Below are 144179 nucleotides of genomic sequence, written 5' to 3' on the forward strand. Positions count from 1 at the left end.
CCAGAAACAATGTTTTAATACATGTGATTAATCTCTTCTTTCATTAAAAAAATGCTGTGTGGACCCCCTAACCTGACAACCTAGAATGTGCAAAACACTGACCTAGGAGATTATCCCACAGTATGGTTTAGACTAAGTACTGGGTGTGCAAGGCTTGCCCAGAGTTAAAGTAGACTGAGGGGGAAATACCTGCTTTGACTGCCGATGTCTCAAATTGCAACTTTAGATGGAGCTACTGATCCACTGAACCTCAAGTTTCTGGCATGTGAAATGGCCAGAAAATGCCTATTTTTCAACAGCCACAGGGCTGTTGTGAGGTGCTTGGGATGTGACAGGTCTTCAATATGTGATTTCCCCGACTGTACTTGAAGGTTTATACGTTACACGTGCTACAAGAACTTTGCTGTTTAACTAAGCGAGGGCATTCCTGATGTGGAAGGGAGATGAAGTACTAAGATCAGCAACTAGAAGAAGCACTTAAGCACGGGAACACACAGTGGTGCTCACAGGCAGGGTGCTGGACTGACTGCCTCTCAGAGAGAGAGGAAGACAGACCCAGTTAAACTATTGCTCATTTAATATACTATTGACCATATCAGTACTGTTACTCATTTAATTGCTTGTTTTGATAGGATCCATGCTTGACTGCAAAACAGTAGTGGCCCCAAGTATTGAATTAATACATAATCATGAATAAGCCTAGGACTGTGGGTCGGACCTCCCACCTAGAATATTATGCTCAGGGAGCCTTGTGAGGTGAGGGAGGAACTGGAAGGACTGACTCCCTAATTTTCAAGGTAGTAGGTATCAATCCTTAGGGAACTGGGATTTGTTTTATAATGGAGCTTATGTTAGCTTTAGTTTGCAAGAGCCTCATAGTTCCCTGAGAAAGAGGATGAGTTTCTTGCGCTCCGGCGCCTCTGGACCCCTGACAATCCAGACCACGGTTGGCCTTGTTTTCTTGTGATATATTTACACATAATTTCTTCACTAGGGTGTAAATTCCTTGAACCCGTCTTGTGAAAATAATGCCTGTTGTACTGTGATCACCTGCCCCAGGTGTGCATGGTCACCTACCTCACAGTCATCATGGCGAGGTAGATAGTATTATCATACCCATTTTACAGATGAGGTGACTGGGGCTTGGAGAGGACATAACATTTCCCTAATGCCACACACTTACTGAACACCAGAGCCCAGACTCAAGCTGTCCCCCTGAGGTTGGTGCTGGTATGTGCACTCATAGAACTCGGCTCACAGGCTTGCCTCCCTTCTTCTTGGTCCTGACCCGCAGCTAACTTGGTGCTAAGTGTGTTTTACAGCACTTAGCAAATATATGTGGATGCTTAGTTTCTTGATAGACCCAGGACTCTGTGATCTGATTCCCTAAAGACAAGTAGAAGCCTGAGTTCAGGTTGGAACTGACCTGGGCCTGGGCGGTGGGGGGCATGACTTCAGAACACAGAGGCAGGGGGATGACTGAACTGGAAACCAGTAAGCTCTCTGAATCCTTGGTCCGGGCTGGCCAGCTGGGGACAGAGTGGTGTGTGTGTGGAGGGAAACTGCATGCAATGGAGGGGGAGCAGACGGTTACAGAAGGAAGAGAAACCCGAGTGAAGAAATCCCCTGAGGCTCACCAGCCCCTGTAGAGGACACCTGCAGAGGCCTGCCCGGATGGGAAGGAGCAGGTAAGGATGGTCCTTCTGGCTCCTGAAACTGGCATGTGTTATAATTCAGCCCTCTGTGGACTGGCTTCATTTCTATTAAATAGATCATTTCAATAGCCTGATGGAACTTCAGAGCTGGGAGGCACGATGGAGATGATTTGCTGCCATCCTGTGGCAAGAACTTGCCCCGTCTTTCCAGTCGCATGAGAAAAAGTGTGACAGGGAAAGTAATAGTGATCCTAGTAATAACAAGAGCCAGAGGTGAAACTAAAGAGCCTTTTCAACTGCTGACCAATCCGAAGTGACAAGACAGTAAAGAGCCAGGGTGGTTGCTTTTCAGCTGACTTTCAGCCCCGGGAAGAGCTATAGTGTACTAAGCACTTGAATGTGCTGGGCATGAGCTAAGTAGCACCTGATTCAGTCTCCACACAGCTCTTTGATTCTAATGCCATTTCCCCAGAGCAGGAAAGGCTAGGTTTAGAGAAATGAAGTTACTGTCCTGGGATGCACGGTGCGTAAGAGGAGGGATCTGATTTGGACCAGGAGACTCTGACCTGCAAAGCCAGTGCAAGGCTCATCCACCTGGAGACTGGCTATCTCAGGAGCCCACAGCAGGACCCAGCAGTGCCTGCTCTGCCTGGAGTCTGAGAGTCTGAGAAAGGGGAATGAGGAAGTCTTTTCCATTTTGCTCATATAGACTCCTTGACTTCTTCCTGCTCAAATGGGAATCAGAGGGGAGATGTTATTGCCTGGGCAGGAAGTAATTGTTCAATGGTGAGCTCTTCCCTGTCAAGATTTTCCTTGCTCTTTTGGGGGAGGGATTTGAAAAAATTCCCATTATTTTTGCTTTAAGCCTCTTCTCTTCTTCAATAAGTTTTTATTTTATTTTATTTTATTTATTTTTTATTTTTTATTTTTAGGAAATGACCAGATTTGACTCAGGCATGACCCTTCAGGGGCTAGAAGACTATATTAAGGTTCCTTTAGTGTCTGGCCTCTGCAGGCCCCTCTGTCATTGTCTATCCATAGTCTTATCCCTCGTGGTGCCTCTAAAGTACAGTGAAGAAGACCTGGGTGACCTGGCAGTGTGATCTGCGGCAAGTCACAATCTCAAGGGAAGAAGTAGAGGAAATTATGGGAGAAAAACTAAGCCACCATAAAAGCCAAGGTTGTTTGAATTTCATAAATGAACAAATCCACTCTGTTGTATAAATAAAGAACTGAATGAAGATTTCTCTGCCACCAGGCCTCATTTTTTGGTAAACAACATAATATTTGGTGATGGAGAGCTGACGTGATTTCATCTTTTGCTTGTCAGATGTATTTTCTGCCAAGCCAGCCAAGACCATTCATTTGCCTCAAGAAATTAGGAAATTTCAGCAGAAAGAAATTGATAGTATTCAGATTCTGATTCTGAAAATAGGGTCTCCCCCCACATCCCTGCCACCAATGCTGGGGAAAGGACCTCCTCACTCTTGCTAGGCAACCTCTGCCACCAAGCTACACCCCAGCCCTCAGAATGGGATCTTGATTCAAGGCAATGGGTTTGAAAGCAAGTACTGTGGAGGGAGATTTTCCTTAATTCCCCACATTTTCTTCCCTAGTTATCCAAAACTGGATAGTCAGACTATAGGGTTTTTACTGGGAGGTTTGTGCAGGAAGAAAAGCAGGCCTGGAAACCTCAACCCTTCCAGTTGTAAGGGTGGCCAGAAGAAGGGGGGAAGTTTCTGGCTCAAAAGGAAGGTGTTATAGAAGCTGAGAAGGACTCTGTTGACAGAGACCTTGGACCCCACTCCTCAACTGTGCTGGCTGCCAGAGCCAACATGGGGTGTGGCTTCCACATCTGAGACTCACTCCTGAGGTGAGAATGTCAGATTGAAAGCCAGGTATTCTGATGGTGGCCCTTCCTTGGTGGAAACAAATTCCAAGGCAGGATGGAGAATGTGGAGAAGAAAAGGGGAACAGAAAGACTAGGGTATTGTACGGAAAGAGGCTGGGCATTTAAATAGAAAATGGACAAAGACTGGGATTGTTGGCCTGGAAGACAAGCAGTTAAGTTAGATATTGTCTTAGTCTGTTTTGTGATGCTATAGCAAAATACCTGGGACTGGGTAACTTATGAAGAAGAGAAATTTATTTTCTCACAGTCCTGGATGCTGGCAAGTCCAATACCAAAGCTCCAACAGGTTCAGTTGTCTGGTGAGAGCTGGGTCCTCTGGAGGAGAGGAACACTCTGACCTCACATAGCAGAAGGCTGGAGGGCAAGGGACCCAATGCTAAATGAGCCTCTTTTACAAGGATATTAATCCATTGATGAGGGACGAGTCCTCGTGGCCCAATCACCTTATGAAGACCCAGTTCTTAACACCATCACACTGGTAATGCCTGAATTTTACAGGAGCCATTCAAGAAAATTAACGAATCTCTTATAGCTCCCAAACCTCTGGTGACATCTCGTCACACCTACAGTGGAGTCTTCATCCTCACTGTGTCTGTAAGACCTCACCAGGCGGGACTTGGTTCCACTCTGACTCTGTCCCCTTCTTCCAGCCACAAGGGCCTCCTCCCAGTGCCACCGCCCACCCACGGCTTACACCTGAGCACCGTGGTGTTGGCACTTGCTTCTCCTTCCCGCTCAATCCACAAGCCTGTGTCTCACTCCTTCCAGATCTCTCCTCGGAGGGCAGCTGCTCAGGAAGCCTTCCCTGACCAGCCTGTCTGAAGAGTGCTCTAGTTGCTCTAGCCCTTACCTGGACTTAGTATTATCAGAACAACGATTACACTTGACCTTTGTCTTGGTCCACTTGGGCGACTATAACAAAGTACCCAGACTGGGTGGCTTATGCCAACAGACATTTATTTCTCACGGTTTGGGAAGTCCGAGCTCAGAGTGCCAGCATGATTGATTTCTGGTGTGGGCCCTCGTCCTGACTTGGAGACAGCTGCCTTCTCTCCGTGTCCTCCCGTGGCCTTTCCTTGGTATAGGCTCACAGGAAGAGCCTTCTCTCTTTCTCTCTCTCTCTCCTTATAAAGCCACCAATTCTATTGGATTAGGACCCTACCTTTATGATCTCACTTAACCTTAATTGCCTCCTAGAATCCTGATCTACAAATGCAGTTGCATACAGCCCCCTATATCACACATGCATTAAAATGGAGCTCCATGACTGGAGGATCCTCATCTGTATTGCCATAACTATGCCTGGCATATGGTAGGCACTCCTTACATATCTGTTAAATACACAAGGGAAGGAACTTTATTGCTCTGTTTATTCTAGGGGTGCTGCGAAAACTTTATGACTGCATTACAATAATGCTCCAAACGAGCACCCTTTATCAAGCACATATTCATGCCAGTGACTTTACTTTTGTTTTTGATCTAATCCTCAACAATCCTAGGAAATAGGAAGGATTACCACAACAGGGAGGAGCCATTTGAGGCATGAGGAGGTTAAGGAACTTGCTCAAGGTCCACAACACATAGGCAAAGCCGGGATCAGGATCAGCTTCAAAGTGCTTTTCTTTTTAGATTCTAGATGAGGGGTTCTCAAACTTTAGGGTGCCTCAGCACCACCTGGAGTGCCTGTCAAACAAGTTTTCTGGGCTCTACCTTTCATTTTCTGCTTTTGTAGGTCTACAGTGGGATCTGAGAATTTACATTTCTAGTAGGTGCCTAGGGATGCTGATACTGGTCCGCCAATCAGGTTTTTGAGAATCACTGACAGGCACAGATTGCTTCAAGTTCCTTTCTCTGGCTCTCTAACCCTCCTTGAGTCCATAAGTAATGAAATTTCCAGAAAATGCTTCGAGTTTCCACATGGATCGGTCTGGTCTGCTCCGGGCCTTAGCCCTTTGCCACAGGGTGGCAGCACCAGCCCAGGCAAGGAGGGTTTGGCCTTGAGCGCTCTGGACAGCTCATTAGCACCCCATCCCCTGGGTTCCCACCCAGGAGGACCTGACTGGCTCCATTTCCCTTGGCTGGGCGGACGTCAGTGGGAGGGGGCCAGGCAAAGGGGAGGTGGCTGGCACACAGAGGGACGGTTTTGTTCTCTTGGAGGCTCTGGGAGAGGAAGCTGGGTGGTCTCCTCAGAGAGTCGAATTGTGCCCTTCACAAAACCACCACGCAGTGCGAGCTGCTGGGAGAGCCAGGCTTCACAAAAGCCTCGGAGGAGACTGGCAGGGGCTGCTGGCCGCCCAGCGCAGAGGCATGGGCCCCTTGGTGAAGAGGCTGGCCGACTCTCCATGCCCACTTCCAGGGGTGAGGGCCTGTGCAAAGCCTCCCTCCCATAAGTTGTAGGTCCGGGACCTCCTTGGAAATTCCCTGCAGTGCACAGGGGCCCCTCCTCCAGCCTCACCCCCAGGCCTCTTCTTCCTTGGTGGAGTAGGTTTTGTTCGAAATGTATTAAGAAACTTCCTGAGTGCCAGGAGCTATGCTGAGAAATTATATTTACATCTATATATTTAAGATTAGCCAGTTGAAGTTTAACCTATCATTTGCTAAGCTTAGTTGACCAGGTAACTAAGGTCCACTTTCACTTAACATCTTCTCCAATGCCTGGTACATGCTGTGAAGGTTGGTTTGCAGATGATGGATCTCAACCCCTGGGCAGACAGTTGAGGACTCTGGGTTGCAGGGAGGCTGCTGTCCAGGGATCTTGTTTTAGCTTGTCTATGTGAGTTTTCTAACGTGTGTTCCGACTTTCTCAAGTGTGTTTTCTACTTCTTTTGCTAATAGATCCTCATGGCTTCAAGGAAAGAGTGCCTCCCTGAGGCACCTCAGTGGCAAGGCTGTGAACTCTGGTGACAGTTTTCAGACTTGAGTTGTTGACAAAAATCCTTGTGGGTTAAGTCCTCCCCAGGACTTACCAATGACCCATTCAGTGCACTGGCTGAGCTGACTCCTGAGTGATCTTTATTTTCAATTGTGACAGGTGTCTTGAAGCTCGGGCAGCTTTCAGGACTTGCTAGGATCCCCTGAACCTACAGAGTTGAAAAAGAAATTCCAAAGTTGTCACAGGACACCATCTTCTAGTAGGTCCACTGCTGTCTTTATTGTGGCTGAGCATACGTCTTATCGGGAAAGAGTTTATGATTTTATTTTGTTTCCTCCTGTAGAACCAATCAGCTCTGCTTTTCATATCCTTCAGTCATGGCTTTCAGAAGGAACTTCTGTAGGAATGATTCCCATCCATGGAATCTGGAGTTCCCTGAAAGACTTTGAAAAATGCCTCATTCTTAATTTTACAGTGATGGGAAAATGATCATCTCCGAATAGCACAATATGGAAAAAATATGGGCACATTTCTAAATGGAGCCCCCAAATGAAAAGAATGTGGCTAACCTTGGGAAACAATATGTGTGCGCCAATTTTTACAGCCTGTAATGGATTAGCGAAAATATTTTATGTTGGGGTGAGGGGTGGGCGGGAAGAAGGAGTGAGAGTGGGAAAGGAGAAAACAGGAAAGAGAAGAAAAGAAAAACAGATGGGAATCTTAAAATATTTCAGGAATGGATAACTGAAACATTGTTTAATTTATTTAAGACAGTTCTGTGAAGTCTTGAAGGTGATTTATCAGGCTTTTTAACTGTGGCCACAAGATTTACTAGCACAGAAAAAGTGCTAATGCACCCAGAACAAATAAATGGGAAATGTCAGACAGGAAAGAACAAATAAATAGGAAATGTCAGACAGGAACTTTTTAAAGCATGTTTGTGCCTTTAGAGAGAAATTCAAAATTGGAGCAATTATATTATAATGAAGACACCTTCCCAGCACACAGCTCTTTTATCATGTTCTTTTTACGGGAGCAAACTATTTTCAGTTCACTTCACTTGTCCTTGAGGTTTTCTGATTTGCAAATTAAATAAAGGATACCCTCTGCAGTATTTTGCATACTTACACTAACACAATATTTGCTATTTAATACTTAAACTTTATTTATTACCTGTCTGAAAATCAAGTTTAGCGGGGTATCCTGTATTTATTTGACTACCCTACTTATAGGTGAGGAATTCAGCAAAATGTGAAATATTTCAAAACTGAAGATTGAGATAGCAGGTTTGTGGGCAGGATGAGGCGTGACCCTGGGGAATGTGACCATTCCACCTTCTGAGTCAGTGACTGGGAGAACTAAGCGACAGAATGGGAAGATAAGATTCTGGAATAGGATGCCAAAGGTGGTCGGGAGAGAGGATTCCCAGAAAAGGGGGAACTCCTGTAAAGAGACTGATGCAGAAGCAGGATGACTAGAGGGAAATGGAGGCACTTAGGAATTTGAAATCGCCTGCTGATTTTCTCAGAGTACTCCCTCTCTGCCCCGCAGAACTTGGAATTCCAAGTTACCCCGGAGTTCCGTTGAGGAAGCAGTTCGGCTCCTTCCTAGGGCTCCCTGAGAGATCAGCCCAGATCGAGCGCCGCGCTCCCCCTGGTGGCCCCTGTGGGCACCACTCTCCTGGACCCTGCCTACCTTGAGTTTTTCATCTCCACTTTCCCCCTTAGGACACTGCCCTTCAGTTCCCTTAGCTCTCCTTCCTTCTTTTTCTGTCGGTTTATTCATTAGGAGTCCGCCCTGGGCGTGACACCTTTCAAATGCTCTGGCCCCAGGAAGAGGCCACGCAGAGCTGGGCATTGTTGCCCCAGTTCTGGGACCACCCGGGTGGAAGAAGGGGAAGCTCTGGGGCCTGATGAGTGACAGTAGCCTGGGGTCAAGTGCCCAGCGGGCTGCCCGGAAAGAGGCAGGGTGCTTCCGACCCCCAAGCAGATCATCCCTACAGGGCGCTGCCTCCAGCAGGAAATCAGCCCTTCCTCCAAGCTTCCTTCAGACCCACGCAATTAACAGCACACTAAAATTTCTGTTTTCAACGTGGTCTGTATGAAGAAAGGCATAGAAAAAAGGATTTGACTGGTAAAGTAAGATTTTTTTTTTTTTTTTTTTTTTTTTTGGTGAGGGAAGGGACAGTGATGCTGACAAGGTGAATGCAGGAAGGGAAGGATACAGATTCTAATTTCTCAGGGTCTAGGATTTAAAATTTTTGTTAAATGTACCTATAAATATTTAAACAAAAAAAGTTAACCTGAACATCTGAACATTTTTCATGGTTCTATTTGTGAGCAAATCTGTGACTACCTTGTGTGAATGACCAGCTTCTCCTGTTTGCACTTTAGAGATGCGTGAAATCCAGCTTAAGCTGCAGAAAGGAAGGAAATCTGTCACTACAGTCACTACATGAGAAAGCACTTCTAGCAGTGGGTTGATCGTTAGTGGCACTTCCCTGAATGCTTCTTAGTATCCAGAATGTCCCACAGGAACACAGATGTTGATCCCTTGTAGGGGCCAGGTTTGGTTCCCTCAGGCTGAGTAGTCTCCTTCCTACACCCAAATTGACTATGCAAATATCATACATGCCTTGGAAGAAGTTAGGATGTATTGATCAAATACAGTGCTTTGCCCTTCTCCCCTCCCCATAAGATCCTGTAAGAGAAACTGATGGAAATTAGAAATTTTGTGTCTTCCCACCGAAAATAAGGCAAATGCACAAAACTTTCTTCACAATTTTAAGGGCTATAAGCTCATGAAGTCTTCACATGGATGACCTAGGGGTCTATGAACCCTGCTTTAGAGCCTTTCCTCTAGGTGGCTGCCCCTGCAGATAGACAGTCAGATTTAAGGGTGTCCAGACTCAACTTTCAGTCTGGAAATCTCATAATATTGCTGTCAATTCTTTGTTCCTTTTTTTTTTTTTTTTTTTTTTTTTTTTTTGGTACCGGGGATTGAATCCAGGGGCACTTAACCACTGAGCCACATCCCCAGCCCTTTATATATATTTTTATTTAGAGACAGGGTCTTGTTATGGTGCTTAGGGCCTTGTTAAGTTGCTGAAGCTGGCCTTGAACTTGTGATCCTCTGCCTCCCTGGGATTACAGGCGTGCACCACTGTGCTGGATTGCCTGTCAATTCTTTACTAAAAAGCGCAGGAAAGTAGTTGTCCAGAAGTTGTTCTTCATGAATACAGTGGTTCACTAGTATCAGGGCTGTTTCAAATACTCCTTGAGATTTCACTTAGTTCTTTTCACAAATGGCACTACAAATCACAAAGATGGATCTACCTAATTTGAAGGCTGAGCAGGATGTCACTTTTTTGGAAGAGTTCCATGGTGGCATAGCATTTTTCTAGTCCTAACATGGACCTAATTCCATTTATCTGAGAAATCTGAATCTGACCAGGACAAGCAAGTGCAGGCTGTTATGGAGAAGTGTTTCCCTTACTTCCTCCTGTTTCCACCTCCCATTTTAGGAGGTGAGCAGGAGAAAGCCGCCTTGCTCATTTCCTTGTGATTGTCTCCCCAGCTGGTTCTGTCAAGATTCCACCATGCTGTATGGCATCCATACCCAGCATGCCCCCAGCTCACAACAATAGTTTCATGATTGGAACATTTATTTTCCTTTGTGGAAAAGAATAACAACAGCACACAAAGATATTAATGTAAAACTATTTTTTCTTTATTGAAAATACACCTACAAAGTAATGCTTCCCATTCCATACTGGGTGCATGGATATGCAGAGCCTGTGATGGGCTGGCGAATCACCCTAGGGACCTGCTTTTGTAAGAAATGGTTAGTATATATAAAAAAAAAAAATCACACTGTATAACAAATTAATTTGACATGATTAATTTTTGCTCTACTGGTGTCATGAGATGACAGCCGTGTACATTAACTTTTGTAGTGTATTTCTCAAATAGAAACTTGACATTAAATGCTTTACTCCACCACAGCCTAATGTTAACTTTTATATGTGCAGAATGCTTGGGATCTCTATAAAAATCTCTAACTGTATATCGGAGAATGTATGTCTAGATTTTCAGTTTGTTAGCATAATTAAGTCCATTCTTCACCATTTTCTGTCAGAAACTCAAACACAGCCGGTATTGTCTGACGGCTCCCACTGAGTGTCTTTGACTGGATATTCCTTAGGGGGTAAAAATTAATCTCCTCTAAACCTGGGAGCTGCCTTGCCAAAAACTAAAGCTCTTGCTCCCTTTTCTTGCAAACTCATTGACATTATTCATACTGATTCATCTTCTTCCATCTCTCTTAGGGACACAAACAAAACCAAAGCAAACCCCACTCCAGGGGGAAGGTTTTGAATGAATTGGCAAGTGAAATTCCAACACAAAGAAGTATCTTGTTTATCTAATTCTAAGAACTTCTGATTAAAAATTTCAGATGAGAGACCACCCAGCTCATGGAACTGCACTAGGGAGCTCATTCATTTGACTTCTTTAATATATGTAAGAAGGGGATTTTAGTTTTTCATTTATACCCTTCTTTGAGAAATGATTTGGAACTGAAGAGAAAAAAATGTTTCAGGTAAAAAAAATAAATACCAAAATGAAGCTCTTCTTTTTTTATTCTTCCTTAGAGTAAACTATACTCTTGGTGTGTTAAAATTCTCTTTATTGTGTCAACCATTCTCCATTCTTTCCTTGCTCTTTAGTGTTCCATAGTGAGACCACAAGAACACTTTTGCTAGTAACTACTTTTCTGTTTATTTTCTAAGAGTCTGTTGCCAGTTCAGTGGTGGGAGACATCCTTCCCAGTGCAGTCCCTTCTGTTGGGGAAGAGGAGGAGAGAAGGGGATACTTCCTTTTTTGGAAAGAACTAGGCTAGGGTTTCATGAATAATCCTACTCCTGGAACAGTCTCCCACCTGGTGATTTGTATAACTGACATTTTGGGCACAGGACCCATTGAACCACACACCATCCTTATCCTACATAGAAATGCTCTCTCCCATTAAGTGTCCTTTCTGAGAGCCCCGTGCTCCATGGAATGGAATCTGGTGCAGGGTATTCCAAGGGGAAATAGAGGTCAGGTTCTTCCTGATGTCACAAGAAGTGTGGGCTGGAGGGACTGTAAGGGCATCAAGGAAGTCACCCATTTTAGAGATGAGGACACTTAGGCCTAGAAATGAGCTGTGACTTGCTCAAGGTCACACAGCAACTTTCACTTTCCGTTCCTCCTCACAGCAGTGCTAGCGATACAGGTTGTCCTGCTACTACTAAGATGAGGATGCAAGTCAGAGGAGAAAGGGGAAAAGCCCTTCCACTGACCAAGCCACAGCTGATCGCTGCTTATCGAGTTGTTCAGGTTTTGAGACTAAAACTCAATTGTATTCTGAAGAAGTTTTAGAATTTGCAAGTTGACTTAGGATGCTTTTAGCTTACTATTTGTTTGATTCTTTAACTTATAGGATCATCACATTTATAGGATGAGGTGCCACATTTCTCAAGACTGCTTTTGATCTCAGTACCTTATTAGGGAAGACAAATATGAAATGATTTTAAAAATTCAAGTGTGGGATAAAAACTGTGCATTTGGGTCACTGCAAAATCCTCCCTTATTTTTGGATGAATATTTCCCAATCCTAGCCAGCAGGGAGGAGAAGGGAGGGAAGGTGCTCCCTGGAGAGAATGAGCTATGATGAGATAGACACGTTTCTTAACGGTTTGCAAATGCCCGGTGCTCAAGAAGGCATTTCTGTGTTAGTCTACATCTTGCTTTCACTGTCGGGGGGTTTCTCAGTGTCATTGTCCTGGGCAATCAGCTGGTATGGTTTCTTCATTTCATTCTCTTCGATCACTGAGTTACCCATTTCAACGTCTTGGTTCTTCAGCTCATGTCGTGACAAGTGCTCAACAATTCCGGCTCCCAGGGAGTCACCCAGCACGTTGGTGGTGGTTCGGAGGCGGTCCCTGTGGGTGGAGTGGGGAGGAAGGAAAGAAGGCAGGTGAGCATCGCAAGGCCTCAAGTTCTACTAGGAGCTCTGCAAAGTCTACAGGAAGCATCTCTCAACATCCACTGGGCATGTCCACTAACTGCAGGGTCACATTCCCCACGCAGAGGCTATCAAAGTTGTAAGGACACACAGACCATCAATTTCCAGTGACTAGCTGGTTGTAGCTAGAGTCCCAGCAGTGGGGTAAACCCTTTTCTTTCTCCTTATTTAAAACTTCTCTTTCCTCCCATTCAGCTTTCTTTATGCTAGCATTTCTAGAAATGTGACCCTGAGGCCCCTGGGGGTTCCCCCAGGTCAAACGTATTCTATAATGATACTAGAATGTCACTTGTCTCTTTCACTCTCACTTTCTTGAGAATGTGTAGTGGAGTTTTACAGACTACCTGCCATGTCATATCAGAATACGCTGGAGGCAGAAGCAGTTGGAATGACTCCAGCTGTCTGATAATAAGCCAGATGTTAAGGGGACTTACGAAATGTAAAATGGGCCCTTCTTCCCACTAAATTTTTGGGTTGGAAATGGTTATTTACCACAAATGTTGTTTATGTTAATACATATTCTCATAGCCTTCAAATGAATTTAAAAATGTGCAAGTTGCTCTAATATGAGAGAGAGCCCACTTGGATAAAAGGTTTTTTGGAGCTCAATGATTTTTAAGTGTAAAGTTAAGAAATTCTGAGCAGGGGAGCTCATGCTACAGAAGTGCTGGTGTTCCTGAGTGCTGAGCAAGGCCAGAAGCAGGCTGCATGCTTGCTGTGCACACTGCCTTCAGTCCTCACAGTACCAGCAGCAGGCAGAGAGTAGGAGCACCACGTTTTACAGAGTTGGAGACCAGGGTGTCTGGGTAGCCTGCCAGACAGGACCAGGACATGATCCAAGTGACTGAGGAGCTGTGTTCTGCCCTTGAGCTTGGTGTGCACTGTTGGGCTCTCTCCTTTTTTTTGATCTGGGAGATTAAGCCCAGGGCTTCAAGCATACTGGGCAAGTGCTCTACCACTGAGCAGCCTTGTTTGGCTCTTCCTGGTCATTAGTTCTAGTGAATTCAGCATGTGTTGACTCTAGTACCCCAATGTGTTCTTCTAGGCATTCGCTTTGGGTATCCTAAGGACAAATTTTTCAAAAATGGAAGGGAACTTACAAGAGACAGGGGCAGAGAAGTAAGCTGGAAGGGTAAGGAAGCGGGCGCAGGCATAGGCCCTGGTGGTTAGGGTCTGCGGGTATGGAGGGTACATTTCGTAGAACTTTCCCCAGAACCCAAAATCAGTTCCACAAAGTGACACTAGTTCTATTTCCCACTATCTGCATGGTCACCTGGGGGACTCAAATGGGGACATTTGCACTGCATTATGCCACTGGAATAGGAAGCACAAGGAGGAAGGGCCTGAACTAGTGTGTGGGGCCTGCAGTTTTGTTCCAGTCACTGTGGGAATGTGTTGTGCAATTCAGAAAGGGCCTTGCTGATTTATGTTGGCTTTGCAAACGGCAGGTTTCCCAACTCTGAATGACTTTATGGAGTGAGAAGTATAGCAGCCAGATGGGCCCCACAGTCTGATAGGGGGGTCAGTGCACATGGTATCTTGGCTTGGTTTCTAGATAACAGCCAGGGATCAGGCAACGAGGACAGTTAAATTCCAGGCCAAGCTGACCCCCCTCCTCCAGGTTCTTTTGACAGGTGTTCCAGGCCACCTAGCACCCTCAAAGCATGGAGGTGGGGTGCCCTGCAACCTGAGCTGGAACTCAGTCGATGCATACTCACAGGAACCAGTCCACTGCGATGATGAGCGTGATGTCATCGGTGGGCAGGCCCACAGATGTCAGGACAATGACCATGGTGACCAGGCCAGCCTGAGGAATCCCAGCTGCTCCAATGCTCGCTGCTGTGGCTGTGATGCTGTAGAAAGAAAAATTGAAAGACAAAACATTTTTTTACAAATCTCTCCTAGTACAGAGTACCCTGCAAAACTCATGGTGACAATGCTTGATTTATCATGTTAAAAGAAGAGGATATGCTTCGGAAAAATGGAAATGAGTTTTTAAAAAACCAACGAGTTAATGATCGTGCTAACATTTATCCTGTGTTTGTCACGTGTTGTCATATGCTCTGCTTATCTCATTTGGTCCTCACAACAGCCTTCTGGAAGTTGGTCCTACAATTACAGTCATTTTTAAATGAAGAAGCTTGTGGCTACGTTCTTTTCCATGTCCTTGCAAGAGTTTTGTAAGGTTTAAAACACTATAAAATCACAGTAACAATTTGGTTCTAGTAAGTCACCTATCCAAGTGGAGGGGTATAAAAAGACTGAACTTGAATGATTCATGTGGTCAGAAAGGAGATGAAATTTATTAACTCAAAAGCAAAGTGATTGGTGAACTAAGTTCTGTAGTGCTGTACTTTTATTGTGTGTGGTGTCAGTGTGGGCCTGCCAAGCATGTTACCTGAGACTCATTTTGCTAAATGTCTATTTGAAGGGTCATATGAGAAAGTAAAAATCTTTTACAAATAGAAAATATTAACTAGATATAAAATGGTAGTAATAAAGTAATAAGACTGTGGCAGAAAATAATCATGGTTCCCTGTACTGTACCCTTTCTATGGTTCTGGACGTTTTGTTTATGGACAAGAATGAAGGCTACACTTCTCAGCCTCCCATGCAGCAGAGACCAAGTGGAAATGATGGATCAGCTTAGAGGCTCCGCTTCCCACTGGCTAAAATTTGGAGGTGGAGATGAGCCATCCTAGACTCCCTGGATAAGGGTAACACCCTAGGGACTCCGGAACTAAGCCTGGGTCTCTACATTATAGAACACCTACCAGCCATAAGGGCTTTGTGGAGCACAGCTGAGGGAGAAATGCATTCGGGCCTTGTTTACGATACTGGAACTGTTGTCATTTTTAACTCTAACACTTGCAACTGAACCCTTTTCCTAACTTGGGGCTATTTAACCACTATGCCAAGGTATGTTCAAGAATAGGTGCTATGGTTTGGATCTAGTATGTCCCCCCAAAGGCTCAGGTGCTGAAGGCTTGGTCGCCAGTGCTGTGGTGTTCAGAGGAGGGGCGGTTGGGAAGGTGGTTGGATCACAGGCTCTGACCTCATCAGTGGGTTCATCCATTAATGGATTCATAATATGATGTCATTACTGGGAGCTGGAGGAATCCACAGGAGGTGGGGTTTAGTTGGTGGAAGTAGGTCACTGGAGACATGTCCTGGAAGGATATATTCTTTTCCAGCCACTTTCTCTCTCTGCTTCCCTGCTACCACAGGGTGAGCAGATTTGCTCTGCTATATCCTCCCTACCATAATGTTCTGTCTCACTGCAGGACCAGAAAAGTTGGAGCCTTTGATCGTGAACTGAAACCCTGAAACCCAGAGCCAAAATAAATCTTTCCTCCCTTAAGTTGATTTTCTTAGCTATTTTGTCACAGTGATGAAATGCTGACTGACACAGCAGGTTAAGGTAAGTTGAGAGGTTGATCTGCCACCCTCAGTGTACCTAGCCTGGGTCTGGAGTCCCAGAACCCCAAGGCCAGTCAGTGACCTCTGGTCTCCTCTTTTTCTTTCTGATATACCCTTCAACTATTATTCTTCTCCAATGGCATAAATATATGTACAGAGTCTAACATGACTTAATTCTAAATAAATATAACAAAAATGTGGGGTTACTGATATAGATTAAAAGAGACCATAAAACCAAATGCAGGGCATAATCTGTATTTAATCTTGGTCTGGGAGGAAAAAGCCATAAAAGGCAGTTGGGGAAATCTGAAGACAGACTGCATATTCTGGAAGTACTTTTAAGATTCTTACTGCTGTGGTTAGGTAGAAGAATATCCTTATTTTTAGGAGATACGTGATTAATGATGTACAGTTGAGATGTTATGATGTCAGAGAGAGAGAAGCAGTAAAATGTTGACTATTTTTAGATCTAGGTAAAGAATCCTTGTCTTGACTTTTCTATATGTAGGGGAACCTTCATAATAAAAAGCTATGAAAGGAAGAACAAAAAGCTGACTTATTTTGATCTTCAACTATATTGTTAATAATAATTAAAACCAAACCCTACAACAATGAAAAGCAGAAGCTGACTTGGATTAGCCCCCTGTTGCCACTGGATTTATAAATCCCTTCTGCCTGGTTACCTTCAATGGGCCAAAGGGGGAAAGTGTAGTATTTGCATATACACACAGAGAAGCATGGGCTGTCTTTGGAAGGATGCAGGAAAAACTGGCAAGTAACAGCGATTGCCTTTGTGGAAGGAAACCAGGATTGGGGGAAGTATGGAAAGAAGATTACCTTTCACTAGATAGCTCAAAATAATAGTTTAAAATATTCTCCACAAAAATCAAACTCTCAACCTTACATGTCAGTATGATCTGTCTTCTGTTTTATACTACCTGAAAACTAACCCCAGAGAAAAAAAAAAGAATCCAGTTTTTCATGTATATTTTCATTTTCCAATATTGTCTATAAAAACTAACACATTAATGCTTTTTAAAACTGAAGTATAGGGTTGGGGTTGTGGTTCAGTGGTGGAGTGCTTGCCTAGCACATGTGAAGCACTGGGTTTGATCCTCAACATGACATAGAAATGAATGAGTAAAATAAAGGCATTGTGTCAACCTACAACTAAATTTTTTTTTTTTTTAAATTGAAGTTAGTTTAAGACTTTTAAGAAAGAGAAATATCCATACTATGTCCTCCATAGACATTAAAAAGAGCTAGATATAATTATAAATGTTATATTGATAAGCAAACCACAGCATGTATGATATGATTAATCACAAAAAAGAAGTGCGAGTGTGTCTATGCATAGGGAAAGTTCTTTTCCAACCAAACATGAATAATGTTTACACACAGAAAGATGTGGCATGATGTGGTGGAGGGTACATGCTTTACTTTTTATTTTCTATACTTCCATATTATTTACTTTGTTATTAATGAGTGTGCATATTTGTAATAAAAAGCTAATAAGATATCTAAATCTAAAAACAAAATTATTCTTCCAGACTCCAACCTCCTGTATATGTGGGATTTCCTTCCCAACCATTTTCCTCAACCAACCTTCATCATATTGTCATCTGCTGAAGTCCTTCTTTTTGTGTGTTTTGTTTTTGCTTTTTGGTAGTGGAGACTTATTCAGTGGTATTTACAGGGGGTGGAGGGGTGCTTTACCACTGAGTTACATCCCCAGCCCTTTTGAAACACTTTTCATTTTGAGGTTTCATTTTGCAACACTTCTCATTTTCATCTAAGTTGCCCAGCTGGCCTTTAACTAGTGATCCTCCTGCCTTCGCTTTCAGAGTAGTTGGGATCATGCACCTCCACACTTGGTTTGGTGTTATGGTTTACATATGAAGTGTCCTCCCCAAACCCCTGAGTTAACGTAGGAACGCCTGGAGGTGAAGTGATTGGGCTGTGAGAGTTGTAACCTCATCAGGCCATCTCAGTTTGAATAGACTGGTGGTAACTGTAGGCAGGTGAGCTGTGGTTGGAGGAGGTGGGTCACTGGGGGTGTGCCCTGGGAGAGCAAGAAACGGTTCATCTGTCCCATGGTCCCTTCCCCCCTGCTCTCTCTCTCTGCTTCCCAGCTGCCATGAAGTGAGCAGCACTCCTCCACCATACCTTTCCACCACGATGTTCCATCTTACCTTGGGCCCAGAGCAATAGATTTGGCTGATCATGGACTAAACCTTTGAAACCGTGAGCCAAAATAAACTTTTTTCTAAGTTGTTCTTGTCAGGTGTTTGCTTATAGTAACACAAAGGTAACACAGTTGGTAAAGTCATTTTCAAGAAAATGTTGTGCAGAACTCTCCTTGTACCTGATTGTAATAATCTGTCCAAAGTTCAGGTCAAAGTTGTTAACTTGAGCGATGAAAATGGCAGCCAAAGCTTCATAGAGGGCGGTCCCGTCCATGTTAATGGTGGCCCCCACAGGGAGCACGAATCTGGTGATGCGTTTGTCCACACCATTGTTCTCTTCCAGGCACTTGAAGGTGATGGGTAGTGTGGCAGAACTGAGAACAGTACAAAGGGCATGTCAGCTGAGGGTCCTGGTACTTCTGAGTAAGTCTGTGTTTGGTCTTTTGGACAGACAGTTCCTTCCTCTCCCACGTCCTAACTTGAAGGGAACTAAGTCAGCACTTGTATAAATAAAGGAGCGAGGTTAGAACAGTGTGGGCCCCTGGTGGGGTCACTTGGCAGCTCTCCTGCTTCTGGGTTCCTCTGAGATATCACTTCTGATTATCCCCCATGACAGCAGCCTGTGCCAGGTCATTCTGCCATTTCTCTCTTAGGAAGCTCTCAACTGAAGAAGCGGATGACTATAAACAGGAAAGGAAAGTTGACTTCCATCCCCCCACCCCCAAACCAAAATATAGCTAGCTAATCCCTGATCCCAAATGGATATGATTGGCACCAGAGGTGAAAAGACCGATTTGTTATTCCTGAAGTTTGAAACTAAGAACAAAATGCCTCCACCTACCTGCGACCCGAGGGGCCCACGTTCAGACACATTTTCTTAGAGGGGTAAGCCACGCACCTTGACGAGGTTCCCAGAGCTGTGACGAGTGCTTGCAGCAACCCTCCAATGAAAACCCAAGGGTTCTTCCGGGTGACCAGGAAGTAGAGGAGAGGCAGGACGATGACGGCGTGAATGAGCAGGCCCACGATGACCGTCACTGTATACATGGCCAGCTGCCCCCCGATCACACCCATGTCTTCCATCTCAACAATCTTCCCAGCGATCAGGAAGAGGATGCCGAGCGGGGCGTACCTGTGGGGAAGCACACGAGACCCCTGCAAGTCTGGTTTCCAACGAGTGGCCAGACAAAGGGAAGGGTGGTGGATTTCCAAACTTTTCCATCAGGACGCTGTTAGGACTTTGGAGAAAGTGAATTTCTTTTCTTTTCTTTTCCTTTTCAATTACAAATTTCCCCTGAATATTGCTGAATCAGGCTTTCCTCTCACTCAGAATTGCTCAGAGACACTTTTTTTTCTTGTTATACCTGTGGACAAACATGCAGGTACTGGGGTTCTTCCCTGTCCTAGACATTTCTCCTTACACTGTACCTGGGGCACTTTGCTGATCTTCAGATGTCACCCACTCTCCTTGCCCCCGACCTTTGCTTAGTACAAGCACTGCCACAAATTCCGCACCTAGATCCAGACTTGGAAGCATTTTGCACATTATAACCTGCTCCCCAGGTTAAGGAAAGAGTCACAAGGTACCATGTTGGTATTTCAGATTTGCAGTCAGCTCTTTATTCCAGGGCCTTGATAATTTTTTCCCCATATTTACACACTGCTCAGAATATTACTTAAGATTTTTCTTCGAATCATCTTTTTACTTAAATGAGTTTCAGAGGAAATTTTGTTTTATAGTGCAAATGGTAAACTAGTCCCATAAATAGGAGACCATAAAATAATTTCAGAGCTATTAAAATTAATAATGTGCATGTACATAACACCACAATCAGCTTATAGGTATTCTAATTAAGTAATTATTACCCATAGGCTGTTACTGCCAATTGGGAACTTTCCGCTGAAGACTCTGAGAGAACGAACAACTGACCACAAAATGACTTGTAGCACTGAAATAACCCTGTTTGCTTAAAGGCTCCACTGCCTGGTTTTCAACTCCCTTTGTATGATGTAAACTACAACCAAACTCACGTTACTAAAAACAGAGAAGCCAATCACCCTTAAGGAGAAAGGTCTGCTGGGAACTGCAGAAGACTTATTGCAAACTGAAAAGCACAATGCTTCTTTCAAAAGTCCTTTAAAAACTACAGACCAGGAAATCACAGGAGTACCTGTTTTCAGAAATGCAATAACTCAATGTTAAATGTATAGTCAAATATACAGCTAGAAAAGCTACATGTAAGGTTCATTCAGTGACTTTGAATGGGCTTCTTTCATAAAAGAGGTGAAAGGTGGAGGCATTTTGATAATATGAAGATAAATGTCCACTTTCAGCCCTGCCAGGATTTCAAAGGAGCCTTCCAATTGGAGGCTCCTGTGGGGACAACACTCTGACCCGTCTTTGTGCACAAGTTCATATCCATCTTGTGCAAATTTCTAAAAAGTGGATTTCTCTGGGCTTTAGTGCTATTAAAGACAAAGGACATTTTTAATCATGTTGGTGAGTGAGTGCTTTTCTTAGCAATGGATGCCTTCCTGCCTCAGGTGCTATGGAGGAGTCTGGATATTAAAAATAAGGGATAAAAGAAAAGCAACCCCCACGCAAGGCCTAAGCCAAGCAAAGGGTCCTCTCCCTGACCAGGAAAGTTTACTTTCCAAGGTCAGTGTTCTCTTTTGGATTTAGTCTTTTCCTTTGCCTCCTGCTCTCGAATTTATTAAAGGAAGTTTTGTTATAACTTATTGCCATGCTTGTTTCTTGAGACTCAAACAGAGAAAGAAGACCTCTATTTTTTCCGATAATCCAGAGCCTTTCTGTGCTTTTTCCTCTACTGGGAATGCTCTTCTCCTGCCACCGTATGGCTGGTTTTTCTGGGTCATCATCCATGTCTTAGAAAAAATACCACCTTAGAAGCCTTTCTACACCATCCAAGGCAATTTCATGCCTTCTCACCTGCTGTCTTATTTAAGTTTTTCACAGCATTTGTGACTAAAGCATATGGTCAATTTATGTGCTTATTTGTTGTCTGTCTCTCTTTAAAGCATTACAAGATCCAGGACATCTTCCTATGTTCTCTTCATTGCTATGTCTACAATGCCTGGCATTCTATGCTTGTCATATATAGATACTCAATAAATGTGTCTGAAATGAAGAAATGAATAGATGGAAAGTGGAGGACTGAGGAATGGGATTTCATAAGCACTAGGGCATAAAGGATTTGATACCTCTTGCAAACAAGGAAGTAAACTAATTACGAGAGACTTGCAGATAGGCTTAAGGCCTCTAGAGGCCAGGACATGCATTGATTTTCTTGTGCTTACCAGAGTGAGATCAATTGCAATTGGCCATCCGGCCTGGTGGCATCTTCTGCAGTACAGAACACATGATGATGGCAATAAGCATCTTGTATATAGCTTTACAGCAAATGGAGATACATACCACATTATCACTGCTACCAATCTCATGATGGCTTCATTCAGAGAATCAAAGAAGTCTCTTAGGGCTTGCCCCTGTTCCTTCATGTTTCCAATCACAAAACCGAAACACATGGAGAAGACAACTAGCCCCAGGGCATTGACCCCATTCACAGATCCTGGAACTGGGACCATCTCCTCTGTGATCCTCGAAAGAGTCTGCATGGCCTCTGACACATTGTTTATCACGGCACTCACGAGGGTTTCATTGGACTGGACGGGCACTTTAAAGCTTCTCTTCTCATAGTTGGTTTTAAACTTAAAAAATAAAGAACAACAGGAATTAAAGAGATTTTCATTTTTTATCCTTTCCTGTTGTCCAGATTTTCTACCATGATATACATTACTTTAAGAACCTAATGTTATAGAAAGTATCTGACTATCCATCTATCTATGCATCCATCCATCACCTGTCTCTAATCTGTGGCAAATCCCTATTACTCAACACCTATGCACACACATGCACACACACAAATACATATAAATCACAACACACACTCTCAGATATATAAAAACATCATGACTGGAAAGAGAGAACTGGGTAAATATATTGAACTAAACACACACATGTGCCTTTGCTTTCTTCTGAAACCCTCATGAAAAGACAATAATGTGATTTTTAAACAGTCATAAACCCAGATATTCACAATAATCCTTTTACTTCCTGTGGAGATCATGCTGTGGGATCATAGAAAAATCACCTAACATCTTTTCCTTCATATTCCACCACTGTCGAACAGGGATAACTGTGCTGGTTCTACCTCACAGGATTGATGCAATGATCAAATGAAAAGTAATATATGAGAAGATTTTGTAAATTTTAAAGAACTATGCTAATGTTGGCTCAGTGACAAAGCCCTTCAGGAATTAGACTCAGTTGGAGATTGTAGGAGACATTAAAAATGAAAAATCTAAAAACGACCACCATTTAAATAATTCCTGATAGTATCAATCCTTAAGAATAGGTTCCTGGTGCCAGGCACAGTGACACATGCCTGTAATCCCAGTGGCTTGGGAGACTGAGGCAGGAGGATGGTGAGTTCTAAGTGAGCTTCAGCAACTCAGTGAGACCCTATCTCTAAATAAAATACAAAAAAGAGCTGGGGATGTGCTCAGTGGTGAAGTGCCTCTGGGTTCAATCGCTGGTACCAAAAAATAAAATAGATGCCTGATGAATAGTTGATGACATATTTTCTTCTGGCCTGGTTCTCCACGTTCCTGGTGGTGAACTCAAGAGATGGCCTTGCCCCATAACTTCTACATAAATGCCCAAGGAAGGAGATGCTGACAACACGGTTGTGGCCACTTGAAACAATTAAGCTACCATCCCTCTATGATATTAATGAGAATAAATTTCCCTGCCTTGACAGTGATGGTAGCAGAGCCACAGTGAGGGTGCTGACACATGAAGGTTGACTGGATCCAGACACTGGGGAAGCATGGCCAGACAGGAAGTGCTTGGTCATTTCTTTGTCAAAAGTAAGTGGGAGACTTTCTGGTCCATTGGGAAGTCATTATTTCCAAACAAGGACATGACTGCTGTCAATTCTGGGGACACAACCCTGAACAATCTGGTACTGCTGGTAAGTTTGGAGCAACAAAGGACGTCCTGTTCTAGCCAACTTTCAAATATCCTTACTCTGCTGGGTGCTTATGCATTTTGCAGATTGTCCATGGTAGATTTTCAATTCCTATCAGCTTTTTCTACGGCTCCAACTCTTTCTCCTTAGACACAGTTTGCAGCCTACTCAGAAACTGTGACCTCATTTGCATTCTGGTCTAAGCCAAAGAGATCTGGGGAGATATATTTGCTTCCCCTTCACAATCCTGTAAATGCAATTCCAAACTAAAATACAATAAATCTTCATGACTCAGCACTTTTCCCATCTGAAAGATCTGGAAATCAGCATTTTGATATCACCCAGTGCCAGCTGACTAACTAGAATAGTCAGCCCCGTGGTGCTGGGGTTGGCTGGTTGTATTGAAAGGGGTTTGTTATTTATGGTTATAGTTGCTTTTGAACAAAGAAAGTTAGATTTTTGGCCTCTCTCTATTTTTTTTTTTAAGGAAGGATTCTGCTGAAAATTTGCATGTGTGTGCATTTATTACCTATTAAAAATAGTCTCCATAAAAATTTTAAAAGGGAAAAAACAAAGGGGAACTTAAATGTGTAAAACTTAGTTCTCCACGAGGTCAGGGTTTGGTTTTGCTTGTTTTACAGATCCCAAGCAGAAAGGTTAGGGAATTACAACAGAGGTGAATTGTCACCATCTGGAGAAGTGTTTGGGAGCCATTATTTAATCCAGAATGTCTGTTTCCCTTTTTGTATTTTGGGCAACAAAGCTTTTATAGTCAAGTGAAGTTAGAATGAGCTTTTCTGATTTTTTATTTTCTAGCAGTAAAATGTATTAGTATCAAAATGCAGAGGGCCAAGAGTTGCTTGGATGTGAGGCTAAAAGGAATGGAATCTCACTATAGTCTCCAGGTAGGTGTCTCATCACCTTGAACATTGCTTTCTAGGAAGCAGAATGGATTAGGAGGAAGAGAATTTGTGGTCATTACAATGGATCTGAATTCTGGGTCTGCAATTTATTACCTGCGGAAATCGGTGCATGTTATATAACCCACCCGTTCTTATAAATGAGTGGTCTCATCAGCAAAAGGAAGACAGAGATGCTCACCAAATTTATATGAGGGCTAAATATAATTTTAGTGCTTGGCACATAGCTGGCATTCCAAAAATGACACCACTCCTTTCTGATGTGGTTCTGTTTTAGAATTCCTAAGGCCTTTAGTAGTAATAAATAGTTCAATGATTTTAAAGTCAAACCCAGAAACTAGAGTAGTTGCTCAAATCTTTAAAGCAAGTTATTAATTCAGTTTGTATTGGAGTTTGCTTGCTTCGTGGGCTTTCACATATGTGAAATGGAGGATAGGGAAAGGAAAGGGGCCTCTGACTACCCTCTTAACAGGGACTCAATGGGCTATTGGTGTGTAGACACACAGTGCTTGGCAAATAGCAAGAGTTCAAATACAAGATAAGAACCACTTCTTGCCCCAAATTTCCTAGAAAACCCTGGTGTTTTCCATCTGGTTGTCAAGAGAAATTTTCCTATTATGGAGAAATGGGGTATGGGGAATAGAGGGTCCCATTTGGTTTGGTATGCCAAAGAGGAATTTCGAGGGTGAATTAGTGGCTACAGAGTCTTTACCTGTTTAAAGCAGGCTTCCACCAGATTTGGAGGGAACATATTCCTGCAAAGAAAATAGCAGTCAATTGAAAAATTTCCCATATTAAGTTTGCTCCTTAAATACTGTTTCATTGTGTCGAAGGTAGAGATTGCACTGAACTAAGGAAAAAAATGGAGAAAGAGAAATTCTGGTGAATTTTATGACTTGAAATGAAGCATATGGTTATCCCTAAGTATGGCCCATGTAATCTTATTTTTCAGGGAAGTCCCAAATTCATCTTGACTGTCCTCTTGTCAGACATTGGGAAGCTCTGTTCAGTCACTATGCCATCAAAACCCTGCTCCTAGGAAGAATCAAAATGAGAAGGGAAAACCTTTAATCATTAGCAGTGTGGCTGACTGAGGTACTATTCAATAGTGGTTATTCGAGTTATTGCTCCATGTGTCTAGGGGCCAAATGTTCTGAATCCAAAGTCATGGCTGGATCATGAAATTTCTCCAAAATGTCCTCCCAAAGTCCACTGGGGGATGGAACTTTGGCAATGAATCCCTGGAGACTCTGAGGTTCTTTGGTGGTCAATGAAAGATGGTGCACAAAATTTGAACTTGAAGCCATGTGACAGGGCTTGTCTCTTTCTCAGAGACTGTCAGGACAGTTGTTTGAGTTTACTGTTGGGGAGGGGCAACATTCTAGCTGGCCAATGTGGCACTGGACAAGGCATAGCACCCATTTGTGTCTTAGCTGACTCATCTGTTAAAAGAGGAGATTGGATTAGACCCTCATTAGGAGGAGACATGACTCAGTGAGCTTGGGCTCAAGATCCCAGAATTTGTATGTATCACAGTCATACATTAGGTTGTAAACTCTTCTCCTTTTCCTCCCACTACCTAGACCATCCTGCTTCCTTTTCCTTCACGTCTATGCTCCTTGTGTTTGCTTCTATAAACCTTGATAGAAGTTTGTATTCAGGAGATGCCAGGATAAATGCTCAAGCCAAGTGACTGGGTGGGGGCAGGATGTTCATACACTGTCACTGAGGCAAAGGGGGCCAGAAATTCACAGTACTCTTACGGACCAACCAGACTGGGGATTGCAAGATCCAACTCTTCAAATCAGGGTAGAAATTATAGGAAAGGAGAATGTGATGAAATACTTCTAATCCAAACTACCTGAGGTCAAGTTCATGGAAACAGTAAAAAGCTATAATTAACTCTATGAACTAAATAAAAATATAGTTACTGGGTGCCAACTTGGTTTGAAATAATATTATAGGGTGGCTTGTTACCTTCTGATCATTGTGATTAACTCCCTGAAAAGGGCTTTCAAGAGGAGACCTCAGGGTTCCAGTGCTTAATTTGATGGTGCCAAATTACCCATGGTGGGAATTGAGGGGTGCTGCTTAGGAGACCCTCTGTTCCCCATATCTCTCTGGACTCTAGCTGCCATAGACCCACTCCTTGAGATGACATACAAAATCAATCCCTTAGGGGAGCTTCCTTCAGATGATCAAAGGGAGTCCTTCAGAGTGTATATGTAGGATGGGCAACCTAGTTACTGTCCAGGTGAGTTGTAAAGAAGGCAGGAAAAGTTTAGGTTGGGGGAGCACAGGTTGGGTGAGGCTACTTGGTGGGGTAATGCAAAGCAGAGGGGGACGTAGAGGCCTGTGCTGGGATGTCCTCCATCTGCTTCTAGACTCACTCTCTATTCTTCTCTGTGTGCCTGTGGACCGTGGTATGAGGATTCTCTTGCCTTCTGGCTGCCCATTGGGTAGAGAGAGAAAATGACCCATGTGTATATTCTCCTAGCTCCCTTTTTGATTGGTTTGTTGGCAGCTCCTTTCCTTCAAATAAGTTAGAGCTCCTATCCTGAGGTGCACATCCCAGGGCTACAGCTCTTTCTGGGTTCCAGAAACAGCTCCCTTCCTTTGTCCATTCATAGCCAGGGTGGTAACAAAACAGCTTCCTACTGTCAGTCCTCTGGTGCCCATCTTCCCCTGGAGGTTCCCTTAACCCTGCTTGTACTTTGCAAACCTTCCTCAGTGTTCCTTTTGAGTATGCAGTATGCTTCTTGCTAGAACTGACTGATTGCAGGGCAGGTGTATGTGAGAGAAAGAAGGAAAGTGCCAGGATCAAACCCTGGCTTGCTTCACCATTCTGTGAAAGGTAAACTACTACCATGTCTGCTCTGAGTATTAGCTAAGACTCGCATGTAATCAGTGTCCGGTCTGTACATACAGCGATGCCAAAGTCACCTTTTAATGTCTTATGATTGATCTGCCAAATTCCTTTTTCATAAATAGTATAAGAGGAGAAACTTGGGAAAGTATAACCAGAAGATCTCTGAAGTCCCTTCTGGAACTATGTTGTAATGTATAATGAACAATGAAACAGATCACTAGTTCTAAGTTAGGAGTCCAACAGCTAGGCTAAAAACCAGCCTGAAGAGTAAAGCTTGTGGAAAGTAGGCTAGAATTTACTAATAGTCCAAGGTGAACAGCACAGTGGAGAGAACTTTGAGATGAGATTCTGAATCCTAAAAGCAGGACTTTCAAAATATCTCTTATCCTTCTTCATCTTACATCTTTTATATGAGCTCAGAAAATAGATCCTTACTTCAGTTTCTGTTAGAAAGAAGTAAAGAGGCTTTGTTTCAAGTCTGGCAAGGCTGGTTCAGTCAGACACCTCTTTCAGGGTTTGATTCTTTTCCCAAAATAAAGGAGGCTAGTGGTCAGCATATACCCAGAAGAATGGGCTTGCAAGGACGTACCTGATTAGATCCAGGAAGGCGTCTGCAGCCGTCACTTGTACAATTTTGCCTTCTCTGTGCATGTTTTCCTTTGTGCCCTTCCCAGGATGGATGATGATGACAATGATTATGCCAATCACCACGGCAATGATGGTGGTGGTCATGTAATAGACTACAGCTCGCATTCCCATCTTCCCTGATGCCTTACTATCTAGGGCCGCCATTCCTGGGGAAGGCAAAGAGAAGGAAATTTTCAGGAGTCAGTGGAAGGGATTCTGCAGTGGAAGACAACGGGAACGGCACTTCCTTCTACGCTCCCCTACCCTCGTTCCACCCGGCAGTACGTGTTATCAGAACTTGGCCCCAGATTGAATCAGAGGATCACAAAAAGTGAAGGGAATAGCCATAGGATGGCTGAGTATCAGTGAATGTGTGATCAGCCATTTTTTGCACCAAGAGTTGATTCTACTTGGCCAAATAAATCCACTCTAATGGTTTGAAAGTGCAATTCTTTTCTTCCCTTGGTTACTACTGGTTGGGGAGCCTACTTGTAGTTGGAATTATGAATACAGTGTGTGTATGTATACAGAAATATTAAAAAAAAATTCCAGCAGGATAATCTAAGTTTACCTCAATTTCAAGCACTGTGGTCAGCGATTAACTGCCATTAGGTTCTTTTCAAAGAATTACAATTTTATTAATGTTTTTGGAATATGTACTTTATATGGTATATTTTATGTAACATTGAAGTTGAAAATGATATGAAACTCTCAAAAGACTAAATTGTCTCTAATGTGGGCTCTTCCGTTTCATTTACTGTTTCTTTACTTTTCTTCTTTTTATCCTGCCCTATTCCATTAAAACACTAAAATTCTATTACATCCTCTTCTAATTGTTCATCAGACTATTTTCTTTACTATTTAAAATTATGTTTCCACAAGTGTATTAAAAGGTAATACTGCATTTAAATGATAGATATCAGATTCTAATATTGGTTCAATATTTAGGTAGTGACCATGTTCACATAAACATATTTAGAGCAATGTGAAGCATTAAAAAAAAAAGTTTCCATAATTGCCAGGTAACTGGTTGGGTTTGTCCAAAAATGTTGATACTGAAGGTAGAAAGGTAGAAAATTAAGCCATGATTTTCAATTTATAATTCCATTTTTATTCAAGTCATAATCCATAATCTTCACAAGAAGCATTCATTTAGTATCTGGTATGTTCTTACTTTTAACAACAATCTATATAGCAGATTTTTAAAAAAATTAAGCCAAAGGCTAGGGTCTTAGAATCAAGTTGAAAGGAGTAGAAACTTGAACTCAGAGTTTATGTACTAAATTTCCTGAACTTTCTGCCCCTGAGAAAACCACCTGCATCTCCCACAAATGAGGAGGCCAACTTGGCTCTAGTGCATGAACATAACCTCGTTCGTCCTTGCCCACTTTCTTGAAGCCCAGGGCTAAGGATCTAGTTATTGAGATGGCACAACTTCCGTAATGAACTACATAACAAGTGGGCTAATCTGTTCTCACCCAAAGTGTCCCCTCCCCGCAACTTCTATTCTCAGATCCGAATCCTTTGAAAAGATTTTGACTTTGTGCTTGTGATGATTTATCCTTCCCAGGATTGCCTGAACTGATCACCACTGAACCCTGCAATTCTCCTAGCTTCATCCTGTTGACCCAGGAGTGGTGTAAGCTCAATAGACCGGATATCTCTGCTAGGAGGTACCAGGTGGCAGTTTCCTTTCTCCGAGATGTTTTCTTTCCCTCCTCCTATTTTGTGGCACTGCTCTCTTCTCATGCCAGCTCATCTCTGACGCTCCTGTCACTAGTTTTGACCTACAGCTATCAGAGAGAATGCTCAATGATCAAGAGAGCGCTGGAAACCAAAGTGCCAAACAAAGAGGTTCCATCTCCCTCCCGCACGTTGGCATTAGGGATGGGGAAAACGATCTCAGTATCCACAGCTATTGGGCTATCAACTCTAGGAAATAAAATGTGTAGGTTTTAATTTTTTTAAAAAATGAAAAGCAACACTGAAGTATTTTCTCCATACTTCCTATTCTGAGAAAGCTGAAGACAACCAGGGCAAGGCATTCTCTTAGCCATTAGCACAGAAGGAGAATCAAGAGTAAATTGAGAGTCCTCACCCACTTCTGCATGTTGGCTCTTTCTTTCCCTCTGAAAGAGAACAAGACCATAGCTGCTATTGTTTTAGACAAGGAAGGGCAGTGGCTGGTGTCTCCATGTACGTCTCTGTCTTAAAGGGGGTCCAAGTCCCACATAGGAGCATTTGCTCACCTTTGCCTCTGGGGTGCTCCAGCTGGCAAAACCAAAAGACCACCAAGAACAGGGCCATACATCATCACCAGGGCAACAGCAGGATGGATGTGGAAAACCTGTTATACACACAATGGCCTTGACACTGGGGAGCGAGGAAAGTGGAGGAAGAACTCTGGAAGAGGAAACCCCAAGTGAGCTTCCTTTCCCTCACCCAAACTCTGTGACCATTCCTTTTCCCCAGTCTTGTGAAATATGAGAGACAAAGCTTAACGCCAGAAACTAAGCACACGTCAGAGCGTCTGTGGCAAGGTTAAAGTACTAAATCACTTTGTAGAAAAGGGAATTTTGGCAGGAACGCCCTAAATGTTTGCAAGGGGGAAAGTTTGCATGAGCCTTGTCACATCCTTTACAAAATATGGGAGAAAAGGGCACTGGGGCGATGGGGAGACAGGAAGCCACTTAGGCATGGGGGTATTCATGGAGTGTGTTACAACAATCATGCATTCATCTAAGTGCGTATTTGAGGAACGCATTCCAGAGACAGCAGTGAAGATGGGGATCTTGCCTTGTCTCTTTTTCTTCATTTGGTATGGGCTTAGCCCCATTCAAGACATCATACCATCTTTATCATGAAAACAACCTGCCTTCAGAATCAAGACCCTCTTGAGACCCAAGAAATTCTGTACTGTACTATTGTTGCAAGTACTGTGAGGACTCTTCCAGTTACTACAGTGTGTTTGTATGCTTTGTGTATTTTGAGTTTATCAGAAGTTAACCAAAAGTTATACTTATACACTTGGCTGGTCCAGTGATTCACCAAGTTCTACTTGTGACAGTATATGTTCATTTGATTCAATGACACTTCTTTAATGCAGATGTTATTTTATTATTTTACAGGTGAAGAAACAAGAGGTCAGAGAAGTTAGGCACACTGCCCTGTGTCGCACAGTTAATAAACAGCAGTGCAGGATCGAAGCCCACACATCTAAGAGTATCCTTACCACTTCACTTCTTAAGGACAAGCAAGGAGCCACCACATTGTACTTGCTTGTTATCCATGTTGACTCTCTCTAGCCTTCTTACATTAAATTCAATGTTGAGACAAGCCACTTGGCTTGAGGAAACTTCTACGGAGGGTTGTCATTGTGGAAAACCTCTGCTGAGTTCCTCTGCATTCCCTAAACCTACCTGAAGACTGAGCTGAGTAGTGTTGGTCACCAGAAGGACTAGCTAGGGAGCTGTGATATCGGCACACATTCTTCGCAATCCCAGAGCATGCATGCTGTAATGGAGGGTGGAGGGCTGAGGATTCTTGCTGGCTGTGAGCACTTGAGCCTTTTTCTTATTTCTGGAAATCTATCCATCCATAACTAGTCATCGAGCAAGCAACCAATTTTGCAAGCCTAGGGTATGTTCACCAATGAGTTAAGCCTTGAAAGGACACTGAACAGGCTTTCTAGAATGTACAAGATCAATACTCTGCTTCAAAGACTTAGGTATTTTAGGCAGAAGTCACTTGTAAGAGGAAAGGAAGAGAATTTCTTGAAACAATGATGTGATTAAGTTTTTGTCTTTGAAGACAGTCTTTGGGTAATCAGTTTAGTACAACAAACATGCACGGAATTCATGGGATTTTTTCTTTTTTGCAAGGGAAGGGAATGAAGTATTTCATAAATATGTATGCAGAGTTCTGCAAATCTGTATTATAAATTAGATTCCTTTTGGTGTAATATTTGGTATGACTTCTTGGATAAGTGAAATATGTATTCAGCAAAATATGAAAGGGTAATGCAAATAATTCCAAGTTACTAAGGTTCTATCATTTGCATGGATTTCATTCTCTCATTTGTTGAAATATTTATTTCTTATAAATTAGCATGTTTTAGTCTACTCCCCCCACACCAATTCATGTCTCTGGTTTTGAAACATGGAATCTAAAGCAGGAGCCTTCTGTTTTGAATTGCCTTTCAACTGATTCTCATGATGTTCCATTGTTCTTCCAAGGCCCCTGGACCAGGCCCAGAAAGAACAGAAAAGGGTAATGGCAACTGCTGATGCAAGAAGATTGTTCTGCTTCAGTTTTTATTTTATTTTAGATGTACTCCTTCTCCACAATGTAGTTCTGAAACATCATCTAATGAAAGCCACCTGTTCTCAGCCCTCCTAGAATTTCAGGACCGGCAAACTTACAACAGAGATGAACTCTAATATGTACCGTATTGATGTGAATGCAAGGTGATTTTTTTTTTCAATAGGAAAATGACACTCTAAATATCCAATGTACTTCATATTGACAGGCTGAGAAACAGACTCTTGATTCCTAAGCAGTTGCCTGCTCCTGGATTTGGGGCACATTTTCACCCCAGAAAGGGGAAGGAGCCAGAGGGCCAAAAAGCTCACAGAGGAAAGCTCAAGAGAGTGAGCAGTGAGCCACCAGCAAATCACTTTTTTTTTTTAATAATATATATCGTTTTTCTGAACTACGATATTTTCTCCAACCCCTTTGTAGAATAACCAGTAAAAAACGAAAAAGTTCAATGATTCCATGGGTCCCCAAACCAAAGGCAAATATTTAAAAGCGAGATTCCTTATTGTTGGTAAAGTATAATTGTACTACAATTTTGAATTGCAGTTTCTGAGCAGGTTACAGCCTCTGAACTTAAAAGACAATATTCTAATGATTTAAGTCCAGCCTCAGGTCAAGAAAATGAAGGTGCTGAGCTCTGGTACCTGGTCAATTCATCTGGACAGAAATCTTATGGACACTGTAATGAGGGGAAAATTTTAGAAAAGTTTTGCTTCATGGAATTTTGAGAATTTTTAGAAGCACATTCCTTTAATTAAAAAAAAAAAAATTATAGCATTGTGATTAAGAGTGCAGGTTATGAAGTTAGAATAGAATACCAGGATTCCACTTTTGGCTTTGGTACCATATGGCTTCTCTAAGCCTCAGTTTCCTCATCTGTACTACAGAAATAATAAAAGCTCCCTCATAGGGTGTTTGAGGGCATTAATGGGACATTTGGCAAATCTTAGCTATTACCAACCAAGCAGATACATAAAAAGCATGTTGCTCACCAAGTATTATTTCACCTCTCTCAGTCTGTTTTTCATCTAGGAAAGAAGCTAATCATAGCTACGTTGCAAGATTAAACACACCTAAACACCATACAAAGGAGGCCCCGGATAACGACAGTCACAATCAGTCTGTCTCCCCACTAGAATTTTAGTTCCAAGAGAGCAGAACTGTCTGTTTTCTTCATTGCTATACGTCAGTGAACAAAACCAAGAAGCGTTAGAACAGCACTGGCACCCAGGAGGCACCCCCAGTTATTTGTTGATGGAACAGTCGTTTTGTGCCGGGTAGAGGACACACACACACATTTTTTTTTTTAAACACTTAGATTGGGTTCCTGAATGGATTATAAGAGCTAAAGTTGTTTTTGTTAAAATCCTCTGAAATTTAAACTCTCCAATTTTGATCGATCTTCCCTCAATTAATCTAAAATAATGAGGTTCATTCTGTCTGGAATGACAATGAGAGACAGACCTTGTGGGCAAAAAGACACCGAGTACGTGTGACCTCATCTGGAGCATCGTTTCTGGATCTGGAAGGTGGTTACAATAAGGTGTCTCCAGACAGGCCAGGAGGGCCAGGATGCTGGCAGAGCCCTACTGAGCAACAGCGGGACACCCCTCCCTCTTGCCCTTTTGCCCTCCTTTCCCCCACCTGTATTTTCCAACATATTTCCCTCCTTTGCTAACGTATTTCACTCTTCCAAATGAACCTATGGAAGTTATTGATATTATTCTCTATGTCTATATGTTATCAGAAGAAAGAGTGAATAAACAAAAAATAAGTAAATGCAGCGAAGGGAACGGCAGAGAGGAGTTAGGGCTACATAAATTCTTACTGTGCAAGTCATGAAATCAGTTTAGTGAATCATGACTAGCATTTTTATCCATTAATGAAAGGGACATAGTAGAATACCAGAGTGTGTCACATTTGGTCAAGGTAAGTATTGTTTTATTAAAACAAAATTTTTCAGCTCTCTGGGTATATGTATGTATATGCCAGGTCACAGTGCCAAATGTTTTTATTATTATAAGTACAGGTTTGCAAATACTGGTATGCCAACCATTCTGATAACAGCCCAGGCTTTAAAAAGAAGCTATGAGCTGTGGTCTTCCGTTCTCATCATTTTCACATCTGTGACCTTGGGCTGCCCACCAGACTCAAGAACTCACTTCATTTCACTGGGGAGGGAAAGAAAATGAAGGTGCTGAGCTGTGGTACCTTGTCAATTCATCTGGACAGAAATCTTATGGATACTGTAACAAAGGGGAAAGTTTTAGAAAAGTTTTACTTCATGGAATTTTGAGAAAAGTAGGCAATTTACTTTTATTGGTGTTTCCTAGTGAAGAGTTAAATCTTCACAAAGAACTGAGAAACATCTTGTAGCCTTCACAGTCAATTAAATCACAAGTATTTTCACATGGGTGTTCACGCGGGCCAAAGTTTCTCTTGCATATGTTCATAATATCATAGAACTTGCCATTTCATTTATCGAGAACGCCACTCAGCTTTATAAGATTATATGCCACGAGAACAACAAGGGCAAGTCTGTCACAAACTTGCCACTTGTGACAGCGTATAATTTGTAGGGCAACTGATTTTTCAAATTTGACCCTTAAAACTTGTCAACAAGTCTTTTTCTTTGAGCTTGAGTGTTCCCTAGGAAAATGAAGAACAGAAAAGCAAAAAGAGAAACATTCTGCTTTTTGAAAGATGGTTTAATGGAAAAAAATCAGTGGAGCGGACAATATTATTAGTGGCAGAAAAAGTCAAATAAATCACTTTTACCCTCAGTCTGGTAGGATTAAGCAGACAATTCCTTTTCTCTGGCTACAGCGGTCCTTTGAGAATGAACTCCCACATCAGGAAGCAGTGAGAGGAAACTGAGGCCCGACTTCCATCACTGCCACAGCTGACATCTAAGAGCGTTTACTGCCCTTTGGCTTAACCTTTGGGGAAGAGGATGCCCTCCTGGGGATCCGGCCGATGGTGGCCTCTGAGGCTGAGGTTTTGCTTCTCTCTGCACTGGTCTTGCCCCTCCAGTAGACTCAGTACAGCCTTGCATAGCCCTGTGACAGTTCCAGTCATTCGGCTTGCCAGGGAGCCCACCGCAGGGACTTCCTCTCACTCTCAAGCAAGGTCGCCAGAAACTCTCAGAAGGGGCAACCCTGAAATTCTCAGAGGCCCACAGCTGCTGGCGCGAGACCCACTGCGAGGTGATTTAGATACCCATTTACCCTTCACATTAGCCCATCCTTCGCTCACAGTATTGGAATGTGCCGCACAATATGCTTTTTTGAAGAGGAACCAGAGAGTAATTCATCTTCTTTATGTGTGCTAAGCAGAGCAAGAGGGAGAGGCGAGCGGGACCCACGACGAGCTGGGGAGTAGTGATTAGTAACAGCTGACAGCCTCAGACCAAGACCCTTTCTTTGGTTACCTCATTGTAACAGCAGAGCACAAAGGAATGACTGTCCTCTTGCCAAGACTTAGAAACCAGGACCACAGAAAACAGCAGCAAAAAGAAAAGTATGTGTTGGGCAGTGGGGACAACAGGCTGATCAAGGCGACTCTTGGTCATACCTGTAAAGCTGGCTTTGAAAGGAAACCTCTGTCCTGCAGGAACAGGCACCTTCCCTGCCAGAGTGGGCTGTCCATCGGCACCATTAACTGGTGTGTTAGCATTAGTGGGGAAAGTAGGTGAATTCACTAACAGAAAGAGCCCGCAGAGAGCAGTGAATTGCTCTGGTTTAATGAGAGGAAGTTCTGTGAGGGCCAGAGCCCCAGCCCCCTCTGCCTTTTTTCCCCCAAAGAATCAACCAACCACTGGATGAATAGTTTGCAATTTCCAGAAAAGCCGTCTTTACTTTGGATTGTGTTTCCCGCAATGCAAAAAGGCCTTTCCACATGACTTTCTTAGGAAGATGGTCAAGACAGCACGTTTCCTAGCTGGCAGAGTGCGGAATGGCCACGATGGATTCCACAGCTGGGCCCCACTCGTCGAAAGGCAACCAAAGGGCGTCTGGAGCGGACTGTAGAGCATGTCAGGCGCCCAGGGGGGCCCTTCTTCCCACGAAGGGCCTGTCCCTCACAGAAGAATAGGGATTGAAACGAAAGCTTCACAGAAGCTGAAAGCAACATATGGATGCTGAAGACCAATTGGACCTGGCCCTGCTTCCAAAAGAACAGCTGAAGCAGGAGTGTGACTCCGGGCCCAGAACTGAGGCTGGGAGGTAGTGGACTCCTGGGCCAAAGGAACCGCACACCCACCGGGTGAATGGTTTTCTAGCACCCCACCCCTGCCTTGTCCCCATGCCTTGGCATGGACAGATTCTGGAACCAAAACCCAACCTGAGCCCTCTGAACTGGACTGAGGTTAAGTGTGTGACTTAAAACTGAAATCATGATTTTTCAAAAAGATGTATTTCTTATTAGAAAAACAAGAAACAACTAGAGAGTGAAACATGTTCACCTTATCTGTTTTCTAAATTAAACCCAGAGATGTGAATCTTATGTACTTTATAAAGAATACATTTTTAATAAAATCAGGTCCAGGTTTTGGCTAGTTAGACCATAGAGGGTGCCAAATTAAATCTTAAGGATAGAGTTAAGGGTTGAGGAGAGGACAAAGAAAGGACTGAGGAGATAAGAGAGTAGAGAATGATAGGAGGACAGAAAGGGAAACCCCAAAGCAGAGGAAGGAGAAAAAGTTCAGTAGGTGATTTTTTGCAGTGTTTCTTGGGCTGTGGCTTACAACACCCCCTTTGAGCTCTGATTAGTTTTCTCAGCATTTAAAAGCGCATCAATTGTTCTTATCTAATCTATAAAGGAATAGTCACACCCAGGGAGTCAGAGATTATATTCTCCCAGCTACCTGAGCTAAACAATAGAGCAGTATCACTTCATAGAGTGGGAAAAAAAATCACCCAAACTTTGGAATTGGTTGGTTTCCTTCATCCCTACCTTGTGTGTAGTAGAACATTTTCTCCTTGGAACAGGAAAAGCTGCATTTTTGCCCCCAGGTCCAAGGGCAACAATGGAATTGAATTATTCCTGATAATCCACAGGTAGTGGCCGATACTTTTACAACTTTCTTCCTTCTATAGAAAGGAGCTGTTTCTGCATATTCTACTTAAAAAAAAAAAAAAACATGTGTATGATTTGCTTCTTAGCTTCATAGTTAGTATTTTTTTTCAAGGGGTATTTAGAATTCCAAAAAATTCTCCAAAAAAAATTGTGTATAGTTACTTACACAATTTGATTCAATTTCACATATCTTGAATAGACTTCAGGAATCTAGGAGAGTGTCCAAAGAAAAGATGTGGAAGTGACATTTGATGGATTTGAGACTGATATTGCATGGGATGGGTAGGTAAAATCACTCTTTAACATGGGATCCAGGAGTAGGCAGTCAATGTTTGGATGATGAGGTAGTCACCAATGTTTGGAACAAGCCCAACTTTGGGATGGGTATACTTGAGTACGATATGCTCACGCTAAATGATTTTAAAAGAGGAGAGAGAGAGAGAGAGAAAGAGAGAGAGAGAACTCTGGCATCATTGCTAAAAGGAATATTGATAAACTATTTATAGACAAGGTAAATGGAAACAGGTGCAAAACATGGATTTTAAATGAATGATTCAAAGGGCTATGATTGTCTCATCACCAATGAAGTGAGTTAGTGAGGTGTTGAAGTTATACAAAGGATAACTTCTAAAAGTGATGAATAATTGCTTCTACAACTAATATTTTTCACTTATTCATGCATTCATTCAACACTTCTGAAGGCCCTCTGAATGATCTGGCAAAGGACATGATAATTAACAAGTACAAGGTATAGTTGTCCCTCCATATCCTCAGGGAATACAGATCTGAAGATCTCTAGTCCCTCATATAAAATGACACAGTGTTTGCATGAAACTACGCACATCTTCCTGCATAATATAAGTTATCTTAGGTTATGTACAATATACAATACAATGTAAATGCAGTGTGATCAGTTGTTATACTGTAGTGTTTAGGAAATAACAAGGAAAAATGGTCTGTACTTGTCAGTACAGACTAAATTCATTTTGCTCCTTGAATATTTTTGGTCTGTGGTTGGTTGTGTCTGAAAATGTGGAATCTGCAGATACAGAGGGCTATTCATTATAATCAATAAGACTTAAAAATATAGTTGTGAAACTGCCCTGAACAGATAAAACACACAAAATTTTCTAGCTGAGTGGTTGGGGATGGAACTGGGAAGCAAACTGAGAAATTTGTTGGTATGTACTGGAAAGAAATGGTTGTAATCACAGGGAACCTCAGGGTTTGAACCCTCGCTCCCTGACTTATTATCTTGTTATTGGTCAAGATATGTAACTTCTCAGTGTCTTTGAAAATAGGATTGTTCTCAGAGTTAAATAAATTAACGTTTAAGTGATGCCTTGGAATAAAAGCTGGCATGTGACATCAGTGACGTTTTTATTTTAAAAAAATATCTTTAGCTCTGAAGGCTCTTTGGAACAACACTGTAAAAGGTGAGGATTTAGTAAAATTAGAGTCTGTTGCCAGGCACTGTACTAAGTTGCTTATCTCTTTCGATTCTCCTAAATAACTCTCCAAGGTGGGGACTAAGAATGGTCAACTTTCCTTCACAGATTAGAAGATAAGGAGGTCTAATCCCTCCTTCATGATTACTCAGCTATTAAGTGGCATCGTTGACATCTGAATTCATATCTTTCCAATTCTTGAAACTATTAATCACTATACAATTGCTTTGGAGAGTCTTTGCAAAATAAATACTTTGCCCTGGGCTTGTATCAACTGTTGGTCTGCCTTTGATCCACCTAATGGGAAACTGTGACAAAAATCTGTTTAAATTCATATTTGAAAGGATGCCATATATCATAGTGAAGAAGGATGACATATATGTTGTAAAATAAGGCAATGATAAGTGGCTATGGTCACAGCATGGGGACCTCTGCACCAGAGTTAGCCTGACATTACAACACAGTGGCTTTATTCAGAAGGTGATAAACTAATGGATAACCTAAATCAAAGAGGGAAAGAAAGCAAGCTCGACCGTGCATAATTATACATTGCAAATACATTGGGTAATTAATTTCTAGACGTCCCTGGCCACTTGGTGAAGTTGCAGCATCCCCTTCCTCCCCCAATCTGTTTAGAGTCTCATTGACGCAACTTTCTCTAAATTCACCAAAGATGGTGCTCACAAACTCACAAGCTGCTAGGTTAACTCTTCATCACTGGGCAGCTTTCCTTAAAACAAACAAAAGAACAACAACAAAACAAAACCCAAACTACAAAGTGCTTAGTAAAACCCTGTAATCTGGTTCTTTAAAGCCCATTTTCCCTGAGATAAATTTTGCATCTGGGGGAACCCAAAGACAACCTGGTCCATGTATCCCCGGTAGACTTCGATTTTCTTTTCTTCTGACTGAACGTACATTCTTTCTCCACAGGTCCTCATGCACCATCACTTCCAGATGACCCTCCACTGGGAATGCCTTCACTGCCTCCCAGTCATCCCTCCTGCTCTGGCCCAGACCTTCTTTGTCTCAGCTTCATTTCCTGCTCAGGCTTACCCTATTCTTCCAGGCAACCCAGACTACTCAGTATTCCCTAGATGTGCCTCTCGTTTTCCTGTCTCTGCATCTTTGCTTTCAAGGCTTCCTCTACGCTTGTCCTCATTTCCTGTAGAAACCCTACTGCTGGTCCGGCCCCTGAATTCCCACAGCACATTCTTTGTGATTCTTGGCTTCACAGTCTGCTTTGTTTTAGTCATGTGCATACCTGTCGGACTCTCAGTTTTGAATTTCAACTCCTTGAGGCTAGAGACAGACCAGCAAGGTCTCTTTGTGTCTTTATTACCAGCCCTGGTTAGCACATTGCCAACCCCAAACAGGAGTCCAATAAATGTATCTTGGATTAGAGTCAACACCCTCTTAGTAGCTACTCTGCCTCGTCAAAGTCTTTCCTGAAATGCTCGGAACTAAACAAATTATTCCCAACACAGCGTGACTGCTGTAGAGTACAGTGAACTATTAATGTTTCTACCGAGGAAGCACACGGCTATATTCATCCTTTTTCAGCCTCCACTTCCTACTGTTGGTTCATATTAAGCTTTTAGTCCCATGAACGGCTGCCAAGCTCTGTTGTGCCTCATCCTGTAATTGCACAACTGCTTTTTGAATCTAAAAGCAGACATGTACATTTATTCCCTGCTCAACTTCATCTTGTTGGTTTCCATCCAGCATTGTAGCCTCTTGGAGTCATTTTGATTGTAATCACAGGCATACGTAGTGAAAGCCTTCCTTTTTGGGGCTTATGTCATCTGAAAACACTGGTAGGTGCTTTCTATGTCATTGAGTTGTTGATAAAAATGCAGAACAAGACAGGACAGGTTTTTTTTTTTTTTTTTTTTTTTTTTTTAAGTACACCAGGGTACTTCCCAGGCAGTCATGGAATTTTAAATACTTTCTAGGTCTAAATGTTCAGCCTCTTTCAAATCCATTTTGCTGTTTTTATCAGACCCTATTTTATTGTCAAAGGTATTAGGGAAAGCGCAAACATTTTCAGAATAACTAAAACAAATTGTATCAGGAATTCCACAGCCAAAAAGTTATTATAGGAAGAGTATTTTCGAAATGTGAAAAGATTCCTATAGTACATGGAGCTATTACAAGATGTTTTACAGAATATCACAAAATTGACTTTGCAACTCCAGGAAATAAGTCTCTTTCCCTAAAAGAACCAGAAATAACTACAAATATGTGTGTTGCATAAGTGACATGATTTTTATATTCAATAATTGCTAGCAGGTAAAGTAAAAATCATCACCAATCACAGAATGAATCTGCAGGCAAGATGATTATTTTGCCACTTTAAGGTGGAAGGGTACACATGATCTGAGCTGCAAGACCAATGTTCTCAAACATTTACAGCTTCAGATGTAAACCACACATTACTGTACTTTATTACTATTAGCTAATTACTGAGGAGTGACCATGTGCCAGGTTCTGCTCCAGGCTAGTAAACCATGCAGCATTGCTCTAACTGACACTCAATTACTTTTATCTTTATTTTTTGGTGATGGGGATCAAACACAGTACTTTGTGCATGCTAGGCAAGCGCTCTACCACTGAGCTACAGTCCCAGCCCTGCATGCTTTTTAATGATGGGAAACTGGATTGGAGAGAACATAATCCCCCATGAAATCTGCAAACACCCTAAGAAACCAAGTCTGTCATCAAAAAGCCAAAAGTGAATGCCTTAAACAGGGGCTAAGTAGTGGCTAAAGCCCTTCAGGTTTGGGGAGTGAGGTCAAGGAACCCAAGAGGCTCAATGATGTGAAAAAATGACCCTTTAGGTTAGTGGTGAGATTGAGATGGAGTTAAAGCTTCAAGGCAAAGCAGTTCAAAGTTCTACATTAGTGGACCAACTTAAAACTGAGTACAGTTATGACAAGTGAAGAAATGGAGTATTCCCATCTTGGAAAGTCAAGAGCTTTCTTCTCAGGCTTTTTTTTTTTTTATTGTAGAAAATATAGTGACTTCACTTGTTTACTTGTTTACAGAAGTGGTTTCTCATTCAGAAACACCTACAAGCTGCAGTGAGAAGAACTCAGGAGACAGCAACCAACTGAAAGTGGGTGAAGTAACGCACAACACTTCTCAGACTGGTCACTGATGAGTGACAAAGTCTGAAGTGGTCAATGACAATGTCAAATTGAACCTGAGCCATGAAGGAGGAAATGATCCTCTCTGGGCAGACCCCAGAGGTAAGTATGAGGAGGAGTCTTACACCAATGCCCTCCAGCAAGGAAGCCCAAAGGAATGAAATGGAATCTCAGGGTGGCAGAGATCACTGTCCGTCCAGTCCAAGACCTGCAGATTCACATAAGAGGCACACTTAGCATGGTCTCTACTGAGCTCACCTCCAGGCCTGCCCCACCTCCTGCACCCCACCCTTGCCACCCAGGCTTCTACAACAAATATTTTTATTACTATTGCTATTACTTCCACTCCAAAAATGAGCCCTGAATGCCAAAGTGATTTCTCCCACAGCTAGTCAGTGCTGTGACTGGCACAGAAGCTTCTGGTAGCTCCTAAATTTGTGTTCCAGGAATTACCACAAATATGTGCAGCTAGCAGGAGTGTTCTCTGCACCCTGGGTAGGGCCTGTTCAGCTTTGCAGATGTAAACATCTCACTGATCGCACTATGGGGAGATCCAGGAACTGGAGTCCAGGTTTAAGAGTCTGGGACTTCCTCAGCATCTAGAACTTCTAACTGGAGGAGTTCAACATTCAATGAAGTAACAACCTCAGTTAGACAATAGCAGCTGAGCATGACTCACAGCACAAAGGCGATGGGGACCAGGGAGGGAATGAAGCAAGCTCACACAGGGCAGATGCTGCCAGAACTATTTATGGCAAACCCAGTGAGAGCACAGATCCACACGAGGTTTGACAGGGGAAATAAAGGAAACGGCATGGTTAGTGCATCTGAGAAGCGTATGGACAGCCTTATGGAGGCCACAGCATATGCAAAATGCCTCAGGGATGCTTGGAGGTAGATTTCAAATGAGCAGGAGTGTAAAGTATTTCAAATAAGGACATAAACAGGGTAAAGAAGCAAGGTGAATGGGCTTTCCATGCATGGGGAATCCATGAGCAAGGTACACAAGGAGCCTTCATTCACCACTGAGTGTTTTGAATCCTGAAAGTTTCCAACTGGCTCAGCCAACTCATACTGCATTTTCTGTGCATCCAAACAATTTTTGGTATGTTTCTTCACAGCCCCCAGAGGGGCATGAGAGCCCCCCTCAGAGGTGTATTCTGAGTCTTCTGAAGTTTTAGCTGATGAAGAAGAAAGCATTTTCTTTATTCTTAGCTTACTCTCCTTGGCTCATTTGAGGTATATGTATTGCACACTTGTTGCATGCCAGGAACAGGAGCTATAGACAGAAATACGACCTATTGATTGCTTTCAGAGCTCAGGAGCCCAGGGGAATCCCAGAGTTCCACCAGACAGAGCAGCATCTGGGACTGAAAAAAAAGGGATTCACGTGGGACAGAAGAAAAGATGGGCCCGGGAGAAGGGGACTTAGGAAAGTCTAATAAACGATAAGTTGGAATTTTGGCAACATTGATGGGGGACAACTGGAAAGGCTCCATTCAAAAAGAAGGAGCGATTTGAGTGCCAAATCAGATCTGCTCGTGCATGTTTACCAGATTGAATTGGAGAGCCAAGAATTCAGTAGTGGTGTTCTCAGAACCAATAAATAGGTCAGAAGAACTGGTGAGAGGTAGGTAAACGTGGAGCCAGAAGTTAAGTATTTATGTAAACACAGGAACACACTGGAAGCCTGAAAAGGCTGTTGAAATTCTAATTATGAGACACCAAAACCCCCAAATTTTGAAAACTAGTAGCCTTCACAGTGCTGCCAAACACCTAGCATCTGTTCACATCTATTATGAACCATTTCCTCAGAGAGAACGTGAAGGAATTGCAAGCAGCTGTGTGTGTGTGTGTGTGTGTGTGTGTGTGTGTGTGTGAGAGAGAGAGAGAGAGAGAGAGAGAGAGAGAGAGAGAGAGAGAGAGAGCGCAGGGGATGCTTCTACACTGCAGATTTATGTGTGAATGAATTCATTAAGTAACACGGTTACTGGCCATGCATATTACGAAGTGGGTGAGAAAAGTGAGTGATTTCACAAAGCGAATGTGAAATAAAGGGGTCATAAAACAAAGTAAGAAGAGCATCTTTAAACATGCATTCTCAAGCAAACTAGCAAATGAACCTGAGGTGGCACGTGAGGTTTTCAAAACTGTCCCCGTGCTCTCTGGTGGAAGTATTTCAGTTTTCTGAACCCTCACCCAAACCATTTCACAGCCTGCAATTTACAGCAGTCATGTCCATTTCTCCAATTCAACTTTTAGAGGCATTAACCTTATTTTGTGGTGTCTGAAAAATGTGTGCATGTAAGTTTCCTAAGAATTGTTCTTGGTAACATTTTCTTCGGAGGTACATTTATATCCTAGAATCATGTGGGAGAAGAATAGAACCATGTGATACAGCAACATTGGTAGTACCTAGCTGTATTGAGTTACTTTCTTTTTATGAAATTAGGCCCAGTTCTTGCTCTGTGGGCAACGATGGAAATTCTCTGGAGGCCTACAGAAGACGTGAATCTAGTTCTTTGTGTCTGTAACTGTATACCTGTTATTGATGCAAAGGATGAAAAGAACACACCAAACACACATTGTGCTATTTTTAAGCCATCGTACTCAGCTCCAGGAGAGGGAAAGCTGCCCCTTCCCTCTTGAAAGTTAACCAAGAACTGGCTCTTCTGCTATACTGTTAACTTCCTAAGAACCATGGGAGAGCTTGTGTGTGTGTGTGTGTGTGTGTGAGCACTCGCCCACGCCAGTTGGAGCTGGGGGTGCCAAAACAAATCCTTCCACACATCCGGAAATGCCTGTCAGGGAAGCGAATTAGCTGGCAAGTAGAGAACTTCCATGTCATGCTTACTGTTTTCGCCGGCAGGCACCCTGACTCTGATGTCCCAGGGCTGAACTGCATGCTGTGACTTCAGTAGGCATTCCACAACTGAAAGACTGAATCAGTGAATCTTTCCAGGAAAAGCATGGTAAAGCTCTCCTTGCCTGTTTAAAGAGAAGTGGAGTGGGGGTGTGGGGTGGGAGCCAATAGCATAGACTGAAGTAGGGCACAATCTTTCTCTAAATCAAGGGTCCAGATTTTGTTTCTTTTCTGGCCCAATAGTGCTCAAGGAAGCAGTATAATAGTTTTAGACTTTGAAACTTTGATCCTTTCTTCCTCCTGCAATAATCTCTCCAAATAAAGTTGCACGGTATAACAAAACTTTAAAAAATGGAAAGTGGAGATGTGCACATTTTATAAAATAGCTTAAGACTCTCTGGAACCTCAAAAAATGACTGTCACCAGCCCTTGGGATGGAATACTAATGAAACGGTCCTTGCTTTCATGACACTTGAAGTTGGCCTGAGGAGGGGAAGACTGACAGTGGGGCCAGCTCTGTACACTGCAAGGGTAGGGAAGGTTTCCCCAGGAAGTGACAGGCAAGGGAAGAGCTGAGGGAGAGGAGGGGCTTCAGATGGAGCCCAGGAATGCACCCGGGTGGGCAGAACCTGGTGGCAGGGAGCAGGAGCGAGAAGTAAGGTGGGAATACATAAACGGGGGCCATGCCAAACATGCTCAGATGTTTGGCCAAAGCAATGTGGGGAATAAGCTCAGAGCTGAGTTTTAGAAAGATCATGCTGCCTCCTCCTCCTCCTCCTCCTCCTCCTCCTCCTCCTCCTCCTCCTCCTCCTCCCCTCCTCCTCCTCCTCCTCCTCCTCCTCCTCCTCCTCCTCCTCCTCCTCCTCCTCCTCTTCTTCTTCTTCTTCTTCAGGAGGGATTGACCTCAAGGGTGCTTAACTACTTACTGAGCCACATCCCCAGCCCCTTTTTATATTTTATTTAGAGACAGGGTCTGGCTAAGTTGCTGAGGCTGGCTTTAAATTCACAGTCCTCCTGCCTCAGCCTCCTGAGCTAAAGTGCTGGATTACAGGCTTGTGCCACTTGTACTGTCTTCTTACAACAAACAAGCAAAGAAAAGAGCAAGACCCTGAGGAGTTGGGTGAGCGAAAGGCAGGGAGAAAAAGTAGATTAGGATCAACATGTTGTTACCTGGACTAGGATGGAGGGGTAGCCATAGTTAGAAGTCCAAATGAGAATCAAGAAGCCCAGAGTAGAAGGGTGGGTAAGGGAATAGAAGGAGGGTCCAAGTGTTTGATTAGCCTCTAGTTTCTACATTTCCTTTGACATTTAAAATTTTTCAATAGTTTTCCTTTTCTACTAAATCTAAAATAGCTGAACTCTCAACCATGTTTTTTAAAAATATTTTTTTGTGGAGGTTGATAGACCTTTATTTTATTCATTTATTTATATGTGGTGCTGAGAATTGAATCCAGTGCCTCACACACGTTAGGCAAGCACTCTACCACTGACCACAACCCCAGTCACATGTTTATGTTTTTAACCAGGTATTTATTTATATCACGTGCACTCAAAGCCTTCAAAATGATGAATGGGCTCCATGAAAATCTGAGTAACTTGAAAAGGACCCTTGGGTTCCTTTTAGGCAGAATTTTGCCATCTTTATTGTGTCTGTAAGCACTATAAACATCTTATGACTTATTTTGTAGCTCTCTGCTGTTCTGAAACAAACGAAAGAATTTTTGTGGGTGTCAGTAGCTACATTGTTGAGGGCCGACCCTGCTTAACTCCTCAGTACTCTTTGGCCAACTGACTTCACCAGCTCCTAAAAGCTGTGGTTCCTGGGGCTCTTCAAGGCCTTTTTTGGCCGCAAAATTCTACTGCCTATCTGTCTGTGGATCTCATGACTATGAAACACTGGCGTGGGGGACAAAGAGGAGAATGTAAAACAGCACCAGGGAGATAAGATGCAATCATCACAATCCAGATTGTGGAAAAAGGACGTGGGGCTCAAACTAGCACCTACAGACTAAGAAACATCTACAAACAAATTCAGCTTAAGGAATGTGCCTTGATTCAGATCAACAAACTATAAAAGAGAGGTAAAGAAATGGAGATTAAAAAACAAAAAACAAACAAAAAAACCGGTTTAGCTGATAATAGTAAAGAACTATCATTTGATATTAAACAAGCGAAGACTGATTCCAGAGTATGGAAGGCCCTATTCAGGAGAGGAGACCTCACCCTGGAGTTACAGAGCAAGGTGGACAATGGACAAATTTATCCAACATTTAATCTTGTTTTCCCCTGAGCCTCTACCCTAGGAGGTGGATGTCTCTCAGATAGTAAGGTAGACTGACATTCCTGAGCCCAACCTTCACGTTTACTTAGCAATACATTCCTGAAAGTGAAATCAGTGTTCCCCAAACTTTGAATCAAATTGAATTGCACTTAAGTGATCCATGGTACAGCATTTAAAAATTCTTGGAAATCTCATGGTGGTTTGCAACTCAGAAGGTACCCAAGTGTTAAGGAGTGCAGTGCAGTTGTTTTATTTATGTATGTTTAATATGAGCATCAAGGCTTCAGAACAGTCTCTAGAGTCTTTTAAAAATTGTATAGGTTTACACAGTTCTGTCTGCTCCCTCCACACAACAGGAAAAACCAAATAGGAGGTTATATTCCCTATTATTAGTCACTGCAAAGAGTGATTTTTTTTATTTCTCAAATATGCTGGGACTGGAGAATTTTTGAGAGCAATGGATCAGGAGTTTTCTTTACGTTATTTTCTCAAAGTGAAACATACCTTGTCCATTTAATACTGTCAGGATTTGTTTTACAACAAATTTATTGGAATGAAGCTAAAAAAAAAAAAAAAAAAAAAAAAAAAAAAAAAAAAAAAAAGAAAGAAAGAAAGAAAGAAAAATATTTTTCTAACAGACAAATCCCAAGTTACAGAATGGCTACAGTCTGCTCCTCATGTCGCTCTTCCAGATTGGACTTGTCATCCAACAGAAGACAGAATTGTATTTTTCTTTGGGAAGCCTGAGAGTAGGAATTTACACCAACTTTCCAATTTTTTTTTTTTTTTCCTTAGTGGTAGAGATCACAAAATTCTCAGAGAATCTTTCACTGATGAATCAATCAGATAAATTCATTCATCTAGGATGTAGTGGTGACTTTTACGATTAAAACATACATAAATAAAACAACTGCACTGCACAGTCAGGAATGTTCCTTATATGTAGTACAAAAGTATGCATCTGTAGTGATTTTCTTGAATGCTTTTTTGTACTCATACTTTTTTTTTTCCTATTGAAATCTTAAGTAGCCCTTGAATCAAGGTCATTAATGCAACGAGGGTCATGAGAGATCAAAGTCCTACACTTTTCCCCATGAAGTCTTTTTATCATATGTGGTGGAAGGGGAAAATAGTGAGAATTATTCTCTAAAGACCACTTACACTCTGGGCATGCTCATGCCTAAAGAGATTCTTTTCAAGTCTCACTCCCGATGAGCCTGCACTTTTTGGACAATCTATACATGTAGAAATCGATATCAGCAGTTTAGTGTCACAGGAGGGCAGGGGTTAGCCTACAAGAACGTTGTGATTATGAGCTAAAGCCCGCTAAACTCATCAATACCCAGGGCAGCCAAAGGATATAAAAGCCAAACTCTCCAACTTTTCTGTGGAATATGAGGTGTGGTGCAGATGTGTGTGGAGGTTGTATAAAGATCTGCCTGATTACGGGACAGAAACAGTAGACTCTGAAGATCTGACTTGAGGGACTGTATTCCCAATTATATTAATCATCAATAAAAAGTTTTCTTTGCACATATCTCAAATTTCCTTGAAAAGTTTCTAAGCTGAAGACTCGGAAATTGAGAGGCATAGTTCTGCCTGTAGTTAAAATAATTGAACAGAGAATTTTTTTTTTCATTTCCTTCCAACATGGGGACAGTAATAATAATAATAATAAAAAAACTTAACAGAAAGTATTTAGAAGAATAAAACATACTTCCTATGTATCTATGTATTTTGCCCTCAAGAAAAGGAGTGAATACAAACCAAATGGCAAGTTTAATGTTAATTAATGCCTTGATTACAAGAAATACCTTTGAATTACAACATCTTGTAATCACACGAGGCATTTCTAACTCTCGAATTCCATACAAAGTAATGGATGATTCAAATAATAAGACTCCAAAATGCTTATTACAACTTGCAGCTGATTTTAGCCTCCTCCAAATAAGTACTGGGACAAATTAAAAACAAAAACAAAAAAACAAAAACAAAAGCACCATGAAGGTACTGCAATCGATGGCGATAAAAGAAACTGCTTAAAAGTCTAATGATTGTGGCAACTGCCACCTTTTCTCAAGAAAGGATTTTATTTATAAAATAAAATAAAATGAATGCTAGAATCTGAATGTTTGTTAAGGAAATGTTTGTCAGTAAAAATCTGACCTGCCTTTTCTGGTGCTGAAAATCTTCATCTGTGGAAGAATCATGGAGACTCTCTTAATTGCTCTAAGTGCTTTTCAGTGTAATGCATCCCAGAGGTATAATGGCAGAAGTAACATGTCAAAGTAACACTGATTAAAGTTTCATTGATGTATTTGTTCTCCGTCCCTCCCTCTCTATTTTGAGCAATGCTTGGAAGCATTTCAATTGCCCAAGGAAATACTCTCCTTAGCAACAACAACAACAAATACAGATATATTCATTCATATATATATATATATATATTTGAATCTGAGTTATCTTGATTGGGTATAACACCAACTTTTCTGCTTTTTGTATGAGTAATAGGGACCCTATTTACCATCTCATATTAAACAACTGGAAATCAAGAGAGATAAATGAAATGACAATTTTCATATTTTGGAAAAGAAGTAGCACTGATCAATGATATGGGAGGGAAATAAAATGAATAAGTTAAAAAAAGAAAAACAAAACAAACCCCATTGCTTGGAAGGATCAAAGATGCTTTACTTGTACAGAAATTCATGGTAGCCAATTTTGTCTGTGTGTATTGAAAATGGTCACATTATTTCACTGGACTCCTTTTAAAAGAAAGGTTGCTTTCTGAATAGTCTGTGGTTGAAAATAGATATTGGTCAACCGTGAATGTTGGGCTGGAAGAGTATTTTAAGAAAGAAAATGATAAAATTAGATTTATACTTAAAAATTAAAAAAAAAAAAAGTCCCAAACAAAAAGCCAACACTCCCATACACATTTGTAATAAGATAATTATGGAAAAAAAAGGAAATGTATTTTCTTATGTGGTGTCATATGAGACCTATATTTTATTAGAAAAATAGATACCACTTGTCAACAGGCAGGAGGGCTTTGGAACAGAGATGATTTCTTTGTTTCTTTTCTTTTGGTACTGGGGATTGAACCCAAGGGTGCTTCACCACTGAACCACAACCCCAATTCTTTTTATTTTTTATTTTGAGACAGAGACTCACTAAGTTACTTAGCTTTGCTAAGTTGCTGAGGTTGGCTTTGAACTTGCAATCCTCCTGCCTCAGCCTCCCTAGTTGCTGGGATTACAGGCATGCACCACCATACCTGGCCAGCCGGCTGGCTAGCCTTCCTTCCTTCCTTCTGTATTGGGGATTGAACCCAGGGGTGTTTTACCACTGAGCTACATCCCTGGTCCTTTTTATTTTGAGATGGGATCTTGCTAAGTAGCTGAGAATCTTGCTAAGTTGCTGAGGCTGGCTACAAACTTGTGATACTCCTGCCTCAGCCTCCCAAATTGCTGGGACTATAGGCTTGCACTACCAAGCCCAGAAGAATGGAAATGATTTCAAAATCAGAAACATCCAAAGAAACCAACTCTACTTCTGACTTTTATATTCTGATAGCACCATTAACAGCAGGTGAATAAAGTATACTTTTAAATTCTACCAGCAGCTCTGATTCCTTCACACCACACTCTACTTCGCTGAGGCAGGGATGACTTAAACCTGCAAGATCTCCAGTTAACTTTTTCTCAGGAATATCCCTTTCAGCATTATGTGTGGGTACTATTGAAACAAAGTTTTAAAAGACATGAACTACATGGTGGAATTTCCTCCTCCCAGAGACCACACACGTGCCACTACAAGGTGTTTTCTTTGGGAACAATCCCATCTTCCACCATGGGGGTAAATCATTAGTATTTACATGGACAAAGGCTGACAGATCATGGTTGCTGAGGAGCTTGACTGCAAAGCTTAATTAAAGCAGTCACTCTCTCTGCCTTCATGCAGCTTGTGATTCAGAGGAAACTCTGGCACTGAACCACCAAAGGCAAATCACAGGGTCAAAGAACAAAGTGGACAGACATACCAAGGTGTGGTTTTGTCCAACCACGGTGGCCAGACAGTACAGCACAATGTCTAACATTTAGATTTCCAAAATGTTTGGAATATTTTGCTTACTTTTTTTTGAGGGTTCATATTTTATTATGCCCCTTGTGTGGCTTTTTAACACAGAAAATGATACTCTGAAAAAGCAAAATAAACAGAGGAAATCAATTGTTACTGAAAAAGCAAAACAAAACAACCAGCCCTTGTTACTAAGGATAGTCTATGCAATCTTCTTTCAGTGTTCTTTAGCATTCCAGTGTATCCTTGGTATTGAGGTAGGACAGAAGCAATAAGTAATAGGCAGAAAGGAGACATAAAGGAAGGACAAGGAAATGAGATTTTAATACAGAAATTCTACATACTTTTCCCGGTCTGTCACTCCCTAAGTCAGTCTCTCCTGCAAGCCTGTTACTCCCAAAATTCCTGAGAAATCTGTAAATCTACCTGTGCACTATTAATTACCCCCTCAACAAATAGATTAAGCAAAGAGAGATAGGATATATTGAGGACCCTATAATTGGGGGGACTTTTCAGCACTATCTATTGATCAGATAATGATGGACCACATTAACCTGAGGATCCTGAGATTGACCAGACCACCAGAAACTGTCTTGAGATCACTGGACTGATATCATTCCCACATACCTGTCCACACCCAGCCCCCCACCCCAAGTTCCCTTTAAAAGAAGACTGGAACCCCCAAACTGCATCTCTCACTCTTGAGATGGTCCACCTTCTCCTTGAATGTGTACTTACTTTCCTAAATAAACCTCTACCTATGCCGCTGATTGGCATGTGCTGAAATTATTTTTGTGTCACATATGACAAGAACCCCATTGGTGCCAAGTTGAGTTCCCCCTTCCCTCCTGGAACTCTGTGCACCCTAGTTAGGAGACACCTCTTCTCCTGTGACAATATGACCAATAGTCACCCGTCTCTGGCAGTTGCACCAATGGAGATTTTGAAGGAAGGCAATGCTGTCCTTCTTGTCATCAACCTCAAAAGACTCAACCACCTTCAGTTTTCTCTTACCAACAGAGGTTTGTTTCTTGAAAGATTATTCAGTAGCTTAAATTTAGTTTGCACCAAAGAGTCTCTTGGGAATTTTCTTTAAGGAACACAAAGGAATCGCCTGTAATCATCACATATTTTATAGTCAGGCCTCTTTTTCCGTAAGTTCTGAATCCACCAATTCAACCAATGGCGGGTAGAACATACTCTGAAAAACTTCATCTGTACTGAACATGTGCAAATTGTTTTTGGGTCATTATTCCCTAAACAATACAATATAATGATTGTTTACTTGGCACTTACATTCTATTAATTAATTAATTATTTGTTTTTTATTTTTACAGACTACATTTTGATTCATTGCACACAAAAGGGATACAACTTTTCGTTTCTATGGTTGTGCACGATGTAGATTCACACCATTCGTGTAATCATACATGTACATAAGGTCATGATGTCTGTCTTATTCCACTATCTTTCATACTCCCGCCCCCTCCTCCCTTCCTCTATGTAATCTAAAAGTTCCTAAATTCTTAAAAAAGTGATCTAGAAATGATTTAAAGCACTTGGGAGAATGTGTGTAGGATATATGCAAATATACTATTTTATATGGGGGTTTTGAGCATCTGTGCATTTTGGTATGAAGGGGGTCATTCAGCCAGATCCCCTAAAATACAGATGGATGACTATTTATATATCTGAAAAAGGATGTCAATGTCAGTGCAAGAAGCTGCTTGGGCTATATCAGCAAAAAAATTTAGTCATAACCTGCACCACAATAAATGGGTTCATTAAATAAAAGTAAATTTTCTGCAGCCTCTGCTGAAAACTCAAGACATCAGATAGAAGTGGAATGAAACAACTCCACACATTACTGAGAACAATCATCTGTGTAAGCCTTTATGGCCAGCTTCTCTTTGGCTTTTCCTTATTGATAATCAAAAGGCAGTAGAAATCTATCCTCAAAGACACGGAGTTTAAGACTTGGGTTTGAGGTCTTACTAGTGCTTTCAGAAGGGAAGGTCCTAAAGAACAACCACGAGGGGCTCTTCTTGTGGACACGGAAGTTCAGATAGCTATGGAAAGCAAATATTTACTTCCTTTTGGAATTGAAAATAACTGGTTAGGGATCATAACACACAATAAAAAGCATTATAATGAATATATAATTCAACACTATGGTTAAAGACCTAAATAACTTTAGCAAGAGGGCTGTTCTGGAACTGGAGCTGAACCAAGAGACCAGGTAGCTTGTACAATCTATTTCATATCAGTGAGATTTGTATCAGCAGTCCAGTCTTAGCATCCACATTCCTTGGAGGAAACTGGTATGTGGAATCCAGACTTCCTCTTGCTACTGTGTATTCCCTCACCCACCCCTGATGCCCAACCATCTCCTTAGGGCAACCCAGGGGTGGCTGAGGAATGTCTCAACTTAGATATCTGATCACTGTCCTCAGGAACGCACATTCTGGATAATTCAAGTATCTAAATGACTCATTTCAGAAAGCGAATTCCAGGATGAGAGAAAGCTATCTAACTCAAAGCTGCAAATGTGCTTTGAAAGCTTTGTGTAAAAACTCTTGACTGTGGTAGGCTACACTGATAAGCAAGTAACCATTCAGAATGCCCCCTTTCAAAGACTTGACATTAAAATATCACACCTGCCTTATATTAAAACTTTTTTGGTACCAGGGATTGAACCCAGGGTTGCTTAACCACTGAGCCACATCCCCAGCCCCCTTTTTTTTTTTAATTTAGAGACAGGCTCTCACTGAATTGCTCGGGTCCTTGATGAGTTGCTGAGTTTGGCTTTAAACTCACGATCCTCCTGCCTCAGCCTCCTGAGCAACTGGTATTACAGGCATGTGCCAGGATGTCTGCTATAGAAGCCTCTCAAGTATCTGGTATTACAGGCAGGTGCTACTGCACCTGGCTATTGTATATATATTTTACCGAGGGATTGAATCCAGGGGTGCTTAGCCACTAAGCCACATCCCCAGCTCCCGCCCCCCTTTTTTTGTATTTTATTTAGAGACAGGGTCTTGGGCTGGCTTTGAACTTGTGAACCTCCTACCTCAGCCTCTGAGCCACTGGGATTATAGGTGTGTACCACCACTCCCAACCAAAATTTATTTTTGATGAAGTGCTATTGTATTGAAAATGCCGTTCAATTATTTTCTTTATTGAGGGAGGGGAGAAGTTTTATTCCAGTAGTACATATCAGTATAGAACAAGCACCTTTCACTAGTGTTCTACTGCTTGAATTGTACTTTGTAACAAGAACTTAGGAGTGTTTATTTATACTATTAACTACAGCAAAGACTCCTTTTTAAGAAGGACTACTACGTGTAAGAATATGGCATAATGAATTATAATGCACCAATGAAAAAGAAGGATCATAACTATGACTTATGACTACACAGTAATTGCTATATAGCCTAGTGTCCAGAGTATTTTAAAAGTACAACTTTAACATGGGAAGAAATACTATAATTCAATAATAAAAAGACAATCCAACTAAAAATGGGCAAAGGATCTGAAAAGACATTTCTCCAAGGAAGATAAACAAAATTCCAAAAGCACATAAAAATATACTCAGCATAATTAGCCATCAGAAAAATGCAAATTAAATCATGAGATAGCATTTCTGACAAAATACCCATTCTGACAAAAACATATAAACAATATGACAGACAATAACAAGTATTGGCAAGAAAATTGGAGAATTTGAAACTCTCTTACACTGGTGGGGATGTAAATAGTGCAACCACTTTGAAAAATATTTGGAAATTCTTCAAAAGACTAAGTAGAGTTACCATATGACTTAGTAACTCTATTCTGTACCCAAGAGAAATGAAAACATATGTCTATAAATATTCATAGCATAATTATTTATAATAGCAAATAACAAAACAAAAAAAGCATGAGAACAATTCAAATATACACCAACTAATGAATGAATTAATAAAATTGTATGTCAATACAATGGAATATCACCCAGCCACAAAAAGGAATAAAATACAGATACATGCAACAATAGGGATGAACCTTGAAAACATTATGCTCAGTGAAAAAAGCCAGCCACAAAGGATCATGTATTGTAGAGGCTACTTACATGATGTGTCCAGAACAGGGAGATCTATGGGAAAAAGAAAGCAAATTGGTGTGGACTTAGTGCTAGGAGAATGAAGAAGCTGGGTGATGATAACCAAAGAAGGAAGGGTTTCTTTTAAGGGTGTTGAAAATTTAAAATGATGATAATTATGATAATGGCTGAATAACTCTGTAAATATATTAAAAGTCTTTAAATTGTACACTTGAAGTGGGTAAACTCTGTGTTAAGTGAACGACTACTCAATAAGCCTGTTAATAAGTGCAATCTTGAAATAAGATAAATCTAGGTCTATTAATACCAAGAAATGACTTTAGGGACTTGATATAAATAAAAGAACCCCTCCTTGAACTGTAAAATAAGTTTCCACCTTATAAGGAACAAGGGGAAGCTAGTGGTGGTGGCAAAGCCGGCAACAAGAAGGTTTCTAGCAATTGCTACAAATGCCTTTCACAAAAGGCAAATGTGCTTAGTTGGTACATACAGCACTTTTCAGGTGCTTGACCTCACTGGGAGTTTAATGTTCTTGTGTTTATTTAACAGGAAATTACATAGTGACTTCGAGTCATGTTCCCATGGGACATCTGTGTTCTGTAAGCTGCCCTTAAATGTTTTCTGGTAAAATAAAATAATGATGCCTTGTGCTCAATTCAGAGAAAAAAAATAACAGATTAAAAATGAACAGATTGAATTTTCCTAATTGTAAGATTTTTTCACTATAAATTTTTCTTCAGCTTTTCTTGCCCTCCACTTTGTCTGAATGCTAACAGCAAAAGGGCTTGAAAGCTATGAAGTATTATCCCTAAAAGATATTGGAAAATTTGAAATTGTCAATCATGCTTAGATTCAGTAGCTTACACTGTTTATGGAAATACTCTTACAGTATTGTTCTTATATTACATAAAAGTCATATTTTGTAATGCAGAATATAACTATATATAGAATCCATTATGTAAACATTTTTAATAGTACTTGTAAGAATGTTTAAAAATGTTTATTTGAGAACTATTACACTGATATCTGACTCTTTGGGATCCTTGCCAAATGAATGCTTTTAGATGTGTCTAGCATAGGGTTCCAAGATAAGAATCGGGGTTCCAGTATAGAACCTACTAGTGTTTCCATCTTTTTTTCTTTTTTCTTAAATTTTCAATGTGTCGCTCAGATATGTTGGTATTAAAGGTTGTTTTTTTGGGGGGGGGTATGAATCCCTACACTTCAATTCAATTAGGGAACATTTTGTGGTATACTTTCAGGAAGTTAGCTTAAGAATAATGAAAATTCAGCTCTTAATATAAACACTTGAGAACAATAAATTCAAATTATAAACCAGCTAGAAATAATCTAATATTAAATATTCTATGTAAAGCAGAGTTGGTGCTCTAGCAATTCTACTTTTAGTAATAATCATTCAAAAGTAGAACACAAAGATATAATGAACTTAACTGCAGATTTTTTGAAAAGAGCAAAATATTGGAGGAAACCTGAGCATACAGTGGTAAGGCAAAGCTGCATAGATTTATATAGTAAAATACCCATAAGATATTTTTGACCAGCTAAAGCATATTGCAGAAATGCACATCTGATTCTGTCATTTTTAACACAATGATATACTTGCATGTAAGCTTTTAAAGAAGGGTGTGAAAGATTAACAAGTCGCATTTTCTAGTAGATATTACACGTCAGGCAATGCTCTCGATACTTTATAGATATCCCTTGGATCTTCATAACAATTCAAAGAGGTAGGTATTAATTGCAATTATCCCCATTTAATAGATGAAAAAATGGAAGTAGAGAGAGACAAGTAGTTTGTCCAAGGTCTTTGAGCTGAGAAGTGGCCACGTTGGGATTTGAACTCAGTCTACCCTGAACACTTACCCACTACCACCCACTGCTTCTGTCAGGTTCCACCCTGGGAAAGGTGGTTACCTCTGCACAGGAACATTTCACCCTTCACTTTACACACTTCAATATTTATGTCATTTTGAAGTACACTGTGTATGGCTTTTGTAATTAAAATTGTCCATTAATATGGTGTGCTGTCAGGCCGATGAACCGGGCTCTGGTGGATAAAACGTGGTCCTGGCGGAAGCCTCCAATTCAGGGCAAGGCACTGGCAGTGTGTGCCGGTGCCACACGAGTAACGCAACAGGCATTCATGGAAGGGATGCTGACGTCCAGCTGAAGCCAGCAGGCACGACCTCGTGGAGGACTGAGAGCAAAGCTGCACCTCAGAGGAGTTAAAGGGTTTGATGGAGATGGGGAAAGGTCGTTTCAAGAGGGAAGCACACCACGGGGAAGGATGAAGCACCGAGGGCATTAGGGCATTGAAAGAGGAAGTGGAGTTTCTGTCAGCCAAGCAGCCGGCAGGAAAGCTGGTAAAGTGGCCTGTGATGGCTGTGAAGCCAAGAATTCCTACTCAGTTCTTTAGGGAATGCACAGAATATGCCAGATAAAGACACGGAACCTTCCAGAAGCCTTTGTGAGGAAGAAGACAACAACAGATCACATTGTGGTACAGAAACAAAGAGATGCAAATGAATCCATTCCTCTGGAAACATGTATCAGAAAGGGTCAGGAAAGAGGTTATTACCTTGACAATTAAGGGGATAAGAGACTTCTATTTTTCTTAAAGGAGGCTTTTACATTTTCTCTTAAGGAAATAAAACTTTCAAAAATTACTTCTGGGGGATGGGGTTGTGGCTCCATGGTAGAAGGCTTGACTAGCACACATGAGGTAACAAGTTCGGTCCTCAGCACCACATAAAAATAAATAAATTACAAAATCTACAACCGAAACAAATAAGTAAAATTTAAAAAAAATTTCTTCCAACCCAGAATGGACCCAAACTACAGTCTCTCTTGAATGTGTTGAAGTTCACAGATAAGAATTTCTGACTGACCAAGGCCCAGGCCAGGCCCTTTGGAAAGCAGCATCCCGCACTGAGCCTGGAACCTGAGGCCTCTGCTCTTCCAACTGAAGAACCGCTTCATTTTTTACCACAAGTCTTCCCAGGAGCATTCAACTCTCTGGAAGTTCACTGGGTGCTGCACTTGGTACCAGCCTGGGTTAAGAAGGACTGGGTCAAGGTCACTGTCCCTACAAGTCACAGGGCAGCTGGAGCACCAGCATCAATCCTGGGACCACAGTGGGGTGTGGAGGTGGGCAGTGTGGTGGAATGCCTAGAGGCAGGCACATAAGAAGCACCAGGCACCCAGTGGGGGCTCAGGTGTGCAAGCGACACCAGGTGCTCTCCTGAAACAGTCTGAAAAGGTGTCCTCTTCTGCCGCTCCCTACGGCACAATTAGGACCAAGAGGTGAACCCAAGTTCAGCAGTTGAGACCTTCTAAAATGGAACCACGGGGTGGAGCTGGATGCCAGCCCAGCGGGGGTGCTGGAGAAGGGCGGGGAATAAGGCGGCACATGCCACCTCCACACCCCTTCAAGCTCAGGAGCCGCAAGTCTCCCGGACCCTCTCAAAAGGGACAGTTTGTGGTTGAAACCCTGTCAAGCACCTCTTCTCCCTGACTGCCCATCTGCAAGGCCACCTTCCTGGTGGTGACTTCTCCTAGGGACTTCACAGGTCTCCACCTCTGGCTCTTACTGCATTTAATGGTGAAATCTCACACGTCAGGACAAAAATGTCCTTTTTTTCCTGCTCAGTTATTTCCTGGCAAAAAGGGCCGAATACTGGGAGGCAGGGGAGAGGGATGGTGCAGTGCTCTTTCCCTGTGCGGGTCCCTCGCTAGGCTCCTACTGCCAGTCACCCTGGCTGTTTGCAATCACAGCCAATCTCCATGAACCAGACTGCGAAACCCTGGAGCACGTTTGGGTATCCTTAGGTCCTAGAAATGTACCTGGCACATACAAAGCCTCCACGATTGTTTACTGAATGAAGTTGTCTGTAATGAGAGAGTAGACTGCCTGCATCTCACCAAAATCCAAACCCACGGAGGGAAAATGGCATTTAATTTCCCAGATTTCCTTTCTCCATATGCAAAGAAGCGGGGGGATTGCCTTATCCCAGAGAGGGATTCCTCCACTATATCCTACCCTCTTCCCTGGTAGATAGGTGTGGTTCAGCCTCCCTTCCCACAGTGTGTGGTCAGCCCTGCAGAGACCATCATGCAAAACCCGCCTGCAGGCTTCAAATGTACTGAACTGGAGCTTCTTTATAGCTGGCTTGTTTCCAAGAGGCCATGAGGTGTGTTCCAGTGTTGAGACAGAGACACAGTTTGCCTGGAAAGTCTGCTCGTGGCATGTGAGCAGCATGTGGAATTCACTGCCCAGTGGAATTCAGGGTGCCACACACGGGGCCTGAGCTTCACAGGGAAAATTGGGCAGTTGTATAACCAATGATAATACTTAGAATTATGCAGCTGCGATAAGGAAGTCAAATCCCATGCCGCAGGGCAGAAACCAATCCCCTCCAGTGGTGAGGAAGGAATTCTCTCTGGCTCCCATGTTGTTACTGGATTAACTTTATGGTTTCTCTCTAATTTACCTTCATGGGGAAGTGGTTGCTGCAAGGATCACAGGCAGATGAGACTCGTGGAATCTGGAGGCTTCATGATATTCCCCTGAACTCAAGTTCTCTCTTCTTGCTCTCGAATTTTCATTTGCACAATGAGAACGGCCAGAGGCCCTCTTACAGCTCTTACTGCCAATGGCTACCACAGTGTGCTTGAACACACACTATGTGCCAGGCATAAATCTTCACACCCGCAGACCACCTCCACCTCCGTTCTTCAGAGAAAGAAAGGCAAGCCTAAAGAAACACTTCCCCATCCAAGATAGATAGTTTTTATTCCAATACAGTTGGTGTGTGTAACTTACAGCCCTTTCTTTGTCCGTAACTGCTCAGGGTATTCAAACTGGCCTGAGCTACACACCAGAGCCTTGGCAATGCATAGTTTAAAATATTAAATTTCTCTTAAGTGATTTTGGCTCTCATTTTTGCAAGCCCTTAACAAACCCTCACCAGCCCAAGAGCTAATTTTTTTTTTAGCTTATTTTTTTGGCCTCTTCTGATAAATGAAACAACAAACTTCAGTCCACTCTTATTGTCATTTCTGTAAAGCCAAAGAGTCATACTTTGAGGTGCCACATTTATTGCTTTTACTTTCATTATGTTCTCAGGTACGAGATTTCAGTCTGTTGGCTTTAAAAATTGTCAAGTCACAGGTTCCACTGAGTTCACTGGTTTATTGATTTAAAGGGAAACTGCCTAAATAATACCTGACACATCACAGAGCTTGTCACACAGAGAGGTGATTATAGGCAAGCATGTGTGTTGTTAGCTTTTTTTGTTTTTTGTTTTGTTTTTTTTTTTTTAAAGAATCATTTGCTTTATTTTGGATACAAAGATAATTTGGTTAGTTTTCCAAGAATAAATGGGTTCTACAGAGCTCATGCCCTTGGACATGTTTGGGCAGAAGTTGGACAATCATTTGGACAGGAACCACAGGGGTGGTTGGACCACATCAGTGTTTCCCAAGGGGGAGGAAATACACTGGTTCTGGTGGTATAGAAACCTTTTCTTAGTTAAAATTAAATCATTTAGTAAGAAGCAATTCTTTTCATCTCTCTTTCAGTTCTTCAGATTACAGGAAGGACAATTTTATTTCAGTGCTAATGTGTACCTGTCACCCTCAAACACATTTGCTAACAACCCCCCCCCCCCTTTTTAAATATGAGAGTGGGGGTGTCTGAGTCAGAGTCTTTGTCAGGCAACTATATCAATTCAAAATTTCATAACACTATAATTTACTATCTGCTTCACAAGAAAAGGCATAGGAAGTTTCCATTTTTGGTAATGATTTGAAGCACTGTAAAAAAAAAAAAAAAGTATGTTAACTTAAAAAAAAAAATTTAAGTAAGTGAGAACAGAAGTGGTGCCCAGGTTGGAAAATTCTGGACTAGTTGACTTTGGGATGAAGATGCCATGACTCTAGGAAAATCAGATTTGGGATCATGTTCTTCAAACAGGCAATCCAATTGTCTCTTCCTTGTGTGAAGAGTTCACAGAACCAGTGTCGCGGGTATTGGAATTTACTTACATAGACTGTCTCAGTTAAGGGATTTGGGGAGGCTTCTTCCTTTACAGCCCAAGTGCATCTTCTCGGGGACTAGTTTTGCATTCAGGAATCCCCAGTGCCCAGCACAGAGTCTCACAGAGTAAGTAGCTGTGGATGAACGTTACAGGATGAACTCCATCTGTTTTACCATCCTAGTCCAGTGTGCCCTCTGCTAGGCCCCCACACTGCGACTGTAGCTACTGTTGATGGCCCCTCCCTGCCCTTTCACTTACAATATGTCCCACTCTCCAGAGACCATCTGCCAGAAGCTTCCTTCCTCCAGAAAACTGAGGTGACATCAACGTTCTTTTGTGATGTGTGATTGAAGGGGAATGTCTCACTTAGAGGAGAAAGCACTGGCTTTCTAAAAAAATTCAAAAGTAAAGAGGAGGTGATGGCCATGTCTACACAGCACAACCAGATACGTGGTTCAATTGTTATCCAGTGAATTTCAATCAGGTTAAGCTAGCCAAACCAACTCATATTTCTGGCATGAAATATCTAGTTTGGCTGCTTATCCTGACCAAATCAATAGAAATTGGTGCCAAATCCCTGTTTTATTGTGTGGTGTGTTGGCACAGACATATTTTTCTTGTTCAAAAAAATAGGTACTTGAGTACAAATGCAGCCATTAGGCTTTCTCCCAGCTTCTCTCTGGCAGCCTCTGGAATGCTAATACACACCAGGGATGTTTGGAAAGATTTGAATTTCAATTCAGGACAAGGAAAACGTGGCTTACAGGGACCTTAGAGTCATAACTCACAAAAATAGACCTGTCAAGTACAAGACTCTAGCTTAGATTTCACAGTTTCAGGGCTAGAGATGTTCAGTGGTAGAGTGCTTGCCTAGCATGTGCGGGGCTCTGGGTTTGATTCCCATGATGCAAAACTCAACTCAATGAAACTAAACATGACTCTGTACAATTCAATGTATAGTATGTTCTCTAGAATCTTCCAAAACAGTATGCTTAGTCCAAGAAATGCAATAACAAGTTAATGCAATTTCATTTCCATCTGTGCAGACCCTGCGGCATTGAACTTAGAAGCATTAGTTTGTGAAGCATTTTTCCACTAGGAAATACTTTCTATGGGAGTGTGACCTCTAAGTCCTTACTATGATGTTCTTGTCTGGTGCAGAAAAGACTAGAATAGCTACAATACAATGTGGTCATACCTCAGAAGATGGAGGGGAGAGGCTTCGCAATAGCTATTTGTATAGCCAGCAATAAATGTGATGTTCAATAGCTAATTTCTCTGTTACGAATCAAGCTTTGGCATGGCACTGCTATTGGTCACTTCAGGCAAAATATGAAACCCAGTGACAGCCTTAAGGGGGCATGAATCGAGCAGTGCATTTCTCTTCATTAGCATGGACATCCAGACCTGAGTTTTGATACAGGTAGCCCAAGGGTTGGACTGGCCTGATAGATATGCTTAGCTTGGCTTGCAGTGTTTTGTTTAGCGAATTGTATCAACATTTTAAAAATGCATCAACATTGAAAAGGGGCTTTTAAAAATTTGGACCACCCCATTCTCTTGAAAAACGGGAAGATTTGGCCATTGTTGATACGTGGCAATGAGTGGCTGGAGGTGATTAGTCCCAACAGTGTGATCACTCCCTACTTATCATTACATTTGTCCCTGATCCTTTCCCATTGAAGAGAAATATTTCTCTGTATCCATGACTCTATGAAAGTAAGAAAACAAAAAGTAGTCTGAAAGGGTAGCTTCATATATATATATATATATATATGTATATGTATGTCACCAGCTTGATGACTAGAAGCATTTGAGGTTGTTTTTCCATCAGAGCAGAATGGAGTCTTCCTTTGTTCCTTCCCTAGGCAACATGTTCCCCAATAACATTTCCCAACAAACACAGGTATCTTCTAGGGGTCAGAGTAATTTGCAAAAAATTCCTCCCTGCCATTCCCACTGGATCATAACCCTTTGGATTAGAACCATTTTTATTCAAAACCATAAAGGAAATTCTTATTAAATCAATCATACATTTTAATTGATCATAAGTATCTAAATTACTGTGTAGCATGGAAATTACTCCTTTGAGACTAGCACCTTGAAAAGATCTTGGGCAAAGCTAAATCATTGCCCTCAGGCTCCTTGTCCTAGATGAGAGCTAAGACTCTCTTAATGGTCCCCATGTGGCAGCACTCCCAATATGCAATTAGGTTACATTATAAAAATTCATTTAATATTGGTTGTTTGAAGCTTGTAATTTCTCTTTTTTTAATAAGAATATTGTAAATATTGATAATTTCTTCAAGCTTTGAACAAAAATTCTTTTTAACCATGCAAAGAGACTGCATCATAATATTTTTTTTCCCGCAAAATGACTCAACAAAATTCCTTCTGTAAAGTTGATTACTAATTACTAAAAACACCAAGGAATTCCACTTCAAGGTACATGTAGATTGGGTCTGCTAACAAAAGTAGCACTTTTTAAACTGTATCATTTAGGGCTTTTCTAAATAGTAACACTGTTGGTTTCTAGCACAATTATGAAAGAGCAGAAACCTCTTGACACTGATTTCTCTGTGGAAGTCAGTACAAGGGAACCCAGGACCCCTCAGTTTGTGTCCAGGAAAATTGTAGGTTCTCAGTTTGGATACCTTGCCAATAGGGGTGATGAAGAGGGACTCATTGTTCTACTAAATAAAAAGTTGGATGTGGGTCCTGACCCATGTTTTATGCAAAGAATTTGTTTCTCTAGAAAAATGGATAACAGAATGAAAATATGCCCTCAGGTCAGCATTTAATACAGTTTCTGTGATACAAATTGCAGCTGCTACGATTACCCCTCATCAGCAATGGACCAGCCCAGTTTCACAAAGGAGTACACCACAAGGTCTACAGACAGAACTGTCTTATGGAAGGTGGTGGCATGCAATTTCTTGTTTAGGGCCCTGGACAAGTGGAAGCCAGCTAAGATCTACAAGGCATTGAGGAAAAATCTGACACAGTTCCTGTCCAAGTAATGGTCAGCCCTCTGAGGCATGTGATAGAATGTCGCCTCATGACTTTCAAGTTGCACTATGAAATTCTCATTCCACAGAGATCTTGAAAGGAGATTATAAGTATCTTTGGAAACACCCTGGGAAGAAAGGGAAAGATGCTCAGAGACAGCTCACACAGAGGTGAAGTGGTCTGCTAAGGGGGAAAAGAACGGGGTCAGTAATACCTGAGTTCTGGCTTTTAGCTACAAACCCAGAAACCATCCTGCTGGGGCAGTGTCTATGGAAATTCCTTCTCCAAGTAGAGATGTGCTGTGGGGAAACAGAAGAATGGGCAGGAAGGAATGCATAGGAACGTTTTTCTACAACTTCTTTTGCTCAGTCTGTATTTGTCAATCAATGTGCAAATGACTCTAGCCCTTTCTCATGCAGGAGTAAACTACTGTCTCACTGTCATGGAAAATTGAATTCTGTCCTGCAAAGCTTCCACTGGTAAAAATCCAAGTGGCACCTAACAAAATATCCAACAGGAAATCTCCCACCCCCTCCCCCTTTCCCCCCAGCATAAAAGGTAATGGGGGTGAGGGGCAACTGGAGAAGGAAATGAAATCATGCGGGTACACCAGGAAAAGTGTTGGTGGCAGCAGAATTGGTGAGTGTGTTGTGGGCATTACCTCTTGATGAGGCTTCCAAGAAGGCTCCCGCTCAAGTCCTGGTGGCTCTGAGAACAAGCATTCTTGCATCAATAGCTAATAGGCTGTCCAACCAGATGTTATCTGGGTGGGATAAGAGGGTGAGAAAACAGACCTGTTGTACGCTGTTGTCAACTACATCACTGTGGTCAGAGAAGGCTGGTCGTGTGGTGTCTAGCAGGGCACCTCTTCCATGGTGAGGCAGACCAGATTACATGGCTGTTTAAATCCATTTATTCATGTGATTGGTAAAATATGAGAGTTATAATCATTCATGCATTACTAATGCCTCCTTTCCATCATTTTGAAGGGACTTTATTTTTCTAGAACAGAGCATGCATCCAGCAGAAACCAAAGCATTTGCTTTTCTAAGCGATCTTTTGCAACAAGCAGACTTAAAACAAAAACAAAAACAAAAACAAAAAACCAACATCAAAATCGGCAAATGGTACCTGTGACAAGACTGGAGATGATGAGCGGTAAGACCAACATCTGTAACATCCTCATCAGAAGCTCCCCAGGAAAGGAAAAGTACTTGACTTCTCGGTAGCTCATTTTATATGGTCGGAGGGTAAATCCAAGGATTGTACCTGAAGGAAGGAGAAGGAAAAAAAAAAAAAAAAGAGAGAAAGAAAAATTGAGTGGTTTGAAAACTAAAGCAATAGTCTAGAAAAATGAGCAAGTATTTGGCTCATTTTAACCACTTATGTCTGACAATAGTAAATTTATTCAATCAGCAAATATTTGTACAGCTTTGGGAGCATCTTTGGGAGCATCTTTGCAATCATTATTTGGAAGAAGTTGGCTGGATCCAAGGCTTCAAGTAGAACTTACAGAAAAAATGTTTTGGTCTGGGCAAACGAAAAATTTCTTTGTCTAACTTGAATGCAGTGGAACTCATTTTGATATGGCTTGGGATAGAGGGACAATGAACAAGGTGATATGGGAAAAAAGAACTTATTTTAATGAAGTTCATTTACAATCTTCAGATGTTAGAACTGCTAGTATAACCACTTAAAAAGGATAATGTGACTTTATTTTATTCCAATTAAAAAAAACCCTTCCTGCTCATGCTGCTAATCCGTTTTCATCATCTTCTGTCTGCACACCACATTTTCTCCCTCTGTCTACATGGTCTTGACATTACCTTGGCAACTGTATTATACAGACTTGTTAGTTGCTGGCAAGTGAAGACTTCAAAGTGAGCCAACTTTTCCCAAGAATTTCCCCTGAAAACTTGAGGGTAGATAGGGAAAAGAGAAAACAAGTTCCTTCTCAGTTTCCATTCTGCTCCTGGAACCTCAAAAGTATTCTTAGAATGATAACTTCATATGTAAATCAAATGATGCATGATACCTGTTGACATGTTCAAAAACTAATGAAGGCATGGAACGAATTGATTTTCTCTCTCTCCTTTCCCTAATTTACTTTGCTTGCTCAAGAAAATGTATTTATGTCCTGAGACAGGAGGATTACAAGTTCAAGGCCAGCCTCAGCAACTTAGCAAGATCCTGACTCAAAATAAAAAATAAAAAGGGCTGGGGATGTAGCCCAGTGTTAAAGCACCCCTAGGTTAAATCCCCAGCACCAAAAAAAAAAAAAAAAAAAAAAAAAAAAAAAATTATTTATATCAATACAGTAAATATTTGCAAAAATTTGCCTTTTATTAAAACATGAGATTTAATTTTTTTAAAGTGCCTGTTAATTGTAAAGAGAAGAAAATGCTCAGTACTGAGTTGAGTTACCTAAAAGTCAGAGGTTGGGGGAAGCAATGGGAGGTGGGGAAAGAAAACTGGGGAGATGTAAGAATTTCCAAAAGATGCAAGCAGTGCTTTACGAAAACTGAGCTTTCCTAACTTGTTAGGAAATGGGCTACTTCTCTTATGAAATGGGACACAAAGTTCCCCGCAATTGTCACTGCAGTTCCAGTTTCAATTCTTGAGTCTCAGCAACCATGAAGTTATCTATCTCCAACTACGGTCTGTGATATCCTAATAAGCGTCTGAAAATCTAGAAAAGTCTAGAAAATCCAGCTGACCCAGATCTCAGAGCCTTCAGGAAAATAATGATTGTTTTTCTTTCCCCCCATTGTAACAGTAATATACTCAAGAGGGCAAAGCTGATTTGTAAAATGCAGGAAGTTGGGGTAAAAGGCTGTATTGGTTCTACTACTAAAATGAAAAAGAAATAGCTAATGCTTACCAAGTTCTTACTGTATGCCAGCTACTGTCAAGGCTTTGTCTGTGTTAGCAATTTAATCCTCATGACAACCCCAGGAGGCAGGCACTATTTTACCACCAATCTACTGATAAAGAAACCTAATCACAGTGAACTTAAAAATTATCCAAAGTCAAGTATGCTCAAGTGGCAGAGCTAGGGTTCAAACCTAGGCGGTTTCCACTCTGATCCCACATTCTTAACCACCTTGCATCCTCTACCTCTCTTATAGAGCAAAGACAAACACCATTAGAGCTTTAATGAGTTTCTTTCTAGAATGTTCTGGAATATAGCTACATATATGTGAATCACAGAGACTGTACTTTCCCATATACAGTCACCATAAACATCACCTTTAGATCTCATGATATCGGATGTAAGGATTGTCTCAGGATTTACCTAATTCTTCCTCTGTCATTGAACACTTGGGTGGTTTAGTAATTTTCACTTCTCTGAAGGACATCATGGTGAATATGTGAAGGTTGCTTTCTATCTAAGAGTAGTTTTTTAGTGTAATAGAGAAAGGGAACCAGTGCCTTAAAGGACATGACTGCTTTAACTCATGTTACCAAACTGTCTTCCTAGCAGTTTAATGTTCCTCTAGTCAATGAGGCTTTTGCCTCCTATACCCTCAGGAGATTACTATTATAGAATAATTGTTAGGGCATGTCTGCATGGTCTTTTGTTAATGGGTTGTGTAACGTGATGTGATGTTCTCTTCTGAGTTTACTTAATGTTTAATGATGTTGACCATATCTCCTGATTATATTTTCTGGTAAGCATCTAATAAATCTAAATAGATTGAGTTTATATATGTGTGTACAGATGTTTGGTATAGGCTCTCTAATAAAAGATAATTACTGTTTGCCTATGTATAAAATATTTGTTTTAACAATTTTCTTATTTCTTTATATTATTACTTTAAAATGCACATATATTTTTCATTTTTACAAAATAATGTGAGCATGTCTTCTTTAGTAGGTGATTTCTTTAAGTTATGTTTGACTTCCCTCTCCCTCTCAAGTTTGATAAATCATTAATTCATTTTTGTTTCTTTGATTGTTTGTTTGCTTTGTTTAAACATACCTAACCTTTAATTATCCTGGGACTTGATTTGGGGTAAAGCATTTAAATCTGATTTTCAAAGTATATTATGTAACATAGCAGCATTCACAACACACAAGAATTAACAAAAGACTTTGGTTGTGTCTTTCCTGTTTGTTCACATAAAAGCCAAGTCACACAGAGATAAGTGCTTTATCCTTTAATAAACATACAAATATTTTGATTCATCTCCAATCAAATGTAATTTTACTGGATTTGATTTTATTCGAGCATTTGCCATTCAATGACAACAAAAAATGTGCATAATAGACACTAGAAACCCATTTTGGTCATCTAGAATTTGAACATGCAAAGCTTTTAGGAATTTTAGATATCTCTCAAATGACAATTTAAGGTCAGGCTTGCTTACCAAATCCTATCTATGTTTGTAATTAGAAATGCATTTATTCACATATGACAATATGTCCAAGAGCAGTAGGATCCTGGTTAGTCCAGAAAACCTATTTAATTTTAAATCTAGGAATAATTGATAGAACAGCTGCTTTTCTAGTGATGTACATTCTTTATAGTGGGAATAGCGGATAGGTTACATCCCTTATTTATAAGGCACAGTTTTAAGGCGAAGGCTTTGAAGGGTGAAGTGGTTTGGAGTGATGGCAAGATTAGATATGCTCTGAATCAGTTTTGTTCCTGTCTGTGCTTTGGTCTTTTTACTGTCTTTGGGTTTGCCAAATGAGTCATTTATCCTCTTGGGAAACGGAGATTATGTTGGGGAAGGGGAATATTTATTGAACCCTTACCATGTGTTAATGGTGGTGTTTAACCCTCGTTGCAACTTTATGAGGTAGATATTATCATATCTATTTTAAAGATGAATAAATTGGTGCTCAGAGGTCAGTGACCCAGCTCAAACTTACCAAGACAGTAAATGGATGACCTGGGGGATTCTAAATAAAACTCAGTGCTCTATTACTCTTTTAATGCCTCTCAAACACAAAAACACTCTTGTAGGGCTGGGGATATAGCTCAGTTGGTAGAATGTTTGCCTTGCAAGCACAAGGCCCTGGGTTCAATCCCTAGCACTGCAAACAAACAAACAAACAAACAAACAAACAACAAAAAACCCCCAAACAAACAAACAAACAAAAACCCCAAGCAAAACTAAAAAAACACTCTTGTAGCCAGGGCCTGAGATTAGTTTTCAAATGAGCCTGGTCCCCAGATCTTCAGCATCTTTAACCCTACGTTGTGCATACCCTTGAGTAATAATCTTGGATCCTCCAGAGGCCCTTGGCACATGGTGGAACATGTTATCGGTCTTTTTATCTATCGAGGAGATACACCAAATCCCTTTTTTATGGAATAATTTAATTAAGCTTATAGAAAGTTGTTAACTAAATGGCCTGCCTTTGCCCTCCACTGCCCACATTTTAATCATTGGAAATCATATTTAATAGAGGTGGAAAGGACATTAAATAAAAGTCTGTTTCAGAATTCTTTTTTTTTTTTTTTTTTTGGTACTGGTAGTTGAACTCAGGGACACTTGATTACAGAGCCACATCCCCACCCCTATTTTGTATTTTATTTAGAGATAGAGTCTCATTGAGTTGCTTAGTGCCTTACCATTGCCGAGGTTGGCTTTGAACCCAAGATCCTCCTGCCTCAGCCTCCTGCAGGGTTCGCATTCTTAACAGCAGCAAAATATCACTGGGCACGTGGCAGGTGCCAGGGCCACACTAACACATGGTTTCACAAATACCATTAAGGCCCCAACTATTATCCGCATCTCACAAAGAACCAGAGTCACTGAGAGGGTAGGTGAACTGCCAAAACCATACAGCTGGTGCAGAGTGGAGCCATGGAAGTCTTAGAGGGATCAAACTGCTTGCTCAGGACCACAGTGAGCAGTCAAAGTGGACTTGACATACTGGCTGGCCAGCTCCAGAGCTCAGACTTGTCACAACCTTTCTGTGTCACAGCCTTCTGATAGTCATCTACTAATTTAAGGAACCACAGAGAGTACACAATAATTTGCCTACTTTTAAAATTCTATTTTGCCTTAGATTAACTAAATCTAGAGCTTATGTTGGGGAAAGGTTTTGTTGATTTTACTTAATGAAGTCAACATCTAGCTCTTTTCAACCATTTGTTGAACAAATAAACAAAAGACATTTTTCTTCAGCTTTCTGTGCCAAGCCAGTGGAAGGGTCAGCCAGCTATCAGTATCAAATCAAGAGGAAATGCTCTGAATGCAAAGGATTGCTGTTTTTGGTAAGCAGTGCAGCATTCTGATTACATTCTAGCCCAGCAATGCAACAAGCCTTCCCCGAAATGTGTTCTCACAGCCCCAGCACAGACCTCTGAGAGTGTTCTTCACGCTGCCCTTCCTATCAATGAGAGGTAGCAAGGGAGGTCTCAGCAGTCTTTTCGCTTTGGTAAAGCTGCTCAGTCTCTGAAAAACTGAGCTCTATCAGTGAGCACTTATTTGAAGCATACTGACTGATGGTCCCAGAACTCAAAAAGCTCTATGGTCACGAGATCCTCAATGCAAAAGAACAGATCTTCATCAGTGATGGTTAGGCAAAAATGAATGTGTTGGGATGTGTTAGAGCTGAAACAAACTTTCCCAATTTGCATCTTGGGGACATTATACAACACATGGGTGTCAGGTGTCATGAGTGATATTTAGATTGCCTATTCTTGGTCCACAGTCTTACAGCATTTTTTTTTTTTTTTTTACTTGTACACATGGTAGGTGTTTAAGGTATTGTTGAAGGAATGAGCAAACAGCATGTTTACTTGTACATGGATATGATACTTTTCTTTCTTTCCCTCCCTCCCTCCCTCCCTTCTCCTTCCTTCCTTCCTTCCTTCCTTCCTTCCTTCCTTCCTTCCTTCCTTCCTTCCTTCCTTCCTTCCTTCCTTCCTTCCTTCCTTCCTTCCTTCCTTCCTTCCTTCCTTCCTTCCTTCCTTCCTTCCTTCCTTCCTTCCTTCCTTCCTTCCTTCCTTCTTTCCAGGTGGTGCTGAGGATCAAACCCAGTGTCTTACACATGTAAGGCAAATGCTCTACCACTGAGCTACAACTCCAGCCCATCTTATAGCATTCTTGCTGAAGTATTTTAACAAGATTTCCAGAATCTAGGAAATATCTTAATTAGGATGTTTAGGGTGATCAACTATGCTAGTTGAGAGCTTGAACAAAGATGCATCTTTGTTGAAATACTTTTTCTCGCCTATGAAAAGCTCAAGAAGGTATTCCATCAGGGGTTCAGAGTTTCCCCCAGGGAGTCTACACAACAAATACTTCTTTGGAAGATTCAATGTCATCTCACTTTCTAATCTAAGACAAAATGTGCTCCCTAGGGCCTCAGGAAGAATACAAGTCGGGCATGCTTTTTAAGGCCAAACACACAAACCAATTAAAACTTAAACAAATTTGCTACAAATTTCATCCAATAAAGCTATTGGAAATATTAAGATAAAGAAAACATTTTAAGAGTGAAAGGATGAGACACAGTTGGAAGTGAAATTTAGATCAAATCGACCAATTTAACTTTTGCTGTGTTGAAGTTTCAAATAGTAAATTTTGTTAGTTTTTCCTCCACCCACAACTCTTGTCCTGAGCATATTGGCAGACCAAGGGCTTCTAGAGTTATTGCTCATGATGCAAAATGCTCCCAAAAGAAAGAAAAAAGAGTGGTGCCCCAAAGGAGCTCAGCTGCTGAAAGGAAACCTACTCTGCCACTTGTTTGGAGCAAGTCTTACATCCCAGGCATACAAGTGAGAATTACGTATGGCAGAGCATTTGTCTAACCTGCAAAGTCTCTGGGCCTCCTCGCCAAGCTTCTAGTGTGGTGTAGACATACTCACAGAGAGATGCTTTTTAGATGTTTGACAATGAAAGATGTTGGGATTCTAGGCCTTTCCCTGCCTTTAATGCTCTGTGACCCTGCGTAAGTCCTTTGCCTCCTATGCCTCAGGTTTTTTTTTTTTTTTTTTTTTCTCCTTTTAATTTATAAAGGAAGCCTGCAGGGTTGAAAGATCAAGCTCTTCCAGCTTCCAACTGGTTTCACTGTTTCCACTTTGCCTTTCTGCAGCCTATTCCCAAAACAATGCTCGGAGGGCTCCTTTTAACACCCAAGTTAGAATGTTACTCCTCTGCTCCCTCCATGGGCCCCCATCTCAGATGGCATGGAAACTTCCTGCCATGCAGTGTCTGCTCCTGGCCTGCTCCCTGCGGGCTCCACCACACCAAGGGACCCATCTCACATTCTGCTTCCCCTGTTTCCACTTTGCCTCCTTGTTGTTCCTCCATTAATTCAGATACGATTCCACTGAATGCTCCTAGCACTGGCTCTTTCTCCTGCCTAGAACACTCTTTCCAGATGTTCACAGGGTTTACTTCCTTTAAGACTTAGTCAACATGTCACCTTCTTAATAAGACCTACCCCAAATTTGCTTCTCCCTTAAGTGGCTTAATTTAGTTCAAGAGTTCTTATACCTTCCAAAACACAACATAATTTTCTAACTTATGCTTGCTGTTCATTATTGTTTCTGCCTGTTAAAATGTAAGCTCCCTGAAATAAGAGTTTTTTGGGTGTTGTTGTTAGTTTTGTTCACTGATGTATATTAAGCCCTTAAAATGGTTCCTGGCACATGGTAGGTGTTTAAGGTATTGTTGAAGGAATGAGCAAACAGCATGACTTATTCTCTTTTAGATGACCGGCATCTGCCAGTGCCTGGCCCCCAGCTGGTGTGGAACACACTTCCTGAATGCAGAATGTTTGTTCTGTGCTCCCAAGAAATTCCTCATTGTGCTTTGTGAGCACAGTAATCAATTCCAAGGAACATCCCTCCCACACCATCTTGTTTTTGGGTACTGGGGCTAGAACTTTGAACTCAGGGGCACTCTGACCACTGAGCCACATCCCCAGCCCTTTTTTGTATATTTTTTAGAGATAGGGTCTCACTGAGTTGCTTAGCTCCTTTCTTTTGCTGAGGCTGGCTTTGAACTTGCAATACTCTTGCCTCAGCCTCCCAAGCCACTGGGCTTACAGGTGTGCACCACCACACCTGGCTGTAAATTCATCTTGAATGAACTACAATTTCTTATAAGCTTAGGTTTCTAGATTCCCAAGGGAGGAATGGTAGCTTCTGATCCTAATTCTCTCAAGAGGCACATTTTTTGAGTAGAGGGGAAGGCCAGTGGAATGCTCTTGACAGATTGTGAACTGAGTCAGAGATGAGGATTCCGGACCTGATTCTGCCAGTAAATTAGGCGAGTAGAAACTTTATGTAAATGATTTAATCTTCAACCAATCTATAGAATTCAATATCACTATATCACTGGTGAAGAGATGAAGCCTAGAAAGAATAAGCCATTTGCACTGATATATCAGAATGCATTGGCAAACTTGGATCTGCCTATTTCCATATCTTCAAATCATATCTCATTGGGCTTCTTTCATTTTTTTATTAATCTGCAAAATGGGAAGGATAGATCAGAACAAATGGTATCTAAGATCCTCTTGAGCTTGCCTAGCATGCATGAGGCCTTGGGTTCTATACACCTGCCGGGTATGTGTGTTAGAGGTGGGGATAAGGTCCTCTTGAACTTTCATGTTCTCAGCTAAAAGTTCTTCATTTAAAAGATTCATGTAAACCAAAAGTATTATAGAGTTTAGTTGCTTTAAATGAATTCATCTTGCTGCTTCTAATAAATTCTAAACTCCTTGATAATGCATATGAAGAATACCTCATCGATTCGACCATTACAGTTTTTATAGCAAGTATGGGATAAATAATTACTTGAGAGATCAAATAAAAGCATCTATTTCAGGATTTGGTCCAATTTGGAGAAGTTGTAAGTCTGTCTCATGCCAGCCTGGTGAACTTGGTAGACCTAAAGTTCCACTGGCTTATTTTTGCAAGCGGGGGAAAAGGCATAGTGGTGAGTTTACCTGCAAGAGTTCTGCTGCTCCCTGGTCTTTCCTTTGAGCCCAAACTTGCAAGCATTTCCTGGTGAGAAGCTACTCTGTGTTGGAGGCAAGCTCTCAACCCTCCCCCATCCCTCGGTTCCCACATCCTTGAGAGATTTGGGCCCTGGCCTGCCTTACTCTTTTGTCCTTTGGTATTTCCTGTTGCTGGAGGTGGAAAATACCTGCTCCATCCTTGCTCCACCAGAAGTGCCCAGAGGAACCAGTTCTGGGGACTGGTGACCAGGCAGGGTGCAGACACAAGTCCACACATGTGACGCTGAGAGACAACTATGAGAAGAACCTTGGAGTTCTGAGAAAAGCCTGGTGTTCTCTTCCTAAATCTGTGAGGCTGGGACGTAGCTCAGTGGTAAAGCCTAGCATGAGCAAGGTGCAATCCCTAGCACAAAGCAAAACACAAACAAACAAGCAAAAACATCTATGGGACATGACAATTTTATTTACAAATAATCCTACAAGCCTTTTATGTGTCAAATTCCCTGTTATTAAAAAAAAAAAACAAAAAAAAAAAAAACAAATAAAAACCCAAAAAACCAAAACTTCTGTTCTAGAAATAGCAACTGAAATAATCATAACTTCTTGTCTTTCTTTTCTAGAGAAAAAAAATTATTGTTATGAACGAGAAGAGGCTGGAAATGAAATATATTAAAAGATTTCCAAGTTCTCTGCTGTGCTTTTGCTCCTGTGTTGCATGCTTGGGTGCAGCCAGGGTGACGTATCTCAATTCATTCCCTCCTGTTCTTTCAAAGTCTCTGTCCTGCTCACTTCTATGTCTCCGTGAAATACAGAGTCAAGCTTAGTCCAACTTCCTCATTTCATCTACTGCCCTCGCATCCAGTGGCGATCCCTTCACGCTCAGATGCTTGGGTTATCAACACAAGGATTCTGGGGAATTATCTGTGGTTAGGATGGATCCCCAAACTGTTCCTGGAAAAGCCAGGGCTGGCCTGGAAGGCAGTGGTCCTGGCTTCTGGAGTTTGATTTCTCTCTGTATCTCTTACATCTCAGTACCCTTGACAAGTTACTCCATGTTTCAGCTTTCAAACTTCTGATAAATTGGGGGCGAGGTTTTGGAAAAAACCTGTTTCATCTCTTGGGCTGGTATGAAGATGGTAGAGATAAAATATGTGAAAGTGCTTTGAAAGTTGAATGTATCATACTAACAAGGTTTAGGTGTCTTTTCTGAGTTAAATTCAGGCTCTGGAAGCAGAGAGCTGGAATTGCTGCATCTGCTTAATTCTATCCTGGAACTGCATTTTTCTCACTGCACAGATTTCCTTAATTATCTATCTAGTCATCCTGCACAAACCACAAAATTCACTCATCCTTACCTCTGACAGTGGCAGCAGCAAGGTTCTTTATTTGAACACACAATTTAGGGAAACAAATTACTACAGCCTTTATGGGGTACAGTATTAGCAATACTTAATGAAAACTACAAATGTGTATGACTTCAGACGTGGCAATTTCACCTCTAAGAATGTATCCCACAGATCTCATTTGCCTGAATAAAATAACTTGTACAAGATTATCTATTATATCACTCTGTGTAGTAATGTCTACAGATTGGAAGCAGTCTAAGTGTGCACTGATTGGATATTACTCAAATAAATTATGGTATACCCATATAATGCAGTCTGAAGAGACAATGAGGAGCCTTTTTATGGGTTAATAAAGAATAATATACAAGAATATTATACAGGGGGAAATAGCAAGGTGGAAAGCAAACTTTGTATACTATGCTAAAATTTGTGTACAAAAAAGGCAAGAAAAGAATAAACATACTTATTTTCTTATAAAATTCCTCTAACAGCATATAAGAAGGTAAACCAGATATCTGGAGGACAGGGATGGGTGCTATATTTTCTTTTTACATCCTTTTGTATTTTTTGATCTTGGACTATGTGAGTATGTTTACTACACAAGTGAAATATCAAAATATATAATAAAAATAACTGTTCTTAACTTTAAAAAAATCGTACCGAATTTTATTCAGCCTATTCATTCCTGTGAGCTGCCTGGATCCCTCTAAAAAGTCACTTCCACTGGGTTGGTTTCTCCTCATTCCTATTTAATTTGTTTCAGTGACAACTTTACTTAGGTTGGGCCATGGAGAGGAAATCCCTGGTTGTGCTCAATTTATAAATGAGTGGCTCACTCTGTGACCAACAGCTCTCTTTTTCAGAAGACAAGGAAGTGAATCTGAAAAAACTTTAAAAGCAGTTGTTATTGGCTCATATGCTGCTTTAACCCAGTAGCCCTCGGAGTTAGAACTACTGTATATCCAAACTGCAAACTCACATTATACACCATCCGGCAAAGGCAGCAAGCTCTTTCATCACCTATCATCCTGTGTAAGGCATGCAAAGACCTGGGAAGTTTACTGGCTTTCAGCTTTGCTTACAGGACTATTCCATTTGCCTTAATAAAGCAAATCAAAGAAAATAAAGATTAAATAAATGACCATGGCTTTGGTCACAGGAGCTTCTAAACAAACTCACAATTTCCTTCTTGATACCTTTACCTCCATATTTATCAATAAGATAAAGACACCAGCGCGTGTCCAGTTGAGCACATGTATTTCTGGGGTTTTGACTTACTTGCTTTCAGGATGGAATTTCAGGCAGTGCAATACATGTAACGGCAAGGGCCATATTTTCAGGTAAGAAGGGCAGGAACTGTCCATCTCTACTCTCATTAGGAATAAATGAGCCTCCTCTTACAAGTTCTCTCACTAAGAGTCCACTGTCTCCTTTCTGGGAAACAGCTGCAGTGGGTGACCTCGACTCATTGTTGGAGAACTGGAGGAGTCTCTTTGGGAACAAGAATGGAGTTACCTTTGCTGGAGATAGGCACTCAGTCCTGAAATTCAAAACGTGATTGTGCCTTTCAGCTTGCTGCTCCTGTTTACCTTCAAATCTTTGATATGATACATTGGGGGGGAGAAAGGGAGTGCTTTCCCTGTTCTCCGTCCTAATTCATCCAGGCCATCTTTCCCTTTATCTAAACCTCTCTGGGGCTTTTATCCTTTTCTTTTTGGTTTCAAAACATCTTGAGGACATTTCTCTCTCTTTTTAATAAAAAAAAAAAAAAAAAAAAAAAAAAATTATGATATTTTAGCTTTTGGAGGACTATGAAAATTTAAAAATTACATTTTTAATACATGCAGTTGTCTCCCTTTTGCTGTTGGAATGACTTTATGCTGTCGGAATGACTTTATGCTGTCTATATCTTTATACTGTGTAACTACACCAGGTGACTTCATACACTTCTCTGGCTGGAGCCATATCTCTGATGAGCCATCTCTTGAGTAGGCGTGAGGCTGTGAATACTCTTAATCTAAGGAATAGGCTCTGGACAATTTTGATAGCACTGAAGCTTAGCATAAAACTCAATTATTTTTTATAACAGCATGAATTATTGTATTTTTCAGTTGCAGAATTAACGTACGTATGCTGCTGTATTTTAAAACACAGAAGAGTGTGATAAGAATCAACAGTCTCATCATCTAAATAACAACTGACTTTCTCATGAGTACCAAAAGTGCTTTCTTGTTTTCCCCAGGGATCCAAAAACTTGTAATTCTTATACTTGATGAGTATAATGGCTAACCTTGGTGCCCCGGAATGCTCTGTGTCTTTCTTCATCTCACAGCAGTGATGCCACTCACCCAGCTGCCAGACCAAGTACCCCACAGTCTTCGTATCCCAGTGCTTCATAAATATGGAGTACTCTACCACCTGGAACGGACGAGCCGGAACAGATGGTGCTTAACTCCGGTTGCCTCCTCCACATGGCGTCTGCTCTTCACAGTCTCATTCACATGAGTGTAACAATAAAGGCGCACAGTGTTCTCTCTCTGACTGAAGAAAGATGGGCAGAAGTGGTTTCTGCAGAGGGATGGTCCTCCTGTGTCCTCAAAAACTGGCTAAGAAATATTCATCATCAATCCCAGAACCAGGAACATGATGGCCTTCAAGAAGTCAAGGGCAGAGAAGGTGGCTGCTTGTTAGATTGGAGAAGCCATCTCGAATGAGTTGGGAAATCATCAGACCAAGAAAAAAATTCTCACAATGGTCCAGCATCATGGATTGAAAGGAACACATCATACTTTAGTCCACATATTCTGATGCTTTATAGGATGGCAAATGAGACTTAAAAATAATATAATTTTGGAGTTGGCAGCAGATATGAGTCCAAACTTCCTCCACTGATGAGGAAATAGGAAGCTCAGAGATTTGTCTTGAATGATTGATGGCAGAGCCAGGCCTGCTACCAGGACTGTTAGGCTCTCGATGCTTCTTGACTGCATTCCACACATTTGCAGATAGGAACCAGAAAGTGGCTGGATTGGCTATGGGCTCACACTGCTGCAGAGAGTGCAATAGCAAAGTGTTTCGTAAACTGTAGCGCCACAAAAATGGAAGGTATTGTGAACGCATCTGGTTGTTTGATTTCCTACTGGATAGGGAAATTATTCCATTTTCTTAATATCTGAATTAACAGGAAGAAAAATGGAGCAAAATAAAATCCAGAGATAATCTTAGAACAACACCAACCTTCTGCTCCCTGCTCCAAAATAACCTTGATGGGCTTCAAGTGGCATGAACAAAAAATTAACTTGAGTATATTACAATATTTATTAAAACCATCTTCTTGGCAGTGCCCCATTTTCTGAAAGAGGCATCTATAGCCAGGTGCTCCCTCCATTGAGCAGTCTGTGTTGTGATAACAGCTCCCTGGGGATTACTTTCTGGTTCTACTCAAGAGACTAGGGAGGTAGGAGACAGGTAATGACAGTATCACTTACTCTGAGGTTTTCATTTCTGCCTCCCAAAGCCCTTTACGACTATTAAGTCTCTTCCTACAACTCTCTTGGCTCTCTTCTCTGGCCAAGGAAATACAAGCCACTTCTTCTAAACTTAAACCAGGTCAATAAATACCTTCTCCCATTCCTGCCCCCATTTTCTCCAAATCCCTGGGACTTGTAGTTCTCTGGAGGGCCAGTTTCACTGAATCAGTGCACACAATACATAGCACCTGCATTTGCATAGTACAGATTAAGCAAAAGACAAGGGGTTCACATTATCTCTGCTCACTTCACCTGTCAAGCACTTAAGAAAATCATTTAAGGCTACATGGCTTGTACATGACAGAACTGGGATACACACTCTGGCAGAGTTTTTATAATTATTCTACTTTATGCATGAAGAAAACAGGTTCAATTCCAAAACTCAAGTTGTGGGTGGTCTCATTCCAGAACCCAGAGCTCTAATCCTGACTTCACAGCCTAACTATACCCATGCAATAGGAGATAGTTCCCTGGAGTGAGTTCTGAGAAGGTGGGAGAGAGGGCTGGGTTCAGTGTGTCATGGCCAGCCCTGGCAATTTTTCTGTATTTCTGCTTCTGGAGGAGAAGATAAAGCAGAGGAAAAAAAAAAAAAAAAAAAAAAAATCACACTCTAGTCTTTGCTTCCTGTCTCTGTGCTGCTTCTTCAGAGCAAGGACAGCAAATCCACAGCTTCCTTCATCCCAGTCCTCTGCCCCAATAGCTTCTGATGAGTGGCAGCTCAGCTCAGGCCTGGTAACATCCATGCAGGGCGTGCCTCAGGGCCACCATCCCTCCAGCTTCCTGAAATGATTCTCTTCCTTCCCATTTCCCAGAAGTGTTGAAGAAACCATTAATTTGAACCCACAGCATGTCCACCATTCTTTGGATTCCTGTTCAACCTGTGTGAAATGCCCCTCTGTCGGGAGCTTCAGGAGCAGATCAGTGTCAGCATGGGTACAGAATGTGTCTGCTCCATTTACTCAGGCTGGTGGCCAGTGTGGTCCCACTATCAGTTGGTTCAGGCCAGCTGCTGACAGTAACCACACTGGTGAATTTGATTAGCTAAACTAATGTGTAAGTGTCCAAGGCATATGATATGAATATGCTATGAAGTTTCTGAAAGATGAAGGAGATTATGCAGTAGGATAACCTGACTCACTGATCATAAGTCACTTAACTCCCAAAGACATTACTACCCTCGTTCAGCCCTGAGATGGTGGGACCCCTTCCAGATCTCTATGTGCAGGGAACCCTCCTTCAAACTCAACAGATCTCTAACAGAACTCAATATCTGAGTACACCCTGGCCCTCTCCCCTTCATGGGTGGCACCATTAGCCACTTGGTCACCCAAGCCAGAAACAGGCCATCAGCCTATAGTTCACTCTCTCTTATCCAATCACCAAGTCTCATGTGTGACACTTCTAGTGATTTTCCAATTCAACATCTTCTTATCTTTCCTGTAGAGGATTCACTGCAGACCTTTAGCTAACTGTAATAAAACTAGGATGGGCACTCCCTGAGCAGGGAGCAGCACCCAGAACAGTGTGCTGGGGAGGAGTATGAAACTGGTGCTGTAATGGTAGATTGGAATGGACTCTAAGATAAATGTCTGAGCTTCAGCTTTCTCATCTGTGAAATGAGAGTTATAAAAATGCCTCCCTCCCTGAGTTGTTGTCAGGTCTAAATAAAGTCAAAACACAACAGAGCTTTACATACCAGAGTGTTACCTATTATTTATAACAGCAAACATTATAGCTGAAGGGACTATGAGTAAACCGAGGCTCAGAAAGGTTAAATGCCTTCTTTAGGATCACATGGCTATTAAAAAAATAGAACTAGTCTATGAAATCAGGTCCATCCTTCCTCAAAAGTCACACTTTTTAAAAAAGCATGGCACATCTTGAGTTCCTAACATAGGTATTCATGAGAAAAAGGAACCTCAAAAGTACTAACACAAGAAGAAACCATATATTCTGTGAAACAGTACGCACAATATGAACTCATTAAAAAAGTTCAGAGTTAATTACAAACTTATCTATTACCAATTTTGATCCTTATAAACTTTTTTCTTGCCTTATTTTTTACCCATCTCTCCCCCTAAACTACCTGAGAGTAGGGACTCTCCATTGCATAGCCCAGCGCCAGATACAACACAAAATATTTGTTACACTGGAGAATAGCATTGAATTTTTAAAAATAAGCAATTTAGCATATTTATTTAGCACAGAATAGACAGCAATAAATGATATAAATGAGGCAAAAATACATTCAAATTACACAAAAACTTATTCAGAGGAAATATTCCTTTCACACATTCCCAAGACACTTAGCTCCTATCATAAGAGACATACACAGAGAAACCAGTCTCCTGAGATATTATAGAATCGTACTGAATTTAAGTGCAATTTAAATTTACTGCCAAAGAGAATTAGAGAATTGGGGAAAATGTTGTAAAACATTTAGTCAGTATGTTTTCTTTTCTAAGAAGGCATCAATTTCTCTCAAACCCCTATAAAAGGCAACTCAGATGTAAACATTTTTATTGTGTAAAAGCAAGAACAACAGTGGAAAGAGATGCTAGTTACTGTGTTGTGAACTCTGTCAGGTAAAGCCACCATCCGATTCAATGCAATCCTATTTACAGATTCCCATCCCTTGATCCATACCTTCATATTTCTTTGGCCTGAGGTTTTATTTTCATTGTGCAATCATTCCCTGGACATAGAAGAGTCAGCACTCTGTGACTTAAACATGACAAAGGACCAAAGGACTTTCCTTTCTTTCACCAAGATGTTTGAGGTCAACTTTAACCTCTAATGCAACTTACCATGGTTTGAAACTAGAATGTGCTTTCTAGAGAAAGGAAAACAGTGACCACTCTTCTCAGTGGTTTTTTTTTTTTTTTTTTTTTTTTGAGCGGGGAAGAGTGGTCAGATAGATGTCTGCAACATTAGCTAATGCTTTCCCAACAAATCCTCTTAAAGGGTCTTGGCCTTTCCTTCTATAAGGTTTCTAACCTGCTCTCGTTACATGAGTCATGGTCATAGTGTGGCACATTCAGACTTTGTCACTGAATGCAATGTCATTGTGCAATGACATCAAATTACACCAGTGGTCCTATTCTTACAGAGGAAGTACTATCAAAGTAGTTTTGATTCTCTGCTTTATTCTGAATATATGGATTCACATTTGCCCTTCCTCCCTCATATTTTTCTAGATTCTTTTTCTATACATTAAATATGTATTCATTTTATTTGAAAGAGATAAAACAGAGTGAATGCAAAATTCATCCTAACACATAAGTTTTTCTAGTACTTTTTACTAAAAGTTATGAGAACCTAAGAACTTGAAAACTGAGTAATAGCTTTATTTCTTCTCCTACGGTATTTTGGGGAAGTAACTGTTTCCTTCTTCCTTGCTAGCATCTCTCCTACTTTTCTTTCCTATGCTGCAGCAAATAAATGAAAGAGTGGGTGTTCAGACACATTTGGTTCCTACTGTGTGGTTTTGGGCTAATGAAGACATGGAAGCCAGTTACCAGCTAAATGGAGCCTTTGTTTCTACTGGGCCCTCATGGAAGGCACACCAACAGATAACTGAGGGGCTCTTCCTTCTCTCCTAAATCTGTTTTCTGCTAAGTTGTCTGTTTGCTATTCCAAGTCCTTGGTGTTGACTCGGTGGTCTCTCTGACTGTCAATGAGCTCTTTTCATGTGTTTCTTTGTTAGTACCTTCTTCTTGTTGCTTCTAACTTCTCAGTTTCCATTAGTGAAGCCAACCACGAGGGCACCCAGCCAACGGGTCTACCCCAGCTCAGCCAATTCTTACTGCCATTCTCACAAGTCTGAGGGAAGGCCTCGCTCGGCTAGGAGGTGATCCCAGAATTCCTAGAGAAACTGGATTCTCAAGTCCTGGTGCTTTCTTTCTTTACTAGGGGTGTTATTCATTTGTATTTAGGAACTTCCTTCTCCATCAATCTGTCATGCATATTCGGGTTTTATTACTTTCCATTCCTCTGTTCTTTAAAGGAAGTATTTTTGTCTTAGAGTCTGAATCTTCTGCTGTTTATGTAGTTATGTAATTTACTTATATTTTGCACTGCTGGTGATGGAACCAGGGCCTTGATCATTCTAGATAAGAGCTCTGCCACATTCTAGGTAAGAGATCTACCGGAGTCACATCCCTGGCCCTCTTCTGGTGTTTGGAACACCATTTTGAACAAGTGTTTCTGCATGTTTTCCAAACATACTCTGGTACTTCTGAGCTCTATTATTATTACATATAGGACTGAAAAATAAATACGTGTTTGTTAAACAAACGAGGGATGTGGCTTAATTGGTTATAGAAGAACTGTAATCTTTCCGCTGAGTTTAACCATTTTAGTTAAACACTAAAACGACACTGCTACGTGAGTGCACCCAGCAGTGGTTGCTAATTGGCCTCCACCCACACACGGCAACATTTCTCTTCCTAGCATCTTTCACAAGATGTCAGCTAGTCAGATAGGTAGGCAGGGAATGGCCTCTGGCATAGACTGAGTTTGACTTTCTGCTCTAGCATTTAGTAGCCTTTTGACTTTGGGTGAGCTGCTTGAACTCTCCATGACTGGTTTCATCTATAAAATGAGGAAGATCGTGATAATCATACCTACCCATACCCTTCAGAGGCTTGTTTGAGGATTAAGTGAACTAACAGATGCAAAACACCTAAAAAGGAGCTGGGCTAATAATACTAGATCAATGTTTGCAATGAGTACTCTGCAGCTATTGCTTGACTTGACAATGACCATGACTCAGAGTGATAGTGAGGAGGGATGCTGCATTTTGCGTTGGCTTCCAGGACAAGGACATGATACTCAAAGATCTCTTTCAAGAACACATTCAAACTTGGGAACCTACTAAAGAAACCCATTACTTCTCTGGATAAATCAGGACATGTTCTCTTGAACATTATTGCAATTAAGTGAACACTTATTAGTGAATATTTACTAAAAGAAGCCAAACGTGTTGAAATGGGATGCATCTAAAGTCTTGTGACAAAGTATACTTTCCTGCTGTATTTCTATCTATCCATAATTTATAAATTTATAAATCCCATTTCTTAGGCTAAGTTATAAAGTATACATGCTACAGAATTTTCTTAATTTTTATGGTCATCGTCTTTTTATAACTGGTGGAGAGCTTTGCAAACTTCAAGGAAGAGATTAAAATTCCACACGAATGTCCTTTTGTTTTGGTGGCAAATTGGTGGAATTTTAAGTTAGAGCACTTTTTACAACCTGGGATTGGCTTAAGTTCACCAACCTAAGGATTACTTTATTAGTTTGGTTAAAAAGTTCAAATCAGTTATTTTTTTTCAGCTATAATTTAAGGTAAGATCAATGCTACCCATAAGTAATAACTGAAAATTTCAGATACAAATAAGCCAAACAATTTCTTATTAGTACAGATTGTTGTCAACCATGCTAAATTAGTAGGGGACTGCTGTGTTTCAAAGATATAGCTGCTTATGGCAGGCTCTGTGAGGCAATGAATGAAAGAGATCTGTGTTAACATTTCTCCAATTTGCCTTTCCCAGTTGCTGGGTGAGAGAGTGCAAACACGTAAAATATTGGGCCTCTATGTTTAAGTGTTGATACTCGGCTTCAAGTCAACACCAGTTAGAATATAATTACCATCAGAGACCTGAATCTCATTTGGGTGTACTAATTGTATAAATTAACTTTAAGCAAAGGTGACATTGTATTATGATTACATTTTGACCACATCTAGCAGGCTCACTTGCTTTCGTTATTATTTAACTGCTCATGGCTAATGATTGAATTGTCCCTCCTTAACTTCTATGTGAAATGGGAAGACGTTTGACTTTTTTCTTCTTTCCACACCATCAATTGATTTGCATAGTTCCAAAGGATGCTTCTCTCAGATTCCCATGTGTTTACCATACAGTGCTCCAAAGATGCCAACAAACCAATTTGCATGGAAAAAAAAAATCTTCAAGTTCAAAGCTTAGGCTATCATTCTGAATAGCCACAATCAGTCCATCTGATAATGTTCCCAGGCAGCCAGATGCCCCAGAGAAACAAGATACAGGTTTTTGTTTGTTTTGTTTTATCAAATGACTCACCCACAATGACAGCAGTGACCGTGAGCAGCACAAAAGCATTCCGAAACAGGTAACTTTTGACACCCTCCTTTGTGATGTTCTGCACTTTCTTCTTGGCTAAAAGTGTGCGCTTGCGGACTCCTTGCTGGAATCTCTCCATCCTGCCCCCCACCCTGGGCTCTTCTCCATTGCTTTTTGTCATGTTTTCCTTTTTTAGGAGAGTCTCTTCTTTATATTTCAGTGTCTTGGAATTGCCTTCAGAAAGTCAAACCTCTTTGGTCTTGGAGAACACAACTACAAAAAAAAATGGGAAAGAAAGAGACAAGCGTTATAGCCTCCAGGGATGAGAAATCAGTGCTGCCAACACCAGGGGTAGGTTTCAGGCAAACCGCATAATCTCAGTAGAAAATCAAAGCCTGGAAAGCACACCACCAGGCTTCCTTTCCAAATGTGTGCATTTTACTGGACCCTATGTGAGGAATGGTTATAAATTCAGAATATATGGGCAGAAACTTATGTTCTATTTTTTCAAGGTTTGCTCTCCTTCAGTGAGGCAAAAAAAAGTATTCTTCAGAACTAGATGTGATCATCTTATGCCTCGGAACCTAGCCAAGTGCCTCACAATATACACACTCAACAGATGTCCAATTGAACTGAATGCATAGGAAATGCCCAACAATTACTTGGTGATACTCATGCTGTATACCTAGTTGAAGCAAGGTGAGTGTTTCTGTTCTATGTAGTAAAGTAACCGGGTATTTTCTTCATTAAGAATAAAAACACCTAGTTGGTCATAGCAGGACGCATGTGCCCAGAAGATATGACAAATACCTTTGACTGTCTTACAGGATAAAGTTTGAATTTTTTTTTCCATGAAATAAACAAAGTGCTCTGGTCACTTCTATAAAATTTCTAAAATCATAATCCATTTTCATTTTATTACAAGTAGAAGTACAAAGTCACATTTGTCTTTGGGGCAAACACATTGGAGTCTTCTGAGGAAGCGATCACGGACTTCTAAGTGTTTTAAAATTTAGGATTTCTCGAACAGACGAGATGAAGCCAATTCTCATTCCAAACATTACAGTGTGTGGTTTCTGGTTTCTTTAAAGTGCTCTTAGATTATTCAAATACAATTAAGCAAACCTTTTTCCTCCTGGAAATCAGCTGTTCTGAAAAACCAAGGTTTCCTCCTGCTGCTTTACGAGAGTTCTAAGTCATGCCTTCCCCAGGATCCATCTGAGTAAAAACCCGGGTTCCTGGGGACCCGCGAGTCTGGCGGCGCAGGCAGCCAGAGTGTGTCCGTGGGGGAGGTGACTGGAAGCCAGGGGACTCCTCGCGGGCTTTTGGCAAATCCAAGGGTGAGAAAAAAGACTTAACAGTTTGACTTTTAAATAAAATTGCAGGTTGGGGTCATTGATAATAAGACCTACAGCTTGTTTAAGACTTCACGCCAGATTAAAAGCTTAGGGAGAAGTGAAGAAACCGGGAGGGGAGGGTCCAGGTTTTTTTTTTTTTTTTTTTTTTTTTTTTTTTTTTTTTTAACCAATAGTTCTGATTCCTTTTACCAGTCTGTCACTTTTAAGCAGACCAGCTCAATCTTGGATCTTTTTTAGATCTCTAATCACAATCTATCCCCAATCCACCCCGAATGACTCAACTCCATATTAAGAGAGGATCCGCCATAAATAGACACCACATGCTCACCACATTCAATCACGAACGTGGACTTCATCTACCAAAATGGCTAGCTTTTACTCTCGATCCTCGGCTTGGGAAACAGAATAATACACCGGCAGAGAAGTGGACCGAGAACTCAAATTCAGCGGGACTACGGGACGCTGCACTTACCTTCTCTGATTTTGTAACCAGAGGGTGGAAGGCACCCCAGGCAATGACAAGGTGGATTCCCCAGCAGGTACGACAGAGTGACCAGGCGCAGGGAGCGCGCGGGCGGGCAGCGCTGACAATATGCATGTGCTCTGAAACTGCAACTTACTATCAGGCAACTTAAGAAAAGGGGAGGAGCCTGTGCGCGCGAAAGGGGAGTGGGGAAATGAAAACCGCACGGGGAAGGAGGGGGAGCCCCGAGGTTTCTGGAATATTGATTAATTTTGGCACACCAGAAGCATGCTTGCTGGCTTTGTTTTGCTCCTTAGCCCACTTTCACGCTTTGTCAGTTCACTTGCATTAGAAATGCAAAATCAGGACCAGGAAGAATTGAAAAATAAATCGCGCACACACTCGCGAAAGCTGGAAGTCTTGATTAGTACATTTCAAAGACTTTTCTAAGGCTAAATTTAATTACCTCACATTATTGCAGGTTTCCTCCCCTTATGGGAACAGGAGGAGTGTGCTCTTTTGCCTGGTAGTACCACTGTTAGGAAAAAGTGCCTTTTAGAATTGGGTGTATAATTGTTTCTTGGGGAGATCTTAAACGTAATCAAATATAGAGAAAAATGCTTATTATAATACTCTAAACTTGTCTAAAGTTACTGAAAACACAAGATGAGACATGCCTCTATTTTAGCAGTTTAAACTCCATTATAACAAATCTAATTGAGCTCAGGCTGCCTGCATTGCAAAGACTGAAAAGGTAGGGAACACAAAGGGACTAGGATGTTTGCCAAACTCTAAAGTAAAAAGCATTTTAAGACCAAGAATGCAAATGCACACTTGAAGTCTCCTGATTTCAAAAGATAAGCTGCTATTCAGATGCCTCAATTTTAAAGGATGCTAAATACCCCCACCAACCCATCCACACACACCCCATTTTAGGAGTTAAAAAATTGTCATTGCCCTGAGAATATAACTAGCACTTCTAGTCCATTTTTTCTTAAAAGAAAAACAAATTGTGAAAATAGATATCAAAAAATGAAAAATTATTTTTTTGAGACTGACTCATTCTCCAAACTTAAAACTTATTTGGGAGGAAGAAAATATTTCATTAGAAACCAAAACTCATACCAAAATGACAGCCAGAGCTTTGTGTTCTTGCTTGCTAAATTCCCCATGCAAAATCTCAATCCTTGTGTCTGTTATCCAACATGAAAATACGTGTTTTTGTTCCTTATTAGCAACTCCAGGGAGTTGTAATGAAATGTCTCCTGCCAGCTTCAACTGTTCATGTGTGCGGTTTTGAACAGCTACTGGTTGGAAAGGAATGGTGAATCACGTAAATGCCTTAAATTGACAAATTAGCAGCAATTATAACAATTTTCTAATTTGGCATCATTTTAAGAGTTTATTGAAAATGCATTCTCTTGACAGTCTCAGCTCTCATAATATTTCCTTTTCCCTCCTGGATCACTTAGCGTCTGCACCCCATTGTTCAACACTTAATTACAATATCTCTTGTACTATGTCCTTAAAATTGTGTTACCTTTTGGCTTCTCAACTAAATTGTAAGTTCATGCCTGTTCTATGGCATGTAGTAAACAAGTCATTGGAATGACTGACATAATATAAGGGTGTGAAATAAAATACTTTTTGACCTTCTGTGTTAAAACTAGTGTTTTTAATATTGGTGATCTTGACATAGACGCATGGAGTAGATTTCATTTCTCAACACCATGACTGTTTTTAAAAGCACTTTATTGACTATAACAGGTCCTACCTGAGCCACTAATTTAGGACCAATTCGTTCATCTTTCTTGTGGAAATGATTTGTATTTCAAGGGAACTTGAAAGATAATTCTGATGATTTTAAGTGGGGTTTCAATCCCACGTTTCATTTTTTTTATTTTTTTATTTTTCATAAGTGAGAAAAAGGGCTGGAGCACCATACTTTGGTTAGCACAGAGATGAGAAGATACCGATTTCCCATCTTGTCCTCCTCGGTTACACACCATTTCATGATTTCAGTTTGTGCGGACATTATGGGATCTGGTGTTCATTGAGAAGGGAAGTAATTCACCACTGAAAGTTTTGTTGGCTGTAATAAAACCTAATGAGAAAAATGAGATGCCAAGAGTCTCAGAGTTCATCTGAATTACAAGGTTTTAGTCTGGGGGAAAAATTGGGAATTACTTCTTTTAACCACCACTTTCTCCTTTTGGAAAAATGATAACAATAATGCCCTGGGGGCAACTTGGATTTACCCAGTGTGTTTCTATCTGCCCCCACCCATCCTACTTAATATGTAGGATCCTTGAGTTTTAAAACACTTATTTTTCTTCATAGAAACACCAAATAAGTGAAAGATCAATAAATGATGAATAAACCTCTGTGCGCTGTATTTCATTTAAAGCTACTTGGGGCAGGGCACCCAGAGCCAGGGAATCATTAATGTTTGGATTCCAAAATTTAAAAAACCACAAACAGACACATGGGGCAACTGACGTTCCTTTTGGAAAACCTGCCAAGATTTTTCTCTGAACATTCTATGACTATATTGTAGATAAGTTCTTTCTTTTGGGAAAAAAAAATATTGCTGATATAGCAAGAAACAATGGAATTTAACCAATCCAGAAACGGAGCATCCTCATTAATTGATTTGAAGTATGAGAGATCATGATGGATAATAAATAAGTGCTGTTCTTAACAGTAGAGGACAGTTAGATTTCAACTGCAGCACTTAAAATTAGAGAAGTCTAGTAAAATTAATTTTTGAGCAAGAAAATTGATTATGAAAACATTTTATCTTTTGTTGAATATTTACTACTTTACGTTTTAATGTCAAGAGGGATTTTTCTCATTCCTTTTTCAAATAGCATACATTTTAAGATCGCCCATAAGGAGTGTCAGTCCTACAATTGAGAAATCATAAAATCTTAAGATTAGTGGACAGGACCAGACTTGATTCTAGAGTGTAACCAGCTAGAGAGAGTAGGAGGTGAAGTCGTACTGGTGGTAGTTGGTCTTTCATTTTGTCTTAAAGGTTTTCCTCCTTAAATACGATTGTGTGAGTATAAACTTAGCTCACACACACATGCATACATCCACAAAAAACCTGTGGGGAATTCTGGTGACTTGAATTTTTTCTTTGCAGTTTTTTTTTTTTTTAATTGTAAACAAATGGGATACATGTTGTTTCTCTATTTGTACATGGAGTCAAGGCATACCAATGACTTGAATTTTTAACTGACTGCATTTTATTTTAATTATAATCCAACAACAACATCCAATGGTATCCAAATATTAGCTCTAGTTAATCTTTATCATATTCATTCACTCAACAAACTGTGAGCAACCACTGCTCTGAATTTCAGTTCCTTTCACAAACACACTTCCTATCATTCTTCTGCCATGGACTGTAGGAGGATCCCACAGAGAATTATGGAAACTCTGTGCTATGTCCCATTTACCAGTCTGCCAGTAAGACTGAGAGTAAGTTGAGGAAAAGCTGTGTGCCTGGCTCCCCGTTGTACATGGAATGTCTAGCATGGTGCCTGCACACAGTAGACTCAGTGCTGCATGGCCAGGGGAAGTAGGGTACATGCTGGAGAATAGTCACGAAAGCCCCCAACACCCAATTAAAGACCTTGAGCTACTCCTAGGCAGTAGGGAGTCACAGAATTTAAGCACAGGTATGAGTCTACTCTGGGATAGAAAACTCCAAGCCCTTAAGTGAATGAGACTTGAGTTAGAAAGCCAAGGAGGAGGAGAAGCTAAAGAGAATCTACTTTTTAAAGAAGTCTTCACAATTGTTATTGTTATTTTTATTTACATTGTAAAAGACTATCTTCCTCAGTTGCCCAACATAAGCCAAACCTCTGTAAGACCACAGTGTTGGTTTTTTTGAGAAAGATCATGGAAATTCACTGGAGTTAAAGCTTTCAGCAGAGTGTTAGCAATGATAATCACAGTTTTTATAGGACTTTATAGATTTACTAGTTCTTTCACACACATCACTTTAATCTTGGTGACAATGCTTTGAGGTACTTCTATTGTAGTCCTGTACAATAGGTGTTGAAAGGGAGATTCTTAAAGATTAAGCAGTTTGCCCAGGATTACGGTCCAACAAGAGTTAAGTTCTGTTTAACTGATCTTAGAATTCTGATTTCTCATCTTTTCCCAAAAGATGTAGCTTTTATTGAAGTTTTATTAAAAACAGATAGAAAAGAAAGTAAAGAACATTAAAAGGAAGGTCTACTGTCTGGTATTTCTTCTGGGAAATGTCTAACCTGCTCCCACTCCCCAGAGGGTGGTTCTCCCTCCCAAGCGCTCCCTAGGCCCATGGGTGTGAATGTCCCAAATCATTACCACACTGCCCTTGTAGTCCTCCCTGTCAATCCATCTGTGATTCTAAGACTTGAGGAAAGGACATCAGTAAACATCAAACTTAAAAAAGAAAAGTCAATGAGTTATTTTTTCAATCATTTCAACATAAAATAGCTCCAAGTGGGGCTGACTGCTCTGATTGAATGGGTGACTGTAGGGGTCAAGTCCTCCTGGGTGGCCCACTTTCCTTTCCTCTAAGTAGCCCCTTGAAGCAATTCCCTGGTCCATGGATTCTGCACATCACAGTTGAAAACCAGGAATGAATGAGGAAGTCGAGTCAGTCTGTGCAGTAATTCCTTAGTGCCAAGTTCAGGTTTAGAACTTTGTTCCCTTGACTTCTGGTCCCATGATGTTTGCTGTCGCTAAACCACATAGTCCCCCTTCCTATTCTGAATGTCATACATAAAATTAGGTTAGACTAGATGATTTTTCTCAAGTCCCTTCCCCAACTCTAAATCATGTCATGCCAATAGTGGGCTTGCCATATCCTCTTTGGTCTATTTAGTGAAGGACACAAATTTTTATATACACTCAATGATTAATAGCCTCTCATTAGGTTTCCCTGCCACAAATTAAACACAAACATAATACAGTCACCAAAGGAAGCTTATTGAAAGGCATGGGGTTTTATGAAGCACAGCGATGACATGGGTCTTTTATAACTGTTTGCTGGTATAGAATCATAATTACAGCAATCAAGACAGATACACATCTTTTGTAAGGAAAAAAAGTAATTATAATTTAAAAGCACAGAGCTCAAAGTTGCCATCACAAAAACGACTATTATAGCAACTATTTCGCATTTGGACATTTTTTTGGCAGAGGGTCTGGGCATTGTTTATTGTGAGTCAGAAACAGGCACTGAGAAAATATGCAAATTTTTTAAGCAACAGAAAATGCAGCTTTGAGCTGAGAAAACAGGAGGAATGGTGGAAACTGTCTGGGACTTGATCACAAATCAACATTAGCCACCAAAATAATTTTTGGTCATTGAATGCTGTTATGGCAATATGGGTGTTGGAATAGAATTAGCTTATGCATTAAAGCATACATTAAAGGTTTACGCTGTGCTCCTGAGTCAAAGTCCATTTTCTGCTATGTCTGTGAATTGACTTTAAGCTCAGAGACCAAGCAAGAAAGTCCCCAGGATGCTTAACAATTCTGTTTCCCTTGGTCAGGCAGGGAAATTGTTATGGCCTCATGAGGCCGTCCACTTCCGGGTCACAGAACAGGCAAAGACAAGCCTCCTTCCTCACCCAGGACGGACTGTACATACTGAAATGGAATTAAAGCAGGTGACCAGTTACCAACACGAATAGTCTTTATTCCTATGCGAGTTGCTTAAGTCCAATAAGTGCTTCAAATGTCTTAACAGGAGTAGGTGAAATCATAGTGAAAACATAGTGTGGACATTAGAGGAGAATGCAAGGAGACTGGGGATCAAGAGACCTGGGTTGTATAGGTGTGGGCAATATTGTAGGAAATCCTCTCCTCCAAAGAAAAGGGTGAGGTGAGCTCTGGGTTTCTAAATTTTTAAAGCCTTCATTTAAATAAAATCTTACGATGAAACAAACAACAATGTTACACATCAGTTATAAGCCTGTAGAGGGGTGGGGAAACCTGGAACCACTAGATTTGCCCTTCCTCTGGCTTCTTCTCCTCACCTCTTTTCCCTTTTTCCTCACTGCCAATGTCTGCACCCAACATGTCATTCAAATACCAGGGCAAAAATGGAAATGATTAAATCAGTAATTAAAAGTACTCAAATTCTAAGAATAAGGTACCCATAAGCTAGAATAACCTCTGAGGAAAAGGCCTGAAGTAAACTCCAAGAACCTCATAGAATTAGTGATGCTTCAATTAATACATTTTGTAGAGACATGGTTTGTCTTAATGAATTCAACCACCAGTGTCATGTTTGTGTTTTAGGTCTCAGGCTTAGAGAAGTGGGTGGTGATAAAATGGACTTGATTGAGAGGCTGGTCTCATATTTTATGGCTCTGTGACCTAGCTAAGCCCCAGGACAAAGTTGGGAAATAAAACAACAAAATTAAATGGTCTGCCAAAGTCAATAAAGTGAACAGCACAATCAATACCAGAACCTAGTATTAGTCCTTTCAACTCTAATCATTTTAAAGAAACACACTGTCTTATAATACCAGCTACATTTGGTGGAAGACTGGTATGATCTGATTCATTCATGAGATGAATGTTCTCAAATCTAGTTACACAGCTGTGCTGCCCAATATGGTAGCCACTGGCCACATGTAACACTTGCATACGGCTTGTAGAAATTGAGACACTCTCTTTTATGTGTAAAGTATACATTGGATTTTGAAAATTTAGTCCCTCCCAAGTGTAAAAATGCTCATCATTAATTATTTATATTGGTTATATCTTTTAATGTTAATATTTTGAATGTATTGAGTTAAATAAGATATTTCAAAATTGATTTCACCTGTTCTTTTTAGTCCTTTTGATGTGACTAGTAGAAAATTTTAAGCTATATATGTGATTTGCATTACATTTCTATTGAATGTCTTTCACAAAGTGATTATTCTTTATAGAGGAGTCTTTGGAAGAACATAGAATTGGCAGGACTAGTGAAATTTCCTCTCCAGCACAGTCTCTCCCAATTTACTTAAATAGATTAGCGTGGTGAGAATATTTTGGGTTCTGCACAGAGGTTTAATGGTAATAACAATAAAAGCAGCTACCGCTTATGAAGTCTTTCCTATGTGTCAGGCACTGTGCCAAGTACTTTGTATTTGCCTCATTTACTTGTCACAACAATTCCATTGTTACTAGGTTTTATTATTCCCACTTTACCAGTGAAGGAATTGAAATTCTGAGAGAACGAGCAGCCACCAAGGTCAGAAGCTGAGTAGGTGGTTGGATTGGGATTCCACCACAGGCCTCCTGCATTCAAAGCTTAGGCCCTTAAGTGCCACATGATTTTGCTTTGCCTTGACTAACACTCCCCATGAAAACACTACCCTACAGTACTACTGCTATGTTTGAAAGCCCTGGAGGGAAGGCCAAATACACAAAGTGGGGGAAAATGGTTGCAATCCTCATGGATCTTACAGTACAGCAAGGGAAGCATGCACGTGAAATACACAACAGAGTAAGACCTGGTGAGAGAAATTGTCAAATAAAATTCATGACTATAGGTGACTACAGGTAACAATAATTTCCCATGCATTTCAAAAAGGCAGGGAAAAGGATTTTTGAAAGTTTTCACCATAAAGAAATTACAAATGTTTCAGAAGATAAATATATTTAACCTGATTAAATCATTATGCCATGTATACATGTATCAAAACATTACATGGTACCATATATAATCTTGATGTCTTTATGTATCAGTTAAAAAAATGCCCTAGGCTGACAGGAAAGAAATTATTCCAGTTGTAGGGAAAAGGGAGAGGTTCGTGGAAGAGGCAGGATTTTACAGAGAACTTGAAAGATGAAAGTTTTTTTTCCCCCCAGAGTCAGGAATATCCAGGGAGAGGCAGTCCAGATAGGAATAAAAGAAAAGAAAAGAAAAAATAGTTTGGCAGGGGCCAAGACACAGAGACCTATGTAAAGGAGGACCAGCAAGGGACCCAGACTTCCCATTTATACATGGCAAGAGTGACAGAGGGAGAAAGGTGAGAGAGATGGGGGTGGGGTGGGGCGGTGAGGGGATGAGGTGAGAGAAAGAGAATGACAGAATATGCAGTTTTAACAATTACTGGAATGGAAGGGAAGAAAGTAGAAACAAGTATGCTTTGCTTTCCTAACAAGGTGGTCATTGCATTTTTTGCATTGAAAAAAGTCCCTAGGTACAACTTATAAAATCAAGGGGAGGTTCGTATCAACATACTTTGTAAAATGCTGAAGTTTTCCTGCTATTTGATACAACAAGCAATAACACCAAATATAGCAAAATCAACTCAGGGCTGGGGTTGTGGCTCAGTGGTGAAGCGCTTGCCTAGCACATATGAGGCACTAGGTTCGATCCTCAGCATGACCTAAAAATAAATAAATAAAGGGATTGTGTCCATCTATAACAAAAAAATAAAATAAAATAAAATAAATCAGGTCAAACAACTTCCAAGAACTATCTAACCTTCATGAGCCCAAAGAAATACATCCAAAGTAACAGATACCACGCTAATGATTCTTTGGTGGCAAATATTCTTCCATGTTTCAGGATATCTAACAGCAGAACCAGGATGCTCCCTATTTCCCATACATTCTCTGGTCAAACTCCTAGTTTTTCTTCTAATCCATTAGAGGAAGACCAGTCTTGGGAGCAACAGATTCACTGAGGGATAATAATCGCTAACATTCGTGAAAGAGAAAAGACTAGGAAAAAATTCCTTTCAGCAGATGTACAACAGAGTGGATAATTTTAATATATACTTGACCAGGGCCCCCTTTAGATGTCTGCTATGTTTTTCAGTTGTAACATTTAGTTTAAGCCAGAGCCCACCCCTCAAGCCCTGGGCATGGCAGCTGGAATGTCCCCTTCTAGAGGATTGTTTGCACTTGCATTCCATCCCTGCCACCAAATTCAACAGGACCCAGAGCTTTTTCTTCTAGTTCTGCCTTCAAATTCTTCCAGGATTCTTTCATACTCTCTCTTGGATCCATCAGATGAAATCTAGTGTTATGAGGTTTCGTGATTATAATGCAGACCTGATCTAATCCCAGCCTGGGGCTTGTTCCTTGGTTAAAATGTGTTGGAATGGGTTAGGGAAAGAAGGCTGCCCAGGGGTAAATGGACTCCAGGGTCACTCCCTTCTGTGTTGGTCTTTGATTCCAGGTACCCAGCAAATCCTACTCCTTCCAGAACCGTTCTAGGGCATTTACTGTCAATCCCCAAGTAGCCTCTAGCATTTCATTTACCCACCAGGAATGTCTGGTTTTCCCAACTTCTAATCAGAGACTGAAAAAAACCACCACGAATCCACAAATCCCCAGGGCCTGGGGTTCTGCTCAGGCAGAATTCATTGCTTCCTTGCTGGCCATTTTGAAATGTTCTCTTGGATCTTCTTGATATGCTCCCAACCCTTATTTTGAGATGTTAAGGTTTTATGGAAGAAGGCCCTTCCTTCAGGTACATCCTCACTCGCTAGAGGCCGCCTGGAGACCTGGAGATTTAGAAATGCACAGGGACTGAATTGAAATTGGTGTTACTCAGGTAAGGACAGGGGAAAGAATAAACAGGAGAAGAAAGTAGGCAAAGTCACAAATATTCTTTAAAAGGGAAGAAACAGGTTTCAGCTAAAGTTGGGACTTTGATTCTCGTTATAAAGACAATTTAGACTAGAAGATGACTTTTAGGGGATTTTTTTCTTGAAGTTGGTTAAACATTTTTGACTTCCTCAGCTCTATCCATCTTGACCTCATGCATTTGCTACCTTATTCTTGTATTCTTTGAGTCATCATATATAGCTTAGACTTATTATCAAGTTCAACTAAAAATTTTCTCTTTGAAAAAAATTTTTTTTTTCAGATTTAGGTCTTTAAAATTTCTTCTTTTTGCAGAGGGGTAAAAAGCAGAGAGTAAGATGTTGATGTTGCCCTACTTCCTGTTCTCCTTCACATCTTGACCTTGACTCCACATTTAGCTGTTTATTGTCTCTCTGCACAAAAAATATTTATTGAGCCCTACTCTGTGGGACTGTGCTGCGGATAAGGTAGTAAACAAAAGAGAGGGGTCTTGACTCATGGAATTCTAGCTGGGAGAGAAAGACCCTAGACAAATAAAGGCACCTTGTCTTGAGATAGAAGAATAAAAGAGATAGGTAGAAAGGAGACAAAGGAAGGGAAAGGAGGCTAACTTTAATCTAAAAGGCTGGCTCTAGAGTTCCTCAAACCTTCCCTCCCCAAGCCAGTTTTTCTTTCAGGCCAGTGACTCAAGCCAGTTTTTCCTCAGGCCTGTCACTCCCAAATTTCTGGGAAATCTACAAATCTTCGCTCACAATCTTAAAGTTACTGGAAATTCACCCATTTATGAAAACTGCTCTGTGCACATGAATACATGCATTTTTAGCATAGATTGGGCAACCAGAGATACAAAATTTGTAACCCAGGGTATTTTGCTCAGTGTTATCTATTAATCAGATAATGGAGAAGACATCAACCTAAGGACCCTGAGAACAACCAGACCACCACAGACCATCTTGTGATCACCAGATTGATGTCACCCTCATATACTTCCCCATGTCCAACCCTCATCTCCTTTAAAAGGACAGCCCTAGATCCCAAAGTTGCTTCTGACTCTCAACATGGCCCACATGCCCTTGAACATGTTCTCCTTACTTTCCTAATAAATGTCTGCTTGTTCCTCTACCTGATACAGCCTATCAGATAGAGATAGGTAGAAAGGAGACAAAGGAAGGGAAAGGAGGCTAACTTTCATCTGAAAGGCTGGTGCTGGAGTTCCTCAAACCTTCGCTCCCTGGGCCAGTTTTTCTTTCAGGCCTATCAGAATTTCTATCTGAAATTCCTTTCTGTGATGTTGTCAAGGACCCAGGGTCCTTGGTTGAGGATTCCTCTCTAGGACCTTCTTGGACCCCCTCTGGTCTCAGGAAAGGGCCTTGGATCTCACTGAGTGAGTCTGGAAGTCATTGCAGGGCTTAATGTAGAAACATGAATTTTTTTTTTTTTTTTTAAGTCTAACTGCAGAGATGGGGAGACTTGAGACAGGGGATCTCAAATTTGAAACCAGCTTAGGCAACTTAGTGAGATCCTGTCTCAAAATAAAAAAATAAAAAGGGCTGGGGATACAGCTCAGTGGTAGAATGCCCCTGGGTTTAATTCCCAGTACTGCAAGGAAGACAAACAAAAGAGCTAACTGGTTCTTTGGTGGAGGGTTGTTGGTAGAGTGAAAAACTAGTTAGGAGGTTTCTGGATGAGCCCCAATGAGCCGATGGCAGAACTGACTAACCACAGAGATGGTGAAAAGTAGTACAACGTGGTGATGTACTTTGAAATAAAAACTGTCAGGAGTTAAGAGTTGAAATTTGAACAAAGTGTGAAAAAGACAAGTCATGATGGGTGAAGCCTAGGTTTTAGGCTTAAGCAATGGGTGAATAGAGTCTAACTGAAATGGGTGGAGGGCCACAGGTGCAGGGTAGGTGCAGGGGAATGCAGAGCTCTGTTTCAGATTCTCTCAGGCCTTCAAGTGGTGATGTCCAGGTGGCAACAGCATTCTAGAGAAGAAAGATGCTTGGAGTTCCACAGTTGGGACTTGTCACACATGGAATTTAAAACTCTGTATGAGTGTACTAAAGGAGCAGGAGAGTCCACGAAGCTAAGGAAGATTCATAACCGAATGGGATGGAATATCTGAAAGTTAAATAGCCAAATTTGTTTTGTTTACCAGTATGCTTGCTAGTGCCCCAAGCACTATTACAAAAGTTGGAACAGTAATTGAGTCTCTACTATTCTGCCTCTTATTGGTTAGCCAAATTTTCAGAAGCAATTATTGGTTTTAAATGGATGACATCAAGGTTTTTGACCAAACCAACAGAAGGAATGTAGTTGTAATTTACTGATTTGGGGAAGACCAGGAACAGATTATGTGGGGTGTGGTCAGGGCAAGAAATCAAAATTGGAGACAATCAAGTGGAAATGTTGAATGAGTGACTGGATTGGAGAAAGAATTCAGGGGAGAGGCCTGGTTTGAGAGTACATTTGGTTTTATCAGCATATAGATGGTGTTTCCATGGGGTGTGAGTATAATGGGGAATAAAGAATAGTAATGAAGGACTGGGTTCTGGGGGCTGGCCAATGTCTATAGGTGGAGAAGGTATGGAGGATACTGGGTGGTAACTGTAGGCAGGTGGGACTTGGGTGGAAGAAGTTGGCCACTGGGGCCTTTGGAGATTATATTTGTCCCTGGCTCCTTTTTATCTCTGTCATTGGTCTTTCTGGTTACCATGAGCTGAGAAGCTTTTCTGCACCACGACTTTCTGCCATGATGCTCCATGTCACTTGAGGCCCAGAGCAATGTGGTTGGTTGACCATGAACTGAGACCTCTGAAACTATGAACCCCAAAATAAACTTGTCCTCCCCTAAGTTGCTCATCTCAGGTATTTTGAGCACAATGCTAAAAACTGACTAACATACCACAGCTTCTGTGTTTTGAATATTTCCTGGAAAGATCATCCCCACTCAAAAGTTATAAAAGTATGCTGTCTGATTCAATATTCCTCCCCTACATTTTATAGGGGTTTTGTTTTTCATGTAGTACTTTAATCTAATTGGAATTTGTTGTGATGTCAGGATCTAATTTTTCTGTTTGTTTTCCTAAAATGGTAACCAAATGTCCCAACACTGTTTATTGAATACTGAATCTTTTTCTCATTTAGCGTATTTTTTAGCAGCTTTACTGAAGGATAATTGATATACAAAAAACTGTACATATTTAAAGTGTACAATTTGATAAGTTTTGACATATGCATACATCCTTGAAACCATTACATGATCAAGAGAATGAACCATTTCTATTTTTAAATAACTTACACTTTATTTTTCTTTAACTAGTTAACAAATTCATATGATTCAAGATTCAAAGATATAAAATTATGTAGTCAATAGTTCTTTATTACTCATATCCAAACCCCAGCCCCAGCTGCTCATTTCCCTCTCTGGATATAATCAATGTCATTAGCTTATTTTATATTTCTACATAGATATTAGATATTTGATGCATTTGTAAGGAAATATATGTACTGTGTAGATACATACATGATTGTATATTATACACACTGTTGTTCACTTCTTTATCTCTTACTAATGTATTTAGACATCATTTCATGAAGTATTTGAAAAGATTCATTTTTCCCGTTTAAATCTACTTAGAATTATTTTGTCTGGATATAGTTCACAAACATTTATTGAAATTGTACTCTGTGTGAGGTGATTTTCTAAGCTCAGAAATATCAGTGAACAAACCAAGAGTCCCTTCTCTTATGGAGCTTATATTCTAAATGAGCTCCATCACAACTTTTAAAGTTAGCTTCCTAATAATAAACATTTAGACAGTTTTTAATCTTTTGCTGTTTTAAATATGCTACAGTGAATACCTCATGCATATTTCATTTTGCACTTTTATGCAAATATATTAGTAGAATACAATTCTAGAAGAGGAATTTCATGGTCAGAGGGTATGTACATTAATAATTGACTGATATAGTAAATTAATCTCAGTAGAGGAGTCACCAGTTTATACTTCTACTAGTTATGCATTGATATTAGTGATTATTTTTGCCAACTTAATAGATAAGAACAAAAACCAAAACCTAATAACCAAAATGTTGTTGCAGTCTTATTATTTCTTTTGATGAATGTTGCTAGATATCTTTTCATATCTTTATGAGTCATTTATATTTTATAAATTTTGTTTATCTATTGAGTTGTTATTTTTTTTTCTTGATATATAGAAACTATGTATTAGGAAATTTTGAGTTTTTTTCTGTGATTTAAATTTCTAATATTCAATCCAGTATGTCATCTGTCATTTGATTGTGCTTTTGGCAGGTTTTGCTGTACTTTAGTTTTTATTTTTATGTGATTGAAATGATTGGTCTTTCCTCCTGTGGTTTCTGGTGATTTTATTGTACTTTGAGAACTTTACCCTGTTGCATGATTATAAAAAGATTCCAACAATTTCTCTCTCTCTCTCTCTTTTTTTAACGGTGCTGGGGATCAAACCCAGGGCCTTTGCTTGCGAGGCAAGTACTCTACCAACTGAGCTATATCCCTAGCCCACTCTCCTTGAATTTTTATTATTTCATATTTTGAATTTAAGTATTTACTTGAACTGGAGTTATCTTGCTATATATTATAAAGTATGGCTCTAACTTAATATTTTTCCAGATGGCTGCTCCAACACAATATAGTAAATAATCACCCTTTTCTCTAATTATTTTAATGCCATCTTGATAACTACCACATTTCTACATACAGTTGTCTGTTTCTGGACTTTCTAATCCAATCTATCAATCAGTCTGCATATTCAATGTGAAAACTCTACAGTTTTAATTATTGTAAGTTTGTAATATAGACTTTACTATTCTTGTTCACAGCTATTCTTGCTTGCTTACTTTTTTTTACATGTACTTTAATATATATCAGCTGATATATGGCAATATATTATGATAATGCATTATTTAGTAGGAATTTCCGAGAGCCTCATGTACAGATAGTCCCCAACTTAACAATGGTTAGATTTATGATTTCAACTTTACTATGGTGTGACAGTGATCATTTTTAGTAGAAGCCGTACTTTGAATTTTGACCTTATCCAGGCCAGTAATAAGTGGCCTGGAAAATATCTCTCTAGATGCTAGGCAGTGGCATAAGCTGCAGCTCCCTGTCAGCCCTGTGATCACAGGGGAACACCTTAGTCTACAGTGTAAGGTGTTGCTAAGCTGTGAGGTTCAGTAGGTGAGTCATCCTAAATGCATTTTCAACTAACAGTATTTTCAACTTAAGATGGGTTTGTTGAGATGTAACTCTATCATATGTCAAGGAGCATCTTACAGCATTTCTTTTCTCTAAGTTCTGAACAAATTGAGAAAAAAGACACAGAATTAGGCATTTGGGAAATCAAGATAACCTTTCCTAGTGAGCAAGGCTGAGTTGGATAGCTAAGTAGGACCTCCAAATGGGCTTGTGAACTGAACCATAAATTAGGAAGTACACGAAGCACTATCAGTCTCCAGTAGTCACAGTTACAGAACAATCGAGGGAGGACCCCTTGGGGTGGGAGTTGTCCGGGTAAGATACTGTTCCTGTGGGCTGCTTGCTTCCAAGAGGAAGGAAGGGCTTGAGTCAAGAAAGTCTAGCTTATTTTTCCCAAATCTGCCAGTTACAAGCTGCTTCTCATTCCAGAGTTGTGAAACAGAGGCTGGAGAGAAGCCTTGAAAGTTACCCCTCCATAGGAGGGAAACTGAGACTTTCCTTTGTGATATTCAGTGTTTCATTAATAAGACCAAAATACCTAACAACTCAGAGGAGGAAAAGTTTATTTTGGCTCATGGTTTCAGAGGATTCAGTTCATGGCTAGCTGCAAGACAGAAACATGGCAGAAGGGCTTGGCAGGGGAATGCTGCTCAGCTCATGGTAGAAGAGAGAGAGAGAGAGAGAGAGAGAGAGAGAGAGAGAGAGAGAGAGAGAGAGAGAGAGAGAGAGAGTTATAGTCTATAGTCCCCCAAGGGCATGTCCTCAGTGACCTACTTCCTCCAGCCATGCCTCTCCTGTCTACAGTTTTCACCACTTCCCAGTATTATTAATCCAGCAGCAAATGGATTAATGGATTAGTTGAGCCATCTAATGATTTCACCTCTGGACATTGCTGCATTGCCTAACACATGAGCTTTTGGGGGACATTACAGGTTCAAGCCATAACATCCTTTAAGCAGTTTGATATGGATCGGAGTAAATTCTTACGATAGTGCTTTAGAGGAGAGACATATTACACATATACTAAGAAGAGATACAGCAGTAAACCTTCATCTTCTCTCTCAGTGCATTTCATATGCAGAGTTTTTCTTGCTTTAAACAAATTCCCTACATATTTTGGTCTGCTCTGTCACTCCAACATAAACATGAAATGTATCCATTAAATGGATACATTTTCTCCATTACTTTCTATTGTTTTCTTCCTTGAAATGATTTACAAATAATCCTTAATACAATCTCACAGACAAATAATCCTCAGTCCAACTTTCAATGGTTTCTAGTTGAAATTTGGACATTGAACTCAACTCTGTCCAGTGGTCCTGGTTTCAGGTTCACCATCCATCTATACATGACTTGATTCTGTCTGACTCTTACTTCAACTTAATTAACCCTAAAGGGATGCTAAACCATTTTCCAAGTGTCCTCTTCATGTCCTTGATGGTGCAATTATTGCAGTGGACCCTGAACTTGCAAGGGAATGACCCAACATCCTTTCTGATTTGGTGAACTTGAGACATACAGCTGCATGGAATTCCAGGACAGAGTTGCCCAACATCTGTTTTGAAACAAAATAAGGCTTACTTTTAAATTGACATATTAATGTAAATGTGGTAAGTGTACCTAGGAGGAGAAAGAATATCTTAATAGTATATCAGTATGGAACTGAAAGAGAAAGGTGGATTTATTTTGAATGTCTTGATGGAAAAGAATTCTGCTTTATTGTATCACCTCCCAAAGAATTAATTCAAGTCATGATTACAACAAGCTTTTATGAATGTGTTTTGTTTTTGTTTTAAATTCTTTGTTTCAAAAATCATTCTTTAAGTGCCACTGAGTTCAAGCACACTTCACTGCAGAGCTTGCAAGTGCTCATCACAGCATCTGGGCTGTGTTTTGGGAGGCGCGTGGAACTTAATCAGAAAGAAAGTTGGCTCCAATCTTCTTTTTTCCCTCTCCCCTTCCCTGCTGATTTTGTGATTCAAGTTCACCAAATCAGAAAAAAATAAAGCCTGGTTATTTGAAGACCCTTTAAAAATCATTATTTAGCTTCCTCTTGATTTGTGTTTATTGCTAAAAGTTTTCCCGGGGGAGGGCCGAAGGCAGCCCTAGAACAGCTCTGGTGTTTCTGTCCTATCCCTTCAATCTTAGGGCTCCAGATAAGAGCTCTGAAGAAGGGACACATTCAGCCCTCCCAGCGGGACAGGGGTACTTTATAATAACCTCTCCCACAGCCCCAAGCTCTGAGCACTATTCACTTTATACCAGAACCCTTAACACAGTACAAAGGAAGACTTTGAAAGTCCCTGGACCCCACATCCCTGCTGAGAGCCCAGGATGCAGGATCCTGCCCAGCAGTCTTCAAAAAGCCCCCTAATTTTATTTCCATCTCTGGTTTCTGGGCCACAGTCTTCTGCTTAAACAAGGGGAAGAGCAGCTGTGTAAATAAATACAGATGACTGCAACAGCTGTTGGTTTCCCAACCACCACACATAGACACTGTTGATCGTGTGTCTGATGGATAAAGATATGGGACAAAAGTGCTACAGTGTACGGTGTTCTCTGGTGAGAAGTATTTCAGGTATTAAGCACCCAGGAGAATGTTCTGTATAAAATAGGGATACAGAGATGCTGGACAGTTAGAAACAGCTATATCACTTTAGTAGAGTTAAGCATTTTCAAAAAGCCTGTTTTCCACAAACCAAGCAAGCATTCATGCAACAAATGATTATTGAACATCTAGTATATGCAATGCATTTTTTTCCTAAGTGCTTGTGGGATCATTTGGCAAGCCTGAAGCAGAATTGTGCATGGATTGCTATGAAGCAGAGCAAGGGGATGAATAGTGACTAACAGTTCAGTTCTGAAGTCAATTGGCCTGAGTTTGAGTTCTAATTCCATTACCTATTAGCTGTGTGACCTTGGGAAAATTGCAAAGCCTTTCTGTATTTTAGTGTTTCAATATTTCTAATATTATTTTCCCCATAGTATCATCGTGGAATTAGAGGATATGTGTACCTACTGTATCTACCACGTAAAAAGTCTTCAATATGAAGATTAATAATGATAACAAGTTAGGGTATAAACTAAGCTGCTATAGCAAAGAGATCACGTGCTCCAGTAGCATAGTGAAATGGAGGTTTATTCTTCTCTTTGTGCAGAGGTAGGAATTCTGGGGCCGTAAGTGTATCTCTGCTGTTTTCAGCTTGTAGCTTCCATTTTTAAGACCATAGTGGCAGATCTGAGAGGCAAAATCCCAGGTGCATGCTTATATCTGGCCAGGACATATTTTCTGTTCTTACCCAAACTCATAATGTGGTTTTATTCTGCTGCATAGCAATTATCACAAGCTTGGTGGTTTAAAACAACAACTGTTTATTAGCTCGAAGTTCTGTAGGACAAAAGTCCTGGGTTCCCTTTCAGGGTTTTATAAGAGATCAAGGTATCACCCAGCCTGCATTCTCATCTAGAGCTTGAAGTCCTCTTCTAAACTCACAGGTTGTGCTAAAATTAAGCTCCCTTCCCTGACTGGCAGCTGGAGGGTCATTCTCAGAGACTGGAGAATGCCTAAATTCCTTGCCATGTGATCGCTCCATCTTCAAGGTCAACAATGGAGAAATTTTCTCTGGTCGAATCCCTCTCTGTACTCTCTGACTTTTTCTCTGACCTCAAAACCAGATTTAAAGGATTCTTGAGATTAGGTCAGGCCAACCTGGATAATCTCCTTATTTTAAGGTCAATTGATTTGGGAACATAATTACATCTGAAATTAGTGTTTAAATAACAGGAATTTCACAGCATTAGTTTCTGAATTACTGGGAGAAAGGATCTATGCCTAAAGGGTTTAGAAATCCTAGGGGCTAGTTCAGAAGTCTGCCCCGGACAAAGGGGAGTTCCTCAAACATAGGAAGAAGTATGGGTGGTTCACATGCTGGGAACTCAAAAACTTTAAAAAAAATGTCCACCATAGGAAGAAAGAGGATAGGTGAACCTGCAAGAAAATTGAAAGGCAAATATCTGAGATGAAGTTATGAATTCCACCAAGGAACTAAATGGAGATTGACAGACAGAAGATAGAGCAGTATGGAAAGCCTGGTAGAGGTGAGATGCACAAAATGTAATAGAACCCCTTGAGTTTACTCGTGAATTTCTTAAGCAAGTTATTATAGGAATGGATTCTAAAAAAATAAAGAAATTGAATATAGGTTTTAACAAGCTTGGAGTTAGGCAAGGCAAAGCAGAGCATTGGAAGCAAAGGGTCTTGGTAAGAGAATCACTGGAGGCAAAGGAATGGAAGCCTGAATTCTCTCTTTACCAATGAAGAGAAGGTTCCGAGATGGATACTGACTAAACCTTTTTTGGGAGGGGTGTACCAGGAATTGAACTCAGGGACACTCGGCCACTGAGCCACATCCCCAGCCCTATTTTATTTAGAGTCAGGGTCTCACAGAGTTGCTTTTGCTGAGGCTGGCTTTGAACTTGCAATCCTCCTGCCTCATCCCCCAGAGCCTCTGGGATTACAGGCGCATACCCCCACACCTGGAGGATACTGCCCAACTTTGGCACTGCAGCATCTATGAATCTATGTCACGGCCACAGGCTCCTGCTGAGTTAGTTGGAAGACAAAGGAGAGTGATAGAGGAATGTAATATAGTTGAAGAATTGGTACTGGAAGCAATGATGAAGGCCAAGATTGGGTTCAGTAGGATTTGATGGAATAAGAAAGGTAGAAGGATAAGAGGCTCAGTGTCTAACACTTCCCATACAATTTAAAACACTGAGAGCTTCCTTCCTTCCTTCCTTCCTTCCTTCCTTCCTTCCTTCCTTCCTTCCTTCCTTCCTTCCTTCCTTCTTTCCTTCCTTTCCTTCCTTCCTTCTTTCCTTCCTTCCTTTCTTTCTTTCTTCTCTCTCTTTCTTTCTTTCTTTCTTTCTTTCTTTCTTTCTTTCTTTCTTTCTTTCTTTCTTTCTCACCTTCCCTTTCTTGGTTCTATTGTTATGCTAGATTTTATTTCTCTATATGATATTAAACCTTACAAGATCCTTTTTTCACTTTAAAAATCACTTATCATAATGCAAATACTCCAATCGACAAATGGGCTAAGGAAATGAACAGACACATCACAGAAGAAGATCTACAAGCAATCAACAAACATATGGAAAAGTGTTCAACATCTCTAGTAATAAGAGAAATGCAAATCAAAACCACTCTAAGATTCCATCTCACCCCAATTAGAATGGCGATTATCAAGAACACAAGCAACAACAGGTGTTGGCGAGGATGTGGGGAGAAAGGTACACTCATACATTGCTGGTGGGGCTGCAAATTAGTGCAGCCACTCTGGAAAGCAGTGTGGAGATTCCTTAGAAAACTTGGAATGGACCCACCATTTGACCCAGCTATCCCACTCCTTGGCCTATACCCAGAGGACTTAAAATCAGCATACTACAGAGATAACAGCCACATCAATGTTCATAGCTGCTCAATGCACAATAGCCAGATTGTGGAACCAACCTAGATGTCCTTCAGTTGATGAATGGATAAAGAAACTGTGGTATATATATACAATGGAATATTACTCAGCCATAAAGAATGATAAAATTATGGCATTTGCAGGCAAATGGATGAAATTGGAGAATATCATGCTAAGTGAGATAAGCCAATCTCAAAAAACCAAGGGTCGAATGATATCACTAATAAGTGGATGAGGACACATAATGGGGGGAGGGAGGGGTTAGCGTTAGGGTTAGAGTTAGGGTTAGGGAGGGGGGCAAGAATGGAGGAAGGAAGGACTGTATAGAGGGAAAAGAGGGGTGGGAGGGGTGGGAAGAAGGAAAAAAATAACAAAATGAATCAAACAACATTACCCTATGTAAATCTATGATTACACAAATGGTATGCCCTTACTCCATGTACAAACAGAGAAACAACATGTATCCCATTTATTTACTATAAAAAAAAATCACTTATCATTTAAAGACCTTTAAAAACAGGACATAAATTTCTTTCACACTTACCTACATATTTACTATTTCTGACACTGTTCCTTATTTTGTGTGAACTTATTCCATTTAAAATTATTGTCTGTCCTTGAGACTAAACTATTTCCTTTAACAATTTTTGAAGTCTTTGCTGACAATGAATTCTTCTAGTGTTTATTTATCTGAAAATTCTTTTATTCAACTTTGGTTTTGAAGGCTTCTTTTTTTTTTTAGTTGATTTCTGGATTGATTCCTTTTCCCCACTTTTAAATTGAAAAAAAAAAAAAAAGTTGGTCTATTTTCTTCTGACTTGCATTGTTCATAATAAGAGATCAGTGATAATACTTACCTTTATTTCCCTTGCATTAATGTCAATTTTTTTTTCCTGATTTTTACAATAATTCTCTTCATCATTGATTTTTAGCAATTTTATTTTGATGTGCTTTGGCAGTATTTTCCTTGTGTTTATTCTGTTGACATTTGTTGAATTCCTTGGATTTGTGAGTTCATATTCTTCATCAAATTTGGACAAAAACTGAACATCATTTATTTAAATATTTTTCTTGCTTTCTCTAGGATTCCATTTGCACATATATTTGACCACATGATACTATCTGCATATGTCACTGCTGTTGAATAATTTTTTTTAGCTTTCTGTACTTCTGCTCTTTAATTTAGATATTTTTATTACCCTCTTTCAAAATTTATGGGAGTTTTTTTCTCTAATATTCATCAGCTAATAATTTTATCCAGTATGCTTTTTATTTTGAACTTTTTACTTTGATCTCTGAAAGTTTCATTTGGTTATTTATTTATTTATGTTTTATATCTCCCATTTCTCTCTTTAGGAATACTTATATTCAGATAAAATAAACTTGAAGTCAAAACTGTAAAAAAAGAGACAAAGATGGTTACTATATACTAATAAAGAGATCAAGCCATTGAAAGGAAATAATAATTATAAATAAATGTGCACCCAACACTAGAGTACCCAATTACAAGATGCAAGTATTTTTGGCTCTGAAAGGAGAAATAAAAAACAAAAACAAAAACCAAATACAACAATAGCTGGGGGCTTTGGCATCTCACTTTCATCAATGGACCAATCATCAAGACAAAAATCAACAAATAACTTTGGAGTTAAGCTATGCTCTAGACTAACATTAAATGGACACAACAAATATTTGCACAACAATTCACCCAACAGATGAAAAAAAAAAAAAATTCTTCTCATTAGTTTATGGAACATTCTCCATAATAGAACATGTGTTAAACCACAGAACAAGTCTCAAGAGGTTAAAAAATTTGAAATCATAGCATGTATACTTTCTGATTGCAATGGAATAAAACTAAAAATCAATAACAAGTGGAAACTTAGAAATTGTATAAAAACATGCAAATTAAATGGCATGCTCTTGAATGAACAATGGGCCAAGGAAGCAATCAAAAACATAATTAAAAAATTTCTTGAAACACATGAAAATGGAAACACAATATGACAAAACTTACGGTATACAACAAAAGCCTCACTAAGAGGAAATTTTTATAGCTATAGCACCTACATCAAAAAAGAGAAACATTTCAAATAAGCAACCCAATGATTCAACTCAAGGAACTGAAAATGTAGAAACAAACTAAATCCAAAATTAGTAGAAGGAAAGAAATAACAAAGGTGAGAGAAGATATTACTGAAATTAGAAACTACAAAAAAATCAATGCAATGTTATTAATAATAGTATTAGAAATCTAAGCTAGAGCATAGAGATTAGAAAGGGAAAAAGTCAAATTATTCATTTGCAGTTGACATGATTTTGTATGTAGAAGAATCTTAAGATTCCACCAAAACACAAAACAAAATAAAAACCAAATAACCATTAGAACCAATAAGTAACTATAGTAAGATCCCAGGACACAAAATTAACATATGGAAAACAGTAGCACTTGTATACACTAATAACAAAGTTGTTGAGAAAATAATTCCATCTCCAGGAGCAAAAACTAACAAGCAAGCAAACAAAAAACCCCAGGAATAAATTGAACAAAGGATGTGAATAATCTGTACAACAAAAATTGCAAAAACTGATGAAAGAAATTAAAAAGGACACACACACACACACACACACACACACACACACACACACACACTGGAGAGACTTCCCATGTTCATGTATCAGAAGAAGTAATATTGTTAAAATGTCCAGACTACCCAAAGTGATCAACAAGTTTTATGAGTTCCAGAACAAACAAGCAACAAAAACCTCCTGAAGTTTGTATGGAACTACAATACCGAAGGCTGCAAAGAGCCAAAGCAATCCTGAGCAAAGAGAACAAAACTGGAAATGCAATCCCAGACTTCAAATCTTACTACAAATCTAGAGTAATCAGAGCAGCCTGGTGCTGGCATAAAAACAGACCCATAAACCAAGGGAATGAAACAGAGAACTCAGAAAAAAGTCTACACACGTGTAGCCAACTGATTTTCAACAAAGACAGTAAGAAATACATTGGAGAAAGTTAAATCTCTTCAATAAAACTAGTAATGGGAAAATTGGATATCCATGTGCAGAATAATGAAAGCAGACCCCTCCCTCTTACCATAAATAAAAATTAACTCAAAATGACTTAAAATTATGAAAAGACTAGAAGAAAACATAGGGAAATTCACCAGGATGTTGATCTGGGCAAAATTTTTTTTGGATAAGACCTCAAAAACACAGCAAAAGCAAAAACTGACAAATAACATTATGTTACATTAAGACAATTCCTTACAGTAGAGGAAGCAGTCAAGAGTGCAGAGGCAACCTACAGAATGTGAGAAAATATTTGTGAACTACTTTTTTGAGAAAGATCAATATCCAGAATACACAAGGAATTCAATAGCAAAAATGAACACAAATAAGTAACCATGTTAAAATGAGCAAATTATTTGAATAGATGTTTCTCAAATAAGACATAAAAAAGGCCAGTAGATAAAAAGATAAAAAATGCTCAACATCACTAATTGGGAAGTGCAAATCAAAATCACAATGCAATATTGTTTTGTTCTGGTAAGAATGGCTGTCATCAAAAAGAGAAAACAAAGAAGTAAAAACTGCTGGTGAGGATGTAGGAAAAGGTAAATCTCAGACATTTTTTGGTGGGAATGTATGTTAGTATGGCCATTAGAGGAAACTACAAATAGAACTACCATGTGATCCAGAAATTCCAGGAAATGAAATCATTATGTTGAAAAGATATCTGTACTTGTATGTTTAGCACAGCACTGTTTATGATAGCCAAGGTATGAAATCAACATAGGTGTTCAAAAATAGATGAGTAGATAAAGAAAATGTGATACATACACATAATGGAATATTATGCAGTCATAAAAAGAATGAAATTCTGTCAGGTGTAGCAACATGGAAGTGAATGGAGGACCTTACAGTCACAGAAAGATAAGTACTGCATTTATTATTGAATTTTGAATGTTACCAACATAAAGAAGTAATAAATGTGTGAGGTAGTGGATGTGCAGATTAGCTTGATCTGATCACTACACATAGTATACATGTATTGAAAGGTTGACTGTATCCCATAAATTGTACATTTATTATGTGTCAATTAAAACTAAGTGTACACTGAATAAAAAGGAGTGAAAGATACTTCTGAGGTTTCTAAGTTATTCAATAATCTCAAAATAAACAACCCTAGCTATTCAAAGACAGCATGAGTTTCTTCTCTCCCATGATGGCATGTTATCATCAGGGGAAGAAATCTCTGTTATTTTGGAAATAAAAGTGTCACCTAGTTATGCAAATGTTATTACAAGATGTATTACGAGGGTATCTTGTTATTACAAGATGCAAGTGTATTACTCAGGAGTCATCTCAGAACTGGGTGCCATTTTTCCTTTTGAATTTATTCCTTGTCTTTCAACTTGTTTTTGCATTCAGATTTTCTGAGGTCATTTGAACCTATAAGAAAACAAGCACCACAGACTCTTTAGGCACAGAAAGAGCATACATGAGCAAAATAATGTAGAGGAATGCTTTCTGTGCACACAAAGCTAATGTAATAAGATATTGAGGTACTTAGAGGTAAACAGGCAGAGAATACCAGCTCCAGCAAGAACACCATTTATCAAGTCCCAAGTGTATATAGGATCAGTGTCATGGACCAAGGCACCTTGTACACTGGTATCACGTGTTCCAGGAATGGAGCGTATCCATGTTTTCCATGATGCAGAATGATTTGTAGGAACTCTCCAGTCAGTGGTCGGGGGTCCTGTGCTTGGGATCATAGATGGGAGATTACCTGACATTACCTGTCACAAGTGGAGTCCTGTTGCTTAGAATAGTTTTCTAGTTGTGATTATTGCCCAGTGTGTAGGGTCCTGTGGGGTTGAGGTTGTTAAATGAAGTCTTGTGTTACAGTTTTATAAAAGGATAAAATATATCAGGCCCTGGCAACAAAATATGCTAAAAAATAAAATCTGACAAAAATACACTAATGCATTTAATGTAATTTCATCCTCTAAATCATGCCAAATTTGGTGGATAAGCGTGGTGATACTTTGAAGGCAGGGTGGGAGGTGGGAAATGGAGGAGAGGCTGGATTAGGGACTTGTAAAATATGAGGCCAACTCTTCTGAGCCCTCAGTTGAATACAGTTAGGTGGCAGACTCCTGGTTGCCTTCAGTATCTGTTCTTCCATTCTGAGTTATAGAAGCACAGTCTTTAGGTGGGGACTGGCCATTCAGAATATGGGCTATGCTCCCAGCCCCAGACCCCCACCACAGCTTGATTTGGTTTTGTGATGAGGGTTTAAAGAGACCTAAATTGCTTTGTTAGGGGAAGCTTCTTGAGAGGTTTTTCAAGAGGAAGGGTGAGTGCTAAATGGCTCTCTCCAGTTTCTTTCTGATGTTGATCTGGAACGTGAACTTGATGGCTTCGTCTGTGCCTCCTTGGGCCATGGAGAACCTTAGGGATAGAAGTCACTGTTGGAGATGACAAAGCGGAGAGATGAGGTCCTGCGCCTCTGACGGCACTGACCTCTGACGTAACACCCGTCCTGCCACATCGTTGACTAAGGGCACGTGAACCTCTGAATTCTTTAGAGTCCATTTCCCCCTGAGATGTGTACTTGATCTAACCCTAGTTGACAAACCCACTGCGGTGTTAGATATTAAAGACTAAGAACAACCTCGGGGGCAGGACATGGAAAACCCTGGCTCTATGCGTTCCTTTCCTTCCATTGCATGAATCCTAGGGGCTGGTAATAGGTAGGATTCAAGGAGGGTGGCGGCAGTGAAGTGTGGGTGACGGTCCCAAGAGATTGAGGTGCCTTTCTGGCTGTCACAGTTTCTGAGATCACATTCTTTCCCTGGGCTTCTGTTTCTTCACAGGACAACTGTGAATAAAGATATTTCCTTTTCTTGTTTTAATGCATAGCAAATAAAAAATCAGATCTGAAAGTTAAAAAATGAGAAGATTATATAAGAATATGATTTTAATTTTGTTACAGTTGCCCATGACACAAACTCATTTGAATTGCCTTTGACTTTTCTGTAAAGCATTTTTTTGGGGGTGCTGGGGATTGAACTCAGGGGCACTCAACCACTGAGCCACATCCCCAGTCCTATTTTATATTTTATTTAGAGATAGGGCTCACTGAGTTGCTTAGTGCCTTGCCGTTGCTGAACCTGGCTTTGAACTCACCATCCTCCTGCCTCAGTCTTCTGAGCCACTGGGATTACAGGCATGTGCCACTGTGCCTGGCTCTGTAAAGCATTTTTAAGCAAACTTTCTTTTCCTCCTCACTTTTATCTTTCCTGATGAAGACTTGATGGAGAGAGCTTGGCTTCTCAAGATAAAATGGGCTTTGAAATTCATTATTTTTATTTTATTATTCTATTTTATTTTTCCTCCTTTATTTATGGACTGTCTGTAAACCTGTTGACTTATGAGAATTAGTTGGAGAGTCCTGACTGGAAGTATATATTTGAGAACTGTTGGTTTGTCAATGGGTCTTGTTGACATCAACCAGGATAACAGATATTGGGGCAAGGATGGAGCCCCGGAATACTCCAGCATGTGGGCTCAGCTAAGTGGAAGAGCCAGCCAAGCAGACCATGAAGAAAGCAGCTTCTCAGACACTTTGCTTGCTACCTACCTTCCTCTTTGCACTAGCTTTATGAGAGTCTGTGATGTGCCCTGCCCTGTGAGGTATGCAGGTGATTGTGTGTGTGTGGGGGGAGGGGGTGGCTGGGTGTGTGGATATGTATGCACATGGTCCTGAAGGGCCTGGCTCTTAGAAGTGGGTGTTAGAAAAGAAAGCAAGCAGCTTAGTCCCAGACCTGCAGGAGAACAGAGTGGCTGCCCAAGCTCCACGCTGGGGGAAGCAACAACCAGATACAGTTCAAAGCGTCCATTTCCTACCATTCCCTGAACTCCAGGTCATTCTGGGGAAAGCCAGGCAGAGCTGACTGGGATCAGAAAATGGGCAGTGACTCTCGTGTCCACCCCTGGCCTTCTTGGCCTTCTCCATAGCACCCCTTGTGCAATCATTGAAATCCCCAGTACAGAGACTATGGGTCTGAGGTGGGTGTAAGTTTCTTTCTCTCTGATGAAAAATACAGTTCAGGGAAGGGGGTTCAGAATTTCCCACTCGGGATCTTTCTGGGGAAATTCTCTGGGGAATGGCCAAGACTGGTGCTCATGTAGCTGGAACAATGAGACGAGCAGCTCTTGTTGCCCTTCGCTGGTTCCTGAGTTGGACACATCCTTACTGGTGCAGGCAGAACCTGTACTAGACCTTGGGGAGGAGGTTTGGAGGAGGTGTGAGTGGGTATGGGCTCAGCTTCTCTCACTTTGTTGTGTCTTTGTGTCTTTTTGTAAGGCACCTCCTAACTTCTGTTGGAAATTTAATTCCCAAATCCAAAGGTTCATGGAATTTGGACGTGCGGCCTTTGGGAATTATTAGGGTTAAATGAGGTCATGAAGCTGTGAGCCTTATTAAACCGCTATTCTTTTTTTATTAGTGCATACTAATTATACAGACTAATGAGTTTCATTGTGGAGTTCTGTACATGTGTGTAGCACATTGTGATCATTTCCAAGCCCCTTGTTCTTTCCCTGGCATTCCACTCCCCTTCCCCTTCTTCTCTTAGACGTCCTTCTACTTTCATGTCATATATTTTTTTCTAGATTCCACAGATGAGAGAAAACATGGAATACTTGTCTGAATCTGATTTGTTTTGCTCAACATGATGATCTTCAGTTCCATTCATTTTCCTGCAGATGACACGATTCCCTTCTTCTTTATGCCTAAATAACACTCTGTTATGTACTTATTACCACATTTTCTGTATCTAGTCATCTGTTGACAGTCACCTAGGTGGATTCCATAACATGGCTATTGTGAACAGTGCCACAATAAAGGTGGGTATGCCAGTGTCTGTGTATTACTCTAGCTAATTCCTTGGGTATATACCAAGGAATGGTATAGCTGGATCATAGGGTACTTCCATTTTTAGTTTTTGAAGGAAAAATCCATACTGATTTCCATACTGACTGTAATAATTTACATCCTATCAAGAGTGTATAAGTGTTTCTTTTCCCCTGAATCCTTCCCAGTATTTAAAGTTCTGACATTCTGTCTTTAAATAAATAAACAAATAAAATAACCAATATTTATCCATCATATAATATTTAAAAATATTTAGTATCCTTAGGAAAGAAAATTAATGCATATTTCCACTGACCATCAACAAGTCCCTTAAGTGGTACTTTCTTTGGACAAAACGGATGGAATAATATAATATATGAAGTTGTGCACTTGATTTTTAAGAACTAACATTATAATAAAAACATTTTTCTAAAACTTCTCACTCCTCCTTTTACTTGTGCTACCTTGGTGATTAGTGAGCCCCCTAAGCCTCTGTATCCTCCTGTGTAAAATGGAGATAACAATAAGTGTGTCCTTCATAAAAACTCTGTCAGGACTAAATAAGATGATACATACAAAGCCCTTAGATAGTGCTTGGTATATGGTAAGCACTCATTTAATTTCAGCTAATATTAATATTTCTCATGTCATGGTATGAATTAATGTATTATCAAAATAAGATTTTCAATGAGCCACTGAATAGCTGTTATTGTTTGACACTGTCACTGTAGAGTTGTACCATGATCTAGTTACATGTTTTCCTAATTTTTCAAGGGTCCCCCCCCCTCCACCGCCTGGAGTGCTGGGGATGGAACCCAGGGCATCACACGGGCTTGGCAAGTGTTCTACCACTGAGCTACACCTCTGACTCCCTGTTTTTGGACATTTATATTGGGTAAAATTTTGCTATTAGAAATCTATGTGATGAGCCTCCTTCCATGTAAAACGTTTTCCATCTTTTAGGCGAAGGTGCAGAATGAAAAGCCACTGTGGAAGGAAAGGAGAGACTGTGAGTGCAGACAAAGCTTTCTCAGCATTCAGCTGAAGTCTTCATAACTTCCACAGCCTCCTCGTATCTAAGACCCTGAGAAAAGAACGGTTTTGAAACTAGTTTCCAGAGGATCCTAGATTGATGAAGAAATGGGGATACTGGAAGCTATCTGTCTTTTTCCTTCTTGTCTCCTACTGTCAAAGGGATGGGAATCTGAACTGGGAACCGGAAGAACAAAGGTCCACTTCCAGCTCAGTGACTGTGACTTTGGGCAAATTGCTTAACTTTCCTGGGTTTCCCCCTTGTTAAAATGAGGGAGTTGGGCTTCATTTCCAAAGTGTCTTTTGACACAGCATCTTCAGATCTAAGACTCTGAGACCCTCTCAACCATCATCAACCTGCCTCACTTCCTATTTCAAGTGGACAATCTAGTTCATGCAGCATCTCATCTCTTACAGAGATAAATCACTTAGTCTGGTCCCTGATGAATTCTCAGTCTAGATAAGACGAGGAAGAAATTGTATAGACACACCATGGTAAGGGCTATATGAGAAGTTATTACTAAACCCCAATGGAAGGACAGAAGAAGGAAATATTCATTATGTTTCATGATGCTGGGTGGATGGGTCAGATCAGGAACATAGTCACTTAGAAGAAAATCAGCTACCCCAATCCCCTTTGTGTATAAGCTTGACCCTAAGTGTTAACAAAAGTCGTCTCTTTCAGACCCTTGTCTACCTTAAAAATATCTCCATAACACAAATATTGTTGAGCATGTCTGGAGTGGGAGAGAGGGAGTTGACTCTAAATATGAACAAGATGTTGGCCTTTCCCTCCCGGATAGCGATGGGGGTGAAGCAGCTATAGAGATTGCTGAGGCTGTGGGGTGGAAGTGATTTACACAATGCGCTGTGGGAGGCTTGCAGAGGGAGATTGTGTTTTGGGGGATCTAGAGGTGGAAAGAGCACTGAATTGGAGTGGGAAGAGAAGGTTCTTCTCCGAGGGTGAGCTCCCTCTGCCTGTGAGCATCAGTAAACAGTGCCAGGAGCGTCACCTGGAGGTGATGTATGTGAGCTGGGGTGTATCAGACACAAGAAGATGGTCTCTCTCTACTCCCTGCCTCCCGTTACCGATCTTCAGACTCAGTTTACACAGGGTGTGAGTGGTCCTTCCCCCTGAAGAAGAATGGACGAAGGAATGTGTAGGGAGGCATTTGGCAAATGCCAGAGCACAGCTGTGGTTCTGGAGGAGGAGGACATGAACTGAGATCTTGAAGAAATGACTTCTCCAACAGGCATTTAAAGGAAGATTCTGGCATTCACCAGGGATTTGTGGCTGCTCAGCAGAAAGGCTCTGTCCAGCAGAAGTTACTGGAATGGTGCCCGATGGTGGCGAAAGCACTCAGAGGAAAGGGAAATGGAGCAGAGGGGAGGAGGGCCGGGCCGGCTGGCCACACTGCAGTAAGACCTGGCTCCAGTGGCAGCAGAGAAGGGGTATTCAGGCAGGGCTGGGTCTGGAGGTAGGCTGGCTGCTTCAGGATGTGCCAGTCACTTAGCACCATGGAGAATGTGAGGAGCAGTCATCCTCAATCCTTCACCTTTGTTCCTCTTTGTAATATTCTAAACGGAAAAGCTGTGATGAAAGAGCTTAAAAAAAAGTAGGGCAAAGGAAAGATGGACCAGGCTGGTCGCCAGGATGATAGCACATGAGATAGCTGGGGTGAGCGCTTTGGCCTGTGCAGTGAGGGAGAGACACCCTGGGAGGTGCTGTGATTTGTCCTGCATCCAAAGGTAAAGCTCAGGGCTCAGCGTCCTCCCCGCCACCCCTTCACCTGACACCTGCAAAGTCCACCCAGTAGTGAGGGAGGGAGAGGGAGAATTAGTTCTGGTGTAAGGTGCTTGGAAAACAACGCAGAAGGTGGGAACAGTTGAGGCAGCGAGAAATAGGTAGCATCCTTTAATGGAGTAGGATTGGCACAGCCCGTGGGATGCGTCTTCTTGGAATGTATTCCCTTTGCGTGCTCTTCTAGGCGGCAGGTTTCTGTTCCAGGGTGATCCCTCTGGGTAGAGCAGGTGCTGAGTGGGGTCACTGTGGCACGGAGTGTCCCTTACAAGCAGAAAGGAACAGAGTTAGAGTGGAAAGCATGGTGACGTCGCACTCTCTGCATTTGCAACCAAGCTGAGCCACTTGAACAAGTACGTAATGTTTCCTCACTTTTAAAGTGGGACGATAGCAGTATCAGCTGTAGCTCACTGTAGGAGTACATAGGTTTATACATGCAAAGTACTGAGAGCAGCGCCTGGCCCCAGGAATGCCAGGCAAGTAAGAATGATGCAGTGCTGGTTCTTGTCATTATTAACTATCCATACTTAGAAGACACGAAGTCATCATCAGCAAGTGCTTCTTGGACCTCAATGTGTCCCTGATGCTATGCTCTGAACTTGTTTGCAGTGTTGGGTTGAAGATATGCTTTCTGTCTGGGACCTTACTTTCATGGATATGGACCTGTGCAAAGAACTGCAGAATAGAATGGAAATGAGATACAAGGAATATTGCATTAGAAAAAAAAAATGATTTGACTATAACAAGCCATTTTTACTGGCAGAATTTTAAAATTGATTGATAGATAAAATTATTTTGTCGTTGTCAAAAGTCATATGCCTTATTACATGGAAAAAGAGGTGGGTTTTGTTTGTTTGTTCTTGTGGTGCTAGGGGATCCAACCCAGGGCCTCACACACGCAAAACATGCATTCTACCACTGAGCTACACTCCAAGTCCTGGAAAGAGGCTGTTATTGGAACGTCACAGACATCATTTTTATTCTGTTGAATAATTTTCTATAATTATAATCTGTTGATAATTATAAATAGTAATATTTGACATGTTGCATTTAATACTTGATGTTATGTAGTATGTAATAAATATTATCCTTATAGCAATATTTTATTTATATAAAACTATTTTGAGCAATAGACCAGTTTTAACAGTTAATCATCCCAAGAATCCTGTGATGTGAAATATTAGTTTTGCTATTTGACAGATAAGAAAACAGACTTGGGTTGAAATTGCCCAAAGCCATACAGTTACTGAAGAGTAGAACTGATATTTAAACTTAAAACTATTTAAGTTCAAATCTATTCTCTTAATGACAAATAATCCAAATCTATTCATTTGGATGATATAAAAAATGTCTTAAAGGAAATAGAGATAACCAGATTAGATGATAAGGGATAAATAGAGAATTCTGAACATATATTCATAAAACCAACTGTTTGACTTTGAAATGAGAAACTATGATTCAGCAGCAGCTCCTGTGAAATATATTTGAGCCTTTTATTTTTTATATTTTAAGATGAAAGAAGCCAACATATATGTAATTTAGCTGCCCATAAAGGCAAATTGTTGAGGTTGCAGCAATGAAATTATTATCTGCAGAAATACAACCATAAAGGGCTAAGAATTGGCAAGTGGAATATTTAGAGAACACTGATGACAGTGAAAGGTTTAGAAAACATGTTGGTTCCTAACAATTTCAACAAAGAGGAATCACAGTGTTTGGTTTTGTTCCTAGAAAGCAATAATTATTGCAATATCTAACTCCAATATAGCAATTTTCTTGACCCAGTCATATTTATATTTATCCACTCTTTTATTCCTTACGAGAACCCGATAAGTAGCTATGTAATTATTCCCATTTTGTAGATAAAGAAAACATGTTTCCCACCACAGAAAGCTAATACAGTCCTTCTCTAGATTGTGCTTTTGGTTCTACCAGGGTCATGTGATACACACATGTTCACGCATGAGCAACAAAGAGAGTTTTTAAATCTAAAGTGGTTAAACATGAGAGGGGACCAATAATAGTGTGTCTCTTTTTTATTTTGTTATTTTTAATATATATTTTTCTGTTTCATTGACACATAATTGTTCATATTTATGAAGTATGGTGTGACATCTCAATATATGCATACCTCTTCCCAATCTTTCCAGATGCAATGTATTTAACCACTCCTTTTCAAGAACTGCATGTGGAGGCTAGTTATTAAAAAGAGAATCATCCAGTTGAGTGAACAGAGCAGCTTCTCTTTGACATTTCTATCTCTCCTGTCCCCCAGTCTACCAGTCAGTTGTGCCCCGATATGTGCAGGGACATAGCCAGAAAGATTCACAAAGCCACAGATTCCCCATTAGTGGGAAACATGGGAAATCATAGGTCAGGTGTATGTAAGAGATGCGTTGGATATAAAGACTGAACAGTACTGATACAGATGATGCATTTAGAAAATAGTGTGAACTTTCTTGTTGTAATGATTTTGTCATTTGTTATCTGGTAACTACTTAAAATTTTTAATAGTAAGTAATTTCAGCAGTAATGAGCTAAAGAAAGAAAAACAGACAGACCAAAAAGAAAAGCCAATTTTGACAGCAAAACAAATTCAGAATCCTGAAGGAACAAATTTAATTTAATTTTTTAGAAAAATTAGTTCTAAAATGTTCATTGTCAAGATGATTGTTATAGTTTGGATCTGGGATGTTACCAAAAGGTACATGTAGTAAAGTTGTGGTCCTTAGATTGGTACTGTTGGGAGGTGGTGGGCCCTTTAAGAGGTGAGGCTTAGTGGGAGGCTGTTAGGTCATTGGGGGTGTGTCCTTGAAGGGAATTATGGACCTCAGGTCTTTCCTCTTTCCCTCTTTCACTTCCCAGCTATGAAGTGAGCAGCTTTGCTCTACCATGTACTCTCTACCCGGAGCAACTGGCCAATCAATCATGGACTGAAACTTCCCAAACTGTGAGCCAAAATAAACCTTTTCTGTGTATAAGCTAATTTATCTCAGGTGTTTGTAGTAGTGACAGAAAGCTAACTAACACAATGATAAATAATGAATTTGCACAAAATGTTTGTTGACATTTACCACCCATTGAGGGATTTTAGTGATGTCACCAAACAAAAAGAAAACAGAATACGCACATCTGCTAAAGAAGCAACAGTACCTACTTCAGAGTTAGAGTTATTTTAAGAGGACTGCATTCAAAGAAAACAATTTAACCTGTGCAGGCTGTGGAAGTTTGTTTACATATCGCTCTTTGAAGTGACTTTTCATTTAGATCAAATGTCTATTTTTCTAAATTAATTTCAATCATTTTCAATACCAAGATTTGTTTTTTTGCATATTCAAATCAATGTGAAAGCATTGGCCCTACCAGCAATAGAAGAATTTTGTAAATAGTTAAATAATTCCAGTTTTATATCAGGGTCCTCAGATATTCAAATAGAAAGTCAATCTAGTTGGTTCATGTTAATGGCTTCTTTTTCTCCATTTGACACTTCATGAACTTGAAGTTAAGTTTCCATAAGTTCACTGAAGGAGTAATGTGATATCATTGTGAATAATGTAATAAATTTAATCAAAAATTCAACATTGAAAGTGAAATTATTTGTGTCTGTGGTGATCTTTTGAATATGTTTTGCTAGGGCATAGCACCATAGCAAAAACTATGTTCTTGTGAATTCAGAATCCTGAAGGAACAAATTTAATTTAATTTTTTTAGAAAAATTAGTTCTAAAATGTGGTTCATGAATGTACTTGGATTGATTGTGGTACATGCACAACTCCCACCTGCCTCCAAGTTTCAATATTTTACCTGTTGAAATAGGAGCTGTTAGTAGTTCAGTTTTACAAATATTTTTATATGTACGCAGAGTCATTTTTTGGGCAATGAAACTGATGTTAAAAACAATAGAACCTTTTACTTTGACAGACAGTATCTATTTCTTCATCAATTGGATCTTGTACACATTTGAGCTTTTGAAGAATTACTTGCAAATCGACTGCATGTTAACCCTGGTGAAGAAGTCATCTTCATTTTGATTGCATTTTATTCAAAATCAGCTGGAGGTATTAAATCAACTTATTCAGTAAAAGGAACAGCCAAACACTTTAGTTCTTAAGGTATATTATAAGTTGCTATTATTAAAAACAAAACCTGCAAATAGGGAGAGATTGGTATTTACTCATACAAAAGCAAGAGAAGAAGCAGACAAATCGGTGGATGAAAGCTCAACTCAATATGTGGAAAAAACCTTTTGATAAAGATTTTACCTTTGATAAGTTTATATTATATTCTGGAATGGGTAAAGGGTTGAAATTGAGAAAGACTATCATTTTTCATAATCTGATTAAGTATTTAGAAGAATTATAAAAAGAATACTTTTAAAAACCAACTCCATCTTATAATAAATATTTATTGAAGAAAGTACTCTAAATGGGAGAAAAACAGACCTGTGAAAATAGATTGTGATATTTATAGATTTCAATTTAAAAGGTAAAATATGAGAAAATATATAAAGTTGAAAACCATCAGTGATGTGGTATCATACAGAGACATAGCTACAAAACGGGATTAAATACACGACCATGTGCCCAGAATAATCTTTAAATTATTTCTTGTTTTAGAAAATCAATATTAAAAAACTTTAAAAATTTGTGCTAATATACTCAGAAATATTATTTTAATTTTTAAAGAATTAAGAATTTTTATTTTAATTGATACAATTATGGGGTATAGTGTAACATTTCAATACTTGTTTCAAGAAATAATTTGGGTTTTTTCCCTTTGGTACCAGGAATTGAACAGAGGGGTATTTAACCACTGAACCACATCCCTAGCCAATTTTTATTTCTTATTTTGTGACAGAGTCTTGCTAAGTTGCTTAGGGCCTCACTAAGTTGCTAAAGCTGGCTTTGAACTTGTGATACTCCTGTCTCAGCCTCTGAGTTGCTAGGATTGCAGGCATGTGCCACAGTGGCTGGCACTAAATTTTTTAAAAAACATTTTTCAATAATATAATTTACAGGTTCTCCAAAGAACACCAACTTATGGATTACATAATCTTAATTATTTGTTTAGAGTTTTTATTTTGATGTAATTTCAAATTTATAGAAAAGCTGCAAGAATATTATAAGTAGCTCCAGTATGCCTTAGCATTTACCTTAGCATACTACCTTCTTTGTTCTCTCTCTGTTTCATATCAATGTGTATCAATTTTGTATATATATTTATATATACGTATATATAAATATATATATTTATATATACGTATATATAAATATATATACTTATATACATATATATTTCATATATATATATATACAAATTTTTTTTCTGAATCATTGAATGTAAGTACAAGACAATATGTCCTTTTTCTATGAACTCATTAGAGGTGAATTTTCTGAAAGTAAGAATGTTAAATTCAGGAAGCGTAACATTATTGTGACGCTCTTGTCTAACTCATAGTCCCTATTTAAATTTCATCTTTGGTCCTAATAGTGTCCCTTACAACTACTTTTTTCCCAGTCCAGAGTCTAATCCAGCATCATGTATAGCGGAAGTTGTCAGATCTCTTTGGTCTCCTTTTTTGAAACAGTTCCTTAGCTTTCTTGTCTTACTTAACCTTGATATTTTTTAAAGAGAGCAAACTGACTGTTTTGTAGAACATCCTTCAGTTTGGGTATGAGGAGTTTCAGGCCATATATTTTTGGCAGAGATGGTGTTACCGATGTTGACTTAGATCATTTGGATAAGATGGTGTTTACTAGATCTGCCTGTGAAGGTGGAGATATATTCTATGAAGATTATCTGGAGATTGTGTAAATGAGAATTTCATCCATTATATTTAACATCAACTGAGTTGATCAATTGTCCTAGATTTGGCCAATAGGAAGTCTTTCAGGTCAGCTGCTTGTCCTTTTGATAGTCTCTTATGCTTTAAGCACTTCCTTATGAAGCACTTCAAGATCATCTTTCATTCTTTCTGTTTCAACCCTAGAATCAGCATTTCCTCCACGGAGCCTTGACTTTGTAAGAAACAATGGTATTTATAAACCAAGACCTTGGCTACCACGTGTGTTTATTGCTACCTGTGTGTCATTGCTCATAGGCCCTCTCAGTGCAAACATGCACACACACGCACCCACACACAAAGGTACAAAACTCATACATATACAAGCACAAATTTTTGCTGATCTTGTAATTTAATCCAACAACGCTGGATGCATTCTAGTCTTCCCTCCATATCTAAAACTGCTTTCTCCAATACTGGGAAAGGTTTTTCTCATTCTCAGTGTAATTACTAATTTGCCCATGCTCAAATACATAGAATGTAGAGAATGTAGCCTCAGGATTGTTCAACCATATCACTGTGAAATGTCAACTTGCTAACTAGAGTTTAATATATGCTTGTAGTTTTTTTTTTTTTTTTTTTTTTTGCTCCACAGTGACTTCATTTCACATGGTAGATCTAATCCACGTAAATTTGTCTGAACAGCTAAGCAGGCTTTATTGCTGCTTTTCCTTCCATGTAACTCTCTGAGGATCTCTAATGGAAGTGCTCTTTTAAAAGATTCATTTAACGTTCAACAACTGAACATGGACTGGCTTATAGAATGGAATGAGAATAATTGAAATTTATAATTAAATTCAAAAAAATGGGTTTTTGTTTTCAAACAGCAAAGAGCCTACAATTCTATCTTTTTAAAATTAATTTCTAAAATTTGTTCTAATTGGTTATACATGATAGTAGAACCCTTTTTCACACACTGTACACAAATGGAGCAGAACTTCTCATTCCTCTGACTGTACATGGTGCCGAATCACACCAATAATATAATCATACATGTATTTGGGTAAAAATGTCTCGTTCTACTGTTCTTCCCATTGTCACAGCCTCACCCATCCTCCACTCCCCTCTGCACAATTCAAAGTTCCTTCATTCTTCCTTACCCACCCCCGCCTATGGATCAGTATCCACTTATCAGAGAAAACATTTGACATTGGTTTTTTGAGATTGGCTTATTTCACTTAGCATGATATTCTCTAGTTCCATCCATTTACCTGCAAATGCCATAATTTCATTCTTCTTTAAGGCTGAGTAATATTCTATTGTTTATATGTATCACATTTTCTTAATCCATTCATCTGTTGAAGGGTATCTAGTTTGATTTCAAAGATTAACTATTGTGAATTGAGCTGCTATAAACATTGATATGGCTCTGTCTATAGTATGCTTAATTCCTCTGGGTATAAAAAGAGGAGTGGGATACCTGGGTCAAATGGTGGTTCCATTTCAAGTTTTCTGAGGAATCTCCATACTGCTTTCCAGAGTGATTGCACCAATCTGCATTCCCATCAGCAATGTGAGTGCACACTTTTCCCCACATCCTTGCCAACACTTATTATTGCTTGTATTCTTGATACTTGCCATTCTGACTGGAGTGAGATGAAATCTAGAGTAGTTTTTATTTGCATGTCTCTAATTGCTACAGATGTTGAACATTTTTTCATATGTTTGTTGATTGATTATATTTCTTATTTTGTGAAGTGTCTGTTCAGTTCCTTAGCCCATTTATTGACTGGGTTATTTGTTTTCTTGGTGTTAAGAATTTTTAGTTCTTTATATATGCTGGAGATTAGTGCTCTATTTGAGGTGGATGTGGTAAAGATTTTCTCCCATTCTGTAGGCTCTCTCTTCACATTATTGGTTGTTTCCTTTGCCGAGAAGATTTTTAGTTTGAAGCCATTCCATTTATTGATTCTTAATTTACTTCTTGCAGTTTAGGAGTCTTGTAAAGGAAGTCAGATCCAAAGACAACATGATGAAGATTTGGGCCTACTTTTTCCTCCTATTAGGTGCAGGGTCTCTGCTCTAGTCTTTGATCCACTTTGAGTTGATTTTTGTGCAGGTGAGAGATAGAGGTTGAGTGTTGTATGCCACGGGGGCTCGTGTAATGGGGGGTGAAGGGCTCAGTGTCAATAACCACACAGACACTCGGAGCCAGGTAAGAGCAGGCGAGCTAGTAGCTGCTGACTCATTTATTACAGAAGCTTCTTCTTCTTTTATTGAGCACCTATCCAATCAGCGTGTCAATCAGCACGTCACACCACTCGAAGCCACCAATCATTAGTCTCCTAGAACCACCAATCATTTCAGGGTTTTGTATTTTGCACCAATGGGGATATAGTTCTCATTCTATATGACTCCACAGTTGAGTTTCATTTTGTTACATATGGATTTCCAGTTTTCCCAGCACCATTTGTTGAAGAGGCTATTTTTTCTTCAATGTATGTTTTTGGCACCTTTGTCTAGTATGAGATAACCATATTCATGTGTGTTTGTCTCTGTGTCTTCTATTTTGTACCATTGGTCTACATGTCTATTTTGGTACCAATACCATGCTGTTTTTGTTACTATTGCTCTGTAGTATAATTTAAGGTCTGGTATTGTGATGCCTCCTGCTTCACTCTTCTTGCTAAGGACTGCTTTGGCTATTCTGGGTCTTCTACTTTTCCAAATGAATTTCATGATTGCTTTTTCTCATTCTATGAAGAATGTCATTGGGATTTTATCTGGAATTGCATTAAATCTGTATAACACATTTTGACAATATTAATTCTGCCTATCCAAGAACATGGGAGATTTTCCATCTTCTAAGATCTTATGAAATTTCTTTCTTTAGTGTTCTATAGTTTTCATTGTAGAGGTCTTTTCACCACTTTTGTTACATTGATTCCTGTGGGAAGCCATCCTTACTTTTCAGAATCAGACTAGGTTGAGCCATGGGACAGAGAGGTCTGGCTTCTAGGAACTTCCAGAAAGCATGTGGCACTGCATGGGAATGGTTCCATCTCCTTCTGTAATATTCCCCCTAAGAGAATGGCTCCCCTAAATCCACCCTGTCTGGTTCATCACAGAAGAAGCTCCTCTCAGTCTTGGCCCCTTTGCCTGTGTGCCTATAAATAAAAGAGAGTTGGGCTACTCATGTTGTTAGAGGCCAGAGCCGGTATGGCCAGACCCGTCAAGCCCTCTCTCATTTAAAAAGATTATTGGCTCTTGTGTGTTTATTGAGTAGATAAGCTTATGGGTAATTGATTGATAAACAGCCAACATCATCCCCCGGCAGTTAACCCTTTTCTCATCCACACGGGATGTGGCTGAGAGACCCCCACAGATTCCCAAGTTTTTTTTTTTTTTTTGAAGCTATTGTGAATGGGGTAGTTTTCCTAATTTCTCTTGTAATGGATTCATCACTTATATATAGAAGTGCATTTGATTTCTGGGTATTGATTTTTATATCCCATTTCTTTGCTGAATTCATTTATGAGTTCTAGAAGTTTTCTAGTGGAATTTTTTGGGTCTTCTAAATATAGAATTAGGTCCTTGGCAAATAGTGATAGTTTGAGTTCTTCTTTTCCTATTCAGATTCCTTTTATTTCTTTCATCTGTCTATTTGCTCTAGCTGGAGTTTTAAGGACTATATTGAATAGAAGTGGTGAAAGAGGGCATCCCTGTCTTGTTCCAGTTTTTAGAGGGAATGTTTTAAATTTTTCTCCATTTAGGATGATGTTGACTGTGGGCTTAGCATAGATAGCTTTTACAACGTTGAGGTATGTTCCTACTATCCCTAGTTTTTCTAGTGTTTTGAACATGAAGGGTGCTGTATTTTGTTAAATGCTTTTTCTTCATCTATCGAGATAATCAGATGATTCTTGTCTTTAAGTCTATTGATGTGATGAGTTACATTTATTGATTTCTGTAAGTTGAACCAACCTTTCATCCCAGGGAAGAACCCCACTTGATCGTGCACTATCTTTTTAATGTTTTTGTATGTGATTTACCAGAGTTTTGTTAAGAATTTTTGCAGCTATGTTCATCAGGGATATTGTCTGAATTTTCTTTCCTTGATGTGCTTTGTCTGGTTTTGTTATGAGGGTGATACTAGTTTCATAAAATGAGTATGGAAGGGTTCCCTTTTTTCCTATTTCATGGAATAATTTGAGGAGTAGTAGTGTTAATTGGTGTTTGAAGATCTCGTAAAATCCATCTGATCCTGAGCTTTTCTTGGTAGGTAGACTTTTGATGGTGTCCTTTATTTCATTGCTTGAAATTAATCTGTTTAAATTGTGTATGTCCATTCATCTGTTGAAGGGCATCTAGGTTGGTTCCATAGTTTAGCTATTGTAAATTGAGCTGCTATAAACATTGATGTGGTTGTGTCACTGTAGTAATCTGATTTTAAGTCCTTTGGGTATAAACTGAGGAGTGGGATAACTGGGTCAAATGGTATTTCCATTCCAAGTTTTCTTAGGAAGTTCCATACTACTTTCCAAAGTATTGCACCAATCTGTGATTCTTTAACCCATTTACTGTTTGCATTATTTATTTATTTTTTTGGCATATATGCAATGGAATATTGCTCAGCCTTAAAGAAGAATAAAATTATGGCATTTGCAGGTAAATGACTGGAACTAGAGGATATCATGCTAAGTGAAATAAACCAATCCCAAAAAACCAAATGTCAAATGTTTTCTCTGATAAGTGGATGCTGATCCATAGTGGGAGTGGGTAGGGAAGAATGAAGGAATCTTGGATTATGCAGAGGGGAGCAAGGGAAGGGTGGGGCTGTAGGGGTGGGAAGGACAGTAGAATGTGACAGACATTATTACCCTATATACATGTATACAAATTTTTTGAATTTAAATAAATAAATAAATAAATAAATAAATAAATAGTGTATGTCCTCCTGCATCAGTTTGGGTAGATCATATGTCTCTAGAAACTTGTCAATTTCTTCAAGATTTTCTATTTCATTTGAGTATAAATTATCAAAATAGTTTCCAATTATCTATATTCCAGTAATATGCTTCATGATATTTCCTTTTTCATCACCAATTTTAGTAATTTGAGTTTTCTCTCTCTTTCTCTTTGTTAGTGTAGCTAAAGATTTATCAATTTTATTTATTTTTTTCAAAGAACCAATTTTTTGTTTTGTCAATTTTTTTGATTGTTTCTTTTGTTCCAATTTCATTGATTTCAGCTCTGATGTTATTTCCTGTCTTCTACTGCTTTGGCATTGATTTGTTCTTCTTTTGCTAGGGCTTTGAGATGCGATGGTAGGTCATTTATTTGTTGACTTTTTATTCTTTTAATGAATGAGCTCAATGCAGTGAACTTTCTTCTTAGCACTGCCTTCATGGTGTCCCAGAGATATTGATATTTTGTCTCCATGTTCTCATTTACCTCAAATTATTTTTTTATTTCCTCCCTGATTTCTTCTTTTATCCATTCATCATTCAATAGCATGCTATTTAGTCTCAGGCATTGGAGTAACTTCTATTTTTAACTTTGTGATTGATTTCTATTTTCATTCTGTTGTGATCTGATAGAATGCAGGGTAGTAGTTCTATTTTTTTTTTTTTTTTAATTTGCTCAGAGTTGCTTTGTAGCATAATATATGGTCTATTTTAGAGAAGGATTCATGTGCTGGTAAAAAGAAAGTGTATTCACTTGATGGTGGATGAAACAATCTGTATAGGTCCATTAAGTATAAATCATTGATTGTTATTATTTAATTCCATAGTTTTTTTGCTTAGTTTTTGTTTGGAAGATCTATTCAGTGGAGAGTGAGGTGTGTTAAAGTCACCCAGTATTATTGTGTTGTGGTCTATTTGATTCTTGCAATTGAGAAGGGTTTGTTTGATGTACCTAGATGCTCCACTGTTTGGGGGATATGTATTTATGATTGCTATGTCTTGTTGATACATGATTCCCTTAAGCAGTATGAAATGTCCTTCTTTATCCCTTCTGACTAACTTTGGTTTGAAGTTCACTTTGTCTGATATGAGAATGGAAACCCTTGCTTGTTTATGCAATCCACATGAGTGATATGCTTTTTCCCATCCTTTCAACTTCAGTCTGGATGTCCTTTCCCAGGAGGTGAGTCTCTTGAAGGCAGCATATTGTTGGGTCTGTTTTTTAAATCCAATCTGCCAGTCGATGTCTTCTGATTGATCTAATTTATTTTATTAAACCAGCACAATTTCATAGTAATCCTTGACAAATGTGTCACATAAATACACTTAAAATGTAGGTGGAATATGCTAAATATAATATCAGAAAAGTTGAGTTTATAAATAAAATAAAAGAAAGAATGTTCTGTGAATAATTGACTTTATCCCATGAACATAAGGTAGATTTAAAGCTGATCACATCTTACTGTATCTTCAAGTCAAAATAGAAGACTCTATGTTATGACCATAGGTAATGGATGCTGAAAATGCACTTCATAATATTCTGTATTCATTCCTGATAAAAATTGTTGTAAGCCAGATGTATAGAAAGCCTGTGTCTGGTAACCACAAAAATAATATTTATAATGTGAGGATAAACTTATACCACGGTTTGTATCATTTAAACCTCACAAAAACCCTGTTTGTGGACTATATTATTAGGTCTAATTTACAAATGAGAGACTGAGGCACAGAGAAATTAAGACACCTAAATTAAGTAGAATTCAAATATAAAATGATAATATCTATATTTTTGCTTTGTAAACCCACTCTTTATTTCCTACATGATGAAAAGACAAGTGGATAAAATATTACAAATATGCATTGTTGGTCACACAATGCAAAGAGATATGATTCCTGACAATAAGAACATAGAGGATAATGAGGGCATAGGAGAAATGCTGCTGTGATAAAGTTAAGTTGGTATTAGTTCACACCAGATTGGTCTATACTTCAGACTTTAAAGGTAATCACCATGATAATCATAAAAATTATTATTAAAAGATACATAGAAGAAATGAGAAGGGAATCAAAGCTATTTCCTGCAATGGAAGAATGCAGTAGTAGAGGAAATGAGGAACAGAAAAGGTAAAAGATATATACAGAAAACAGCAAAATGTCAGAAGCAAATTCTTTTATATCAGTAATCACATTAAACAACAGTGGATTAAAATCTAATCAAAAGGCAGAGACTTGAAAATGGACAAGCTAACTTGATCCTACTACTTGCCCTCTATGGAACTTACTTCAGACCCAAAGATACAAATAACTTGAAAGTAAAAGAATGGAAACAGATATTCCATGAAAACAACACCCAGTGGGAGTAGAGGTGGATATGTTAATATCAGACAAAATAGACTTTAAGACAAAGCTGGTAGAAGAGACCAGAAAGGACGTTATGTACTGATGAACAAGCCACTACATCAAAAAGATAAAATAATTACAAACATGCACATCCCATAACAGAGCCCAAAAATATATGAAGAAAACATGACAGAATTATAGGGAAAAACAGATAATTCTACAATGATAAGTTGGAGACTCTGATACACCATTTTCAATAGGGGATAGCACATTTAAAGGATCAACAAGGAAATGGAGGACTTGAACAACACTATAAACCAAGGAGGCATAATAGCCATTTACAGAACATTTTTATTTTCTCGTGATGCTGGTGATCCGACTCAGGGCCTTGTGAAAGCTAGGTAAGCATCATACCTCTTAGAAAAACCCACCCAACAACATTAGAATGCAAATTCTTCTTAAGTGACCATGAAACATTCTCTAGGGTAAACCATGTTAGGCCATAAAATAAGGTACAGTATAATTTTAAAAGATTGAAATTATGCAAAATATCAACTATTATCACAATGGACTGAAGCTAGAAATCAGTAACAGGGAAAACTGGAAATTTCACAAATAATGTGAAAATAAAAAACTCATTCTTAAGTAACCAATGGGTGGAAAAGAAATGATAAGGACAATTATAAAATATCTTGAAATGAATGTAAATTAAAACATAACATGCCAACTTTTTTTAAGTTGCCAATGGACCTTTATTTTATTTATTTGTTTATTTATTTATTTATTTTTATGTGGTGCTGAGAATTGAACCCAGTGCCTCACACATGCTAGGTGAATGCTCTACCACTGAAACACAACCCCAGCCAATAACATGCCAACTTTTGAGAGGCAGAAGAAACAGTACTCAGAGGGAAATTTGTACCTATAAGTGCCTACATGCAAAAAAGAAATAAAATTTCAAGTCAATAATTTATATCTTGAGGAGCTCAAGTGGGGGGCAAGGTACATCCAAATTAGAAGAAAGAGTGAAATAATAAAGATTAGAGTAGAAATAAAAGAATTTTTTTGTTTGATTTTTTTTTTTTTTTTACTATTTTTACAGACTGCTTTTTGATTCACTGTACATAAATGGGGCACACCTTTTTGTTTCTATGGTTGTACATGATGTAGATTCATACCATTTGTGTAATCATACATGTACATAGGGTAATGATGTCTGTCTCATTCCACCATCTTTCATACCCCTGCCCCCTCCCACCTCTTGCTTCCCTCTCCATAATCTAAAGTTCCTCCATTCTTCTCTTAACCCCCATGCCCCTGCCCTCATTATGTATCATCATCCATTTATCAGGGCAAATATTTGGCCTTTGGTTTTTTGGGATTGGCTCATTTCACTTAACATGATATAAAATATTGAATATGAAAAATAGAGAAAAAAAATCAAAGTAAGCAAATTATTTCTTTGAAAAGAGCAATAAAATTATTGATGTAGTTGTCAAACTGACAAATAAAAAGAGAAAAGACTCACCCATCCTTTCAAAAACATGGAATAAAAATAACATCAAAGAATCAAAGTACAACTTGAAGAGAAACCACAAACTTGTCTCAGATAAGAAGTATATTAATTGGAAGTTTCCTCAAAAACTGACCCTGAGACAAAACGTGCAATGAGGTTTCTATAGTAAAGTAATTCCAAGAAGCACAAGTGAAAAAAATGGGAAATTGTGAAAAGAAAAAGAAGAAATGTCCATGAAGTTGGATGGATAGTTTTAATCGGGTTACGATGGAAGCCCAGACTCAGTGTCCTGGGACCTTCTGAGGAATCTTGTGAAATGCACCTCAGATCTTCCCCTTGGAAAACAGGAAGATTAGGGCACTGTGGATATCCATGCCCCACACAGTGGCCCGTGAGCTCAGATGTGATCCAGGGAATGTGATCAGCAGCATCTGCTGAGGTCCATTCTTGGTAGTTCCATGTCTGCTCAGCCCTGCTCTGAACCATTCATTAATGTTGCTTCAGGGTGAAAGCCCGAGTCCTTGCTGCTTCAACTAGATCCAGAGTAACTGACTTCAGTATCTCCCTCTCACCCATTCTAGCTTAGTATCATACTCAACCAGAACTTTTGCTAATGGAGTAAACCAGAACTTTATCTCTCAGGTATATAAGTCCTTGACTTCCTTGATCTTGTCAGATCTTAGTTGATAAAATTGCCCTTCTCTCAGGCACAGAATTATCAGAGGCTCTCCAATGGACACACTGGGTTTCAGACTCTGCCCATTATTTGGGGGGGGGGGCAAGTTTTGAGGATTATTTGGGTTGATTACCTCCTTTTTCAATCTGATGGCCTATTGATATTCCATAAATGATCCAGCAGCAGTCATACTTTAGGTTCAGTGGAACTCTACTTATATTTCCTGGTAAGAGTATCTTTTCCCTAGGAGACCAGGACATTTAATTCAGAAGCCCCTAAAGTTGTAAGAACAAGAAACAGAATTGTAATATAATTGTAATATAATGGTAAGGGAGAGGGGAGTCAATTATCCTTTTACCCCTCTTTAATGATTCTATCTTATGTTTTCACCACCAAGGACAAAGCAATATATATATATATATATATATATATATATATATATATATATATATATATAAAACATTTTATATATATATCTCCATCCTACTGGGGTCACAATGCCATGGAATGCCTCTTGACCCCCTAAATAGCTCTATAAAATGAGTCCTTGTGTGTTGCTCTAACAGGACATTCTAACTCTTATGCCAGCAGCTTTTGGTGATACAGTGTATGGCAGAACCAATCAATTCTATGGTCAAAGCCCATGACCACTCCTTATGATAAAGAAAAACAAATCCCTAGGTTCCTTGGTTCAAGGCAAGACTAGGAAAGATCCTATATCAACAAACCAGAAATTGTGGTGATAGCCAAGACATTGTGGGCACAGATGATAAACCCATACCTGGAGTATTTATCAATCCCAGGTAGGAAGACTTAGTTTTTCTTTAGTGTATTAGGAGTCAGTGTAATTGACTTGGCTCCAGCTACCTGGTTAGTTTCCTTGAGTGATAGTACCATAACAAATGCTTGACACTGTGCTATGTGCCAGCATGTTGGACATTCAACAATGGCAATTACTAAAATAGCATGGTGAGAGAGAGCCCATGTTGTTGGACCATACAGAGTTTCCATGCTTGCAAGCACTCTGATATATGAGGAGAAACTGGCGAACCTCTCCTGGCTGAACTATCAGATCCTCTTCTTCAGTGCTTTCTCTGTGGTTGAAACTCTCTGTGGTGGACATTTGCTCACTGATTCTCATCCCTCCTTGGTTAAAGTTTACCCCAGGAGCATATTTCCATCCACACTTCTTGGTCATGTTTGCACATAATCAAACAAACTTCCACATTGCCAAAGAAGGCCTGCAGGCAGTAAAGAAGAGAAATGCTGGAGCTTGAAGCTGTCAGCATGCCAGCAACTGCCTGCAGCTGCAGGTAAACTCAGGTGAGTAAGGTAACATGGGGTAGGCTATTAGAAGTATCTGCCATAAATTGTGAATATGTCAGGCCCATGCTATCTTAGAGAAGACACACTTAGACAAACGTTCTCAAGCATAAGCAAGATCAAAAGAAACTATCTAGAAGTTTTAGATAGGTACAACAAAAAGAAGAGAAAGTAAATATAGCATATAAAAGACAAGTGTAGAACTAAGAGTGAATTAAAACCTAAGAAATAGAAGATTCTCTTAGAATGTGTGCTATAGAGGAACTTTATTTAGCAAGACCACTATTTCAATAGCAATGCAAAGACAACTTGATGAAACAATATGGCATGGAAAAGGATATGTATAATGAAAAAGCATATTAAGAAGACAAAAAAAAAAAAAACCAAAAAAACCAAAAACAAAAACAAAAAAACTTTGTGATTGCAGATAAATAACCTGGATACAACAAGGAATAATATAAATGTTAAAGTTATGGAGAAGCCCCTTGAGACAGAACAAATATGAAGATGAAAGAAAAAAATTAAATGAATAAAGATAAGTTGATTATGTCAGCTTTCATCACTATGACCAAATACCTGAGATAATCATCATACAAGGAGGAAAGGTTTATTTTGGCTCATAGTTTCAAAGTTTTCAGTCCATCGTTGCTTGACCCTGTAGCTTTGGGCCTGTAGTGGTACAGTACGTCATGGCAGGAGCATATGGTGGAGGAGGCCTGTTCACTTCATGGCAGCCAGAAGGCAAAAAGAGATAAAAAAGACCTGCAATCCAATATCCCATTTAAAGGCATGTCCCCAACCTATTTTTTTTCAATGAGACCCCACCTTCAAAAGTATTCTCAGTCTCCAATAGCAGCACAGGCTAGAGATCAAGCCTTCAACACACAGGCTTTTGAGGGACATTCAAGATCGAAACAATAGACAAAGAAGACAAAGAAAGTTCAACTTCTTTCAGGCACTTCTTTGAAAACCCTGCTGAATGAATAGTCACACAAGGAAGTGATTGAAACAAAGAGCTTAGAAATCTGAAATGGTATTCTTGGATAGGCAGGATCAATATTATCAAAATGACCACACTACCAAAAGCACTATATGGATTTAATGCAATTCTATTAAGGTTCCAATGACATTCTTCATAGAAATAGAAAAAGCAGTCATGAAATTCATTTGGAAAAATAAAAGGTCCAGAATAGCCAAAGCAATCCTCAGCAACAAAAGTGAAGCAGGAGGCCTCACAATACCAGACCTTAAATTATACTACAGAGCTATAGTAGCAAAAATGTCATGTTATTGGCACCAAAACAGACATGAAGATCAATGGTACGGAACAGAAGACACAGAGACAAACCCGCATAAATCCAGTTATCTCATACTAGGCAAAGGTGCCATAAACATACATTGGATAGCCTCTTCAACAAATGATGCCGGGAAAACTGGAAATCTGTATGTAACAAAATGAACTTAGACCCCTATCCCTCACCCTCCACAAAACTCAAAGTGGATCAAGGACCTAAGCATTAGACCAGAGACCCTGTGCCGACTATAAGAAAAAGTAGGCCAAATCTACATCATGTCACCTTAGTAATTGAATTCCTCAACAAGACTTAAAACAAAAGAAGTAAAATCAAGAATCAATAAATGAGATGTTATAAAACTAAAAAGCTTCTTCACAGCAAAGAGAGAGCTTACAGAATGGGAGAAAATCTACCACATGAACCTCAGATAGAGCATTAGTCTCCAGGATGTATAAAGAACTCAAAAACTTAACACCAAAAAGCCAAATAACTCAATAAATGGGCAAAGGAACTGAACAGATACTTCACAGAAGAAGAAATATGATTGATCAACAAACATATGAAAAAATGTTCATCATATTAAAGAAATGCAAATTAAAACTTCTTTAAGATTTTATCTCACTCCAGTCAAAATGTCAATTAGTAAGAATACAAACAATAATAAGTGTTGGTGAGGATGTGGGGAAAAAGGTACACTCATGCATTGCTGGTGGGACTGAAAATTGGTGGAACCACTCTGGAAAGCAGCGTGGAGATTCCTCAGAAAACTTGGAATGGAACTACTATTTGACCCAGCTATCCCACTCCTCCGAATATACCCAAAGGAAATGTGGTACATACACACAATGGAATATTAGTCATAAAGAAGAATGAAATTTTGGCATTTGCCAGTAAATGAATGGAATTCACCAGATTGGACAGAGTGGAGTAAGGGGAAGGGGGGGGGGAGATGTGAATGGAAAAGGCAGTTGAATAAATAAGACATAACTTTTCTATGTTCATATATGAATACACAACCAGTGTAACTCCGCATGCTATACAACCACAAGAATGGGAAGTTATCCTCCATATATGTATGATATGTCAGAATACATTCTACCTCATGTATAAATAAAAAGAACAAATAAAATATATTTTAAAAAGAAAGCAAAAAATAAAAATCTGAAATGGTAAAGTTAATATGAAAGGATAAGTGGGGAGGCATGAATCTAAAGTCACTTTAAAAAAACAGAGAAATACATTTCATCTCAGAACAAAACATAAATATTGGTTGAGCAATTAATTAAATAAAAAAATCAGTAGGGGTAAAATGGAACTGAAAAACACACTCAACCAAGCTAACCTTCTAGTATGTCTCCTTGCTCTAATAACTGCAGGTTATACACTTCTCAGTCTGTGTGGATTGTGTTAGGTGGTAAATAAGGGCGCAGTTATGGTCCGTCGCTAGCTCCCAAAAATGCTCCACAGATAGAGGTCTCACACAAGGAACTCTTTATTCTGCGCAGACAAATTCACGTCTGCACGGGGGAAGGGGAAAAAGAAAAGAAGAAAGATGGCGCAAGGTTTCTCTCAGACATAGGAATTTCCCGGGCTGAGAGGAACCAATCGCGGAGAAGAATTCGTACAGACTGACTGATGGACCAATGACATAATAGGACGTAATGCTGGAGGCAGGAAGATTACAGCAACTTAAGCCGGAAATTCCTGTAAAGTGAAAGGCGGGGAGAACGCAGATTGACAAGTGGTGGGGAGGCCGGGAATTCCTGGAACCGGAGAGGCGGGCAAACGCAGATTGACAGGTCGTTGGGAAGTGGGAAATTCCTGTCACGGGAGAGAAAGGTGGCTTTATATCTCACAGATTGTTCATGAAAAAAGTCCATATACCAGGCCATAACGCAAACCTCAATACATGAATTATACAGAATTCATGCAAAGTACATATCTGTGACTCCAGTGAAAATAATTAGATAGCAAAAACAGAAAGATATCTGGAAAAAAATGTCTGGAGTTAATGATATACTTCCAAATTACCCAAGGGTAAAAGAATAAATTAAAATAGAAATTAGAAAAATATTTGAATTGAATGAATATTAAAGAATAGCAAAATAAAATTTGTGGGATGGAGGTAAAATAGTACTGAGGAGGAAATTTAAGAATTTTTATTGTTTAAACAGTTATAAAACAGGAACTTCAAAGTATATGAGTAAATCTTTGACTTTCGGCTTAGGGAAAAAAAAAATTAAATCCAGGTAGAAGAAAGATTAAAATTAAAAGCAGAAATCAGCAAAGTTACAATAGAAAAACACTAGAGAAAACTTAGTAAGAACAAAGGTTATTTCTTTAAAAAGTAAAATTGGTAACTACCTAGCTAGAAACTTTAAAGCAATTAAAAAGCTATTAAGGAGGTAGTAATGTATAAATGCATTCTCCTGTCATGTACAACTAATTAGAACAAATAAAAAACTTTAAAAAAATAAGACATAGGGAAAAAAAGCTAATAAGGAAACATTACAAAATTAAAATCCCAAAACTCAACACAATTGACAAAATGAAAAAAGTCCTCGATATAAAGATAAAAATTACTGAAATTTCATCGGTAAAATGTATAAAACCCAAATATCCTTCTCTCTATTAAAAAAAAAAAATTAACCTCACAGTTTAACACATTCCTAACAAAGAAAATGGCAGCCACAGATGTCTTCTTTGGCAATTTCTATCAAACATTTTCTAAAACATCAATTCCACACAAACTTCCAAATAAATTAGAGAGGAGAAAGTATTTCTTATCTTGTTTAATGTGCTAAGGATTTTTCTGACGCCCAAATTAAACAGACAAAACAAGAGCAAAGGGGGAAAAGTCCCTTTATGCCAGTCTCCCACATGAGCATGTACTTGGGAATCTTGAATAAATTTTAGCCAGTCAATGTAACAACAAGAAAATAAATAAATAAAAGGAAACACACTATAACCAAATGGATTTCATCCTAGGAATGCAAATGAACATTTGAAAATCACTTAATAGATATTATCACTCAATGAAACATTGCACAGAATATTGGAAAATTTATTAAATTTTAGCAGATGCAGAAAAAAATCTACAAAAATCCAAGACCCACTTACAATTTAAAAAAAAAGATTAAAAAATCTTTCATTCCAAGCTGAGGGAACAGTGGGGATGTGGCAGGTGAGGTCACTGGGAAGGTAGGGTCCCTTCTGCTGGGTTGAGCTGAGCCAGCAGGAGCAGGGATGTGCAAATTTGCAATTGAAATGATCTCCTTGGTTGCTGTTGGTAGCACGACCTGGCTCCTTATGCTACAACAACCCAGACACAGCTAAAAGAAACCTGGGGAGTATTTGTTAATAATTTCAGAGAGGGGAAGCTCTTTTTAAGACTGGAAGTCATGGAAGAGAAGATTGGTAAGTCTGTCCACTCATTCACTCAACAAGATTTTGATCGCTGATGGTGTGCCCGGTATGGCGACAGGTCCTAGGAATTCAGTAGCAACCAGACTCTGCTCTCATGGAATTTATTATCTCACCGACTACAGAAAATGTTGGTGACTTATGCATGGTAAAGAGAAGGAGAACAAAACACAGTCGTGCATCGCTTAATTCTGAGGAATGCAGCACTGGGCTCTTCCTGTCACCCCAAATGTCCTCAAGCACACCCACACAAACCTAGCTGAGGTGGCCTAGGAGAGGTGGGCTTTGAGGGACAGCCCCTTGCGCCTAGGTTCCAAACCCGAACGGCACATTCCTGTACCAAATACTGTAGGCAATTGTAACCCAGTGCTAAGTGCTTATGTAACTAAACATACCTAAATCTAGAAAAGGTCCTGAAAAAATACGAGGTGACAGGAATTTTTCAGCTCCATTAGAATCTTAATGGGACAACTATTGTAAATGTAGACCATTGCTAACCAAAACATCATTAAGCACTTGCATGACTCTAAAGACAAAAGCAAAACAAAGGACAAAAACAGTCACAATAAAAGCAAAAGATACCAAATTGGAAAGAAACCTCGGCAGTGCACCCTCTAAAGGATCTAATTTTCTTACTGCATAGAGTTCTTATAAATTAATCTGAAAAAAGACAAGCAGTCTAATTGAAAAATTAGGCAAAGAAAATAGATGGTGCAGGGATGGGGTGGGTGGGAGGTAGCACACACCTGTAATCCCAGCGGTTCCAGAGGCTGAGACACCTGGGTCAAAGCCAGCCAAGCAACCGTGAGGCACTAAGCAACTCCGCGAGACAAGTGCCCCTGAGTTCAATCCCCGATCCCCGGTACTCCTTTCCCATCCCGCTACAAAAAAAAAAAAAAAAAAAAAAAAAAAAAGGAAAGAAAGAAAAAAAAGAAAAAAATAAATAGGCAACTTACAGAAAAATAAAAATCAATAGTCAATAGTCAATAAGCAGATAAAAAGATGTTCAACTTCAATAACTACAAATCACAAAAAGATTATTAATCCTCGTTGATGAAAGGAGAGACTTGAAAAAATTTTGGAGGGTAATTTAAAAATGTCTATCAAAACGTAGATGTGTAGTTTTGCTGGTCTGTAAACCCAGTGGCCTGGGATGAAAGGGGTGGGGAGGGGAGGAGAGATGCAGTACTAAAACATTGCTATTTTTCGTAGTTATTCACTGCTTACATTTTTTATAATGAGAATTTATACTAAATCTATAGTAAGTATAGACATAAACAAAAATAAAAGAGTACAGGTAAGCAAAAGCGGAGAAAAAAATAAGTCGCATGTAAAACTATTAACCAGGGAGGACTGTCTTGGTGTATATTCTTGCAAGCATTTGTGGGGTGGTGTATGCATAAACACGTGTACATTTGAACTTACAAATACACGCCACTCTCTTTTATTATATTTGGCAAATTGCTTTTTCAATCAGTAATGTATCAAAACTTGTGCTTCACATTATCAAATGTGTTTATACTACCATCCTTTTTCTTCATGCTGGGGATTGAACCCAGGGCCTTGTGCATATAAGGCAAGCACTCTGCCAACTGCGCTATATCCCCAGCCCTGTATATTATCATTCTTTTTTTTTTTTTTTTTTTTTTTTCGATTTTTTTTTTTTTTTTGTTTGATTCATTCTGTTATTTTTTTCCCTTCCCCCCACCCCTCCCACCCCTCTTTACCCTCTATACAGTAGTTCCTTCCTCCATACTTGCCCCCCTCCCTAACCCTAACTCTAACCCTTCCCTCCCCCCCATTATGTGTCAACCTCCACTTATTAGCGATATCATTCGTCCTTTGGCTTTTTGAGATTGGCTTATCTCACTTAGCATGATATTCTCCAATTTCATCCATTTGCCTGCAAATGTCATAATTTTATCATTCTTTATGGCTGAGTAATATTCCATAGTATATATATACCACAGTTTCTTTATCCACTCATCAATTGAAGGGCATCTAGGTTGGTTCCACAGTCTGGCTATTGTGAATTGAGCAGCTATGAACATTGATGTGGCTGTATTTCTGTAGTATGCAGATTTTAAGTCCTTTGGGTATAGGCCAAGGAGTGGGATAGCTGGGTCAAATGGTGGTTCCATTCCAAGTTTTCTAAGGAATCTCCACACTGCTTTCCATAGCGGCTGCACTAATTTGCAGCCCCACCAGCAGTGTATGAGTGTACCTTTCTCCCCACATCCTCGCCAACACCTGTTGTTGCTCGTATTCTTGATAATCGCCATTCTAATTGGGGTGAGATGGAACCTTAGGGTGGTTTTGATTTGCATTTCTCTTATTACTAGAGATGTTGAACATTTTTCCATATGTTTGTTGATTGCTTGTAGATCTTCTTCTGTGAAGTGTCTATTCATTTCCTTAGCCCATTTGTTGACTGGACTGTTTGAATTCTTGGAGTAGAGTTTTTTGAGTTCTTTATAGATTCTGGAGATTAGTGCTCTATCTGAAGTATGATTGGCAAAGATATTCTCCCACTCTGTAGGCTCTTTCTTCGCATTGCTGATAGTTTCCTTTGCTGAGAGAAAGCTTTTTAGTTTGAATCTATCCCAGTGGTTGATTCTAGCTTTTATTTCTTGTGCTATGGGAGTCCTGTTAAGGAAGTCTGGTCCTAGACCAACAAGATGAAGATTTGGACCTACTTTTTCTTCTATAATCTGCAGGGTCTCTGGTCTGATTCCGAGGTCCTTAATCCATTTTGAGTTTAGTTTCGTGCATGGTGAGAGATATGGGTTTAGTTTCATTCTGTTGCACATGGATTTCCAATTCTCCCAGCACCATTTGTTGAAGAGGCTATCTTTTCTCCATTGCATATTTTTGGCCCCTTTGTCTAGTATGAGAAAATTGTATTTATTTGGGTTTGTGTCCGTGTCCTCTATTCTGTACCATTGATCTACCTTTCTATTTTGGTACCAATACCATGCCGTTTTTGTTACTATTGCTTTGTAGTAGAGTTGAAGATCTGGTATTGCAATACCCCCTGTTTCACTCTTCCTGCTAAGGATTGCTTTAGCTATTCTGGGTTTCTTATTCTTCCAGATGAATTTCATAATTGCCTGCTCTATTTCTGTAAGGTACGTCATTGGGATTTTAATTGGAATTGCATTGAATTTGTATAGCACTTTAGGTAGTATGGCCATTTTGACAATATTAATTCTTCCTATCCAAGAACATGGAAGATCTTTCCATCTTCTAAGGTGTTCTTTAATTTCTTTCTTTAGTGTTGTATAGTTCTCATTGTAGAGGTCTTTCACCTCTTTTGTGAGATTGATTCCCAAGTATTTTATTTTTTTCAAGGCTATTGTGAATGGGGTAGTTTTCCTAATTTCTCTTTCTGAAGATTCATCACTTATGTATAAAAATGCGTTGGATTTATGGGCATTGATCTTGTAACCTGCTACTTTACTGAAATCACTTATAAGTTCTAAGAGTTTTCTGGTGGAATTTCCAGGTTCCTCTAAATATATAATCATGTCATCAGCGAACAGGGATAGTTTGAGTTCTTCTTTTCCAATTCGTATCCCTTTAATTTCTTTGGTTTGTCTAATTGCTCTGGCCAGAGTCTCAAGAACGATGTTGAATAGAAGTGGTGAAAGAGGGCATCCCTGCCTTGTTCCAGTTTTTAGGGGGAATGCTTTCAGTTTTTCACCATTTAGAATGATATTAGCCATGGGCTTAGCATAAATGGCCTTTACAATATTAAGGAATGTTCCCACTATCCCTATTTTTTCTAGCGTTTTGAGCATGAAGGGGTGCTGTATTTTATCAAATGCTTTTTCTGCATCTATTGAAATAATCATGTGATTCTTGACTTTAAGTCTATTAATATGGTGAATTACGTTTATTGATTTCCTGATGTTGAACCAACCTTGCATCCCTGGGATGAAACCCACTTGATCATGGTGCACTATCTTTTTAATATGTTTTTGTATGCGATTTGCTAAAATTTTGTTGAGAATTTTTGCGTCGATGTTCATTAAGGATATTGGTCTGAAATTTTCTTTCCTTGATGAGTCTCTGTCTGGTTTAGGTATCAGTGTGATATTGGCTTCATAGAATGAGTTTGGGAGGGTTCCCTCCTCTTCTATTTTATGGAATACTTTGAGAAGTATTGGAATGAGCTCTTCCTTAAAGGTTTTGTAGAACTCGGCTGAGAACCCATCTGGTCCCGGACTTTTCTTTGTTGGTAGGCTTTTGATGACTTCTTCTATTTCAGTACTTGAAATTGGTCTATTTAAATTGTTTATGTCCTCCTCATTCAGTTTAGGCAATTCATATGTCTCTAGAAACCTGTTGATGTCTTCGAAATTTTCTATTTTGTTGGAGTATAGATTTTCAAAATAGCTTCTAATTATGTTTTGTATTTCCATCCTGTCTGTTGTGATATTTCCTTGTTCATTCCGAATTTTAGTGATTTGGGTTTTCTCTCGTCTTCTCTTTGTTAGTGTGGCTAAAGGTTTATCAATTTTGTTTATTTTTTCGAAGAACCAACTATTTATTTTGTCAATTTTTTGTATTGTTTCTTTTGTTTCAATTTCATTGATTTCAGCTCTGAGTTTAACAATTTCCTGTCTTCTACTACTTTTGGTGCTGTTCTGTTCTTCTTTTTCTAAGGCTTTGAGCTGTAGTGTTAGGTTGTTTATTTGTTGAGTTTTACTTCTTTTATTAAATGCGCTCCATGAAATAAATTTCCCTCTAAGTACTGCTTTCATAGTGTCCCAGAGGTTTTGATATGATGTTTCTTTGTTCTCATTTACCTCTAAGAATTTTTTAATTTCCTTCCTAATATCTTCTGTTATCCATTCATCATATAATAGCATATTGTTTAATCTCCAGATGTTGGAATAGTTTCTGTGTTTTACTCTTTCATTTATTTCTAACTTCAATCCATTATGATCTGATAGAATACATGCTAGTGTCTCTATCTTCTTGTATTTGCTAACATTAGCTTTGTGGCATAATATATGGTCTATTTTAGAGAAGGATCCATGTGCTGCTGAGAAGAAAGTGTATTCACTCTTGGTT

The 144179-nt window shown here is 39.8% G+C and overlaps 1 protein-coding gene across 1 annotated transcript; it reads right to left on the minus strand.

Annotated features, from left to right (window-relative positions):
• Window positions 1-10146: 10146 nt before the first annotated feature.
• Window positions 10147-86864, minus strand: SLC1A3 (solute carrier family 1 member 3). The gene is made up of 10 exons (XM_079144694.1): window positions 86706-86864; window positions 84876-85148; window positions 65094-65231; window positions 27541-27745; window positions 24795-24837; window positions 21548-21840; window positions 19010-19243; window positions 18291-18485; window positions 14224-14358; window positions 10147-12422 (listed from the first exon to the last, which is right to left on the minus strand). Exons 2-10 carry the CDS (start codon window positions 85054-85056, stop codon window positions 12218-12220), a joined length of 1629 nt encoding a protein of 542 aa, XP_079000820.1. The 5' UTR covers window positions 85057-85148; window positions 86706-86864; the 3' UTR covers window positions 10147-12217.
• Between the last annotated feature and the right edge of the window lie 57315 nt (window positions 86865-144179).

Source organism: Sciurus vulgaris (genome assembly GCF_902686455.1).
Source record: "Sciurus vulgaris genome assembly, chromosome: 6".
NCBI classification, from domain to species: domain Eukaryota; kingdom Metazoa; phylum Chordata; class Mammalia; order Rodentia; family Sciuridae; genus Sciurus; species Sciurus vulgaris.

Coding starts and splice junctions, on each gene's coding strand:
- SLC1A3 (XM_079144694.1), bottom strand. CDS start 85,056: ATGACAAAAAGCAATGGAGAAGAGCCCAGGGTGGGGGGCAGGATGGAG. Junction 65,232..84,875: donor GGTCACTGCTGTCATTGTGG/GTGAGTCATTTG, acceptor TCCTTCCTTCAG/GTACAATCCTTGGATTTACC. Junction 24,838..27,540: donor GCCTTCCTGGATCTAATCAG/GTACGTCCTTGC, acceptor TTTTCTTTGCAG/GAATATGTTCCCTCCAAATC.